This window comes from Tursiops truncatus, chromosome 14 (assembly GCF_011762595.2).
Source record: "Tursiops truncatus isolate mTurTru1 chromosome 14, mTurTru1.mat.Y, whole genome shotgun sequence".
NCBI lineage: Eukaryota > Metazoa > Chordata > Mammalia > Artiodactyla > Delphinidae > Tursiops > Tursiops truncatus.
Genome location: NC_047047.1, coordinates 42,524,431 through 42,668,609, shown reverse-complemented (window position 1 = coordinate 42,668,609; position 144,179 = coordinate 42,524,431). Strand labels below are relative to the sequence as shown.

The 144,179-nt window shown below is 38.2% G+C and overlaps 1 protein-coding gene across 10 annotated transcripts; it reads right to left on the bottom strand.

The window, feature by feature from the left end:
- Positions 1-28,771: 28,771 nt before the first annotated feature.
- Positions 28,772-96,904, bottom strand: EFEMP1 (EGF containing fibulin extracellular matrix protein 1). 10 transcript variants are annotated; one of them, XM_073791660.1, is made up of 13 exons: positions 96,703-96,839; positions 95,956-95,996; positions 95,436-95,523; positions 94,203-94,247; positions 90,885-90,933; positions 90,319-90,720; positions 45,428-45,550; positions 41,391-41,510; positions 40,299-40,418; positions 39,157-39,276; positions 35,342-35,465; positions 35,062-35,257; positions 28,772-29,401 (listed from the first exon to the last, which is right to left on the bottom strand). In XM_073791660.1, exons 6-13 carry the CDS (start codon positions 90,674-90,676, stop codon positions 29,240-29,242), a joined length of 1,323 nt encoding a protein of 440 aa, XP_073647761.1. In that variant the 5' UTR covers positions 90,677-90,720; positions 90,885-90,933; positions 94,203-94,247; positions 95,436-95,523; positions 95,956-95,996; positions 96,703-96,839; the 3' UTR covers positions 28,772-29,239. The 10 variants fall into 10 exon arrangements, with proteins under 10 accessions (XP_073647761.1, XP_019798076.1, XP_019798079.1 ...); XM_019942517.3 differs by lacking the exon at positions 94,203-94,247 and having other exon boundaries at positions 96,767-96,904; XM_019942520.3 differs by lacking the exon at positions 94,203-94,247 and having other exon boundaries at positions 95,436-95,562; positions 96,767-96,843.
- Between the last annotated feature and the right edge of the window lie 47,275 nt (positions 96,905-144,179).

The window sequence follows — 144,179 nt, the reverse complement described above, 5'->3', positions numbered from 1 at the left end:
AGAGGTAAAAGCATCACAAGTCATTTACCCTTTAGTGTAGGGCTGCCACGTAAAATATAGGACAACCAGTTAAATCTGAATTTCAGATAAACGATGAATTATCTTATGTATGTCCCAAATGTTGCATGAGACATAGTTACACTAAAAAAATAATTATTTGTTGTTTATGTGAAATTCAAATTTAACTGGATGTCCTGTATTTTTATTTGCTAAGTTTGGTGTGAATGAGGGGATCAAGTTATTTCTTGCAAATACATTTCCTGAGATGCACAGGGCATGAAGAAAACATGAGGGTGATAGACTCCTGAGAGGAATAAAGATGAGCAAGTTGTGCTTCGTACAAAAAGGAAGAGGGACAACTAAAGACAAATAGGCACTAAACTGGTCCTGGTTATCACTGACCATTCCCTAGGCATGCAAATAAAGCCCTGATGTGACGATAAAGCTCCCTTCCTTCCCTGCAAATGTAGCCACTTTTCTAAAGCATTTGGATCTGGTCCCAGTGCAGCGTTCCGTTGCCCAGGCTGGACAAGCCAAGCTTCGAGGTAAGTGGAAGAGATGAGCAGTACAGGCACTGGATACCTTGGAGCCTTGTAATCTTGCTTGCACAACCTCCAGATTGCATGGTTCTTGGCTTCAGTGTAGCTGGGCACAATTTCAATGCACATCTATGGAGACCATGTCACAACAACAAAACAAACCAATGTAGCTGCGAGTTACATTTACAGCTTGAAAAAACAAGTCAACAGGCTTGAAGACTGCTCTGGGAGCCCCTCCCAGGGAGTCAGCCTTTGGCAGAAAGGGAGTTACTGTGCCTCCTTTTTGACATTTTTTCAGCTAAGATTATTCTATATGATCTGCAGCTTGTACCTTTCAAAGAACTTTTGTTTGTTTGTTTAGACAGAACCCTTGTTTGCTTCATTGTTGATCAGCACTTGATCTTCCTTAGGTCCAGAGTGTCCTGTATTGCATGCAAGTGTCTTATCCTAAGAGGTGGGTTCCCTGCTATAGATTTCACACTCATGAAAGGTATATCCTTTCTTAAGCTCTTACTCTGCTGTTGGTAAAAAATACATTAAGCCAGATTTTCAAAATCTTTTGATACTTTAATCACTGCGTTGCTGCAAATTGGTAGTCAGGAAGAGTTCACACACCTTGCAGCAATATCTCATATGACAATTCTGAAGTAATTTGTTGGAGACATCTCGCTACTTATAGAGAGTACACCAGTACGTGGAAACTAAGGTTGGTAGAACCTTCTCCGTTGCTGAGCTAAGAACAAACTGGCTTCTTAATATTAGTGGATCAGGCCCAAGAGTATATGTGGATTGGAGTCTTGCCAATATCAGGAGACTCCTGTGCTCATATATTTTTATTTTTCTGATTTTTATGAAAGATTTGATTTATGTGCCACTAACATTGGGGTATGTTGGTGAATGCACTGTGAGGAAGCTGGTGAAGAGAAGGAAAATTAAACATTTTGGAAGGGATCTTAGCTGTTCAGTGTGACTTCTTAAAAAAACAAATGTACGGTATGCTTTATTTTGCATCTTGAATCTTTTCATTTGATTTGCACATATCCTTGGACGATCATATTTTACCTCAAAAATTTAGTTCCCTACACATATAGTACATTATAACAATTCTAATTTCTGCCTGGTTTAGTAACCGTAAACTTATGTTAAGAGAACGACAACAACAAAAACTTCATCTTCATTTTCCTTATTTTTCTTTGATTGTCTTTTTTTTAACTAAGTCTCTTCTGACTCATATCCTGGGCTATCTCAATTTGTGCATGTTTCCAGAATTTTTTTTTTAAATTTTCAGTATTTTCCCTAATTCTTCTTTTTCCTGTTATTCATTCCCCAACTCCTGTTTCCACATATCCTCCCTTTTCTGCACCATCTCTTCCTATTTCTCTACATCTTTGTGGAGAGATTCATCTTTCTTTGCTCTTTAATCACAGAACTTTCATGAAGTTCTGTGCCAAGTCCCCTAAACTATGTGGGACAGATTGCCTTAGCTCAAGGGAACACTCAAGAGAGAAGCCTGGAATGACTCAGAGTTGCAGGTGTGAAAGGTGATGGGTTATGACCTCTCTTAGGTCCATTCCACCCTTAGGATGCCATGATTCCACGAAGAGATACACTTGGGATTTGTGGATCAGGTAAACTTTTTTTGTGCATTTAGATTCTCCCTCAGATATTATAGCTTGAAGTTAAGTTATGGTGAGCTGAAAAACAAACAGACAAAACAATTTCCAAGCCATAAAAAATTTTGGCTCTTTTCAGAGAGGCCAAAAGATCAATATTGTCAGATGGTCAGAAATCCTTACATCTGAGAAGAGATTAACTCTCAGAAGGGGGAGTAGCTGTGGCGAGAATAACTCCTAGTGCAGTTAATAGGTCTTCCTCTGGCACAACCTGGCTTTCCTCACCTGTATGATAACTTTAATCCCTCCCAGGGGAACTAGAGGCCATTGATATCTGAAGTACTTCATGCCCTCCCCTTGGATTCCTGTGGTGAGGGCTTTATTCAGGATGAAAAGGCTGCTTCCTCTATGGAACTTGCCCAATATGGGAACTACATGTTGGAAGACTACAAAGTTATAACCCAAGTGATAGTATAAATTCAAATCTGCTTGTTTTGTTTAGGCCGTTCATTTGTTTATTTGTTTCATAGTGCACCTACTCTGTTTCAGGCACACTGTTAAAGCCAGGTATGGAGTTTAGGATCCAGTGAGAAAGACATACGGTAATCACACAATCACACAAATACATTTAAAATGATAATCAGTAATAAGAGTTAGAAAAATGGAAGTCGTGGAGATATTAGAGCATAAAATAGGTGGCTTTGACATAGTTGTGAGGTGGGAGGAGATCTGAAGGAACAAGAGGATTTATTTGGTTGAAGAGTGGGGTAAGTAGTTCTTTAGAGACTGTGGCCAAGCGCCAAAGCTCTGTGATAGGGGGACAGGGAAAGAGAAGGCCAGGGCAGCTGGAATAGAGTGAGGATGAGGCAGCAGGAAGGGACAATGTGAAGATGGGCAGCAGAGCCCAGACCCTCCAGAGGCTCAGAGGCCATGCTCTTTAATCCTAAGAACAATGGGGAGCCATCAAAATGCTTTGGGGATAGGGTGGGAAATGTTATTAGATTTACATGTCAAAAATACTTATTTTGTTATTATAATAAGCATCCTGTGAATTATTAGAGGACCTCAAACATTTAAAACTGAGGTATATTTCCTTTTTATTTTATTAATGTAAAAAACACTTAACATGAGATCTACCCTCTTAACAAATTTTGTTTACAATACATTATTGTTGACTACAGACACAAATATTGTACAGCAAATCTCTAGAACTTACTCATCATACTTAACTGAAATTTTATGAGTATTGATTAATAACTCCTCATTTCCTCCTCTCAGCCCTGGTAACCATCATTGCAGTCTTTGGTTTTATGAATTTTACCATTTTAGATATCCCATATAAGTAGAATCATACAATATTTGTCTTCTATGTCTGGCTTAAGCATAATGTCCTCAAGGTTCACCATGTTGTCAAATATTGCAGAATTTCCTTTTTTTAAAGGCTGAATAGTATTCCATTTTATGTATATACCACATTTTAAAAATCCATTCTTTTGTCAATGGACATTTAGGTTATTTCTACCTCTTCTATTGTGAATAGTGTTGCAATGAATATGGGAGTTCTAATGCCTCTTTGAGATCCTAATTTCAATTCTTTTGGATACATACCCAGAAGTGGGATTGCTAAATCATACAGTAGTTCTATTTTTAATTTTTTGAGAAACTTCCATAATATTTTCCACAGTGACTGCACCATTTTGTATTCCCACCAACAATGTTCAAGTGTTCCAGTTTCTCTATATCCTTGCCAATGCTTATTGTCTTTTGTTTTTTTTATAATAGCCATTCTGACAGGTATGAGATGATATCTTGTGGTTTTGATTTGCATTTCCCTGTTGACCAGTGATGATGAGCACTCACTTTTTCCATATATCTGTTGGTCATTTTTATGTCATTCAAGAAATATCTATTCAATTCCTTAGCCCATTTTTGAAATCAGATTATTAGTGTAATTTTTTGTTGTTGTTATTGAATTGTAGGAGTTTCTTGTATCTCTTGGAGATTAACCCTTTATCAGATATTTGATCTGTAAATATTTTCTCCCATTCCATAGGTTGCCTTTCACTCTGTTGATTGTTTCTTTTGCTGTGCAGAAGCTTTTTAATTTGACATAGTCCCACTTTTTAATTTTTTTGGTTTTGTTGGCTGTGCTTTTGGTGTCATATCCATGAAATCATTGCCAAAATCAATGTCATGAAGATTTTCCCCTATGTTTTTTCTAGGAGTTTTACAGTTTCAGGACTTATGCTTGAGTTGGGTTTTTTCTTTTTTTTTTTTTGTATGGTATAAGATAAAGGTCCAGTTTCATGTTTTTGCTTGTGGATATCCAGTTTCCCAAAACCATTTGTTGAAAAGACTATCCTTTCCACATTGTGTATTCTTGGAACCCTTGTTGAAGATCAATTGACTGTATCTTTTAAAATTTTTATTTATTTATTTATTTTTGGCTGTGTTGGGTCTTTGTTGCTGCACATGGGCTTTCTCTAGTTGGGGAGAGCGGGGGCTACTCTTCGTTGTGGTGTGTGGTCTTCTCATTGCAGTGGCTTCTCTTGTTGTGGAGCACGGGCTCTAGGTGCGTGGGCTTCAGTAGTTGTAGCATGTGGGCTCCGTCAGTAGTTGTGGCTCGCAGGCTCTAGAGTGCAGGATCAGTAGTTGTGGCCCAGGGCTTAGTTGCTCCACGGCATGTGGGATCTTCTCGGGCCAGGGCTTGAATCTGTGTCCCCTGCATTGGCAGGTGGATTCTTAACCACTGTGCCACCAGGGAAGCCCCAATTGACTATACCTGTGTGGATTTATTTCTGGGCTCTATTCTGTTCCATTGGTCTATTTGTCTGTCTTCATGTTCATGCCTTACTCTTTTGATTATTGTAGCTTCATAATGTATTTTGAAATCAGAAAATGTGATGCACCCAGCTCTGTTCTTTCTCAGAATTGATTTGGCTATTTGTGGTTTTTTGTGGTTCCATACAAATTGTAGAGTTTTTTTTTTTTTTTTTTGTGGTACGCGGGACTCTCACTGTTGTGGCCTCTCCCATTGCGGAGCACAGGCTCCAGACTTGCAGGCTTAGTGGCCATGGCTCACGGGCCCAGCCGCTCCGCAGCATGTGGGATCTTCCCGGACCGGGGCACAAACCCATGTCCCCTGCATCGGCAGGCGGACTCTCAACCACTGCGTCACCAGGGAGGCCCTAAATTGTAGAATTTTTAAAGTATTTCTATAAAAACGTCTTTGGGATTTTGATAGGGATTACATTGAATCTGTAGATCACTTTGGGTAGAGACATTTTAACAATATTAAGGTTTCCAGTCCATGAACATGGGATGTCTTTCCATTGTGCCATGTTTAATTTTCTTCATCAGTGTGTTGTAGTTTTCAGTATATAAATGTTTGACCTCCTTAGGTAAGTTTATTCCTAAGTATTTTATTCTTTTTGGTGCTAATGTAAATAGGATTGTTTTCCTAGTTTCCCTTCCAGCTAGGTCATTGTTAGTGTATAAAAATGTAACTTTATTATTATTTTTTTTAATTGAAAGTCGTTGGAGGGTTATGAGTAAAAGAATGATATGATCTGACTTATGTTTTAAAAGATTGACTTTGGCTGCTTTTTGTAGGATAAACTATAGGAGATTAAATTAAAGGAGAAAGACCATTTAGAAGGCTACAACAATAGGCCAGATAGGAGAATTGGTGGCTTGGACTATGGTAATGGCATTGGAAATAGTAAGAAGTATAAGATCCAGTGTCTATTTTGAGGATAGAGCTGACAAGATTTGTTGAATAATTGGAAATAAGAGAAGAAGAAAGGTGTCAAAGAGTGACTCTAAGGTTTGGGCTTGAGCAACTGGAAGAATGGAGTTGCCACTGAGATGAGGAAGACTGTAAGAGGAGCACGTTCATGGTAGTTGGGGCAGGAATCTATCATGAGTTCAATTAAGTGTGAATGTTAAGTGTGAGGTATGAAATGCCTATTAAACATTCAAGCTGAAATGTCAAATAGACATTTGGTATAAGAACATAGCAATTCAAGGTAGAAGTCCAAATAGTGTACATAGATGGTGCTTAAAGACCAGAGTATATGATATCAACTACAGAAGGGATCTAGATGGAGAAGAGATCTCAGGGCTGAAACCTTGGGAGCTCCAGTGTTCGGGATTAGGGAGATGAGATGGATTCACCAAAAGAGACTAGAAGGAGACTGACTAGCAGTCAGTGCAATAGGAGGAAGATCAAGAGATCATGATATCTTAGAGTCAAATAAAAAAATTATTTCAAGAAGAGGCACTGATCAAGTGTATCAAATTCTGCTGGTAGTTTGAATAAGATGAGAACTGATCATTGTATTTGTCGGTATGAAGGTCACTGGTGACCTTGCCAATATCCATTTCGGTGAAGAGGTAGGGAGTTAGCTCATTTGTAGTAAACATGAGAAAGAATGGAAAGAGGGGAAATGGAAACTTTGTGTATAGACAGCTTTTTCCAAGGAAATTTCCAAGGAGAGTAGAGAAATGAAACATTAGTTACCTTGAAAGTGATATGCTGTCAACAGGGGCTTTTATTTTTTTTAATGTTTATTTATTTATTTTCTTATTAGTCATCCATTTTATACACATCAGTGTATACATGTCAATCCCAATCTCCCAGTTCATCACACCACAACCCCCACCCCCCGCTGCTTTCCCATATGACTTGGTGTCCATATGTTTGTTCTCTACTTCTGTGTCTCAATTTCTGCTCTGCAAACAGGTTCATCTGTACCATTTTCTAGGTTCCACATATATGCGTTAATATACGATATTTGTTTTTCTCTTTCTGACTTACTTCACTCTGTATGACAGTCTCTAGGTGCATTCACGTCTCTACAAATGACCCAGTTTCATTCCTTTTTATGGCTGAGTAATATTCCATTGTATATATGTACCATATCTTCTTTATTGATATGTACCATATCTTCTTTGTACCATATCTTCTTTATTCGTCTGTTATTCGTCTGTCGATGGGCATTTAGGTTGCTTCCATGATGTGGCTATTGTAAATAGTGCTGCAATGAACATTGGGGTGCATGTGTCTTTTTGAATTATGGTTTTCTCTGGGTATATGCCCAGGAGTGGGATTGCTGGGTCATATGGTAATACTATTTTTAGTTCCTTAACGAACCTCCATACTGTTCTCCATAGTGGCTGTATCAATTTAAGTTCCCACCAACAGTGCAAGAGGGTTCCCCTTTCTTCACACCCTCTCCAGCATTTGTTGTTTGTAGATTTTCTGATGATGCCCATTCTGACTGGTGTGAGGTGATACCTCATTGTAGTTTTGATTTGCATTTCTCTAATAATTAGTGATGTTGAGCAGATTTGAAGCAATGGATATGAAAACATATTGAGAAGGGCAGATTGCTAAGCAAGTTAACGTAGATATTGTAACTTTTAGGAGCTGTGAGCAGTCATTATAGCAAAAAAAAACCCCAAAAAACAAAGTCACAAGGAGGTAGCAGTCTTTGCTATGAATTACATAGTGTTTTATTATATTTTTACTTAAGTGAACTTAGTATAGAGTTATTCCTAAGACAGTAAAATGGTTACTAAATTATGATAGAGAATGTAATAATGAAAGTTTCTTCTTTTTCTCTTTCAGAGAGAAAATGAGTTAGGTACTATGTGTAAATAAAACAGGATATTTTGATCCCACCTTTTGATTTTGCTGTTTCGATCTTGCCATTTTGCCTCCATCATATTGATATCAACGACATTTTGATCCTTCTATCTACTTTTTTACCTGCCATTAATAAAAAAAGTAAAAAGTATGATAGCTGCATTTATCGATTCCTAGGTGCTGGGCTCTGCTGTAAGTGGTTTACATGTATTTTCTCTTATAATATAACAATTTATAAGTTATGCACTATTATAATTCTGATTTTATAAATTAGAAAACAGAAACAGTCAGGTAGTCAGGTTAAGAAATTTGAACAAGATAATTCAGTCAATGATGTGGACAGTTGCTTCATGGAATACAAGGGTTATTAGAAGTATACAAACCATACAACTGGCCAGCCCTTAATAGTAGGTCAATCCTGGATTATCTGAGAGAAATTACTCATTATCATGAACCAACAATCAGTTATTTTTAATCAAGAGCATAATGAATATTACATGTGTAAAGAATCAGTAAGAAATAACTGTGACAGTTATTAAAACTTCACATGATAAAATGTGTAATTTACCAAATTTAACAGAAGAAAATATTGTTGACAAAATTTAGATGGGAAAATTTTTACTTGGTATCAAAAAATGGTCACAAAAAGAAAATTCAAAATGACTGAAGGCACAATCAGTAACATTTGATATAGATAAAAACCTCATAAATGATAAAAGCTTCATTGCAAAATTCACCCCCCAAAGAATTGATCACAATGAAAATAGTATAGAAAGTAAAAGTAAAATAGAAAAATTAGAAATACTATAAATGTACATAGAAACTTGGTTAAAGAATTATAATGAATTAGTGAAATTTACTTCAGTGTGTCTTTCTCCATAAAAATGTAGTCAAACTAGTGGTGTAAAATGATTTTAGACCTGTTTTTGAATTTTTAGGTATATCTTATGAGCATCCTGTGCATCATAGGTACCTTACTAAAGTAAGATACCATGCTTGGTATGCTTAGTTTTTGATTTTTTTCTTCAAGTCATATTTTTACTTCATCTTATTTGGAAAATGAGTGAAAAATTAACTGTTGGGGTCCATATGCTACTTGGAGAAGAAGAGCTAAAAAGAAGTTGATTGTTCACATTTAATCAGTAAATAACCCTTTTATTTCTACCTATAAATAATATGGATACTTGTTACTGCTACTGACTAGTCACATTATAGTCACCTAACAAATTCTATTGAATTATAATTACTCAAATTATTTTGTAAGTTGATAATTAATTTAATTTGTTATTTTTGACAGTGATTTATAATTTGACACTTTGGAGAATTCTGATCAGCTTAAAAGTATGAGATAAGTATTTGACAGAGAAGCCATCTCCTATTTTGACCATTTAAAAAAAAATTCAGATTCTGTTTCAAAAAGGGCTCACTTGAAGTTACAGTTAACTTCTCACTGGTAAAATATGTAGTAACTATTGGAATCTTTTATTTACACTTAGTGGAAAGTAACCCCATTTACAATCTACAATGTGTTATTCCAAAAACCAAGCATAATTTCCACTAATAAATTATGAGAACTGGAACAAGCTATGAATGACGACCAAAAGGTAGAGGTGCTAAATCTTTAGTTTAGAAAAAGCAATCTTCTAGAGAAAAAAGTCTAAGTTCTTGAAAAATATTAAAATAAGTGCATTCCTGTAGTTCTTAAAGTAGATGCAGTCTTATACTAGTTATAAAAATTAGCTAGTGAAATGAAAGGCAACACATTCAGTGGAAAGGACAGCTTGAAAATTGTGAGACATTGAATTATTCTGTTTTAGATCAACACTTCCAAGACCTAATATAAAAGAAGAAAAATCTTAATTTTATATGTGGAAAACTTTTTTTTGTTTTTTGCGGTACGCGGGCCTGTCACTGCTGTGGCCTCTCCAGTTGCGGAGCGCAGGCTCCGGACGCGCAGGCTCAGCGGCCATGGCTCACGGGCCCAGCCGCTCCGCGGCATGTGGGATCTTCCCGGACCGGGGAACGAACCCATGTCCCCTGCATTGGCAGGCGGACTCTCAACCACTGCACCACCAGAGAAGCCCTGTGGAAAGCTTTTTTTAATCAAATTAGTCTCATGCATGTTGTTTATGGTTGTGTATATTAAGCCTAGTCAGTACAGCATGGTGGTTAAGAGGGCAGCCTCTGGAGCCTGACAGTTTAGGTCTAACTCCTTACTTTCTCATTTATTAGCTATAGAACCTGTGAACAACTGGGAAAATTACTTAACCTCTTTGGGCCCTGGTTTCCTCACTTCTAAAATGGGGATAATAGTTCTACTTCATAGGATGGTTGTCAGGATTAGATGTGTTGATACATCTAAAAAATTCTACCTCTTGTTGTTGTTGTTAATATTATTATTATTATTATTTTACTAGCTACAGGTGAAAAATTTTGGCCTATTTACACATAGCCTTCTTCTCAACTTAATATATAGTTGGTGTTTGGAGCAAATTCTTTCCTACCTAAATTGTTCTTAATCTTTCTATCTATGTTACTCCTGAAGGCCTACTAATCAGCTGTGTGCTCTGTGTGCTTATTAAGATTATAAAATGTAGCATACTAGTATATTGTGATAGGAATCTAATATTACAGTTGTTAAAACAGCGGGGACACAAGAGAATAAAACTAATTCTGAGAAGATACTTGTAACTATGTGACCTTGGTAAAGCACTTTCTCTCATGTCTCAGCTTGTTTAAAAATTTTTTAGTCATGTAAAATGCTGGCATTGGATTAAATCCCTACTTTCCTTCTTAAGCTTCTGATTTATAGTACTCTTTCTCCTGTTTGAAATGCTCTCCTTACATAGCTGGTCCCACTTTAATGATGCCATGCATGCTTGGACACCTGTAGAATGGACCAGTGTAAAATGGATCATCTGTTTTTAACCCACTCAGGGTTGTCAGCAGAAACCACAGTATAAGGGGTAAAGTCATCCGGAAGTGAAGTTTGCAATATTATGTGCAATATTAATATGGAGGCAGTGCTGAATGACAAAATGACTTGATGAAAAGAGGGGAACTCCTGAACTCCTGTGGTGCTTAATATTAATAGGCATTTTACTAACGTCTTACTGAACTGAACTTTCTTTAGGAAACATATTGCAGACAGAAGCTGCTAGGAATTTTTATCTTTAACTTTAATCTTCACTCCGTTTATAAAAAGCTAATGCTTAAAGGGCTATTTGTTGAGTGTCACCACTATCAAGCACCCACCATTTTGAAGGTACTCTTCTGGGCATTGAGTAAATACTTGCCAATGTTCTAAATGCCAGGGCCTCTTAAGAACTTAAGAAGAATGTTGTGTAGGCAGGGATGGGGGAGGGCAACTTGCTGAGCAGCAAGTTTTGGAGGTCTGGGCTGAGTGTCTTAAAAAATGTACCACATCACTACTGCTTTAACTGTTACTGTGCTGGTGGCTGCATCTTCCTCAAGCTGCCTTGAAATATTCTAACATGTTGACACTTTGGAGGAGAGTGCGAATTCTCTTTTCCTTTGGGTTTCGATCAGTGTTTGAAAAGGGAATCATTGAAATATAGGTCTGAGAGGGCATGACAAGGCAAGCCATCACCTCACAATGAGGGCTCAGCAAGCTGTTTTCCATTCAGAGCTGTCTCTCCTCTCTGTCAGCTCTTTTGAAGCACCCATAAAACAAAATAAGCTCATTAACTATGAAGGGGTAAGTGAAGTTGGCAGTTACACCTATTCAAATAGGTTTTCCTTTTTAGATGTTTGCCCTCCAGAAAAAAGAACAGTCAGAAGATGAATGCCTCCATATCAGTGGCTGCTCATGGCCTCCCTTTTGGGGTGAGTGTTGTCAGTCAGTGTCTGGGGGATGTGGGCATTTTGCTCCAGATCTAATTCTAAGCTGGTCCATTAGGTTAATGTCTTGGTGAAAAGGCAGGATGGCCTTGTCACCATCATTTCATTCAATAAGTTTGCATATAAGGATAAAGACTGAGTGTCTGGTGTTCCTTTTTTAACAGTCAAGGGCAATTCTTCATGACTCTTCTCACGAGGACACAGACTTGTCTTAGTTGTGCCATCTTGCTGACAAGGACAAGCAATAGTTCTGGTCTGTGGACCAACTCTTCCCATCCATGGATTCTCTTCTTTCATGGAGCTTTCACTGCAAATTTGGCTCCTTTTCTGAACCTACAGCATCCACATTTTAATGAGCTGAGAGAGATGCCAAGATACATAAGAGATGGTTTTAACCCTCGAAATCTTAGTCAGTAAATGAGGTAACATGTGACGATGTTCAATAAATCACCATGCAAATGTGAGGCAATTTGAGACGATCCTTGAAAGAAAGATGGGAAATGTTTCTATGGTTTCTGGTTGTGGAATAGTTTGAGCAAAACCACAGATGTGTTTATAATCAGTGGACAATCTTTTTGGTCCTTATTTTATTTGGCCTGAGCAATATTTGACACTGTTGACCCTTTGCTTTATCTTGAAGGGTTCTCTTGGCTTCATGACACCACACTCCACTGGGTTTCTCCCTGCTTTTCTGACAGCTCTTTCCAACCTCACCCCCAGGTTTCTATGACCATATGTATGCTGATGATGCCTCACCTGTGCCTCTAGCCAGGCTGCTCTCTTGAAGGTCAAACCTATATACCTCTCTTCTGTTGACACCCGCATATCCAACTCTTACTTAAATACCTTGAGTCCAGCATGACCAAAACTGAACTCCTTATCTTTCTCCCCAGTTATGCATCTTCCTCAGTGTTGCCTATCTCAATGAATAATGTACATCTAGTTATTCAAGTTGGAAACATGGTTTAATCTTTGACTCCTCCCTTCCCAACACCCTCCATATGATAAATCATCATGCCCTTTATATTATAGTTTCTTAATATCTCCTGAATCTGTCCAGGTCTCTCTGTCTCCATTGTTACCTCCTTGGGTCAGCTTTCCATCATCTTTTGCTTGGATGACTATAGTAGCCATCTGCCTTCAAGCTTTCCTCCAGCTAATTCTTTCTCTACATTGCAGGCAGAGGAGTCTTTCTAAAGTACAAATGCCATCATGCTTTTTCTTACGTTAAAGCCTCCTAATAGCTCCCTTTTGACCTAAGGCAAAGTGTCTACATCCTTAAGTAAGGCTGCTTGTGTTTCTTGTTCTGGCCCTGCTGGCCTTTCTTGCCTCATCTCTTGCCACCACCACTCAGGCTCCCTGAGCGTCAGCCATTTTGAAGTGCTCTTGCAGTTTACAGACTCCCGAGGTGAGTTTTCCCATCTCCAGGACTTTGTGCACACAGTTCCCAGCTAGCACGCTCTTCTCCCTTGCTCTGCCTCTGGACTCAGCTGGGAAATCACTGTTCATACTGTATTCTAATGGCCTGTTTACTTGTCTATATCCCTTTAGGTTGGTCAATACCTCTTATAGAGCCTGGAACATTTCAGATATTCAGTAGATACTTTGTGGATGAATGAGTTAGTGATAACACATGGAGTGTCTTTAAGGATGGCAGATTCCCCCAGTCTGACTGGAATGTAGGCTATATGAAGGACAGGAGTGAAAGATATGAAAGGGGTTTGGGTGTCTTAGGTTGGGTTCCCTGAACACAAATTCTGAGATAAAGATTTCAGTGCAGAAAGTTTATTGGGGAATGCTCTTGGGGCCAACTCCTAAATTAAACTTTACTAGGCCATGGGATTCCATTGAAGGTATTTACACAGAGAAGTCATGTGACTCGGAGCTGTACTTAGGAAGATTAATCTGGCTGAGGTGTCTAGATTGGATTAAAGGTGGAGAAATTGGAGACAGAGAGGACAGTGGGAAACTTTTTAAATGGTCCAGGTGAGGAAATAAAGGCCTGAGCAAGGGTGTTGGCAGTGGAAATGGAAAAGGCAGGTGGTTATTTGCAACAGATATAACAATGCTGGAATCCACAGGCCTTGGTGACTGATTAAATATAGGATGTATGGAAGAAGAAGGAGACTCAAAAGTCGGTTCAAGGTTTTGAGCCTGGCTGAGATGTAAGAATGATGGTGCTATTGATGGAAATTTAAGAAGAATATAGCCTTGGTAGTAGATATGTTGAATTTGCAGTAAGGCAGCCACTCAAGGAGAAGTGGCCTATAGGTGGCTGGGCAAGGAGAGATAGGGAGGAGATAATGACATTCTAAGTAGGGGTTGATGGTTTGAGATGGAGCAGCGAGGTAGGAATACACATCACATGTCCAGGGGACCATGAGAAGATCAATTTGGCTAGAAGAGAGAATTCATTGAAGGAAATATTGGCTTAAAAAGTTGGAAAATTTTTTGTGGAGGAACTTGAATAACAGGCCAAATAACAGAGGGGTTAGAGGAGTTCAGGAGATTTCTTATAAAATTGCCTTGTTTTCTGAAGTTTGATCCTATCTCCCATATGAATATGGGTCTCCATAAATCCAAAGAACTAGAACTCTTCGCTTGAAAGACTGTTTTTTACACTGAAGTGGCTCTGAAGACTGTTGGTCATTGACATTCTTTTTTGTGGAGATTATATGAAGACACATTAAAGGAAAGTCCAGTTTGCATGCATTTCTGAGATTTTTATATTCAGTCTTTGCTTAGCTTTCATGAGGCATGAAAGATCTGTGGCCTAATTGGTCAGCAGGTTTACTGGCTCACCCTGTAAAGTAAATATTGTGTAGCTGCAAGTGGAAAGTCAGTATGTATAATCTAGCTGCCTAGTCACGCCTGCCCAAATGCTGTTGAAAACTTTGACCAAGGGCTATAAAACTGTCAAGAGCTAGGGCCCAAGCTTGCTTCCACACCAAATAGCTCGTTACTGAAGCTATTGGGAAGATAACAGGGCATGTATTTGACTTGCTGGGATTCCTTCTTTGCTACAGAAGCATCTGGCAGAGCTAAATAGCTTTGTGTTACATAATTTTTCATTTCTTGTTTTTTATTTATCGTCTAGTTCGATTTATTTGACATCAAAACTTACTCTGCCCTCCTTTAAGCACACTCATAGAATGTAAAGTGTATCTTGATATCAGTGCAGTGACTTGAAAATGGAATCTTCAGATTGGCCCTCAGACCAGTAAAAAAAAAAAAACCAAACAAAACCAACATTTCTTTGGTGTTGTTGAGCAGATGTTTGATTTTTACCCCCCTCCAAGGTGATCATGGGCTGCTATGAGACTTCCCCACTGCCATTTAATGACATTCGCAACATCACTTATTTTCTATTTTCTTTGCATAATTTAATCACAGAATATTTAAAACATCTCTTGAGAAAAGGATGAGAATTGCTGCTGAAGGGATTAACCTTTTTTTTTTTTGAACAGGAGGAAGTAAATGATATGTACTGAAAGCCCCATGGTTACTTTTGGAATGGTCTACTAGATTTGACCAGTGCTGGAGAGTATTCAGTGGATGATTTGCAGTTACATCTGCTAAGGTAAAGTGGCCTGGGTGTGTTTATAGCTTTCTGCACAGCTAATTGCATGAGCTTTCACTCAACAGACGAAAACATGTCAAATCTTGATAAATTAAAAAAAAAAAAAACCTAAGCGTGTTATTAAGCTGCAACTGATATTCAACAGCTCTACATAAATCTCTAAGAAGCAAACGAAGGAGTATTTACTCTTTTATTCATTGTTCAACTTTGCCCAATCGATTTTATGCTTCAGTCCACAGAAATGTTTACTGCACTATAAAGGTTTTTTTATACTTATATTTTATATTTAACAGTGTCATTCAGATGTTTGGTCTAAAGAGGGTACGTTTCAGTGATCCAAAGAATCACATAAGGGCTGTATGTTGTGTTTCCAATTAGAAATCTTAATTGTTTAATGCCTTATTCCATTTAGATCCTTCCTGAATCCAGGCTAATTTTCATGGCTGCCTTAGCTATCCCTAGCATAAACTTTCCATTTACTCCCTATTTACCTCAGCTAGAGATGAAGAAGAGTCATCTTCAGACCTTATGTTGTAATGTTAGGAATGCTGAGAAGACCTCCTTATTTTCCAAATTAACTCTCATAAGTCGTTTTTTTTTATTAGTAATATTCCTTTAACAGGCACCAAAGCCCTTAATGTAATTACTCACCCATGGTGTCTATTAGCCTCATCCCTGGTAGACAGGATTTGTGGTTTACTGACATGTTTTTAAAAAGAAGCACAGAAAATATCCATGGCCACATAAAATTAGCCACTGACCAGTAATGAGGTGGTTAAGACTATGAGCTTTGGTGTCAAACTGACTTGGGTCATAGACCTGGCTCCACCACTTTCTCCCTGTGTGACTTGGGCAGTTTCTTCTCCAAGACTCAGTCTCTTCATCTTTCAAATGGGATAGAAATGCCCCTGTCATAAAATGAGATAGTATCTGTAAAGCATCTAAAGCATTTAGCATGGTGTGAGGCCACAGTCTATGGCATACAATAGGTGCTCAGGAAATGTTATTGTCATTACTATTTAAATATCTAGGCATTAAAAAATGCCTTTCTTGGAAAAGGGTAACACAGATATGGTAACACTAAGCTATGGTGTTTGTTTGTTAAGATGTTTGTAAACATGCCTTAGATTTTCACCTGAGGCCTGGGCTAAATTCCATCCTAGGAGATTAATGTGAACTCCCGGCACCTGAATCCTTGCTCCCGACCCTCACTTCTGAATAAACACTTCTGAATAAAAACTGCTCCTGCAGCTTTTGCCTTTTGCATCTACTTGTTTGACATCTGGACCTCTTGCTCTGCTGTTGTGTAGCCCAGGGGTCCACAATCCCCAGGCTGTGGACCAGTACCGAGCCACGGCTTGTTAGGAACGGGGCCGCACAGCAGGAGGTGAGCGGCGGATGAGCTGAGCCAGTGGCTTCATCTGCCCCTCCTCATCGCTTGTGCTACCGCCTGAGCCATCCCCAGCCCCCCACCGGCCTGTGGCAAAACTGGTCCCTGGTGCCAAAAAGGTTGGGGACCGCTGGTGTAGCCAAAGGCCGGCCTTTTCCCCCTGATTCTCTCTTACCAGGACGTTTGGCTTTGTTATGCCTCCTCATCTACCAAAGTCTGATTCTCTGGTCTGAGCTCTTTTTGGCTTTGCCTTACCAGGTCAGCACTGATGGACCCATCCCATAGGCTGCATGTAGGTCACCAAGATGTTGAAGCCCCCAATTAATGGGACTGGTGGGCTCTTACTACTATTGAACAAGCACTCATATGGAAGATTCTTGTAACCCCCTCACAAATTTTAGACTGAACCTTCAGCTTTAATGTCCATTTTTGCTTAGGAAGCTTTAATATGGCTTGGCTATGATTACCTATCATATTTCCAAGATTCCTATGGCTTTTTTGAGTTTGCTTTTAATTTTTTTTAATTGTAAAAAAATTAAATTGCAGATATAGGAAGGTACAGAGAGGAGAATACAGTGTTCTTTTAATCCTATCCCAGAAATAACTATAGTTAATATTTGGTGTCCCTCTTCTTTCCATACATATATTTATGTAATTGAGATAGTACCTCTTACATTGTCCACTTAATACTATATCACAAATATTCCCCATTCCATAAAAATCTCTTTATTAACACTTTAATCACTGCATAATGCCCCACTGTGTAGATGAGCCATAGTTTAAACTTAGCCATTCCCCCATTATTATACATTTAAACTGTTTTCATTTGTTTGATTATTAGAAATGACACTAAAATAATCATATTTGTACATAAACATTTTTCTTATAAATTTAAAACCCATTACTGATACCCTTTTTTTTAATAAAAGAATAGTTTTCTTTCTGCCATCCTTGGACAAGGAGTAAACAACTAGACTGAGACAACTGTAGACATTTAAATATCCATTGAATGAATAAATAGGTATTGAAAAGGTGATTTGCCCTCATTAAAAATGAATACATACAAGTGTGGAACTAAGTAAAGTGTTCTACTTACCCTTGAACACAAGAAGTATGTTAAAGAGAAGGGATATAGAGAAAAATAAGTGAAACTAAAAAATAATCAAGGAGCTAGAAAACTGTTCTCTGCTCCAGTGGAACACTTCCATTGCCATACTAAAGAATATACAGTTGACCTTTGAACCACATGGGTTTGAACTGCATGGGTCTATTTATATGCAAATTTTTTTAGTAGTAAATAAAATAGTACTACACAATCCGCAGTTGCTTGAATCAATAGATGTGGAACCTAAGATATGGAGTATAAGGTGGGCTGGATGGATTTTTGAGTGGGCAGAGGGTTGGTACCCCTAACCCCTGCATTGTTCAGTGATCAACCGTACTCACTTTCTAGCTTCTCCATTGATGCAGAGACTGCTAGCTAGTAACCAAACTCCTTTGCTCTTCTTTTTGAATACACAGCTAGACTCTATTTCCCAGCCTTCCTCACAAGTGTGGCCAAAGGGATATAGCAGAGCGATGTAAGCCACTTCCAGTCCTGCCCCATAAAATGTTCTCACTTTCAACCTGCCATTGATCCACCTCTTGATGTAGATGAGCACAGGGACCTTGGAAGCCATCAGTTGCAGGGAGTAGAGGTCCCAAATAGAAGAAACTCGGTTCCTGAATCTCTGCTTGGAAACAATTGTCTGCCTATTGGGTTACCAGAAACTTAGGCTCATTCCTGACATGTCCTTCTCCCTTATTATCCGTATGCAACCTGTCATTAAGTCCTTTGTCTCCTATGTATATTGAATCTGTTCATTTCTCTTCGTGCTCTCCACCAATACTTTTGTCCAAGTTAGCATATCATCTTTTCCTGGGCTGCTTGCATAGTCTTCTAACCTGCATCCATTCTGACCCCCTTCCAGTCTATCTCAAGGTAAAAGGGTGTTTTACCAAAGTGCAAATATGATGACATTATTTACCTGCTTAAAATATTTAAATAGTTTTCAATTTCTCTAAGAATAAAGACAAATTCTTCAGTGGTACCCTGTCTAGCTTTATCTCCTATCAGGCCACCTCTTACATTTTCAGCTTCACCTACACTGGCATTCCAGTCCCTTGTATTCCATCCCACAAAATACTTCTTCCCTCCGAAGGGCCTTTGTGTATGTAGATCCTTTTCGGAATGCTCTTCCCTCTCTTTTTTTTTTTTTCTTGCGGTACGCGGGCCTCTCGCTGTTGCGGCCTCTCCCTTGCGGAGCACAGGCCCCGGACGCGAAGGCTCAGCGGCCATGGCTCACGGGCCCAGCCGCTCCGCGGCATGTGGGATCCCCCCGGACCGGGGCACGAACCTGTGTCCCCTGCATCGGCAGGCGGACTCTCAACCACCGCGCCACCAGGGAAGCCCTTCCCTCCCTTTTTATTCAGTTACCTCCTACTCATCTTCAAGAGCTCATCTCTAGAGACATTTTTCAAGGGATGCCATGGTAGGTCATTTGATTTCCTCCTATTATAGGCTCTTGGAGCACCACCTGCCTTTTTGGTAGCTTCTGTCATAATTGCAATTTTACATTTGTTTGTGGGATTATTTAATTAATTTGTTTCCCCCAATAAACTAAGTTCATTAAATGCAGGAAGGGTGTATAAACAGCCATCATATCCATGCTTGTGGAAAGAATAAAATAAGGAGAGAAGTAAAGAAAGAAAGAAAGTTTGGGGAAATGAAGAAACTGATGGATGGAGTGAGATTTGTTACCACATTGTTTAGTATTAGGAGTCAGGATCTTGTTAAGTTAGGAACTACAAGATTTATGAGGTTTCTTGACATGTCCCTTGTTGTGTTTTACTTCCTTATCTTTGTGTGTAAATTCCCCTCTGCTGGAATACCCTTTTTTTTACTGGGACAAACCCTATTCCACCTTTAAGATCAGCCCAGCCTTCTCTGATATCTCCCAGGCAGGGTTAAATGCTCTCAGCTGTGCTCCCCTTAGAACATATTAAGGCTCTAGAGACAGATGGGTCTTGTTTCCAGTCATGGTCCTGCCCCTGCTTGATATTTGACCCTAAGCAAGTCATTGAATCTGCTTCTTCACCAGTAAAATGGAGCTAAAAATTCCTTCTTCATTGGATGAATATGAGGAATGAGATAATGGACTGAAAGCACCTCAATAAATATAGGTGCTCAATAAATAGTGACTACTTAAAACAAATTGAACCCAAATTTATTGTGTTTAATTTTCTAATCATATTGTAAGTTCTTTGAGGCCAGGGATTATGTCATATTTACCTTTGCTCCCTTAGTACTTAGCACAGTGCCCTGTGCATAGTGGATTCCCAGTGAATGTTTAATGGCTAATCACCAGATTAGGAAATAAAGGCAGATAATTGCTGCTAAGAGACAAACAGGGGGAACAGAATGTTGAATCACTACAAGAACACATCTAATAGAGGCCAGAGGTTGAAATATACTTTTGAACTTTTGAGCTTGAGTCAGAAATTAGCAACTCTTAAATACACAATTGTTATTAACAAGTTTAATTGATGCCTGTACATTGTGGTGTTAAGTTTGAAATAAAGGGTCATCTCCTATGCCTTTTTTCCCTGCCTATTCAAATATTCCAAGGCCCAGATTAAATGTCCTTGTCTAATTTCACAAAAGCCCCATATATGCAAGGCACAGGGTGACTTCATGCAATTAGGGATGTATCCAGGTTTTGAGCAAAACTTATATATATTTAGAAGCTCACTTTAAGGGAAAGAATACAAAATTATAAATGCAAAATTAGACACAAAAGTGAATTCTTATTTAGAATAGCAAAAGAAATCACAAATAAATCACAAATTTTAAAAGCTGACAGCAAATATCACAGTCTGGGAAAATAATATTTTTTATTAATTAGCTGCCAGGAACTCCTTTGTAATAATTTTTCCCCTACATTTTTTGGGAAGCATGCTGTTTGATTGCCTATGGCAATAATTTTGTAACATCATTTCTTTTTTATTAATTTTTATTTTATATTAGAGTATAGTTGATTAACAATGTTGTGTTAGTTTCAGGTGAATGGCAAAGTGATTCAGTTATACGTATACATGTATTTATTCTTTTTCAAGTTCTTTTCCCATTTAGGTTATTATAGAGTATTGAGCAGAGTTCCCTGTGCTATACAGTAGGTCCTTTCTTACAGAGACAATAGAAAGATAACTCTATCTTCTAGAATGGTTGAGAAAAAATGTTAAATTGACAGTTTACAGAAAGGCTTCTTTGGTTTCACAAGCCATTTTGGCAATGATATACAAATTTTTAGAATTGTTGTCAAATTTGGGAAACCTCTATCAAGTTTTTATCACATAAGATATTACAACTCTAAATCACTCTAAGTTTTCTCGTGCAGGGACTAATGCTAAACACCCTTTGAAATGGCCACACTAACTAGTGAGTTGACAGTGCCCTTGTTGTGGTAGTAAAATTACAATTTTATGTTTTCTTTACTGGTGTTAGTGTTCATATCAAAGTAGCAGGACACTTAAATTCCTTCCCAGTGTGTTCACATGATTCATTCCTTTTCGTTAATTTGATCAACACAAGAGTCTATTCATTACTTCTATTTGAAATGTATTTCTTCGTCTCAATTAATTACAGTTTTTGGTATTATCTGAAACAGAGTTTTGGGGGTTATAATTCACTTCTCATTGTCAGAATAATTTCTAGTGAGTTCTTATAGAAATATATGAAAAATATTTTCATGGTATGGTGCATTTATAATTGCCTATGCTACATAATTAAATATATTCTTGAAAAGGCATTGAATAAAAACCAAATCCTCTGCTTTTCATTTTACACCTCTGGTGATTGGGAGAATATTCCATAGATTAGCTTCTGGCTCTGCATATTTCAAGACTTGCTTTTCTTCTACTACCTACTCCGGTGCTGGATACTGTAGGATACATTAAATTGTGATAGGACCCCTGGCCTTGAAACTCAGTGCATGCTGTCAGGTAAAATCAACACAGAAGGTGGTAGGAATATTTTTAGAAGCTATTCCTACACCAGACAGGAACTGGAATTAAACATACATAGAAGTGACTGTGAACTATATAGGTATATTCCACTAAGGCCAAATTAAATGTACCCTCCTAACTCAATTTCCTGGGCTGGATTCCCAAAAATCCTTGTGACCGTCCCAGTGCTACCTAACATGAGGAGAAGTGTGAAGGGTGGAACCTAAGAGGAAAGATCAATACTAACCCATCCAGCTAAAATGTATTACTTTTTCAAATTTTACAAAAATAATATGACACTGTGAACACATTGTAGGGTCCCTTCAGGGCCTTGGAAAGGACTGGTGCAAGGCAAGGGCCTTGAAGTTTTAGCTTCACTAGGTTCCTTGAAAATTCATCTTTGAAGGGCAACCAATTTTATATAATACTCTGTAGTTGGACTTGTGATGTGCTCTGGAATTAGATAGGCTCATGGTGTTAAGTATACAATACCACTTTATGTAATGTCTTATGTGTCTTTGCATCGAATGGACATGTTTGGTGCCTGATTTGCTAAGTGAGTGATACACAGAGGAGAACACTAGAGTTTTCTCTACAGAAAGGAAGAGAGGGGAAAAAAAAGGTAGAGCCAACAGAAAAAGGTTAAGGAAAGACTCATGAGGTATGAAGCCATCAGGCCAGTTACATGTGCTTCTGTTGTCAGACTCCAAGCAGTGTGGATATTGCTACCCACCAGACATCCCCTCAAGCAACAGAAGCTTACTGGGGGTTGCAGTAGGAGTTTCTAGCTCACTGACAAGCTCCCCTATCAAGCCTCTGTTTCTCTTCTCCTCTGCCTGAGGGCTTTCTCCAGTGCCAGGAAGCTCACCCACCTGCAGGTAGTTATAAGTGGGTGTGGCATTAGTGGCCCAGGAGCCGACCCTCACCACAGGGATGGGAGTTGCAGATAAACAGCCCAGTCTAGGCGGCTTCTGGTGGGATGCTTTTGAGGTGAGTTCCACACTATTTCTCAGAGGATCCCCAAAGATACTAAGTGCTAGTTTGCCCACAGAAGTGACCCACTCATTAACTCACTCATTGATTGGCATCTCTCCCTTCCCTGACTCACTTTCCCTAGTTTCTCACCTGTGCTTCCTAAGTTAACCTGTCAAACTACCAACACTAAGTTCTGTTACAGGGTCTTCTTTTGAGGCAACAGAAACCAGGACACCTGGTTTAAGTCATGTGCAAGTAATTTACCACTTAAAGAAACAATCTAAATATTAAGATACAAAAAGATAGAATACAGTTTTAAAGGAAATAAATAAACAGTTTGGAGCTATGCAACAAAATTATTTATTCGTGTTATATGCATCTGTTTAAAAAGAGTGCTGAGATTTGGATGAAACTAATTTATCTTTCTATGGGAAGATAAAAAAGAACTGAATTATTGCATTCAGGTCTTTAAAATTCTCTTGCGTTTATATTCCAACTCTGGCTTATTAAAGGGGTCTGTGCTCCGTTAACATACACATGCGCTTACAATATAAACAGCTTAACTAGACATCTGTGTTGACTACATATAAATGGCAGTTAACTTTTTGCCTTGTTTCTGTTCAACGATCTTGATATTTCAGTCTGCTGGCCAGATGAAACAAGATTGGTTTTTTGGTACCAGATGTGTCACAGTTTGTGCTTGCCTTTTGCAGGTGCTCCCCCCAGCTGGGAAGATGGAAACTTGCCATCTTTCTGAGATGATGATTCAGGATAGAAATATAAATGTGTTAAAAATAATTCGACATATTAATGGAAGGCTTTGTCCCTTGTGGGCTTCTTATGCGTAACATACGAGCAGACCAGCAGCTGTTCTATATTTTAAAAGAAGAGTTAGAAAGTTAGAAGCATATATGGCTATTCAAAACATAAGCAACTGCTTGCATTGTGGAAACAAGGTTCAACAATAAACTTGTATTTGTGAAGCTTCCTGCCAAATAATAATCCCATTGGGTTGTGTTCAGGTGGTCATAGGGTATTGAACAATCTTTCTATTTCCATCATTTAGATTCACTAAAACACCTTCCTTGTAGAGGCAGAGTGGTAGAGATGACTACAATTTTTTAGATAAAAATGGGGATTGGTTTGTAGGTGATTTCCACCCTCCAATATTTATATATTTTTAATCACAATAAAAAACCCTAATTTGGGGGGGGAGGTCATTTTAACTTAAACATTTTGAAAGAACCAAAAGCCCCATTGAGGGCTGAGTTGTTAATAAAATGTGGTATCTCTTATCTTATTTCAAGCCTCTAAAGCAAGAATCCTTTAGGAGATGAGGTAATGATATTCATTGTTTGCTCCTTCAGTAATCACCTAATGCATATTAACCAATGTCAAGAATGGCAGTAATCTTTCATTAACCCCTTACCTTTCACTGATCTTATGGAAGGAAGGACTCTTTAAGCCTTTTGGTCTAACTTTTGAACAAGGATAATGCTAGCCCCATTGCATCTTTACTGTTGCTCTCAAAGCTCCCCCATAGAGAGATCTCTGTTTGTATCTTTAGGAATAGGCTTTTTTTTCTTTTAGAAATTGCTATCCTCTCAAGTATCGTAAGGTCTACATGATCGGTCCTCGAATTTCAGTTTCTAGAGTTCAGGAGTATTTTGTGTAACACAATTATTTCCACCTCTCTGGAGTTTTTAAAGAGAACAAATGAGCTAAAGTTTAACAGAGTAAATCAGAATCAAGTTGATATCTGTGCTTTTTCAATCCGACTGCAGTTAACAGCAGTGGTGACAACTAGTCATGGCAACGAGCAAAGCTGGTCCACAATTTGGGGTGGGCGCTGCAGGAAGAAGCCTTGGAAGGAAGGGGATTGCTTGTTGTTGCTGAAATTTGGAGCATGGCCAATGAAAAGAGCCCTAATCTAAGTCATAAGACCTTCATTCAAGGCACAGGGATCTTGCTCAACAAACTGTGACCTTGAGCAAGTCTTAATAACATGGTTTGACCAGGTGGCATCTAAGTTTAGAATCCTATTATTATTAAAAGGAAGCGTATGTAATGGTTGATTTTAAGTTTAGAGGGGATGGAGATTGCAAGCTGTCAAAAAAAAAAGCTATTTATGAGGGAAATTTGGCAGCTGAAGTGAAGGTATTCTCCTTTCTGAGAAGTCTTAAAAACCAAGAGGTCTTTCCTAACTGCTGTCAGAAAACAACACTGTCCAGTCAGAGAGCATGAAGTTTGAGAATCCAGGTATGGGCACTGGAATGGTGAAGTGATGGAAATGACTAGTTCAGTCCTCATTATTGAGGCTTACTGAGTAGGAACATGTGAATTTCCTGGAAGCATGTTTGGAAGTGGAGGAACCCATGGCTGGACTTTTTTTTGCTAGTGAAACAATGTAAAATGACTTTCAGTTTAACATGAGAAATAATACTTCAGTTAGAATCAGTGGAAAGGAGTAAAACATGCACGATTTAACAGTGAATAGTAAAAATATTTATTTTGAATTGTAATTCAAAAAATTTATAGCTAAATTGGGTTATTTCTCATGTCCTTGTCCCCAATAGCGAACCCTCATTTTGAAGACCTGTTTTGGGGTAGGAACTATAGTTTTCTTTTTCACCAATGCCCAGTGCTTCCCAACAGCCACTACATACAAAAATACTCAAATGCTTTAAAAAGTTTGGCAAATAGAGTCACCTTTTCTCTTAGTACAGCTCTGGCATAGGGAATAGGTACAGTTTTTAAAGCTGGAAAAACACCTTGTTTCAATATCCCAGTTTTATGGATAAAGAAACCAAGGTCCCAAAAAGCTAAGTCTCACAGCTAGTTAAGGTTAGAACTGAGACTAGAACCCTGGTTCTTCTATGCTTCATCAGGCTGTTAGATGTTGGAAGAAATTACCATAGAAGTTGCTCAATGAAGTTTGCTGCTGAATAATTATGATTCTGATGATGAATTATTTTCATAATTCTCATCTATGGGAGCTGGTTTACATCAGTGATTCTCATGGAGGAGGGGAGGAGGGAGTCATGTGTAGTTTGAAAACAAAGCACAGCTTTGTCTTACTGCTTTGGTTTGTTTTCAGTGATGATATTTACTTTATTTTGAATTTCAAATTACATTTAAAGAGCGCATGAGATTTTTATGTTTACTGAGGACAGTTGTACCTGTAAAGGAACTCATGTGTTAGCTTTTCAAAGTTCTTTCGAGGACTTTGCTTCTGTGAATGAAAAATGATTTTTCACTTGCTGTTCATTTTAGTTAAAAATGAAATTAAAAATGGGTGATTTAGGCTGTAAAATTAGTAGCTGAATAGTCTAGGAATCTATATGTCTAGGATAGACATGTAACAGTCTAATAGTCTAATAATAGTCTAATAATGTCTAATAGTCTAGGATTATATTCCTAATCTATGAATAGTCTAGGAATTAGTAGATGAATAGTCAGATAAAACGAAATTGCAGGTGGAAACAACCTATCAACTATAGTCTATCCACTGATGAATGGATAAACAAATGTGGTATATTTATACAATGGAATATTATTCAGTCATAAAAAGGAATGAAGTCTGGTACATGCTACAACATGGCTGAATTTTGAAGACATTATATTAAGTGAAAGAAGCCAGAAACAAAAGGCCACTTACTGTATTATTCTAGTTGTATGAAGCGTCTAGAACAGGCAAATTCATAAAGACAGAAAGTAGATTAGTGGTAACACCAGAACTTGTGGGAGGGGGGAATGAGGAGTGACTGCTAATGGGTATGGGATTTATTTTTGAGTGACGAAAATGTTATGGAACTAGATATTAGTGATATTTGCATAACATTGCAATCTGATTTGTACACTTTAAAATGGTCAATTTTTTTTTCTTTTTTTTTCTGGTACGCGGGCCTCTCACTGTTGTGACCTCTCCCGTTGCGGAGCACAGGCTCCGGACGCGCAGGCTCAGCGGCCATGGCTCACGGGCCCAGCCTCTCCGCGGCATGTGGGATCCTCCCGGACCGGGGCATGAACCCGTGTCCCCTACATCGGCAGGCGGACTCCCAACCACCGCGCCACCAGGGCAGCCCTAAAATGGTCAATTTTATGTGTATTTTACAATTAAAAAAAGAAAAGGGATTGCATCAGTGACACTAGTTTATCAACCCTTTTCATGTCTTTATGATTTGTGAATAGGACTAAGCTTTGGGATGAAAGGGAAACCATCTTTTTTGCAGTTAATGACTTCTGTAGGTCCAAAAATATATATAAAATATATTATTATTTTATCATAGATTATATTTAAATTATATAAATTATAATATATAAATTATTTATAGAATATATTATTATAGAAGTATATATAATCTATATGTAATCTATGTTTCTTAATATATAGATTATATATACTTCTATAATTATATATATGTTTAGAGGTGGGGGTGGAGGGTTAGGACTTATGCATAAATATTTCATAGAGATTCCTGTTTCTCCTACAATCCTCTGTGGAGGTACAGATAAGACTCTGCCTTCTTGCTTAAGAGTAAAAAATCTGTTGTAAGGTCTTAGGCATTTTTTTTTTTACTCTTATCTTTCCCAGCTCTGACTTGAAAACTGTGTCTATATGTAGGAAAATCAGTATATTGATTAAGAATGGAAAAGTTTAGATCAAACCTGAATTTACATGGACTATAAGTAATCATGTGGACAGGGTGACAACATACGCAACAGTCCCGCTGTGTTGTGGCTGGTTGTTTACTCTGCTTCCTTGTCTGACTCCTGGTTACACCTGTTCTCTCATCACTGTTCCAATGCCCCTGTATCCTTTAAAAGCCCATCCCGTGCCCTATTCACATAAGAAATTTATGTTTTGTTCCTTGGTCTCTTGGTGAACTTTCTTTTTGACAATTACTGCACATTTTGTCAACTCTTTGAGGAACATTTGTTTCTGTGGCAAGGTTATCTGGTTATTCATATGTGCTTTGAAATTGGATGTAAGAGAAAAATTGACTGCATATATTTTTGTGGAATGATTTTAACAGTCTTTTGTTTCCTCAACTTTAGATTTTTCTTTTTAAAGAAGCAAATAGTTGTTTTTGCTCTGGCAGCTACAGATAATATTTTTCCTGGACACAAAAATTATATTGGCTGTTATTAGCTACACAGAAAAAAACCTCTAAAAGAATACTTATTTTTATTTAAAAATATAATACATCAAAGTGAAGCAGTTACATTTTAAACAAACAAGAAGGTATAAAATGTTTTCATAGAGTTAGGAGGGAGGGTAATTTGACTTAGTTCATTGTCAATCTGGATGCCAAGAATAAGAACCATCACCATTTCTTTACTCTGTGAGCAACAAATATAAAGATGAGAAATTTTAGTTATACGTTAGTGAAGTTTTAGGGTTTTAATTTTATTCAGAAATCAAAACTTTTTCAGAAAAATAACTTTTCTTCATTTTGCTACACATCTTGTGGAAGTCCTGAATTCAGGAATGTTATTACATTTATTGAGTGTTACGGACTGAATGTTTGTGTTCTCCCAAAATTCATATGTTGAAGTCCTAACTCCCAATGTGATAGTATTAGAACCTGAGGCCTTGGGGGAGTACTTAGGTCATGAGGGTGGAGCCCTCATGAATGGGATTAGTTCTCTTGCTCTCTTTCTGCCATGTGAGGATATGAGTCTGCAACCTAGAAGAGAGTTCTCACCAGAACCTGACCATGCTGGCAACCTGATCTTGGATTTCCACCCTCCAGACTGTGAGAAATAAATTTCTGTTGTTTATAAGCCACCCAGTCTATAATATTTTGTTATAGCAATTCAAACTGACTAGTACACCGAGTTTGCTTCTTCAGGTCAACTCCAAAGTGGTTTAGAAAGAATTTGTTTCTCACCTCCTCCCCATAGATTTCTCAATATAATGATTTTCTAGGGGATATCTTATTCATTTGGGGAATTTTGATTACTGTGCTTTTTTACATTCATAACAAAAATTTCTGACAAAATTTAAAATATCTTATAGAAACCACTGTACTATGTGATAATGATTTACTACTATGTAATAAACAACTACATTTAGACTGATCATGAAAATAAAAACCAACACAAGTATGATAGATCCTCATTTTCTAAAGAAATATATCTTTATTGGCTTTTTCCATTTTCTTACAAGCAGTTAAAAAACTCATTCTTGAACTTGCATGCTGTTCAATGTTATGATGGCTGCCTCCTTACGAGACTATCAGTGGAGCTATAGTAAGTTTCCTTAAGCACCACAGAAGACAATCATTGCTTGGTCCCACTTTTACAGAAAAGAATCCAAGTTTCACCGGAAAGAGTATGCTTAGCTCTCTTGAAGAAGACCAGTTTAGTGGATTAATGTCTAATTTACATACAGTAATAAAGACAAACTTTGAATCTTTACAGATTAAATGCCCACTTTATACCATGGTGTAATTGTTTGAATTATTGGTGAGTGTACAGTATATAGATGTAGATGTACTAGATATGTCTATAAATAAAATAGTGCTTTAAGATAACAATATTCTTTGGCTGATTTAAATGCCTATAGTGGACTCTTTTAAAAGACTAAAATGAAAATGGTCCCACTATTATTGTCAGTCTTAACACTGAGCTGGTGCGGAAGGTTCCCATACTGTTGACTGTCAGCATCTCCAGGTCCACTATATATTCTCTTGGTCCTGATAGCGACTTCACCAGCACAAGCATTGCACTTACAGGACTTGTTTGCTAAAATAAAAGAAAAAAGAGGGAGTGAGAGAATAATTTTTCTTGTATTGCAGTTTCTATTATTTGTGAGTACACTTCCTATAAGAATTAGGGGAAGAATTTTTTTAAATTAATTAATTAATTTATTTATTTTTGGCTGCGTTGGGTCTTCATTGCTGCGTGTGGGCTTTCTCTAGCTGTGGCGAGTGGGGGCTACTCTTTCATTGCCGTGCACAGGCTTCTCATTGCAGTGGCTTCTCTTGTTGCGAAGCATGGGCTCTAGGTGTGTGGGCTTCAGTAGTTGTGGCACGCGGGCTCAGTAGTTGTGGCTCACGGCCTCTAGAGCGCAGGCTCAGTAGTTGTGGTGCACAGGCTTAACTGCTCTGCAGCATGCGGGATCTTCCGGGACCGGGGCTCCAACCCATGTCCCCTGCATTGGCAGGCGGATTCTTAACCACTGTGCCACCAGGGAAGCCCAAGTGAAGAATTTTGAGGTAGGATTAAAGTCATTACTTAGTCCCTTCTTGGTTCTAATCCTTCTGGATCTTATCCCTTATCCACACATAGTCATTAGTTCCAGATACAGGGACCTGCTTTCTTTTGATAGTTCTTTGTTTTCTACTCATCCCTCTCTGTTAATGTTTCTCTTCACTTTTATTGAGTAGTTCTAGCCTTTATAGAGACTGGAGTTCATGTGAGAATCTGATAATTTTTTGAACTGATAAACAAATTTGTCATCTTTCACTTCTCAACATTGTGGATATGTCTACATTCTAGTAGGTGAAGAGGCATGTAAGTAGTTAATTTCAATAGAATATGGCAAATGCTAAGATATACAGGGATATGCAGGGTATATATGAAGATACACAGAGGTGTGTATTCACAGAGAAAAACAGAGGGACCCTGAAGCATTGAGGGAAGGCCTTTGAATGCCTGAGGACAGTCACCCAGAATAAGTGGGAGTTTTGTAAAGAAGGATGTTCTGGAGAACTGGATGCAATTTCACTTTGATGAACAATATGATGGGTGCTGGAGAGCGCAGGGAGATGAGTTTGGACAGGCAGGCAGGTAGATGTGTGAATCTGAATGCCAAGAGGAGAGCAGGGATAGAAACAGTGAATTAGGATTTAGCAGTCACGTCAACAGGTGGACATTAAACCAAGGAAGAGAACGTATATGTGATAAGACTGGGTCTGTGAGAGGCCAACATTTAAGGAATGGGCAGAAGAGAAGCTATTGAAGGAAGCTGAGAAGAAATAGATAATTAAGTGGTAAACAGATGAATGGCAAGCAGTGTTCAATACAGCAGGGGAGGATGAGGGTGACTGGAACTGAAAAATGCCTCTGAATATAGCAGTGCGGATGCTGTTGGTGGCTTTTTTCCAGAGCAATTTCAGTAGGGTAGTGGGAATAGAAGACAGAAGTGTAACTAGGAAATAAGAAAATAGAGACTGTGATTGCAGACTGTGCTTTAAGAACCTTGGCTAGGAAGGGAGAAGGGAGAGAGGAGGCAACATCTAGAGGGAAAACAAGTTAAATATGTAGGAGGTATATTAGAGTTTGATAGAACAAGGTTCCGGAGGAAATGGAGTGAAGAATACAGGTGGTGGGTTGGCCTTGATTGATAGAAGTGAAACCTTGTCTTTGGAAAATTTAAAGGAGAAGGTTAGAAGGGGAACACATGGACTTAAGTTTGCAAGGGATGGGATGGGAAGTTCAAGTAATTTATGCCTGTTGGTTTCAGTGGTTTCAGAAGAGTAGGAGATGAGGTCACCTACTGAAAATGAAGGGTATAAGAACTTAAAGAATATGGGGACATTTGCGATCAGTGGCTGAAGAGAAGAAATAAAAGAAAGTAATAGGATTGTTGAGGACACATCTGAAGTTGGAGATTTATAGTATTACCAATCTGTGCTGACAAGATGGGTGTGAAAATAGATGTGGATTACGTAATTGATCTAGAGTTGTTGGACAGGGAATTGAGGTGTTGGTGACAGAGTAGTTCAAGGGTCCACCAAGAAGTTGATGGAGTGGAAGAAAATGGTGGGTGAGGGGTCAGAGGATTAGTATCACTGTGAGGGTGAAGAGCAGATAGAGTGGGAGTGAGGGCATGAAAAAGAGGAAAGAGAATCAGTCACTGAGGGGGTCACCTGAGACTAAGATGATGATGTGGAACTGTTCTGCATGATAACAAAGTCCAGCATGTGGCCATGGGGTGGTGGCAGAGTGACATGAAGCTGAAGGTCATGGGAGATGAGATGGCCAGAGAACTGTAGGCTGAGGTAATGGATGACTATAATAGTGCCCAGATCTGAGTGATCTCACCTACTTCCTACATACTCTGCCTGAGTGATCTCATCCATAGCCATGGCTTCAATTATCACATATCTGCCAGTGACTTAAAAGTCTATATTATGAATTCCAAGCCCACGTATCCAATTCTCTACTCATCTTTACTTGGATGTCTCATGGTGACCAGGACTCAGTATGTCCAAACTGAACTCCTCACCTTCCTCTCTCCACTGGCTCCTTCTTCCTTATCTCAGTAAATGGTACCACCATTTACTGTTGCTCAAGACAGAAACTTGGAGGTTATCCTTGACGCTTCCTTCTCCTCCACTTCCCCATAGCAAATGGGTTACCAAGCCATGTCCTTCTTCCTATATCTTCATAAATCTGTCCACTTCTTTTGGACTCACTGGCTACCACACTAGTCCCCCATCTTTTGAGCTACTGATTGGTCTCTCCATTTCCATTCTTGCTCCACTCCAATCCAGGCTCTACAGTGCAGCCAGGTATCTTTTTTAACATGAGACTCTGATAGCAACTCCTCTACTTGAAACCCTTAGTATGGTCTGTCAGGCATTGTGTGATCTAGGCCCTGCTCATCTCTCCAGGTCCCTCTCAAGCCACTCTGCCTGTAGCACCTGGAGTTCCAGATCAACTTGTCTGCTTTTTATTCCTTCCATTTGCTAGTCTTTTGTTGCTAGTCTTCAGCTTAAATCTACTTCTTCTAGGAATCTCCCAGACCACTGCTGCCTTGGTTAGGGGTTAACTTGTGGTGTACTCATGAACAATCTGCAGTGCTCAGTTGTAACGCTCAGCATACTTGTGAACACTTGTTTGATGTCTCAACTATAAGCCCCACTGTGGCAGGAATTGGCTTGCTTTTATTCACTGCTATGTCTCTAGAACCTAGCATGGTGCTTGCCTCTTATAGGTAACAGTGATACCTTGAAGATGTTGATTGAATTAATGTATTCATTTAAAAATATTTTTTGAGCACCTGCAATGTGCCAGGTACCATTCATTCTATGTGCTGTGCATACAAGAGTGAACAGACAGGTAATGTCTCTGTTTATTACACTCACACTCTAGTAGGTAGTAGGTGACACAGACAAATAAATACTATGCAAGGTGGTGATAAGGGCTGTGAAGAAAAATAAGTCTCAGTAAGGAAGGATAGATATTGGTCGGTGTGGGTGGAGGATGGTATTCTACCTTTAATTTCATGTATTACTTCTTTCTAATATGTTCCCTTTTCTAGGGAAGAAGATTTTCTCAGTATTGTCCCAAAAGGAATATAAATAAAATCCTATATCCCACAGGTCCTTTCAAGGATAAGGTCCAGCCTCATGTTTCTCAAGAAACATTCTTTGACTATTGCAGCCCACGTTAATTCTTTGATGTCTTGGAGCATGGAGTTAAACACAAATTTGTCCTCTGCTTTTTTCATAGATGTTAACTATGCCACAAAGTAATATTTAAAGCTCTTTGAAGTAAGGAACTGTGTATTACATGCACCTAGCATGAAGCTGAGTATATAATAGGTGCTTAATTAAGGCCTGCTGATGGAGTCTTATGATTAAATGCCCTCTGCACAAGTGGAATTTCAGTGGAAAAATTTTGTAGGATTTGATACAACTATTTTTTGAATTATGTGATAATAAATAGTCTTGAAATATCTTCCTATTTTAAATGCTTTTTTGGTTTCAAATAGTAGTATTTAATTCTGGGATTATCAAAATTGGCAATGTTTTATATCATTCATAAAAAAGGATTTTACTTGAGAAAAACACTGTATTTATATCTGAAAATATCAAGTCAATAAGTTCACTGATATGAATCATAAAACTTTAAAAGTGCCATGTTTATTGCAAAAATAAAAACATACAGGTACTTTGCTTAACTCTTTGTTGATTCTGCTAAGAAATTTTATTTTCTTAAATTATGGCTAAGAGTTCAAAATGGAAAATTATTTTTAAAGATGATTTTGAGATGAACCTATTTTACTGCCATGGGTTACAAATAATGTTATTTCTTTGGGTTAAAATTATTAAATTGTTATTATCTGAACTGTGTGAAATTCATTTAGAGTAAACTTCTTACAGATATCTAGTATATCTCAAATTTAAACATCAAATGTTAAAGAAGTTTATTTTTAGTTATTAGAAAAAAGAATAGTAATAGATTGTATTTTGGGTTGGGTTTTTCTCTTCAGAAGTTGGTCATGAGAGATTAATCATTTCTAATTTACTGGCAAAGAAACAGAGTCACATAATTCTGGAGCTGGAAAGGAACTTAATATATCAAAGAACAGGATAAACGAGTAAACATTAAAAATCTGTAAACTTTACCACGAGGATGAATTTCCCAATTTACTTTTCATATTCTCAAAATGAAATATTGACCTTAAAATCTGATTAAAAATGAAGAGTGCCCAAAGGAGTTTTGAGAAAATTGGAACTGGATGAATAACATCCTTAGCGTGAAAGACTTACCGTAACCCTGCAAACTGCTTGGTGGGGTGCCATCATTTTCACATGAAGTGGTGAGCCGTATTTGAAATATGTCGGAATTTTAACCTAAAATGAACTTGCTAAGATTTTGCAGGGGGGACTGGAAGGCTGAGGCACTGGAGTCAGGGAGATTTGCTGGGAAGCCCTTGGAGGGATTAGAGAGGTGCTAAGAGCCAGTTTAAAGGAAGAGAAGCAGAGACACAAGGAAACAAAGATAACCCAGGGGACACTGTGGAGAGAGAAATGGCAGAATTCAGAGAAAGATTTCATATAGGCAATGAAAGAAAGGGAAAACATAAACGTCACCTCACCTCACATTGCCTGCCTGGAAATTTGCAAGAATGGTACAACTATCTGTTGTACACATGGTGCGGGGGGTGGGGAGTTGGGGTCACTTCTCAGATACTTCTGAGTGTTAGTTTTGGTGCAGATGTAAATAATCTTGCGAATGTAACAATAAGGAATTCAGCGTTTCTGAAAAGCTCTCCAGGAATTATTTTTTCTATGTACAATTAAATAGCTATCACTGATCTGTGGTATCTATTTGAGGTGTGTGTGTGTGTGTGTGTGTGTAGGCTTGTGTTTTGGTGGTCACACACAACTCTGTTAGAGTGTGCAACTTTTATCTGAGTGACTTTAGAGAAGCTACTTCATCTCCCTGAGTCTTACTTTTCTTTTCTGTAAAATATGGAGATAAATATTAATCTGACCAAGCATTACCAAGAGGATTAAATGAGATAATGCACACTGGAAGGGCTTACACAATGCCTGCACATAAAAAACTCTTTAAATGTTAGCTTTCTTTCTATGTGAATTACTACCAAACAACAACAACAAACTTGGAACTTTCTCAACAGCTAAGGCTGCCCTCGGGATACTTACTCTTAGGTAGAACTCTCTATTTTCATTTCCAGATTTAATCCGAAAAGTATTGATAGTGTTGGGATAAATGGTTGTGGCCTGTATCTGGAAGATGTCAGATGGCACAGACCTATCAGATCGGATGCTCATGTATTTGTGGACTATGGATTGGGGAAGTTCTCGGCACAGCGCATTTGAGACTGGGCAAACACATCGGCTGCAGAGACAAACAAAAGTATTCACCAGTTAGGCTTGGTAAAACCAAAAGATTCTCAGTTTCAAAAGTTCTGATTTTTCTTACTTCTCTGATGTTAGAACGTAAGGATCTTGACAAGGATTTCGTGGGTAACAACGGAAGCCGCCATGATAATTCCAACACATTTCATCTTCCCGACATTCATTTGTGGTCTCACACTCATTTATATCTGTAGAGATGTAGAGTCAAAGAGTTTACTGATATAAGTAAATTGCGTAAGTGGCAGATTCCAGTTTGCCACTGGAAGGAGGTGTATAAGAATCTGGACTGTGTTTAATTTGCTTTTAGACACAAGACTTGGTGGGACCTGGGTTCATTGCATTAATTCATGACAGATGTAGTGGAGCCATTCTCTACAGATTAATATGTGTCATTTCATGGTATTTTATCAAGCACCTATTGTTCATCTGTTGAATTCAAAGCCAAATGCTTTCCATTGACTTTGCTTAAATAAAAATGAAAGATACTATTTCTTGCCCTCTGGGGAATTAAGGAAAGCTGAAAAAAGGAGGAGGCCTCTCACCTTGGCCTTGAAAAGGGTGGTGGTTAGATGGGATTTTCAGATTGCAGTGGGGAGGGCCTTCCAGGCTGAGAAAGCAGCAAACAAAAACTATGGAGATGGAAGTTTATTGCCAGGCTCAGAAGCTTCGGAGAGAGGGAAAGGCTGGTATGTGGTTGCAGTAAGCTGTAGCATGCTGCTGGATAGTTAATGTTCTGGGAGTGGATTACACTGTCCATAGGAAGCTGTTCACAGCAAAAGAAGGGAAGCTATGAAGTATCCTACCATGTAGAGCATGGCTATTTAAAGAACATGGGGAAGAAGGGGAATTAAGGAAGGGACTGTCAGTGTCAGCGGTGAGAGGCAACCCAGGAAAAGGCAGTGCAAGGAGGTCAGAGCTAGAGAGGGTCCCTGGAAGGAGGGTTGTGGGAAGGCCAGGATGGACAAAGACTGAATTTAGATTTGGGAATTAGGAGTTCCCAGATGACATCTGAGAGAAGAGTTTACAATGCTAGAGAACCATTACATTTACGACAATGAAAATTATATTAATATCCATATCCCTATGTATGTTTGTCTCCCTTTACATTGGAATAGTGATTAGATTTTATCCAATATAAGCCTTTTCTGAGTCATTCCTTCCCCATAATCAGATATTTTCATTCATTAATTTACAGGTAGTCATGGCCTAGTTGCTGGGATATGATCTCTTTCTTCTCTCTGAATTCTTATATCTCATGTTCCTTTTCTGGGGCCTTTATTGCTTTTTGCTTTGCATTATTGAAATCTGCATGTTTGTCTTAATCCTCCTATTAGCTTGTAAGCTCCTGGAGGGCAAAGGCTATTGTGCACATCTTTCTATCCCTTTATCACCTAGCATGAGTGCACTGGGGGCACCTGGATTTTAAGAAATATTAAATTGAACCAAGTTGCTCTTCACACAAACCATATGGAGATGGTGAGAAATATATTATCTCTATTTGGCATGAAGGGAAAACAAATAAGGGTGAAGTGGCTGACCCAAGTTCATATAGTTAGTGACAGGCATCTCTCCACTGCAAGGTATTGCATCCTCTAAATGAGAATAATTCCATTCCTTGTCTTTGGAGAAAAAAATTTCTTTTAGCTTCCAAACTGGCAAAAGCTATCTGGAACCCAAGAGGAGACTGGAAAAGCTATGCAGTTTCCAAGAGTCAGTTACAAAAAGTATCTTCTTTTGGACTGGCTATGGCTAAAGAAAGAACTTAGATTCCTCAGAAGAAATCACAACTGACTTGTCCTTTCAATATTTTTCACTTTTTTGAAAAATAAAGATGCTGTTTAGCTACAGGGAAAGTGAAGACTGGTTTGTTATATGGAGTTCAACAGCAGCAAAAGGAAACTTTATGTGATAATTTTATTTATTACTTCCAGTAATTTAGAGCCTAGCTTAATCAACTCCTTAATCATTTTGGAAGGTTTTTCAGAAATGATTAATAGTATTAAAATATTTGATGAATGTGTGTCTGTGTATCTGTGTATTCTCTGTTTCTCTCCTTCCCCACTGTCCCTCTCCCCTCCCCACAACCTGCCACCACACACACACAGAGTTTTAATTTTTCCAAGACTGTTGAAATGAGAACAGTTATTTCATCCCCAAAATAAACCTTTTTGGGGAAGGTAAGAATCCAGACTCTTTTGGTTTTACTTTAATCTGTGGACAGAGTTGGGAAGGAATGGTTTCAGTGGGGGAAACCAATTGTTTTGCACCCTAAAAGAATGGTAAGCCTCTTTCACAAAAAATGTTTTGGTTTAACCAAACATTCTTCAAGATATAACTCTAATGAATCTCCTATTTGCAATTCCATTGCATTTTCACCTTTCGTTAGATATAAATAGAGTAGGCTGGTAAGATTCCACTGAATGTTAACTTGTTTCTGTCTTTTGCTGGGTGTCAAATCCATTTATGATCAGAAACACATAGACATTTGTTTCAGGACTCCAGGGAAATTGGTTAAGGAATCCCACTGGCTAACATTTTCCTGCATGTAATATTCATGTTAAAAGTCTCAATTAGGGTTCAGAAAGTAAAACCATTGGAATGCAATGTTTCTCCACAATTAACATTACAGAGTCTCTAGTAACGTGGAAAGGGGTTGAAAGATGTTTATTGTGCAATGAACTACATTCTGATTATGCTCATATTTAGTGGTTGGATTCTAGTTGAATGATCACATGCACACTATAAAATCTCAGGTCATGGATGTTCCTGTGAATTAATATTTCCCTGTAAAATCATGATATAGACTGAGAATCCTGAGTCTCTCCTTTCCTTGATCTTTTCCTTTCTTAATATTTTACTGCCCTTCTTCTAAAGAAGATTTGCTACTAGTCATTTATATTGCTGGGTAAATTTCATAAAAACATCTTGAACTTTACAGTCTTTATAGTTTATAAATAATTTTTCTGTATGTTATTCCATTTCATTCCCTCAACTCCCTTTTCCAAATGAGAAAGTTGAGGCTCAGAGAAGTTTGATAATTTGTTCAAATTGTATAGATAGAATGCCATACAGCTAGGTCTCAAACAGATTTTGTGTCTTCAAGTTCAGTCATTTTTTTTTTCACTCTCTCACTGCTTTATGTAAACCTATGTTTGTACCAATTTTTCCTGGATTATCTAGTTTTAGTTTTACCTGAATAGTCTTTTGCCTGTTAAAGAAATTTTAAGCTACATGCAGGAGGTAGGGAGGAGAGGGTGCACATTTTCAAATCTTTCAAAGAGACTCTGAAATCATACCATGTAGAGAGCCACTTCTTCCACCTACATGTAGCTGTGAAAATCACCTGAACATTTATTTTAAAACTGGACCTGAAGACATTAGCTATTTTTGGATTAATAGTTTTTTTTCCTGAAGTATTCAAGTACTTTTTAATACACATGAAGCTGATTTTCTCAACACTTAAATTACTATCCAATTTATAATCCTGGTGTTTTAGAGAATTCAGATCAGTTTGAGGTGCACCTAACCACACATTAAGCTTATGCTCTACACTGAAACTCATGGTGAAATATTTTAATAATTGAATCTTTTCTGGTGGATGATTAGAGGATATATATCATAGGGATTATGTAGGCTATACAGAAGGCATACCAATATTTTATTAAAATTATTTATTTTAAGAAAGAAAAATGATTGCTTTAAATTTCAAAGAGAGTTAACACTGAATATCCTCTTTATGAGATGTGCATGTCTCATGATCAACAGGGGAAAAAAAAGAGCTCAAATTGTAAAAAATGAAAGTCTGTGATAGAGAATCCTACAACTTCCTCCCTGCTTTTCCTGGTTAAAACTTAACAGATATGAAAACAGTAAACTTACCCTGACATGTTCTACTTCTCACCACTTGGTATCCCTGGGGGCACATACAAGAGAATTTCCCAGGCTCATTGACACATTGATATTGACACAGGTAGCTCGAGGTTCTGCATTCATCAATGTCTGTTGAACCAGACAAGAGCAATAAGACAGAGTTGAAAACTTACATGTCACTAGTTTGGTAATTTTTTTTTAACACTTCATACTCTGAAACAGAAATACAATACTTTATAAGAAGCTCAAGTGCAAATTCTAACCATATCAGCTCATTTCCCATAGAGCTTCACAGCACAGAGAGTTTTTCTTACCATCAGTTTTACTCACTTATTGCTGACAGTTTGGCGAATCCTGGAACTAACCATACTAGCTGAGCAGACTGAATGAATTGGCTTGTGGTTGATGATCTTCATGTTGTGCTTGGCAGACCCACCCAGTGATGCAGATTCATATTTGCCTTCTCAGAAATTGGGTGGCTCTGCTCCCAAGTTCATCTGAGTTTTGAACTCCAAGTTCCATCCCTGTGCTAGCTTCTAGAGGTGATGCCCTGGCAGAATGCTTTGCATTTCTCAATGGTGCTGTCCCAAGAAAAGGTGGGAGCGTTTGTGAGGAAGTCGGGAGCATGAAGTATCAATGGCATCCCCTTCAGGATGTCTTATGCCTTTTGAATTACACAGTGGCAGGCATGACTAGGGGCCAGGTCTCCTGGTTTCTCTTCTAATGTTCTTGACATGCAATCAGCCATTTTTGAACTTAAACATGCATGCCAGTCACCTGGAGTTCTCATTAGATGCAGAATCTGACTCAGTAGTCTGGGCTGGGGCCTGAGATTCTACAATTCTCACAGGCTCCCAGGAGGTGCCACTGCTGCTAGCCGTTGCATCACACTTGAGAAACAAGACCCTAGAGCACCCTTGCTAATTATCAGACCCAGCCTACATCTAATATTCCAATTATTTTGTTTCTTCTCCTTTCCTTTGAAAACACACTAAAAAATCAATGTTATAATTGAACTAAATTAACTGGATTTTAGAACAGAATTTCCATGGATAAAAATTTGCTTTCATAAACAGGTACACACTTGGATTAAAGCAACAGCAATCACAGGAAGTGGACCATGATTACTAATTATTTGGACAATATTTTACCTTCACAATTGAGCCTGTCACTGCTTAGCTCATATCCTTGATTGCACTGACAGATGAATGAACCAAGAATGTTGTAGCATTGCTGAGCACATTGATTGCTGGCATCACATTCATTTATGTCTGAAAGGCAAGGTTATACACATTTATATATCTATGTCTTTAAACATAGCCTTGCTCTTTTGTACCTATGTCATCCGATGATAAGTGAGTAATTCCCTAGCTGGATTCTTTGCTCTGCAGAAGCTCACTGGAGAACATCCATTCAGGTTTCATATTTGTTGGAACAACTTCAAACATCTGTCATATACTTCTTTTAAAAATACCAGAATATTTTTTTTTCTGGGAATGACAGTTAGTTTGGTGTTTGATGAATCTTTCCAAAAGAATTTAATGATTCTAATAAACATACATTCCAGTATCTATTTTCTTGTATTGTTGTTCAGATGCAAAATGCCAAGTCTATAAATAATTGATATAAGACACATACTAATACGGTCTCTCAGCATGCTGTAGTGAAGATTTATCTGTGCTATTTAGTACTTTTTAAATGGGTCCTGTTAAATTCCATTACAATTATAACATAAGCCTTTGAGACCCATACAGAGTTTTGCAATGCTCTAAGGCACTGAAAATATTGTGAAAAGGCATTTTTCCTGCACTAGATTCTTTCCATGTCATGCCAATCTTAAAATTGTGTGCCGTGACATTGCATTCTGAAAGGGCAGAAGAAGCATGTAAAAATCAGATGCACTTTCAGCAGAAAGTTTATGTATTTGAACTTGCAGTAACCCCTTTGGCACCTTCAGTGTTTATATCACACACTCTTGACTAATTGGTGTGTGTATATCAATTGATCCGTAGTTAAAATTTTTTTTTGATACACTCACAGAAGAGAACTAAAACCAAGGTTAACATTTTTTTCCATTCACATCTTGATGTGTTTTAAAAAACCAGATTGGTTACTGTCTTTTCAGCTTTATGCAGGGAAGTTGATGGAAACCAGTTTACTCAAGAACATAGAAAACTGGAAATACTGCAGTGTGGCTTGGGAAGACAGAAATCAGTCAGGATGACTGTTTCCAGAAGTCTTACCTACGCAGGTATAGTTGTTTGCTGCCAATTGAAACCCAGGACTGCACTGGCAATAAAATGATCCTGGCGTGTTCACGCATCTTTGGTGGCAATATGGAGGGATGGTACATTCGTCTATATCTAGGTTATCAAGTATAACACAAAAAGAACCAAATTATTGACTATCCAAATTACTATTATTGAGCTGTTTAATCTCAAGTTCTCAGCAGAGCATTATCTGGAAAACCTATCTAGAGATATCCTTTTAAAAGTAATTATTTTTCTTTATAAAAAATTAGAGTATCTGTGCTTTAAATACACTTTGGTCTGCCCTCTGCAGTTAAATGAGATGTTAAGAACAAAGACTTCATAAACCTGGTTGGGTTGGTTGAGACTTAAAGAGGGAAAAGTAATTAAAACTATTTCACATATAAGTGAGAATGTCAGGCTGGGAATCTAAAAGCTTATTTATAATGATAGAAGTAGAAAAGAACTATGGAAGAATTGAGTGATGTAGCGTAAAACTAATAAAAGGAGGTACGTGCTGTTGCTCAGCTGGTGACCTTGGCAAAGTCACTTAAATGTTCAGTATCTAGGTTTTTTCTTCTGTAAAATGTGGATAGTAATGCTGCGTGTGTATCTTATGAAGTTTCTGTGAGAATCGCGTGAAAGAACCCTATGGAAGGAATGGGACACTAAACAAGTTACTTCTTGAGAGTGCCCTTCTGACACACTGATAATGTGTTCCAGCCTGTGTCCTTCTCGTATAAATATTTCCAACTATAAAATGCTCAATTGAGAACTTGCAAAGTAGGATTACTATTTTAGAAGCATAATAGAATTCCATTAATTGATGATTCTACACTTTGTGACAACTCCAATATGGCATGTGTAATTAAAAATAACAATTATGCACAATCACTGTAATACTATGGAGTGATTATCTCATGGAAAAAATGAAACAAAACAAAACTTTATGCTGAACCCTTCCAGTACTTTAATAACTAAAAGTGTGGAAGGCAGTGTGCTCAAGTGGCTGCAAGGTAATCTGAGTTTGAATCTTCATTCTGGCATTTACTAGCTTGGTCTTAACCTCTCAGAGCTTCCATTTCCTCTTCTGTGAGTAATAATCAGCAATGTGGCAGGATTGTTGGGAGGCTTACATGAGATGGTTTAGGTGAACTTCCTTGCACAAAACAGGCAAAAAAAAAAAAAAAAAAAAGGGGAGCTATTATGAATAAGCTGCAAAATATATTTGATTTAACTTGAATATTGAAATAAACAGTAATGATGTTCACATGGCTTCCCTCCTAATTTATTTAGGTGTCTGATCTAATTGTCACCTCAGGGAGGCCATCTCTGTCCATCCATATAAAATAACTTCTTCCCCATCTACCCCCTTAACCTGCTTTATATTTCTTTGTAGCCAGTGACACTCCTTGACATTGTATTATGTGTTTATTTGCTTCTTGTCTGTGTCCCTCCCTATAATGCAAGGCAGATTTCCTCCTCTTGAGGTAGAGGTAAAGTATCTTTTGTCTGTTCACTGTTGTGTGCTTAATACCTGGAACAGGGTCTGGCATAGTAGGTGCTCAATAAACATTAGCTGAATGAATGGAAAGTTCATACTAATTAAAAGTAATTTTAGCACGGTTCTTCCTAGTACCTAGTGTTACAGCCAGGTGCCAATATCAACAGCTAAATTATGTAAGTGGTACTTTCTAATAGTTCCGTGGGCTGCGATTCTGTAAAATCTGTTTGTATACTATGATGGCCCAATACCTAGAACGTGGCACACAGTCAGCCCTCACTAAATGTTTGATGAACAAATAATGCATGTCTTCTCTGCCAGTAAACGTTCATTGAACCATTGTTATTTGCTTTCATTGTGTTTTGTAATGTAGGTTTATAACGATGATAATCATATACATATATTCTACCCCTGTCTTGTATGGAAAACAGGCGTGAAAACAAATTAATGCATGGAATTATAAGATCAAAATAGAAAAGTATACAAGGGAGAGAGGGAGCACCATTCTACTCAAAGTGTGTCCTGCTGACCACTACGGGTCCACGGACCATTTTGACCAGTCTGCAATGAATAAGTACAGAAATTGGGAGCAAGTGTTTAGGAATAACAATTTGGTGTTACTGCAACATTCTTACTGTACTCTACATAAGTATTGATCTATAACAGGTTGGAAATTTACAAAGGATACATCAGAGTTTGAGAATTACTGGCAGAGAGGGGGGAGTGACTAATTATATTTGGGTATATCATGGAAGACCTCCCGGAGGAAGTTACCTTGAGCTAGAATTTGAGAGTTGAACGGGAGTTTGTTAGTACTGCATGTCTCTGGTAGAGGCACTGAAGTGTGACACTGTGTGATGTATTGGGGAACTGTAACTAGTGGGACAAAGCTGGAGTGTTGTAATTATTTTGGCAGGAGAGGAGTGTTGATACAATAGAGCTGGGCAAGGGCTAGATAGAGGAAGACCTTATATGCTCGGTTGAGGAATGTAGTGTTGGTTCTATGGGTGAGGGGAACAGTGAGGAAGCCACATGATTAGATCAGAATTTTTTTTTTTTTAATTCTTGGTGGCACCACGTGGCGTGTGGGATCTTATTTCCCCTACCAGGGATGACCAGGGATCGAACCTGCACCCCCTGCAGTGGAAGCATGGAGTCTTAACCACTGGACCACCAGGGAAGTCCTAGATCTGAATTTAAGGACATCTCCTGCCATACCATAAAGGGCTCTAACCATGAGTTCCATTCGCTTTGATTCTTCCCATAGTAGGCTGGGTTTTTTCTTTTTCTATACTTTTTATACCCTCAATTGTTTATTTTCCTGACGAATACAGTGGGCAAAATTTTGGTGCCTGTGGAGTTTTCCACACAATTTTCTCTTAAGTCACAGCTTCAGTCAGTGCAAGCCCTGGTCCTTCCTCAGAGGCTGGGCGCTAGCCCCAGCACCTATGCACAACCCCATGGCAGGAGAACAGGGCCAGGGCCCATAAGGAGCTCAGTGTTGACATCCTGACACCAAGAGCTCACATTCTCAGGTGAAAATTGGTGCTGGGTTGCCTGTCCCCACATCATTATCCTCTGTTCCTAAGAGAAAATAAGGACTCTTCACTGATCTTATGGTAAGAGGTGGTATGTAAATCAGTGGACAGAGGGAGTCAATTACAGAGTTTCATCCTAGTGCTGGGCCTCAAGATTGAACCCTTTAGTTTACTTGAACACTTTAGTTTACTTCTCATTTGCCAGTTGGCCTCCCCATATCGTGTTCTTCCTGTCATTCAAAAAGCATGCATTGAGCACCTACTTGGTGGGCACTCTTCAGGGACTGGGGAGACAACAATGACACAAACCAGTCCTGGCCCCTGTCCTCAGAGAGCTCAAGTAGAGCTCTCAAGGAGGGCACATGTGTTGCATCCCTAGCACTGCACTCACTTGCCACGTAAAGAATGTTTAGTACGAGTCTGTTAACTCATTACATAACGATGGCACACAGCTATACAACCCAGAACGAGGAGCCATTCTAAGCACTCCTGCACATGAGCTCCTGAGATAGGGACTGGTATTATCTCCATAGTACAAAGGAAAAGAGTGAGGCACAGAGTATTTAAGTAACTTGCCCAAGGTCTCAAAGTGGGTTAGGGGTAGAGCTGGGATTTGAACCTCACCATTTGCCCTATAAGCTATACTATGCTACAACCAGTGAATGAAGCCCATAGCACCAGTGTTTTAGTGCTAGGGTACCAAATAACTAATTTAAAATGATTTTCCCGGTTGCTTTTGTGGTCTCATTCACACCCCAAATTTCTGCTTTTGCTTAGTCTAACATGTAACCAAAACTTTGATACCCAGAATATGCTCAACCTTTAAGGCTAGTTTTTTTCTTGTTAACATGGAAAATGGATTGGTAGTCAATGAAAAAATAAGCACTATCATTCTCCAAATAAAGATGAGTGCTTTGTTTTAAAGGCCTGAGGTTTAAACAGTTAAGATGCTCCAGACAGGACTTGGCTTAGTGCACTGTTGTACTTACCTACACACTGCTCTCCTCGCTTCTGATACCCAGGAGGGCACTGACAGGTGAAGGAACCTCGTAAATTGATGCACACTTGGTCGGCTCTACAGTTGTGCGTCCCTGCAGTGCACTCATCTATGTCTGTTAAAGACACACAGCACAAAAATAGTTTGAGTCGGTTGTGAAGATGTTGATAGTTCCTCCATTTTGCCATCATACTTTTCTTAAAGAAACCAGGTTTTTACTCTGTAATACTGTTATATTGGAAATGCTTAAAATGATACATTATTTCAACTGTTCAAAAAGTAATTTCATAGATGTCAGTGTGTACCACTTAGATTTAACAAATGCTAACATTCTGCCATGCATGCCTCAGCTCACTTCGTTTTGTTAAGAAATGAAACACTGGAGATGTACCTAAAGCCTTACTCCATCCTCATCCCTTTACCCCCCCACCTACTACCATCCTGGTAGGTGTGAATCCTTCCCTGAGATTTTTTTATACTTTTATTATACAGTTATGCACCCATTAGAGCATACAGTATTGTTTTAAAATGTAAATAAATTGTATGATACTTGCTTTTCCACCCAGTATATGACATTTGAAATAATTTCTAGTAACTAATCTCTAAAAATCTGCCCAATAACTAGGTAAAAATCAAACTTTAATATTATGCATTCCCTGTTGCTATTGTTTTTTTTTTTGGTAAACTTTAGCACAACATAAATGTATAAACTTTTCATTGCAAATTTCAAAATAAAAAGGATTCAATTTAATCACATTCCTCTAGGAGAGATAGGCTGGTGTAGTTTAAAATACATATTTTCCCAAAGCATTTCACTTCTTGTAATAGTTTACTAAATGTACCTTAAGGAGTAGGTAGATTATAGTTCCAGAAAAGTAAAAAATATTCAGTCATAATATGAACTTGTTATAACAAATTTCTTTGAGATCAAAATATGATGGGCACTTGTGTGTGTCTCTCATATTACAGTAATTTATAAGTGAAATATAATTTTGCCTTATCCATATCACCTTTCATTCATTCAAATCTCTCATATTATGAGTTTAAATAGCACAGATGAAAGGATTATAAAATTTTGGCATTCTTCAACAATTGAAGACTCTAAGCTTCATTAAAAAAATATCTAAAATTTGTAATTCCTAGATGACAAATTTTGCATAAAAACTGAGAAAGGTTTAGGGGTGTTTAGATCATCACTGTGGCAGACCCATGGTGGTGCTTTGGAAGAAATAGTGGGGCAAAAATCAGTACCAAAAATGAATCATCAGTAATTAGAATTTATTCCTTAAATCCTGCCTTCCCTTTAAGAAGCTCAGAGAGTAGCCCCTCGTGTGTTTCATCTTTCTTTATTTTCAAACATAACTGCCGCACTGTGCACATAAATGCACATTATTACACCCTGTAATATTACACCCAGTGTAATAATGTAGGAAGCTCGGGTTATAAGAGAGTTGCCCTCAGATATCGGCTTTAGTTAGCTGGGTGTGGAAATGATAAGAGAGATTCTCTCCAAAAGAAGGAGGGAGGGGAGATAAAGAATACTCAAGGGATGTATGACTGTTTATTGGATAATAACCTATAAAAGCATCTACTTACATAATTCTTATTATCTGGTTTTAAAGTTTTGGTGAATTTTTTCTTATTGTTTTGAAATTTTTTATTATTATTACTATTATTTTCAAAGCGGTGATTACAACTCTGTCCTTTTCAGGTACTATGCAGAGGTACAGCAATCTTGCTTTGAAATTATCTGCCCTTTTTGTGTCTTTTATTATTTTCTCGTATGCACTTGATGAAAACATGTCTACTGGGGTTTCTTCAGAGCTTTGTGACCCGCTAATGCAGAAATGACAGCAGAGTTCATATTGTTTTATGTCAAGAACATCTGCCAGCATTTGCAGTGATAATAGCACTGAGAGATACGGCAATGTGAGATTCAGATGTGGCAAGTTTCCTTGGTACATGCTGGCAGAAGATCAAGGGCTCAGGCTGGCTGCTACATTTTCTAAAGGAGGCTTCACCAGTGACTGTGGCTTTTCTTTCTGAGACATCCCTCTGCAAACTGCCTCCACCCCATCGCATTCCTGATGTGATTTCCTTCCTATTATTTTTTGTCATTTAGTTCTCTCTTTGATTAATAGGCTAACATTTCCAGTGGAATTAATATATCATTAAATAGATTTCAAACATAAAAGCCATGCTCCCTGGACCTATTCCTTTTTAAGAACCAGGTCTGTTTGCCTTCTAAGGAGGATTATTTAATAAAACTATTAGGTGAGTTAAAATAATTTAATAAAAAATAAAATAAAATACCACTGTCTCTACTGCCACTATATTCTTTTCCTTTCTCTATCAATAACAAACAAAACTGCAACAGGACTCACCTCATCTAGGATTGACTGGTGGTATTTTATTTTATTTATTTATTTTATAGAATAAGCTTTTTTTACAAAAAAAAATATTTTATTTATTGTCTGCATTGGGTCTTAGTTGCGGCACACAGGATCTTTTGTTGTGGTGCTCGGGCTTCTCTCTAGTTGTGGTGTATGGGTTTTCTCTTCTCTAGCTGTGGCACGCAGGCTCCAGGGTGCATGGGCTCTGCAGTTTGCGGCACGTGGCCTCTCTAGTTGAGGTGCACGAGCTCAATAGTTGTAGCACGTGGGCTTAGTTGCTCTGCGGCATGTGAGATCTTAGCTCCCTGACCAGGGATCGAACCCGTGTCCCCTGCATTGGAAGGTGGATTCTTTACCACTGGCACACCAGGGATGTCCCTGACTGGTAGTATTTTAAATACACTTTCTACTTACTTGGATTCACTTTTAGTTTTAATTCTTTCAGATGGGAAACCTCCCTGAAATTCAATAAAACACAGTTGCATGAAATCCCCTTCAAGAAATTATTCCAAAGGAGTTGAATGGATGCTTCATCTTATACCTTGAGCTGGATCTGCTAGTAAATGAACAGACTACATTTTCATTTATGGCTTTTCCAATTCGAGTTTAGAATATTTATCCTCTTTGCTCTTAGCAGGTTATCTAATGCTGAAGGTTGTGTAGATAGACTGGATTTCTTTGAACTATCTTCAATTATGCCATCAATTTATTGATTTATTTAAATAACACGGTTTTATTAATTTGAAAGTTGTAATTTGAGATGCTGTTTATTCACACATCTATACAAAATCATGTAAGAACTGTTTTACATTGTTAAACTCTTTTATGCTTATCTTTTCTACTTGTATGCATTTCTATGTCTTAAATATCATGTGATAAGAAAATCACTAAAATATACTCCTATGTTAGAAACTCAAAGCAGAATATCCATCTCTGTGCAGATGCACCAGAAGACCTGTCTCCCCCAGGTATGTTTATGAAAGTCCTCCGTGGTGGGAATACCTGTATTAGCAAAAGCAATTCTTTATTCATAATGGAAACTACTCACATCAGCTATGGTTTTCCTGATAATCTAGGAAACAGTACTTTGGGGAGAGGAGTTTTTGTTTTGTTTTTAAACTATCTGTAAGTTATCCTTGACAGTTAAGCTCACTAGGTTCTTTAGGCAGACAGTTAACACATTCCCTGGGCCCTGAACCCAAGCTCTTTGAGGACAGGGACTATGTATTACTTTTTTCTGTATTCCTAGCACCTTGCAGAGTACAAGAAATAGGGTGGGTTTTCGAAACATATTTGTTCAATAAATGGATGAATGAACCAAGATTGTTTGCTAAGAACTGATGCCTAGAGTTTAAAGAAAGTAGGATCAGTGTTTTATCTCATGGAACTAAACATTTACAAGGCTGAGTAACAGGCAAGACGTAAGAAACACAGCAAGATGTCAGTAAATGGAAATGGCTGTAAAGCAATGGAGTGGAGAAGTGCAAAGCTAGGAAGACAGCAGCATCAGTGGTGGAAGGCTGGCCTGAGGAGGTGAATTTTGAGCTGCATTTTGAAGAAGGTAAGGTACATGGATTGGCAGAAATAGGAAGCTATTTCTAGGCAGAAGGGAGATCACATTAGAAAACGCTGATAAGACAAAAGCAGTTTGCATGAGAAGAATGGCAGATAGCTGGAATCAGCACGGCTGGAGGTGCTGTGTATGAGGAGTCTGGTGCAGTGCCTGGTTGAAGGTGCTCATAAAATGGTAGCTCAAGTCATGAGCAAAATTCAAGGCCTTATAGGTGCAATTAGAGTTTGGATTGCACACCACAGGAAGCAGCTCTGAACTATGTAGACATAGCCTAATGGAAACATTACCAAAGTACAAAATAATAGAATGTGCTTCCTAAAATATCACAACACGTAAATCAACTCACATTTCATCATTCTAATGCATTAAGAATAGCTAATGGCAATATTTGGTGATTTCCTCATTTTTCAGAAATGTGCCCGCACTCTCCCTTCTAGTGATTTATACTATTGTAGGTCCCTCTCTTGCTGACTTTGGCATCCTCATTGCGTTAAATAATCCAGCTGATCTTCGCTCAGCTCTCACTGCTAGCCCCTTTATCACAATGATCCCCAGTCTATGGAACTGCATGTTTGGTTTTCTCTCAAAGTTAATGGAGGCAACTGTGTCCACATCTCTGTCGTGTCCACTAAGTCCCTGCTTAGGCCCACATTCTCTATGTGTTTGGCTCCTGCCCTTCAGTCTGACTCATATTTCCCAAACCCCTGACTCATGCTGCTTTCTCTCTCTTATGCAACATTTTAATCTCTGCTATGTTCTTTCCATAATTTGATAACTTACCACGACATGGAGTCACTTCACTGTGTTTTCCTGGGCAAAGACTTTGTGTACCTTAAATGCTTTAGATTACCACTTAAACTTTTCTAATTTGTGCTGCTTTACATTTAGGGAATAATTCAGAACTACTTTGGAGTAAGCCACCATTGACCAGATGGTGTGTTTGATGATAATGCACTGAAATAGGAATATTATTCCTGAAATAGGAATAATAAAAATAATTATTTTTATTCTGTCACTGCCTCTGTGATCTAGGGCCATGGCATCAATTCTTTTTCTCTCTGTTTCTCCACCTGTAAAATAGACTGTCTTCCTTAATGATAATGCACAGATTTCAAAAAGTTCAGAATTTTCAAAATAAATCTTTTTGTTTCCAGACCATAAATTCTTAGAGTAAAATAACCATATCTTGACTAGTTCTGAGTTGGACACTGTGCATGCTTTGTAAATATTATTTGATGGTAAAGAAAAGGTAGTGGTTAAGTTCAAGTTGCTGCTATTTCTTGATCTGTGTGGGTCTAAAATGTTATTTTGTGTCTTCCCCAACCATACTAATTTAATCTCATAAATGGAGTAAAATAGGAAAAAAAAGGTCAAGATTCATGTTTGCTATAAGGATGAGCTACTTTACTCCTGGTTGCTTTCTTTCTTTCTTTCTTTTTTTCTTCCTCTCTCTCTCCCTTCCTTTCTTCCTCCCTCCCTTCCTCTTTCTTTCTTCTTTCCTTCCTTTCTTTCCTTTCCTTCCTTCCTTCCTTCCTTCCTTCCTTCCTTCCTTCCTTCCCTCCCTCCCTCCCCCTCCCTCCTTCCTTCCTTCCTGCCTGCCTGCCTGCCTGCCTTCTTTCCCTCTCTCTCTTCCTTTCTTCCTTTCTCTAGTGACAGTTCAATAAATTAGTTCCCAGCAAAGTACTCTTTCTACTTCATCTATGAAACTTTTTGAATAAAAGGGACTCATTGGGTGAAGATCTTACAGTTATTTTGGATATTAATCTTATTTTTCAGTATAATCCTGGAAGGTAGCAACTATTTCAACAAGTGCTGAGGCATTGCTATTTTATCGCTGCCTCATCCATTAATGGCTATTAATAATGATAACCTGAGTAATCAAGAGATTAAATTATGTTGATTGAAATCTGATTAAGGAGAAGGTGTGTAATATTTTATATAATTTCACATACAAATTTGTTAAAATTCTAAAATTAACTGGCATAAAAATAGGCAAATATTTAACAGTATTTAAACATCTATTATTTGATTAGGAAATTAGATCTACAGGCCTCTGATTTAATCCTAGTAACAACCCTGTGGAATAATGGTTTCATTATCCACAATTTTTGGGTGAGGCAGGAGTTGCCACTGAAATGTAGGTTGATGAGTGACCTGCCCAAGGTCACACAGAGCAGAGATTCAAACTTAAGATTTCTATTTTGCTTCTGCAATTTAGGTTTCCAGAAAGGCTTATTTCTTAAGAGTTCGGGATAGCAGGAGTTTCATTGTAGTCATATATGTATATAAATTTCTTATATATATTATATAAATACATAATTTTTCTCAAATTTAAAGAGAAGATTGTTAATCTTTAGGGCGTTGGTTCCTCCCTTGCATCTTTCTTCTACATTAGAATAACTTTCATAGCTCTCCAAATCTTTTGTTTCCCTCCTCAATCCTTAGCCAATTATCAACAATTTTTGTCAAAATTTTCTATTTCCCTTGCTGCTTCTTTCATAGTACTGGAATCAGATTTATCTGGGCAAAATGCCCAGTTCTAGTTAGCTTTTCACCCTTCTGAAATTATCAGCTAGAATTCACCCAAGCTAAGCAGTTCTAGAGGAGAGAGTAAATACTGATATTAAGTAACAAAAGAGGACTGACTTCGTTGATGGCCAGCAGTAGATTTATAGTTCTAAATTCTTATCTGTTCTGGCCAAACAGATTGTTAATAGTTTGGTGTGCTTTAAATGATAAACAAAAATATCACCCAAATCAACAAATATCAGCCTCCCTGATAGTTAATTTCTTTGTTTTAGAGAGTGGTGAATCAAGTGTTCTGGAAGTCCTTGACATTGCACTGTGTTCTAACAGAACCTTGAAATATGCTGTTCCCGTATGGAAAAATTGTGCTACATGTACTTGCAGTTGCTTCACCAGCAGTGATGATGGATTTGCACTGCACATCGACCCTCTCTCACCTAGTCTCCTCTGTGGCTAGTGGTGTTCGTTTGCAAGATGGTTGGATGAGGTTAGACATACAGTTCATGTCTAACCTCGTGAATTCATATTAAATGTTCATGAATGTGGGGGAGAAAACCAACTGGTGAACATGAACGATCAACTCGTGACTCCTCTGTACTACACACAAACCAAATGGACCAATCATAGGCTAAAACAGAGAAAAGCAAGGACACAAAGACCTTAATCCTCATTCTTCCCCTCTTTTTGCACACTGGCAAAGTGAAGCTTATTGCTTTCAGAATCTTAAGGGAAAGACATTTTCTACCGATAAATGATTGTTAATTGTCAGGAGTGTTCTCTGGCATCTCTGAGAATATGTCATACCCAGGTAAACTCCCTTCTTTCTTCTTAAACTTAATTATCCATTAAAAAATGCTTGGGAAAGGATGACCCTGGTATTTGGAATGATATTACAATCAATCATCAATCTACAACCTTGTGGAGGTAAAACTGTGTTTTGAAATAAGCAGCACCATTAGTCTTTGCTCTAGGATGGCTGAGTACCAGGAATTAAAGACTGTATGCAAGTTCAAGCCCATCCCATACAAGCTGGCCATCTACTTCAAACTGGATGGCCTTCAGAGGAATTATGATCCCATCTTATTAGGGGATGCCTCTGCGTTGATATTTCAATTGTGTTTTCTTGGTGCTCCACTGCTTCACCATGCCCCTCCCACCTCCCTCCTATCCCCAGCTCCAGATCAAACCCCTGGAGACTGATGAACTGGATGGAGACTGAGAACATTCAACTGAGTCCTCCATGCCCTCCGTGAGCACTGTGGCTTGATTCCTGGTCCCCCTCCTTGAGGCCTTACAGTCAGATCAGTCAGTCTCTCTAGCCCAAAGCACACACATTCCTGGCTTACTCCATCAGGCCCGTCATCACTTGAGGTCACATAAGCCCCTGGCCGTGGCAATGCCAATTATAACAAGCATGGCCTGGTGACCTCCTAATTGTATGAGACCAATTAACATTATACTTGTTGTTCATTCAACAATAAACAGCTTTTGTGACCATTAAATTGAGGCATACTACTAAATTTGCTGAGTATAACTTGGCAATACTTCTCCAAATCATTAACTGCCTAAGACTTTGAAAATAAAGTGTATCTTTGTGCCTCTTGCCTTCAGAGAATGTTACATTCTTGTGTGTATTTTCCTGCCCATTTCATTACATCGTACTTATGAGGTTTCTGCACAATGTTTCCCCATATGCCTCAGGGCCCTTATATTTTTCTGAATTCCAAATGGATAGTAGTATGAAGGGAGTGAGGGGTGTGACTCATCAAATTTGTACTAAATTCCTTTTTCTTGTCTCTTTCTGATTCAAAATTCCAGCAAAATGAAAAGCAATGAAAGGATAAATATGTGGGTAAATCTTAATGAACACCAATTATATAAAGCAAAAATAGTAAGGTGTTTTGTGATTTATAAAAAATTAGAATTAAAATACATGGGAATAAAGCACATGGGTTGGCAGGAAGGTAAATGGAGTTTAAGTTTTTTAAGGTCCTTCTATAGTCTGGGAAGAGGTAAAACTACCAATTTATTTTGAACTTTGATAAGTCAAGGGTACATGTTAAAGTATTCCCTAGGGAAACACTAAAAGAACAGCAAAGAGTATAAAACTGCAAATCTAATACAGGGGAGAATGGAATAATACAAAACAGTACATCATTTTAGACAGAAAGCAAGAAAGGAAAGAAAAAGAAACTAAAATGTGCAGAATGAAAAAAAAAGGCAGAGAGTAAAGTGGTAGTTTAAACCTAAACATATCAATAGTTACCTTAAAGGTAAGTGAATTAAATGCTCTTATAAAAACTGAAAATTCTCAGGTTGATTACGAAATCAAAACCCAAATACGTTGCTTCAAGAGAAATGATTTAAATATAAGGACACAGGTAGATTAAAGAAAAAAGATGGAAAATATGCTATGCAAACACTAACCAAAAGAAAGTTGGCTTTGCAATATCAAAGTTGACTTTAAGGGAAAAAAGATTACAGAATAAAATGTAGTACTGTGTAATGATAAAGGTTTAGTTTACCAGGAAAATGTAGAAATTCTAAATTTAACTTCATTTAATCACATAGCCTCAATATAGATAGAGCAAAAATGGATAAAACTAAAGGGAAAAATGAATAAACACAGTAAGAGATTTTAACATATCTCTCCCAGTAACTAAAAGAATAAACCTACATTTTCAGAAATGAATAGAAAATATGAATAACATGATTAAAAACTTTGAACTTACATACACAGAACACTGTACAGAACACATAACCTTTTCAAGTATTGAGGAAATATTAAAATAAAATGACTATATTCTGGTCTTAAGACAAGTCTAAATAAACTTCAAAAATTGCAATATACAGATTTTGTTCTCTAACTACAATGCAAATAAGATAGAAACAGCAACAACAATGACAAAACTAAAAAATCCCTCTCTTTTGGAAAAGAAGAAATACACTTCAAAAGAACTCATGATTTAAAGAAGATAACAAAATTGAAATTTAGGACTATTTCAAACTGAATTAAAATGAAAAATGTTACGTATCAAAACCTGTGGGGAAAAAGGCCAACCCTTAAGAAGGCCTATAGTCCCTCCTCTCCTTACATCATCCTATCTTTCCCCCCACCCCCCTGACTGTACTCAACTTACAAGATGAGATTTGTATCTGAGCTAGTCTGTTGTGAGAGTGGACTTGAGGATTTTGAAAGACTGTTTAGAGAAGGAGGAAAAGATCTTGACCATGTCTTTCCAAAGAGCAGAACTAGAATAAGCAGGTAAAAAGAAAGGCAGATTTTAGTTCAGTGAAAGAAAAAAATGTTGTGGTCATTGGACATTTTAATATATTAGGAGATAATGAGGTTCCTATCACTGGAAATATGCAAACGGTGCAATGTGAATCCCAGTAGTGTGTGTGGGGGGAGATTTGACCAGTTACCTGTGTTTAAAGATGGTGCTAAAGCACTGCATGCAAATATGGCAGAATGTTAACAGTTTCTGAATCTGTGTCATACCTTCAACTTCAAGTTTGAAAACTTGATTAAAAAACATTGAAAAATAGATGCTGCATCCACCCCAATATAGAAAGTTGTGAAGATTCAACAAGATTGAATATCTATACTTTCTCTCTTTGACATATGGTGTACATACATATATCTTTGTATATATACAATATGTATTGTGATGCTTACTTTTATAATTTTTCCTCTAACATATGAAAAACTCACTCTGTGATAAAGCATAGCAAGGAAAGATCTCATCCTAAGTGGTTATTTATTCTCTCTCTCTTCCTTGAGCAAGGAGGTAGTTAAGAAATCCTAGACTTATTATTCCTTGTAAGTATTAAGAATTTTTCAGGAAGGGGGACTCTGCAGGCTTCATCATATTAAGACATAAGATTATTTGGTGTTCAAAATGTTAAATGCAAGCAACTATCAGCTTGTGCCCAAGTGTTTCATATGCCATTAAACCAAGTGAGATTTGACTTTTTGGTTTTGTTCCAAATTGATACTATAGTTACTATTTCCCTCAAATTATTCATGAATTATCATGCATACTTGAATTTAATTTGCTGATAAATTGTGTTTGATGTACATAGGCTGTGGGATATCTCCCAGCCCCTGTGTTAAAACACTTGCAGTGATGTGAAGAAATAGCATTCAAATAACTCCTGAGTATTAGTTTGAGGAGTACCTAAAGGCAATAGGGGACAAAAGAAAATACTGTTTCCTAAAACTATGACCTGGTGAGTTTTGATGCTAAAGAATTCTCAAGCTAGCATATAAAATAGTCTTTGGACTTTTAAATGAGTTTGGGGCATTTTACCTTACAGTTCTTAGAAGCAAAAATACATTTGGACTGTATATTCTCTGAAATGTCTTTCAGTTTAAAAAGTCTGAAATTAAACTCACTTTGCTGAAATCCTGAACACTGTTGTGAAAAGGATTCATTTTCCAGCTCTTATCTCTTCTGCCCTCTCTAACACAAAATGTTGGAACCTGGGAAACCTGAAAAACATGCTCTTGCTTCTTGGGGGCCATGACTGTTTCTTCTTCCCTTCTTTTTCATTTTTTCAGCAGTAACTTCTCCCTCCTCATAATCTGTAGAATCAAAGGAGGGTTTAAAATGGACTCATCTTTCTGGACAGGATTGAATGGCTCTGTTAGCAGAGTGGGATGAATAGAAAGTTTTCTTCAATGTTTTGGTGCAGTACTGTGTGCCTGTAAAGTTACATACTTGCCCGGAATTTAGACTAGCTTAATGCTTGTTTGGCAGCATAAACTCTGAAAAAAATCTTGTGGGGAAACATGCCCCATACATGGTTTCTGTCTGTAGAGTACAAAGGGAGATGGACGTGTGCCAGTTATGTAGTTGATGTGTTAAAGGTAGATGCCAAACTAAGGCAGTCTTTGAGAGAGTTTCTTGGCATGAATAAACATATTAAAAAAAAGTCTATGTTCTTAGATCTGTTATATATACTTAAAATGATTACTGCATGGAGCACATCCGTAGAGTCCATCATATTCCAAGTTTTCATTTTAGAAGAAAGTGGAAAAATTGAGCAATTCATATTGTTAATTTTAAAATTAGCCTAGAATTATTTCTCCCTAGAAATGTAATAATTTGTTTGTGGAAACCTTTAAATGAAAACCTTTGGCTTCAGGCACATATGTGGTCAATATGGATGACTGTGAAGCTGCCAGGTAGATGTAAGGAGGTCCTGTCAGTGACCTTCAACTACAGGTCTCTTTCCATGGCTTTCAGAATTAGAACAACCATACTATTTTCTCACTGCATAGTATTTTTAAGTTCTAAATTATTTTATTTGAGGTTGTTTTCTTCTTTAGTTGCTTGTGCTAGCCTTTTTTCTAGCCTTATTATACCAAGAGTTTATTATACCAAGAATTAGAGTTTACAGGAAGACTTGGCCTTTTTAGAAAGTCTGAGAACCACAGAATAAATTTTTTTCTTATACAACTCCCTGACAGAAAGATATGAAATATGATTGAGACAGAAGAGTGGGTAAGATCATGAGTTTTAGAGTCAAATAAGTCTCAGTTCAAACCCAAGCAACACCGTGTTTTTGATATGTGTCGGGAGAAAGTCACTTAACCTTTCCAAGTCTCACTGCCATGTCTGTCAAGTAGGGATAATATGCATTTCTTAATATTCTTGTGAGGACTAACTGAAGTAATACACACCCCAAATGGTACCTGGTTGACACTAGGGCTCAATAAATTGTATTTAACAAAACTGTGAATTTGCTATATGTAAGGGTGGTACTTCTGTTATAGACAAGTGGAAGGAAGCAAGAAAACTGCAGAAAGGCAGGGCTTTTTAATATAGTTTTCGATGTCCTTGCATGTAATTACACATCCTATCTTGGTTTCTTTGCTCAGTGTCGTATTTTGAGTGTGACAGTGAAATCCAATCATGAGGAACAACCATAGCATCAAATGACTTCCCTTGCTTTTGCGTATTCCAGATGAATGGATGCAAGAACAGGCAAAATCAGCCTTTCTTTCTTAAAGTTATTTCTCATTAGGGAAATTGCAAACATTCACACAAATGTGATCTGGCAAAACAAAAAGAATCTAGAATCTTTTGCATTTTATAATATTTTGTGATATGAAAGGACAGTTGGTGGCAATAGGACCCAGACACAGAAATGGAATGTTAATGCTTATGAAGACTACTTAGCAAACATAGCTTTAACTAGAGCTCTAATTAGAACTTAAGTGTAACTCTGAGAACTTTTGTGTGAACAAGTTCTAGCTATGAAAAAGCTGTGAAAGTGTAAAATTCAGAAGCAATTTTTATTTATTATATTGACTATGTCAAGGATATTATGGTCATCATCTTTCAAGACAGTGATGAAATTATAAATCAGAACTAGAGAACAGATGGGGAATATTTTCAAACGTAGTGGGAAAAACTGCATGTAAATGAGTCAAATGAGCAGGTCTGAGGAGTCTCCGCTAAACATAATAGTGATCTATATCATTTGTAGTTGGTGAAGCACCCATTCAATCATATCACACAGGAGGATTTGATCTGGAGCCAATTCTTGTTTGTTAAAAGCTATGCTAGTAGGGGCTTCCCTGGTGCGCAGTGGTTGAGAGTCCGCCTGCTGATGCAGGGGACACGGGTTCATGCCCCGGTCCGGGAAGATCCCACATGCCTGTGAGCCATGGCCGCTGAGCCTGCGCGGCCGGAGCCTGTGCTTCGCAACGGGAGAGGCCACAACGGTGAGAGGCCCCGCGTACCGCAAAAAAAAAAAAAGAAAAAAAGCTATGCTAGTAATATAGTAAAAACTCATGGCATATTAGAAAAATTTTCTTTGGAAAATTAATTTTGGTTTCTTTGGAAACCAAATGACCTCCAAATGCTTTTATTATGGCCTTACAAAAATTATATATGTATATATGATAGATTCTTATTCCCATATTAAAGGTAAAACAGAGAAAATTAATAGGAAAAATTAAAGAATTTAAAGCTTGAGGAAAAACACTATGCTTATGGTGGCAGTGTGACAAATTAGCAGGTGACAAGGCTGACTTCCTTCTCTGTTGTCTTATTATCCCACCTTTTTCCATCCTGCATTTCTGATTCCTTCTTCCTATTTCAGTATTTGCTTTTGCATTTGCCCTTTCTCAAGTTCACCTCAATTGGGCAGACCATTCTTTTACCTTGAGAATTCTGACTGCTGCCACATCCAAGGTAGGGTGAGGACCATCTCCTACTGGTGTGCAGGCCTTGGGCACTGCTGCTTCAGCAATGGTTTGTGAGTGCTGTTTCCCTAGCCCAGTGCTATGACTCTCCAGTGCACCCCTCAGGAGCTCAGCAGGCTGTCCCCACCGTCTTCATCTCCTCAGGGAGGTGGGCTGCTATACAGGCCCCCAGAACCCCAACACCAGCCACCTAATCGTGTGACTACTCACATAGATGTCAGTAAAAGGCAGAAGGTCCTGTATAATTGGATGAACCTCACTGCAATATAACAGGTAGTTTCATCTAAACACTAGTCCTTTCATCAGTGCCATCTTTTATGGCCCTCCATATCAGCCAGGCAATATACTGCCATGTGCAAACATATGTTGCCACTTGTCTGCCTTTGACCGTAATCTTCTCTCCAACCCTTCTACCTTAACAGGATAGATTCCCCTTCTAGGTCCAGCTCACGTCCACCTTCTTTAAGTTTCTTTTCCCGGGTTCCTTTGGCCAATGTAAGATAACTGCAGAAAGCAGCTTGTCCAACTGACCTCTGGGACTGCTCTATCTACAGATTATCCTTGCTAAGGAAGAGGAAGAGCAGCATACTTGCTATCTGTGGAAAATCCACTGCCTTGGAGAGATCTTGGACAGCTATCCCCCCACCCCTCTTCTCCTTAACTAGACTCACCTTAAGGATGAAGGGGTGCCTCTGGCACTCTGTGTGGCTTAGGGTCCTAAACAAGTTTTTCTCCGATCACTGAATTCTGGCGTTCTCCACTAGGAAACCAGCAGCTGAATATCCCTAGGCACACATCAGTGGCCTATATAATTTTATAGCCTCAATTTGTTAAAGGTACCAGTTGAGCTCTCCATTAGATTTGATGTGTAAATTCTAGCACTATTATATTATAAAGTGGCAAAACACTTAAGATAAATAACACTCAATGCTTCCATAGTATTTCTACAATTATATTCTACAATTATATTATATAATATAATAATATATATTATATTTCTACAATACAATATAATAGGGGATGCTATGCCAAATAAGGGAAATGTGTAGAACCTCTCGTAGCTTCTGCAAAGGCTGAGTTACAATTTTATTTTCAAACTAGTTTTCCAGTAAGTTTTAGTACAAATTTTAAGATGGAACAAATCTCAAGTAGTAAAAATGCTTTAAGAGTATACAGTTATATTCTGTGTGGATAAAATCGTAATGGCCTGGAACAATGACTACATGCCGAGTGGAATTTTAAGGCTAGTTTTGACTTTATAGAAGCTTTTCCTTGAGCTAAGGTATTTTCCCCACTGTGTTATGTTTGATAAAGATTTAAACTTACAAACAGAACTGTACTATTTTTATAATGAAATTCATACTTAATTTGCCTTCGTAGCACTGGTATAAATGAAGAATAAAACCAGTCCTAATTAACTACAATAAAATTATCTTATTGGGTTAACAAATTTAGAACTCAGAAATAAGTTTTAAAAGCGAATGATGTGTTTACCTCTTCTGTAAGCAAAGCTGATTATGCCACTTCCCACTATCTTCAGGATGATATCCAAACTTTTTAACATGACATGCAAGGCCCTTCATTATTTGACTTTAGCCTGTCATCTTGTATTGCTCACTGAATTGTACAGAACACTTGTTTCTTCTGTATTCTACTTAACGACCTTAGCAAATACTGTTCCCTCTGCCTAGAACACTCTTTCTCTTTCCCTCTTTTCCTTCCCCCAGTTCATTAAGGGCTAATTCCCACAACTTCCCAAGACTGACGCCTGGTAGTACCTTCTCTGGGAAATTTCTGAAACGGGACTCAAAATTTCACATTGCTGTTACTGTCTAATTGCTCAGACTGTGAGCGCTTTGTGGGCAGGCACCATAAGCTTTCATCTTTGTATTCTCAACACCTACTGTGCTTTGCACACAGTAGTTACTCTACTCAGGCTTGTTGAATAATCTCACACTTTGAAATTATGTTTAGGGATCCAGCTACAGGATACCTCTGTGGTCTTGTGCTATCTCCCGAACTGTAAGTAACAGAGCAATTGTTAAAATATTTCCCCCCCATCTTATTATTCCCAAATCCAACATAAAATTAAAAAGCAAACCTAGACAACTAACACATCATCTCCAGCAGACCCCACTCTTGAGAAGAAAAGTATAGACCTGACTATTGTTTATGAAGTGTTCCAGAATGGACACTTAAATAGATCAATAAATGAACAAACCAGGTGTTTTGCCTTTGCAAAATTCTTGCTCTGGGTAGGTCTTCAAAAAAACAAAAGCAAAGACGAAACAAAACAATGTCCCCACCCGCCCCAAACCAAAGAGTATCAAGACTTAGTGAAGTGATCTCTAAGTCTAGTTAAAATTCCTTTGGATTATTCCATAGGCTAAACTATATATTCTTATATTCTTAAGTTCTTGCTTTATTAGCTTAGCAGTCTAGCCTCACCCCCACTCCAAAACTGCTGTTCCTCTTTTTGTATTCCATTCAAATTCTTATTTTTAAACAAAGATAATTTTTAACTGGAAAATGCATTTCCCCTAGACATATCAGGAGAACTTGTTGCTCTCCTCTATTTATAAACAGATTACTCCCTTAGTTCATGCTTATTTGCAAAATGGATGGTAGGAGACTCACAGGGGAGAGTGGGCCTATGGATAATTGCCTCTTGCCATAATTTTCTGTAATTGCAAAACCTTATTTTAACTAAGGCATGAGTCTGCTTAGGTTGTATTCATTGCATATTGCAGTGTCACAGACTTAAACATGTTAAGATCGGAGAAACTCTTAAAGGTCTATGTTTAGACACAGTTTGTGGTTAGAGACTTGCTCCAAATTCCTTCGGTCATACATTATGACTAACGAACGTTCTACTGTTTAATGGATGTGGGCACGAAGCAGAAAGGATGATTGTCCAGAGGATCATTTAAGGGCTTACTTAGCTCCTAACTGGTTATTTCACTGGGTGCAGAAGATGAAGTTACACCAAAATGTTATTAATTTACAAGTTTGATGTTTACCTTTGTAATACCTATGAATAAATGTATTGCTAAACAATATCATAAACTGTTGACCCTACTTGGAGTGGAACTTGTTTAGAATCATCATTTGACTCAGGAGAAGCACTTACATACAAAAATAATGAATGTGTCTGTTAGAAATAGTTTTAAACAAATTATTAAATTATTATTATGATTCTGAAAATAGTCCTTATGGATTCAACTACCTTTTTATACCTCTTATTAGCATCGTTACTATATGTACTAACTTGAAAGTTAGTACCATTCTTTCTTGAGAAACTTACTCAATTTTCAGTCAGTCAGACTGACATATGCCCTCTCTGTCCCAGTCCCCCACCCAAGTCCTATTAGGGTGATTTAATACATTTAACAATATGTGTATGCTTATTTTTCCTCCTTATCCTACAACTATCTGGAGGTAGCATTTTTATTAGGTCACTCCTTGCTCAAAATCTTTCACTAATTTTGACAGTACTAAATCTAAATGGCTTAACAAGAATTCAGGGTTCTACATAAATTTCCTCCAATGACCTTCCTATCCTGTTTCCTGCTTCCCCTATAGTAGTCCCTCTTTCCCTCACCCCAAACCCATTACTCTGTATACGGGGTGTCCACCCAGCAAAGCCTGCCTTTCTCTTCTCAGGTTTATTAACATCCAGTTCATCCTTCATGACCCATATCACATCTGCTCCCTCCACAAAGCCCTAACTGGCCCTTGGTTGCAGCAACCAATCCCTCCTTTGGACCCCTCCAGTGCTTCTTGGTAACCATAACTACCATTGACTACATGGGGACTGAGGCCCTCAAGGAGGGTTTTGTTGACTTGAATTGTTGAGCTGAATTATTTGTGTTGGTTACTTTTCTTTTCTTTTTTAAATTGACGTATAATTGACATACAACATCATATTAGTTTCAGGCGTACAACCTAACAATTTGATATTTGTGGATATTGTGAAATGATCACCACAATACATCTAGTTAATGTCCATCACCATACATTGTTACAGAATTTTTTTTCTTGTGATGAGAACTTTTAAGGTCTACTCTCTTAGCAGCTTTCAAATATACACTACAGTGTTAACTATAGTTGCCATGCTGTATGTTATATCCCCATGACTTATTTATTTTATAACTGAGAGTTTGTACCTTTGATTCCCTTCACTAATTTTGCCCACCCCCCCACCCCCCACCTCTGGCAACCACCAATTTGTTCTCTCTATCTATGTATCTAATTTTTAAAAATCTGACCTTATCTAACCCCTTTCAGATAGGCTGAAAAGTCCTTGCAAGAAAGGTGGTGTGGGGAGACCTTCAAGATGGCGGAGGAGTAAGATGTGGAGATCACCTTCCTCCCCACAAATACATCAGAAATACATCTACACGTGGAACAACTCCTACAGAACACCGACTGAACGCTGGCAGAAGAACTCAGACTTCCCAAAAGGCAAGGAACTCCCCACGTACCTAGGCAGGGCAAAAGAAAAAAGTAAAAACAGAGACAAAAGAATAGGGACGGGACCTGCACCAGTGCGAGGGAGCTGTGAAGGAGGGAAAGTTTCCATACACCACGAAGCCCCTTCTCGGGCATACACGGGGGTGGTGGAGCGGGGAGCTTCGGAGCCATGGAGGAGAGCACAGCCACAGGGGTGCGGAGGGCAAAGCGTAGAGATTCCCGCACAGAGGATTGGTGCCGACCAGCACTCACCAGCCCGAGAGGCTTGTCTGCTCACCCGGGGGCGGGCGGGGGCTGAGAGCTGAGGCTCGGGGCTTTGGAGGTCAGATCCCAGGGAAAGGAGTGGGGTTGGCGGTGGGAACAAGCCTGAAGGGGCTAGTGTGCCACAGCTAGCCGGGAGGTAGTCCGGGAAAAGGTCTGGGCTTGCCTAAGAGGCAAGAGACCATTGTTTCGGGGTGCACGAGGAGAAGGGATTCAGAGCACCACCTAAACGAGCTCCAGAGACAGGCGCGAGCCACGGCTATCAGCGCGGACCCCAGAGACGGGCATGAAATGCTAAGGCTGCTGCTGCCACCACCAAGAAGCCTGTGTGCAAGCACAGGTCACTATCCACACTTCCCCTCCCGGGAGCCTGTGCAGCCCGCCACTGCCAGGGTCCCGGGATCCAGGGCCAACTTCCCCGGGAGAACACATGGCGCGCCTCAGGCTATTGCAACGTCACACCGGCCTCTGCCGCTGCAGGCTCGCCCCGCATCCGTACCCCTTCCTCCACCCGGCCTGAGTGAGCCAGAGCCCCCGAATCAGCTGCTCCTTTAATCCTGTCCTGTCTGAGCGAAGAACAGACACCCTCAGGCGACCTACACCCAGAAGCAGGGCCAAATCCAAAGGTAAAACCCAGGAGCTGAGGGAACAAAGAAGAGAAAGGAAATTTTTCCCAGCAGCCTCAGGAGCAGCGGATTAAATCTCCACAATCAACGTGATGTGCCCTTCAACTGTGGAATACCTGAATAGACAATGAATCATCCCAAAATTGGGGTGGTGGACTTGGGAGAAACTGTAGACTTGGGGTTTGCTTGCTGCATCTAAAATTTGTTTCTGGTTTTATGTTTATCTTAGTTTAGTATTTAGAGTTTATTATGATTGGTAGATTTGTTTATTGATTTGGTTGCTCTCTTCCTTTTTTTTTATATATAGACATATATATATATTTTTCCTTTTTCTCTTTATGTGAGTGTGTATGTGTATGCTTCTTTGTGTAACTTTGTCTGTATAGCTTTGCTTTAACCATTTGTCTTAGGGTTCTGTCTGTCCATTTTTATGGACTTTTTTTTTAGTATAATTTTTACTGATTGTTATCATTGGTGGATTTGTTTTTGGTATGGTTGCTCTCTTCTTTCCTTTTTTAATATTTTTAAATTTTTTTAATTTTTAATAAGTTTAAAAATTTATTTTAATAACTTTATTTTGTTTTATTTTATATTTTTTCTTTCTTTTTTTCTCCCTTTTCTTCTGAGCGATGTGGTTGACAGGGTCTTTGGGCTCCAGCCAGGTGTCAGGCCTGTGCCTCTGAGGTGGGAGAGCTGAGTTCAGGACCTTGGTCCACGACAGACCTCCTGGCTCCACATAATATCAAATGGCAAAAGCTCTCCCAGAGACCTCCATCACAACGTTAAGACCCAGCTCCACTCAATGACCAGCAAAGCTACAGTGCTGGACACCCTATGCCAAACAACTGGCAAGACAGGAACACAACACCACCCATTAGCAGAGAGACTGCCTAAAATCATAATAAGATCACAGACACCCCAAAACACACCACTGGATACAGTCCTGCCCACCAGAAAGACAAGAGCCAGCCTCATCCAACAGAACACAGGCACCATGCCCCTCCACCAGGAAGCCTACACAATCCACTGAACCAAACTTAGCCACTGGGAGCAGACACCAAAAACAACGGGAACTATGAACTTGCAGCCTGCAAAAAGGAGACCCCAAACACGGTAAGTTAAGCAAAATGAAAAGACAGTGAAACACACAGCAGATGAAGGAGCAAGTAAAAACCCACCAGACCAAGCAAATGAAGAGGAAATAGGCAGTCTACCTAAAAAAGAATTCAGAGTAATGATAGTAAAGATGATCCAAAATCTTGGAAATAGAATGAAGAAAATACAAGAAACATTTAACAAGGACCAAGAAGAACTAAAGAGCAAACAAACAATGATGAACAGCACAATAAATGAAATTTAAAATTCTCTAGATGGAATCAATAGCAGAATAACTGAGGCAGAAGAACGGATAAGTGATCTGGAAGGTAAAACAGTGGAAATAACTATGGCAGAGTAGAATAAAGAAAAAAGAATGAAAAGAATTGAGGACAGTCTTAGAGACCTCTGGGACAACATTAAATGCACCAACATTTGAATTATAGGGGTCCCAGAAGAAGAAGAGAAAAAGAAAGGGACTGAGCAAATATTTGAAGAGATTATAGTTGAAAACTACCCTAATATGGGAAAGGAAATAGTCAGTGAAATCCCAGAAGTGCAGAAAGTCTCATTCAGGATAAATCCAAGGAGAAACACACTAAGACACATAATAATGAAACTGTCAAAAATTAAATATAAAGAAAAAAATTAAAAGCACCAAGGGAAAAAGAACAAATAACATACAAGTGAATTCCCATAAGGTTAACAGCAGATCTTTCAGAAGAAACTCTGCAAGCCAGAAGGGAGTGGCAGGACACATTTAAAGTGATGAAAGGGAAAAACCTACAACCAAGATTACTCTACCCAGCAAGGATCTCACTCAGATTCAACGGAGAAATTAAAACCTTTACAGACAAGCAAAAGCTAAGAGAATTCAGCACCACCAAACCAGCTTTACAACAAATGCTAAAGGAACTTCTCTAGGCAGGAAATACAAGAGAAAGAAAAGACTTACAATAACAAACCCCAAACAATTAAGAAAATGGTAATAGGAACATACATATTGATAACTACCTTAAAAATAAATGGATTAAATGCTCCAACCAAAAGTCATAGACTGGCTGAATGGATACAAAAACAAGACCCATACATATGCTGTCTACAAGAGACACATTTCAGACCTAGGGACACATACAGACTGAAAATGAGGGGATGGAAAAAGATTCCATGCAAATGGAAATCAAAAGAAAGCTGGAGTAGCAATACTCATATCAGATAAAATAGACTTTAAAACAAAGACTATTATAAGGACAAATAGGACACTACATAATGATCAAGTGAACAATCCAAGAAGATATAACAATTGTAAATATTTATGCACCCAACATAGGAGCACCTCAATACATAAGGCAAATGCTAAGAGCCATAAAAGGGGAAACAGTAACACAATCAGAGTAGGGGACATTAACACCCCACTTTCACCAATGGACAGATCATCCAAAATGAAAATAAGTAAGGAAACACAAGCTTTACATGATACATTAAAGAAGATGGACTTAATTGATATTTATAGGACATTTCATCCAAAAACAACAGAATACACCTTCTTCTCAAGTGTTCATGGAACATTCTCCAGAATAGATCATATCTTGGGTCACAAATCAAACCTTGGTAATTTTAAGAAAATTGAAATTGTATCAAGTATATTTTCTGACTACAACACTATGAGACTAGATATCAATTACAGGAAAAATGTGTAAAAAATACAAACACATGGAGGCTAAACAATACACTCCTAAATAACCAAGTGATCACTGAAGAAATGAAAGAGGAAATCAAAAAATACCTAGAAACAAATGACAATGAAAACATGATGACTCAAAACCTATGGGATGCAGTAAAAGCAGTTCTAAGACGGAAGTTTATAGCAATAAAATCGTACCTCAAGAAACAAGAAAAATCTCAAATAAACAACCTAACCTGACACCTAAAGCAATTAGAGAAAGAAGAACAAAAAAACCCCAAAGTTAGCAGAAGGAAAGAAATCATAAAGATCAGATCAGAAATAAATGAAAAAGAAATGAAGGAAACAATAGCAAGATCAGTAAAACTAAAAGCTGATTCTTTGAGAAGATAAACAAAATTGATAAACCATTAGCCAGACTCATCGAGAAAAAAAGAAGAGTCAAATCAATAGAATTAGAAATGAAAAAGGAGAAGTTACAACTGACACTGCAGAAATACAAAGGATCATGAGAGATTACTACAAGCAACTATATGCCAATAAAATGGACAACCTGGGAGAAATGGACAAATTCTTAGAAAAGCACAACCTTCTGAGACTGAACCAGGAAGACATAGAAAGTATAAACAGACCAATCACAAGCACTGAAATTGAGACTGTGATTAAAAATCTTCCAACAAACAAAAGCCCAGGACCAGACGGCTTCACAGGCGAATTCTATCAAACATTTAGAGAAGAGCTAACGCCTATCCTTCTCAAACTTTTCCAAAATATAGCAGAGGGAAGACCACTCCCAAACTCATTCTACGAGACCACCATCACCCTGATACCAAAACCAGACAAAGATGCCACAAAGAAAGAAAACTACAGGCCAATATCACTGATGAATATAGATGCAACAATCCTCATCAAAATACTAGCAAACAGAATCCAAGAGCATATTAAAAGGATCATACACCATGATCAAGTGGGGTTTATCACTGGAATGCAAGGATTCTTCAATATATGCAAATCAATCAATGTGATAAACCATATTAACAAATCAAAGGATAAAAACCATATGATCATCTCAATAGATGCATAAAAAGCTTTCAACAAAATTCAACACCCATTGTTGATAAAAACTCTCCAGAATGTACACGTAGAGGGAACTTACCTCAACATAATAAAGGCCATATATGACAAACCCACAGCCAACATCGTTCTTAATGGTGAAAAACTGAAACCATTTCCTCTAAGATCAGGAACAAGACAAGGTTGTCCACTCTCACCACTATTATTCAACATAGTTTTGGAAGTTTTAGCCACAGCAATCAGAGAAGAAAAAGAAATAAAAGGAATCCAAATCAGAAAAGAAGAAGTAAAACTGTCACTGTTTGCAGATGACATGATACTATACACAGAGAATCCTAAAGATGCTATCAGAAAACTACTAGAGCTAATCAATGAATTTGGTAAAGTAGCAGGACACAAAATTAATGCACAGAAATCGCTTGCATTCCTACACACTAATGATGAAAAACCTGAAAGGGAAATTAAGGAAACACTCCCATTTACCACTGCAACAAAAAGAATAAAATACCTAGGAATAAACCTACCTAGGGAGACAAAAGACCTCTATGCAGAAAACTATAAGACACTGATGAAACAAATTAAAGACGATACAAACAGATGGAGAGATAGACCATGTTCTTGGATAGGAAGAAGAAACATTGTGAGAATGACTATACTATCCAAAGCAATGTACAGATTCAATGCAATCCCTATCAAACTACCAATGGCATTTTTCACTGAACTAGAACAAATAATTTCACAATTTGTATGGAAACACAAAAGACCCTGAATAGCCAAAGCAATCTTGAGAAAGAAGAACGGAGCTGGAGGAATCAGGCTCCCTGACTTCAGAGTATACTACAAAAGGTACAGTAACCAAGACAGTATGGTACTGGCACAAAAACAGAAATATAGATCAATGGAACAGGATAGAAAGCCCAAGATAAACCCACATACATATGGTCACCTTATCTTTGATAAAGGAGGCAAGAGTATACAATGGAGAAAAGACAGCCTCTTCAATAACTGCTGCTGGAAAACTGGACAGCTACAAGTAGACAAATGAAATGAGAACACTCCCTAACACCATACACAAAAATAAACTCAAAATGGATTAAAGACCTACATGTAAGGGCAGACACTATACAACTCTTAGAGGAAAACATAGGCAGAACACTCTATTACATATATCACAGCAAGATCCTTTTTGACCCACCTCCTAGAGAAATGGAAATAAAAACGAAAATAAACAAATGGGACCTAATGAAACTTAAAAGCTCTTGTACAGCAAACGAAACCATAAACAAGATGAAAAGACAATCCTCAGAATGGGAGAAAATATTTGCAAACAAAGCAAGTGACAAAGGATTAATCTCCAAAATTTACAAGCAGCTCACACAGCTCATTATCAAAGAAACAAACAACACAATCCAAAAATGGGCAGAAGACTTAAATAGGCATTTCTCCAAAGAAGATGTACAGATTGCTAACAAACGCATTAAAGGATGCTCAACATCACTAATCATTAGAGAAATGCAAATCAAAACTACAGTGAGGTATCACTTCACACCAGTTAGAATGGCCATCATCAAAAAATCTACAAACAATAAATGCTGGAGAGGGTATGGAGAAAAGTCAACCCTCTTGCACTGTTGGTGGGAATGTAAATTGATACAGCCACTATGGAGAACAGCATGGAGGTTCCTTAAAAAATTAAAAATAGAACTGCCATATGATCCAGCAATCCCACTACTGGGCATATACTCTGAGAAAACCATGATTCAAAAAGAGTCATGTACCACAATGTTCATTGCAGCTCTCTTTAGAATAGCCAGGGCATGGAAGCAACCTAAGAGTTCATTGACAGATGAATGGATACAGAAGATGTGCACATATATAAAATGGAGTATTACTCAGCCATAAAAAGAAACGAAATAGAGTTATTTGTAGTGAGGTGGATGGACCTAGAGTCTGTCACACAGAGTGAAGTAAGTCAGAAAGAGGAAAGCAAATACCGTATGCTAACACATATATATGGAATCTAAAAAAAAAAAAAAAAGGTTCTGAAGAACCTAGGGGCAGGACAGGAATAAACACGCAGACGTAGAGAATGGACTTGAGGATATGGGGAGGGGGAAGGGTAAGTTGGGACGAAGTGAGAGAGTGGCATTGACATATATACACTACCAAATGTAAGATAGCTAGCTAGTGGGAAGCAGCTGCATAGCACAGGGAGATCAGCTTGGTGCTTTGTGACCACCTAGATGGGTGGGATAGGGAGGGAGGGAGGGAGACGCAAGAGGGAGGAGATATGGGAATATATGTATATGTATAGCTGATTCACTTTGTTATAAAGCAGAAACTAATACACCATTGTAAAGCAATAATACTTCAATAAAGATGTTAAAAAGAAGGTGGTGTGTCTACGCATCTAGTACAGTTTGAACACATATTAACTGAATGCATTGATGCATGAATGAATTGATGAAAAAGTGACTGAAAATTGAATAAATGAATGTGTGAATGGTACAGATTTCAGGGTATACATGGAAAAATATATCCTAAATTAATACAAACAATTTGGAGTCTACTGAGGATAAGATAGGTAGAATTCTTAAAAGCCAAGGCTCTTGATACTTAAATTATCCTTTAATGTCTACAGGGCAAAAAAGTAGTGGGTCTAGCAAGAACAGCCAGAAATGGGCTCTTTTAGTTCCACAGGACTCTGTTGAGTCCTGTGTGTTTAGGAATTTAAGATCAGCATGAAGTTATGGTGACAACCTGTCCACACAATGTCCCCCTTTCCTTCTATCCAAGGAGGGATCATGACCTCATTCTCAGGGAAGTGCACTCTCCTCCAAAGCATTTGAGGACCACTTCTTTCACAGATTAAATGAAATGCAAAATGGGTCCAGGGCAAAACAAGTCTTACTAATAGAGCATGCATGATTCCTGGGGGGAAAAGTCATTGCTAAGTTGTATATGTATTTTTTTTTCTGAACCTTTGAAAAGATCAACTCTGGTTTCAGTTTAATTTTTTTTTTTTTTTCAGAAGAAACCTACATGGCCACTGCTTCAAATTTGTTCCAGATGGATTTAGTCATAGAATGATTGATTATCCACTCAGTTGCGAGCTATGTGGTTAAGCTCAGAAATCTACAACAAACTGATCTGGAGCTGTGTTTCACGGTAAGTGGCAGAAAGGATAATCCTTAAACTGTCATTTTAGAGTCAGTGATGAGGAAAGAGGAATTTAGTGAGGCTACTTATGTCAAGAGAATGTACTAGTAAATGGATGGCTGAATATGAGGGAATCTTATGAGCATAATGCTTTTTTTTCCTCCTCTGTACATCATGGTAAAGGGAACCAGATCTGACCGGGAGCCCCCCAAGGGCTTCCCCAACTCTCACTGCCTGCTTCATGAATTAGCCCAGCCTCCCGGGGATGCTCCAGGCCCGAGGTCAGAGGCTGGCTTCTACCTGGCTGCTGAGGCACCCATTTATCCTACTACCCACTCAATAGGCCCACAGAGGTTTTTATTATTGGCATCAGAGACACCTGAGAAAATCTGGAAGCTAATTCTGGGGGAGAGTGAACCTAGGAGAAAATGTACTGTTCTCTATACAGAGCTGTATTATGTACTTTAAAAAGCAATTTAAATTTGGTCCGTTACCATTTTCTTTAAGGAAAAAAAAACCCCTTTGCTTTGGATTTTGGTTATTCCTTTTAACAGCTGCATTAGCCTTTTCTCTATTCTTTCCCTCTGGTTAAGTCACAATCGGGCCATCAGAATATTCTTTTGGGGAGATTGGATGTGGCTGGTGGCGCTCCCTACATGTCACCATCTGTTTTTATTTGTTGTTCAATTTCTTGGTTTCCACCCTCATGGTGATTTTCTACTTTTGCTCATATATCCTTTCTCTTTTCCCTTTCCCTTAGAGTGCTATTCTACTTCATTACTGCCTCCTTGTCGAAAAACAAATCACTATTCTGCCCCTTATCATGATAACTGCTCCTCAGAACTGATGAAAATTCATGTTGGACTTTATGGCCTCTGAAATTTTAGGTCTTACACAACTTATTTATTGTAACCTTAGGTTATATTTAGCACGTCTCCCTGTAGAATTTTGAGGCAAAAGATGTAAACATATTTAAACACAAAAATGATGACTAGGAAGCAGGCTTTTGAATAGGCTGTAGGAAGAAAAATGTGACTGAAACAGAACAGAGATTTCTATGAGAGAGATGGAGAACATTTTCCATGATTCCCTAACAAACACACAAATATTACAGATGTCTAGGACAAAAGTTCACGTTGAGGCAAGAACAGTGTTTATTAAATTTCTTTTATATAACAGGCATGTGGATACATGCTAATCTGCGAAAATAAAGGGAGTTTTTGTGTTTGCTCATAAAGTTTTTGTTCCATGGATATTGTTTATTTGTAGAGTGGAGTAAAGCAGGATTTTAACTAAAAAGTCTGAAAATCAGAGTATATATTCATAATTATTTATGAGTGGTTTTGGAGAGGATTGATAGCATTTTAGAAGTTCCATATCCATGAAGAAGAGAAGGGTACATTCATTCAAAACGAGCTGTTAGAAGCTGTGAGGTTCTTCTTTCGAACAGTACTTTGCCTGTTTCAACCACACCCATCAGGATACGTATCTGAGTGAGTCATCCAGGCTCCTGCACCGCTGGGGAGGTGGGTGCATTTTGCTTTTTAACTCATATTTTGCTTTTGATACCATTTAAAATTCTAGATTTAACTCTAAAGTTTTGGATGGAATCATTTCAGGGAGAATTTAATTACAGATTGTGGTAGGCAGCTTCTGACATGGCTTGCAATGATCCCAGACTCCTGGCATTCACACCCTTGACTGTGGGCTGGATTTAGTAGCTTGTTTCTAATGAACAAAATATGGCAAAAGTGATAGACTGTCACTTCAGTGATTGAGTTACAGAAGACTGTGACTTCAGTCTTATTAGCACTCACTTTCTTGCTGGCACTTTCTCCTGCCCTTTCCCTTGCTGACTCTGACGAAGAAGGCTGCTGTGCTGTGAGGTGCTCTAGGGAGAGGTATATGTGGCTAGGAGCCATGGAGGAAGAACTCATGAGAAATGCCGGCAGGAAGTGAATCCTGCCAACAACCACTAGTTGAGTGAGCTCGGAAGGGGATTCTTCCCAGTCAAGCCTTGAGACAACTGCAGATTGTGAAAGACCCAAAGCCTGAGGACCCAACTAAGCCGTACTTTGATTCAGACCCAGAGAAGCTGTGAAATAATAAATGTTTGTTGTTTTAGGCTGCTGCGTTTTAGGACAATTTGTCACGTGGCAACAGATAACTCATAGGCTTCCTTATGCTTTTTGTGTAACGGATAATAATGCATGAGCTCAGGAAAGACTGATTGCTTTGGTTGTAAGCCTGGTTTGAATCTGAGGCTGAAAAACATCCTGAAATATGAAATGAATAAACCTGTAGACTTTAAACAGGCTGTTCTTTGCTAAAAGGTATTCATGTCCCCCAGTGAAGGCAGAAAATCTTAATTCAGAATTCAGAAAATAATAAAGAACCTGTAATATTTAATGTTGTCACCTTTATGTTTTAAATGAGTTTATAGTAATACATGCAAAAAGTATATTTACTCTGCGCCAAAAAACAAAAAACGAAAAAAAAACAAAACCAAAAAAACAACTCCTTTCCAAGCTAGGATTGAAATGGAGTCCTTGGCTGTGGCATGAACCATAATAATTACCCATGTCCATGCCTGGGGGGAAGACTGCAGTGATCTAGTTTTTAAAGCTTCAGTGATTTGGTCCAGACTTTTAGCAAACAACCAGCACTAGGTGTGAACTGTTTTGTCAATAAAGCTTCAAGACATTAGAACCGTCTGGTTTTTTGTTTCTGAGTCATTAATGCTATTATAATCACAGAATACACCTGCATTCTTCTCAGGGCAGATTTTAACTTGCTCTGGTATGTTTTCCTGATAAAAATGCCATTTGAAAGTCAAAGAAGAGTTCCTATCAATAGAAATAGTTTAAATGCCACGCACGTATCAGTCAAGAACCATATAGCAACAACACTTCCAAGGCTTGTAGCCTAGACAAAGTGCACTCTCTCTACCTCTTTTTTTCTCTTTCTCATTCTTTTAAAATTATTTTGAATAAGAGCTTGGAAGGGACAACGCTTAATTTTGACAGCTGAGGCCCAGAGAGGTTAACTGGTTTAATACAGTCAGAGTCACTTAGGGGAAGATTCAGATGGGAACCTTTTTCTCTTGCTGAGTTTTATGGAATTTCTGCCACTTTTTGCTGCCAAAGACTACTTTCTGGATCCCCCTGAGCATTCAAGCATAAAAACATTCCACTACAGGAGAAAATTCTATTAATTAATAAGGGAAATATCTGTGCATTACAGCTGTAACTGTTACAATGGAATTTATATTGGAGAAACTGAGTGTCTGATCAGAGGAGAAGAATATCTTTTTGAAAAAAAAAAAAAGAAAAAACCCACCACATGCAGATCTAATTCTATCCAAAGTATATCACACTGCTAACTGCAGAAAATAGAGAATGAAGAATCACTAGACATATCAGCTTCTTGGTGGGCAGCACAAATTGTCAGCTACTGGAAGATAGGCTCTGAATATACCAACAGAATCTGGGAGCTTGTTAGAAATGTGAACCTTGGGTCTCACCCAACACCTACTGAATCAGAATCTTCATTTTAATAGGATCCCCAAGGAATTCACATGTTCAGTAAAGTTTGAGAATCACTGGTCTATCACACATAGCATATAGAAGATCCTCAAAAACATATTAGAGAATGGAATCCCAAATTTAAAGAATCCCTCAGACAATTTTATAAAAACAGAAAAACTGATTTATTCAGGTGTCACCTTTTCTTTTTTTCTTCATCAGTCCTTTGAGGAAAATATGTACTTATACGCATATACACAGGCAGAAAATGGTCACTGTAATACTATTTTACAAGATACTTCAGCAGAACCTATTTTTGATTAGAATAGTCTTATGCTTGCTCATGTCCTCTACTCTCCTATCTTGCTCTCTTTTTCTCTCTCTTCCAGTTCCATTCTACATCTCTTTTTCTGCCTCTCATTCCTCTTACAACTGCTATTGTCTCCCAGAGTAAGAGGAGGTCCCTGGAAGAGAAGGATATAGCTCAACTGTTTGCTCTGTTTTGCTTTTTTTCTCCATAAATGTATGAATACATTCCTGGCCTCTACCCTCACAGGTGTTCACTGCATTTTTGCTTTTTCCTTAGATGATTGATTTTCATACTGAGTGGTGTGTGGTGATGGTAGATGGTGTTGGGGGTAAAGTATCACTGTTACTTGAGTCACTCAGCAGAAGAGCCAGGGAAATTCTCATAACTGGCTTCACTGTTTCATCTTAAGAATATGTGGTATATATATATAGTTACCCCTCTTATCTTTGGTTTTGCTTTCTGAAGTTTCAGTTACCCACATGGTCAACCATGGTCTAAAAATATTATATGAAAAATTCCAGAAATAATTCATATGTTTTAGATTGCCTGCTATTCTGAATAGTGTGGTGAAATACCTTGCCATCCCACTCCATCCTGCCGATGACATGAATCATCCCTTTGTCTAGCATAGCCTGCCCATCAACCGATTAGTAGCATCTTGCTTATCAGATCCACTGTTTTGGATATCGCAGTGCTTGTGTTCAAGTAACCCTTACTTCACTTAATACTGGTCTCAAAGCTCAAGAGTAGTGATGCTGGCAACTAGGGTATGCTACAGAGAAACCGTAAAGTGCTTCCTTTAAGTGAAAAGGTGGAAGTTCTCGACTTAATAAGGAAAGAAAAAAATTTTGTATGCTGAGGTTGCTAAGATCTACGGTAAGAATGAATCTTCTAAATGTGAAATTGTGAAAAAAAGAAAAAGAAATTCATGCTAGTTTTGCTGCCAAACTCAAACTGTAAAAGTTATGGCCAGTGCATGATAAGTGCTTAGTTAAGATGGAAAAGGCATTAAATTTGTACAATAAGATATTTTGAGAGAGAGAGAGACCACATTCATATAACTTTTATTACAGTATATTGTTATAATTGTTCTATTTCATTATTAGATACTGTTGTTAATCTCTCACTGTGCCTAACTTATAAATTAAACTTTATCATAGGTATGTATGTATTGGAAAAAAATTGTATATATAGAGTTTGGTACTATCCATGGTTTCAGGCATCTGCTGGGGGTCTTGGAACATATCTCTCAAGGATAAGTGGGGACACTGTATTTAAAATCGATCAATGGGCAAGCAATACTTAAGTCATGAATTTTTAGCTACAGTAGTTACCCAGTTATGATCTCTGTAGTTAACTGTAACAGAGAAGAGAAAGTATTTCTTCTCCTTTAAGGGAAAGTGGTGCTTTCTTTTTTGCTGATTAATAGAGTTGACATAACACCGATGTGTCATCTATTAGAATAATTTTAAGATGTAGCTCTCCAAATCAACTACAGAGGCTTGGTCTGACTTTGAATCTGCACCTGATTCTTCTTTTCCTAATTTGAGATTTATACTGAGGAATAGGCAGGCCAGTTGCTTGCAGTTACTTTTACCCCTTGTCAGGACCTCTATTTGATTTTTTAAGCTCTTGAGAAAATTCAAAACATCATTCATATTTAATCAAATAATTCATGCAGTCTTCCTTATTGATGTTGTTCTTATTCTCCCTTGTCATTATAAACTGTTCCCTTTAATACAAGACCAGAAACTGTGTATTTTACCAAGAAAAATACATACATTTTGTTATGGATTCATAATGCTTTGGGGAGTGTGTAATTGTGCCTACTCCTGACTTTGATATTATAACCAGCTTTTCTAATAATTCTTTAAAACTCTGTTAGAACCCTAATACTGTTTGTGGCCAGGTTTTTACAATGACAACTAAATAGCCCAAGTTCTTTTTCTAATACAGTGATATTCTATTTGGGGTATTAACCATCAGTGATAGCTTGGTTTATTGGAAACTATTGCTCTGGCATGCTTAAACAATCCATTTTTCTGTTTAAATTGAAAAAATCAGAGAAGATTGTTTAGTTTACTTACAGTTGGACTCTAATTTACAATGGCTTTGCTATTAAACATTTTTTGAAATGAACTAGTCACCAAATAATCTTTCCTGTTTTTTCAGAACTATCATTAGCTGTATAAATTGCACCACAATTAAACTTCCTTCTTTTATTTAGCTTCTTTTTATCATTAGCTTTTCCCCCCTGCCCAATTACTAAAGAAAGGAGGTCTTGGAATTGAAGTTGAGAACGAAGCCCAGCATCTTTACCAGCTTGTGTGGAAGGACATTTTTCTCTGGCTACCTTCCTCCCTGGATTAGGGCTCTTCTGATGCGCCAAGTCGTGAACTAGTTTTACAAAAAGGGCCCACAGCTTTTACTGGGAAGTTTAATTAATCATGAATAACTGGAATTTTCTGCCTTGTTTGTTGAGTGACGTTTTATTCTTGGCTACATACTGACTATATAATTTGCCAAAGTCTGAGGAATAAAAGAGCATGGGGATTCAATGTCAGTCCCAGATAAGTTATTTTCTAATCCACTCTATGATGGTCTATCTAAAAACTTTATTTTGTTAAAAATTCAGTTGCCCAAGAACACAAAGGTAGGTCAGGATGGAATCCAGGTAAATCTCTAAGAAAGATTAGTCAAGACATGGTCAGGATGTTGCTGAAGTGTAAGGCAACAGAGTGTTAGAGGTTACACCTTAACACTTTTATTTCTTTGTTGACTCTTTCTATATTCCATCCAATAATGTCTTTATTGATTAAATCATGTAGTAGCTGTCCAAGGTGCCCTTTCCCTTGTGATAGGTAAACACATGAATTTAGAAAGCAGTTCCCAGTGTTGATTTTACGAGAATAATAAGAGGAGGAACTGTGTTCCAAATCATTTTAGAAGCATTATCAGCTTTGATCAGTTTAATTTCTGTACATGTTACTTTCCTACCAAAAAATGGTGCATTGTTACATGTTTGTGCACATGCATGTATATGGGCATGAACTTGAGTGGGTATGTGTATGTGTGCATGTGTGTGAGTGTAAATAGCTGGAATAAACTAAATCTAGGAAAGAAAGGGGGTATTTAGGCTGTGTGCGCAGGTTTCTAAGGTGTCTTTTAACAGCTTCTTTTGGAATGTCCTTTCCTTTTTTAGACGAGATATCTTCTGATATCACAAACTGCTCAGGACAGAACATGGATAAGGAGGGAAAACCATCTTACATAACAGTATCTCTTTAGGCCTCAAATGATGAAAAGCAGTGATTAGGAAAAAAGCTTACTGGTGGGTTTCGAATGATGCCAAATACCTCAATCACTCATATATTTTAGGAGAATTATTAAAGTTGAACTAATTCTCTAAGAAGCTTCCTCAAATAAACAACAAATTTGAAGGATTCAACAACAGACTCTGAAAAACAGACTTATACTGCTCTTCATAATTTTGGTATATTTAAACATATTGAGATACTTAGGTTTTTTAGTGAATAGTGAAAAAGTCAGCAACAATTTAATGGCATACTCATTTTGTGAATGTATGTATGAGAGGAGGGCTTTGCTGCAAAATAGTGAGATCTAACTAATCACTACTGAACAAAAATTCTTCCCTAATCCAGGTTGTGATAGACCTGGTCTCCAGGGTGGACACTGAATGGGAACCTCTGAGTTGTTTCCTGTTTTGGATTGTGTTCCACATTTCCACTCAAGGGAGTAGGATTAGATTCTCTGCAGCACACACAGCTGTTTAGAGTGCAAAACTTATTTCACTACAGTCTCTGGAGCTTTTTGAGATTTAACTATTTGCATAAAGGCAGTTGCAATTTCCATTATGATTCTCCCTTTAGCTGGGCACACATAAAGCAATACACACAGCTTTTATGGTTGTCTCTAGTTCCATTGTCTACATCACACTCATATTTCACATACAGTTAAGTACGTAATACAAGCTAGCTATTAGCTCCCAAAGGACCCTCAGTAATCTGTGTTCTTTCCTGGGCCCCTCGGACCCATGGATTTCTTTCTCACTTCTCTAGAAATTCAGTTCTTCCTACCTTGGGACCAGATCAGAACTGTGCTTCTTTAAGTCACCTACAACCAACTAAGTGATTTTCCTGGATTCTACCCTTTAGCATTTTAACAGAATAAATTTAAAAAGAATAGTTTCATTCCTAGCCACAGCAATCAGTCAAGAAAAAGAAATAAAAGATATCCAAATTGGAAGGGAAGAGGTAAAACTGTTACTGTTTGCAGATGACATGATACTCTATATAGAGAACACTGAAGACTCCACACAAAAACTTTTAGAAGTAATATATGAATTCAGCAAGGTAACAGGATACAAGATTAATCTACGTAAATCTGTTGCATTTCTTTACACTAACAATGAAATATCAGAAAGAGAAAGTAAAAAATAATCCAGTTTAAAATCACATAAAAAAATATTTAGGAATAAACTTAACCAAGGAGGTGAAAGACCTATATCCTGAAAACTATATAAAACACTGATAAAGGAAATTGATGATGATTCAAAGAAATGGAAAGATATCCCATGCTCCTGGATTGGAAGAATTAATATTGTTAAAGTGGCCATACTACCCAAAGCAATCTACAGATTTAATGTGATCCCTATCAAAATACTCATGACACTTTTCACAGAACTAGAATAAATAACCCTCAAATGTATATGGAACCACAAAAGATCCAGAATTGCCAAAGCAGCTCTGAGGAAAAAGAACAAAGCTGGAAGCATAACCCTCCCAGACTTCAGGCAATACTACAAAGCTACCATAATCAAAACAGCATGGTATTGGCACAAAAACAGACATATGGATCAATGGAACAGAATAGAGAGCCCAGAAATAAACCCACACACCTACAGTCAATTCATCTATGACAAAGGAGGCAAGAATATACAATGGAGAAAAAGACAGTCTTTTCAACAAGTGGTATTGGGAAAGCTGGATAGCTACATGTAAATCAATGAAATTAGAACACTCCCTTACACTATATACAAAAATAAACTCAAAATGGCTTAAAGACCTAAATATAAGACATGACACCATAAAACTTTTAGAAGAGAACATAGGCAAAACATTCTCTGACATAAATCGTAGCAATATTGTCTTAGATCACTCTCCCAAGGCGATAGAAATAAAAGCAAAAATAAACAAATGGGGACAAATCAAACTTAAAACCTTTTGCACAGCAAAGGAAACCATCAACAAAATAAAAAGACAAGCTACGGGATGGGAGAAAATATTTGCAAACGATGTGACAGGCAAGGGGTTAGTATCCAAAATATATAAACAACTCATTCAGCTCAACATAAAAAACAAACAAACAACCCAATAAAAAATGGGCAGAAGACCTAAACAGACATTTCTCCAAAGAAGACATACAGATGGCCAACAGGCACATGAAAAGATGCTCAACATCACTAATTATTAGAGAAATGAAAATCAGAATCACAATGAGGTATCACCTCACACCGGTCAGAATGGCTATCAAAAAGTCTACAGATAATAAGTGCTGGAGACGGTGTGGAGAAAAGGGAACCCTCCTACACTGTTGGTGGGAATGTAAACTGGTGCAGCCACTATGGAAAACAGTATAGAGGTTCCTTAAAAAACTAAAAGTAGAGCTATCACGTGATCCAGCAATCCCACTCCTGAGCATATATCCAGAAAAGACAAAAACTAATTCGAAAAGATACATGCACCCTAATGTTCATAGCAGCACTATTTACAATAGCCAAGACATGGAAACAATCCAAGTGCACATCAACAGGTGATTGACTTAAGATGATGTGGTATATATATAATGGAATATTATTCAGTCATAAAAAAGAATGAAATATGCCATTTGCAGCAACATGGATGGACCTAGAGAATATGATACTAAGTGAAATAAGTCAGACAGAGAAAGACAAATACTATATGATATCACACATGGAATCTAAAGAATAATACAAATGAATCTATATACAAAACAGAAACAGACTCACAGACATAGAAAATAAACTTACGGTTACCTAAGGAGAAATGGAGGGAGAGAAGGGATAAATTCAGAGTATGGGATTAACAGATACGAACTACTATATATAAAATAGATAAGCAAAAAGGATTTACTGCATAGCACAGGGAACTATATTCAATAACTTGTAATAACTTATAATGGAAAATAATCTGGAAAAAATATATAACTGAATCACTTTGCTGTACTCTTGAAAATAGCACAATATTATAAGTCAATTTTACTTCAATTAAAACAACTACATAACAACAACTATGAAAAAGATAGTTTCTGGCTTGCAGTCAAGGGAAAGAACCAAGATGGATTGCTCTGATCCCTTCTTCCTTTCTTGCTCTTATTTTATAGAGCTTCACCCAGTGTCTTGATTTTCTTCACAGTATTAGAGAGCTTACATAAATATTTTCCAGCCTTGTGATTATTTCACTTCAAATATCATAAATGTTAACATTTCCCCAACCCAACTGTATTTTCATTATTCACCATGAGATTTCTGAGGAAGGATATATTTGATATAGAGATGCATTCACTGGTTAAATGTCTTGTCAGAAAGTTAAAAGAATTCTAGTATTTCTAATTACTAGTCTTGCTTTAGGAATAACAGCAACTTATTTATTCACCAATGTTTGTTAAAAACCTAACAATCCACAATATAAAGAATAGACTTCATAGTTCCTTCTTTCAAGTGGCTTAAGCTTAAGATGGGAACTAGATATTTAAGACCTCCATTATTGTTTTTTATCTTCTTTTTTTTACATCTTTTTTGGAGTGTAATTGCTTTACAATGTTGTGTTAGATTCTGCTGTACAATAAGTTGAATCAGCTGTATGTATACATATATCCCCAAATCCCTACCCTCTTGAGCCTCCCTCCCACCCTCCATTATTAATAAGAAGTTTGATACATATAGAGTTGGGAAATACACCTTATACACATATGGTACATAATTGCTCATTTTCAAGGATGGTTTTAGAAGTCAAGTAAACTTTAAGCCTGAATTCTCTGATGATTAAAAACCATTCATTTATTCAAACACGCACACACAAACACGAAACATTTGCTTTGTGCCTTTTCAATAATAAGTAAAATGGGACACAGTTTGGGAAGATACTGAGACAGGGCTGGAGGAACACATTAGTATTTTGTTGGGGAGAGTTACTGAGGATGGAGTACTAGTCATAGACGTTTGCTCTGCAGTGCTTCAGCATCACATGTACTATCAAATTTTGTTTTCCTCCACGTACCCCTATCCCTTACCTCATTAGCATTCCTATCAGCAGCACCCTGCTTCTGGGGGACTCTCCTGGGAAACCACTCTTGGGTAGAAGGAACATGGACCCAAAGCTTTTCGCTTTTTCTGCTTGGCTATAAGATGGTTACTTCCCTCGCTCTTCGGATCTTAATTTCCTCATCAGACCTCTCAACTTCCCCTCATCATTCTCTTCTAAATGTTCCATTCCAGGGAGGAACCAGGCTTTTGTTCTTGACCACATTTCTGGGGACATGTTCTTTTTTCTGTCTAAATGTGGATTTTAATAAATTGTAAGCATACCTGTATCACATATTGGTTTTGCTACTACTTTTGGCAATTCATTATGTACTTCCTGTGATGTCCCGTGTGTTAAATTTCCTGAGCTATATATTTTGCTTCTTTTATTGTTATTTTATAATTCATGGGTTAATGATGGTCAGATCCCTGAGGACAATGGCCACTCCTTCCTTCTACTTTTATTCTATCAAAGTGCCTTACAACAGAAAGTGGTTCTTAAAATTTGATTGGATTTTATTGAACATTAACTGAATGGTTTTGCATTCTGTTTGATCAGTTTCACTTGTGATATTGCCTGGTTACCCTTGACTAGTATGGATGTACAATTATTTCAAAGGTAGTTCAAGTTAGTTGAGTTGAGTTAGCCGAATATCTCAAGTTTTTAAGTCATTTTGTACACATTTACATAACATTGATTCATTCTCTATCCCTCCTTTTAATTTGAAAAGGTTATTTGAAGTTGACAGCAATAAGCTGTTCATGCTGCTGCCAGTATCCTGGCACTCAGCCTTCCTTTCATGTCATTCCTTCACTTCATCTTTATTAAATGTTTACAAATCATTTAGGTTCAAGCTACAAGCCTGCAATTGTGGCTAAATGCTTGCAATGACAGCTGTTTTCTTCTGCCAATATTTGAATGCAGTTTTCTTGATCAGTTTTATTTTTGAGTGTGCAATTTGCAGTTACCTCCTGGAAAAAGAAGCATGGTAATGAATTTCAGATGTGGCATGAATTACTTATTTGTACCTTCGTGCAAAATCAAACACATTTGGGGCAAATTTTGTTTACTCTTTGGTTTCAAAGAATAAAATTGTGCCAATAATTCAACAAGTGCAAAGGCAATCCTTACAAATGGGGCAATTTGTTGATTTCAGAGACTATAGTTTAAAATTTTCTGCTGGAGAAAGAAATAATGAGTCAGTACCAGTGCACATTCCTGAAGTTACCCAGGCTTGCAATTCTAGTCTAATCTGCTTCTTTTTGCTTCTATGGGGAGAGGAAAGTTCATTCTACAGATTGTGTTAACTAGTTTTAACAAGAGTCTTCTTGTCTTTGATGGGAAGTAAATCTGTGATAAAGTTTAAATTGAACAGAAGATACTTATGTGAATATTCTTCTAATATTTGATGATATTCACAGAATCTAAAGGAGATGTCAGCTGTGCATCAGATATTGAAAGGATCTCCTATCACTTTGGTAACCAAAACACACTTTAAGGCCAAAATCAGAGTCAACCTCCTCCTCTTTCACAACTCTACATGAACTGAACCTCCAAACAACAATATTTGTGCCTTGAGTATAAGGGGGATGCCTATAGAAGGTAGGGGTATCACAGCACCAATCCTTACTATAGCCAAAACATAACTGCAAGTTTCACTTACTGACAATTTAAGGGCAGTTACAGCATTTTACACTTGCAGGTTTTATAGACAGGTGCAAGATCTCTTGTTTTCTGGTTAAAATGTCCCCTTTTCCTCTAGATTGCACATATGTGTCCTTGGTTTGGGGATATAGTCCTAACCAGGACTCACGGCCAATAATATTTAGGGACCAGAGCACTGGTGATGACAACAAGATAGGTGAGAGAAATGAAATGGAAATATTATTCTGTCCTATAAGTAGAATGTATATTTTAGATGTTTTCTCTTCATTACTTCCCATATCCCACGTAAAGTATTCTGACCTTGCCCTCTCGTTTTTATAACTGAATGCAGCTTCCTGAAGTTAAGATTAAGTTAGGCCATTGGTTCTCAAACTTCAGCAGGGATCAAAATTATAGAATTATTAAAACACAAATTGCTGAGCCCCATCCCCAGAGTTTCCAATTCAGTAGGTCTGATGGGGCCCAAGATTTTGCATTTCTAATAAGTTACAGGATAATGCTAATGTTTCTGATCTGGGGACCACACTTTGAAAATCATTGAGTTAAACAGTTATACAACTTAGTCTTCTGTTGCAGAAGAGTGATCATATTGACCTCTTCCATCCTTCCACCTCAAATAATTGTCACTCAATTTTTATGAAGGAATTTTAAAGAATTTTCTGACTATGCATGAATCAGATATACATATTATCTATAAAATGTATATTAAAAATGAGTCTTAAATTAACTGAAATTTTATGACTACAGTGTTTGGAAAAGTAAATTATGAAACAATGCTAGATTTTTCAGGAGGAAATCAATGCAATTACACTGCATCAGTTTATTTTAAAAGTAATTAAGTTTTCCCTATAAACTCAATTCCTATCCATTTATATGGCCTTAGAGAATTTTCAGATACTCAAATGTAATTAACAAGTAAACACAATGAACTAGTAGTAAGTTAATACCCATTTTACTTTGTGCTTGAAATATTTCTTTTCTGTTAATATCATAATTTACTCAATTATAGTCTTCCTTTTGTAAAATATCTATTTTCTGAGCTCAAAGCTCTTCGCTGGGCTGTATAATTACATGTAACAAAAATTAGGCGTTTCCTCACAAAACTAACAGGAGAAAACAGAGACCCTAATGACATTAGTGAGGATCAGCAAAAGGGTAGTGTTTGAAAGTTGTTTGGTAATGACAATGCCAAGTATGCTAAGCTACTTGATTACACTATAGTTTATAAATCCCCTTTTGGATATGTGATCATTTAAGTTTCAAATGAAAGAAGCCGAAGAGAGACATCCCTAGCATCTGAGAATCTGTACATGTTAGTTCAAGTTTCTCTTTTTTAAAGTAGATGTATAGATAATAACATTTTTCCTTTTCAAAATAGTATTTTAGTTATCCTTATGTTTATAAAGAAACGTGAGGAGGATAATAGATGGTCCCCAAGAGCTTAGAGCTTTTTAACCCTGAGTGTAATTTTTTCATTCCTTTAGGCTTTCCAAAAGGCAACAGTTTTTCCTTTTTAGCTTTTTAGTTGCTCCTGTGTCATAGGTAATAATAATACAAATCAAATAAAATCATTGAAAATACAATTGAAAATTGAAAAAAAAATTTTGGCAAATAAAACTTTATAATTGAAGTATGGTATTTAATTTAGCTGAGTGGTAAAATTTTTCCCAGTGGAAATGAGGAAAGACAAGCTAACTGTGGTATGACATGTATCTAAGTATGTAGGTGCTAATGTATAGGTATCCTACACATGCAATCTAGAACAATGTGGAAACTGACAAACTGGCGGGATCCTGATAACTGCAAAGAAAGGCTCTGTCCAGGTACATAAAGATCAATGAAACATGGTTTGTCAAAGTTCAAAACAAATTGAAAAAACAGTTTTACTGGACAAACAATGCCTTAACCTGAAAAAGTGGCTCTACCATTCATTTTTTCACTGTTGGCTGTGATGTGCAGGACATTTGGTTATTGGGGGTTTGCTAGGGTGATCCACAATGCCATTTCCCCAGGACTGAGGCATTTCCAGCGATGTGGGACATTAAGTTTTCAAACCAGGAAAATCTTGGGTAGACAGGGATGGTTGGAAACTCTAGGGTATGCTTTCACATCTCTCAGTTATACCTTATATAACACAAGCCAGGTATTGCACTCTGGAATTGGCTCCACAATCAGCTTCATTAGACGTTTGTATCAAGTTCATTTTTTGATGGTATGGTTTCTTTAGCAAGTTAGTAATGATACTTGTAAAACCTGCATGAGGTTAGTAATGACTTAATTGCCAGCTATGCAAAATATTCTACATTTAATTTTTTGAAAGTTCAATTAAGTGAACAAATTCCTTTGAATTGGGCAATTGATGCTTCCTCTTATTTGCCAGTTCCCAAATGATATTTTTTTCCTACAAGAATGGGGCTCTTGGAAACTTATATATGATAAAAAAAATTCTTTCTCAGCTTGAACTAGTGATTTCTATCTCCACATCCCTTGAAGAAGATAACATAGTGACTATGCACTAAAGATCCAACTTCCTTTTGGAGCAGATGAATATCTGTTGTCTTTGAGGTAGATAATAGTTCATGGAGAAATGAATAATTTCTAAAACTTAATTTTTACATGACTCCAGGTATGTAACACTGAAATGATCTTCATGTAATGCGATAGCTGCCAAAGGTGGGACCTGTCTTTGAAATTCTCAGTGTGAATGGCCTCCCCAGTATCACGCTCAGTTGGCAAAAATTACCTGAGAAAAACTGCTTACTGTGAATTGATATTTGGATGTTATATTTTAAACCCCTTGGTTTTGCACAAAATTGAAAAACTCTGGACAAATAGATGAATAAAATTTAAAGGATCATGTTTTCACTAAATGTTAAAACATGGAAAGCTGGTTAAAAATATATTTATAAAATAGAATACATTTATTTATTTATCTATTTATGGCTGTGCTGCACTTCATGTGGGATCTTAGTTTCCCGACCAGGGATTGAACCCACGTTCCCTGCACTGGGAGCTGAGAGTCTTAAACACTGGACCGCCAGGGGAGTCCCTAAAATAGAATACATTTTAAAATATCTAGTGGTATTTAAATTAGGTGGCAACTGTGATTGGTAATAGTGCATTCAAAGGCACGACTGACTTTAACACTGAAACACAGTTCAGATTTCAGCCATTACATTAAAAATGTCGTCAGCTTTAAGTTATGTACTGATAAACTGTACCTGTTGAAAAATATATGTGGGAAAAAGAAATAATTGTAATACAAACACGACCCATCTACAGGCATTCATTTATTCTGATCCAGCAACCATGGTAAATATGTTTGGATTACTGGTCATAAGTATGCAACATTTAAAAGGGAGTGGAGATCTTTATTAAAACAGAAGGCTCCTCAAACTCCACAATGATGTCAGTAATGTAGGTCCTTGGAGCACATTATTGTTTCAAGCGGAGGTCCCCACACTTTCACATTGGTTATAAAATATTATTTTGTGCTGCTGGCCTGGAATGAGAATGTCATACATCTGCAGGCAATCAGAAGAAACTGGACTGCATGTTTGATTGGCTCAATAATAAACGGGCACAAGTGTGACCTGACTTATGTTAGTCAGATTCCCTAGACAGATTATCCTGTTGTTATCATATGAAATAACCCCCTTTTATCAACAATTAAGTAAATCCACATTTATGGGCACTTTGCAAAATTGTGAGGTGGGAAGAAATCCAACTTAAGCCTTAAGTCATCCAAAAAACTTTTAACCCTACTTTTAATGATACAGACCCCCAATCCCAAATTTTTGAAATTACTTGAATTATGCAAAACAGTTTGGGTTGGAAATGCCCTGTGTGCACACAATCAATTAATATGTATTTAGCATCTACCATAAGCATTTAATAGTTTTAGCTTAAAATTAAAAAGAAATTCCCAAAGAAGTAAGGATTATAAATATTTTAAAAGTAACTTACTTTGTAAGATAGTCTAAATCTTTAAGAAAAATTAAATAGGATTTTATTTTTATTATTCACTTTTTATTATACAGTTTCTACTGTAACCAATGCATGTTGTAAATCCAGAATATGTTTTATTCTAGAAATTTTTCATTCGATTCTAGGCATTGTTCTTGCTTTCAACCACAACTGTTAATGGTGGACCATAAACTACTTTGACAGTTTCTGATAAACGATCCATTCATTTACCTGAGTTTTCTTCTCCTAAGTACCATTAAAACCTACATCTGAAGTGTAAAAAATAATTCAGTATGTAAAAGTCCATACTTCAAAAATTTCAGTAAAACTTTTCAGTTTCAGGAAAAATACCACCAAACCTTCCAGTATAATTATATATTTAAATAACACAATTAACAGTTGGTATTTTAAATAAATTCAAGGTATTTTTAAACCAGTATTCACTCAAATACACACACCATATATATTTTATATAAATATATATTTATTTGTAAATATCTATTTATTTATATATATAAATAACCTCATGAGGTTATCTCTTTGACATAATCCTTAAATTAAATATCTGAATATCAAGCAGATGCTGAAGCATTCATCATCAATATTGGAATTCTGACTCATGACAGTAACACAAAACAGATGCTAATACGATAGGTTCTCTGAAAAGTGACACCATCACAGCATGGGTTAGCTCTTGATGTGGGATACTTAAAATTTGAACACAAAATATAAAATAATAAAAGTCAGAGCCTGATAGGTTTCCTTACTTCATTTATAAACCATTTAAAATCTACTATATTTTATACAGAAGATAAAACTCAACACTGGTGAATAAGGGGCAGCATTCTAGAGGACCAGCAGTTGCTTCTTTCACTTAATGCAGCAGCTAGGTGACCCCAGTTGAACCCTTCAGTGTTGAGGGAGGAAGGTGCTCTTCCTCATTCAGGCAGGTAGAAGGTAAGAACTCCTGGGCCCTTTCCATTGGCCAGGGGGTACCAGGCACTTATGGTGTCTTATGGGGTTTACCCAGTCAGCCCCTGGTAGTGAAAAAGTAGTCTGGAGCTTCTATTGCCACACTAGGCAGATCTAAAAGGGTTTGCTAAGTAGGCAAAGAGGAAGAAAATCCCTTAGCACAGTCCAGTTAGTTAATATCCTACATGTCTTCAAAGCCCAAGATTCTTATCACTTTGCTAGCATGAGTCTACAGCTGTTTCTAGAATACACAGTGATGTGTACTCTTTGTGAAAATAAACAGAAAAACCCAAGCGGACAGTGCCATGGTGCAAGTGATATAAGCGAAATGTGCTCAAACGAGAGCTTAAAAATAGATATAAATGTGAGTGGGGGACACTCCCTCAAAGGTAATGAGAAGCAGAAGTCCCATTTCTTTATTCCTCTGTGAGGAAAACAAGTCAGTGGCAAGTTCAATAAAAAGAAAGTTTGAGACCTTAAAGGCGGACATTTGTGGAGTAGCTTGACAGCACAATTTCAAATTCCAAATGAATAATTTGCTTCTTTTGACAGCTGTGACTCTGGCCCCATCTGTCTGGGTTTGAACGCTGGCTCTGTACTCACCACCTGTGTGACCCCTAGTTCTCAAACTTGGCTGCACACTGGGACCACATGGGGAGCTTTAAAAAAATACTGATTCTTGGAACCCACCCCCCAGAGACTGTTATTTAATTGGGCTGGGGTGTGGCTTGGACATGGAGAAGTTTTAAAGGCTCCCAGGTGACCCTAAATATGTGCAGCTAAGGTTGAGAACCACTGATGACCTCTCTGAGACACAGTTCCTCATTTGCAAAATGATGATGGTACTGGCAGCAACTACCTTTTAGGACTATTGTGATGATTGAATATGATAATGCAGGCAAAGCACTTAGCACAAAGTCTGGCGAGTGGGAAGCTCTCAGTAAGTATGAGCTGTTGTCATCCTCACCACAGGTGCACCTGGGCAAGAACTTTCTCATTAGCATTGAAAGTCATGCTTACCTTGGCACACGTTATGCTCACTCTGCTCATAGCCTGTTGCACACTGGATCCGGTGAGAAGGGTTGGAGGGAATGCGCTGAGGGTCAGCTGGGTTCCGCCGGATGACAAAGTTATTTCGGCCAGTCTGCACTTCAGCAGCAGCACTGGCGACAAAACCACCCCCAGGCACCGCTCCACTGGCTGCCATGCCACTGGCTGCTACACCCCCAGTGCCTGTACTAGAGGTCACAGCTGCATTTGTAGCTGCACCCGCACCTTCAGCTGCTGGTGTTTCTTGCTGTGGTTGTTCATTGTTGACAATAATCTGAGCTGTTTTAGGAAGGCAGAGGTATCCTCCATAGTGGTTGACGCATTTCATTCCACCTTTGCAAGCGTCTGGGACAATGTCACATTCATCAATATCTGTGGTCAGTAATAAAATAAGTCAGGAATCTTCTTAGAGGGGAAACTCAACATGTAAATATATGCTTATGCCTTTTGGGTATAATACAGGCAGGACATGAAGGACATATGAGATGGAGACAGAGAGCTACGTTCAGATGGGAAGTCTTTGAAAGTTGGCTCACCTTTGCACTGCTGTCTTACAGGATCCCACTCATATCCATCTGTGCATTGCTGTGAAGAAAACATCAAGATGGGGCCAGGAGACAGTTAATTGAGTATCCATTCTCTGAGAAGTCACTCTAAAAGCTTCATACTTATGGCAACAATCTTTGTGCTAGAGTCCTAGATAGATGATGAGATGTGTAGTTTACCATTCTGTAGCTATTTTAAAAAGACACATCTGTGCACTGGACCGCTTCAGGGATCCCTTCTCAATCACCAGCTGTCTCAACTCTTTTGTTGTATTTGCGTTGGGTCCAGTTGCCCATAACCATCTTCTTGGAATTCCTTTCTCTCTGTCCCAATACTAATATTCTGCAATCTCTCTGACTGCTTTTTTGCTTTATTTGCCCCTTCTTCCACACTGTAAATTTTACCAAAAAAAAAAAAAAAAAAATTCAGCTGAGTTCTTTTCTTCAGCCCTTGACAATTTCCTCTCTCTCTCCAAATCCTCTTAGAGCATTCCAGACATGGCTTTCCTTATCATTCCTATTCAGTAGAGTCCTGAGCCTCCTTCTCACACCATGGCCTGCCTTCTAGCTTTAGTTCCTATGGGTCCTCTCTAGTTCACTCACTGAAGGAACCATCTGTCAAGTACCTTCTCACACCAGGCACCACCCTAGTCCCTGGGAAAGCAAAGATGATTAATACCTTGCTCCTGTTCTCAAGCAGCTCACAGGCCTGAAGAGGAGACAGACAGGTAGATAAGTTGGAGCAAGATGTCAGGTGTCGTGACACAAGTCTACCTGTGGAAGGAATGATGGACCCTACCCAGGGCTGTGGGTGGACATGACAGGGTGTAAGGGAAGGCTTTATGGGCGAAGTTACAAGTGAATTGGGCCTTACAGGACTTTTTTCCAGAGAGATATGGGGAGTCTAGGGTGAGGGACCACGTAAGCAAAGGCGCAGAGTTGTTAAAGAAGGAAGGAGTTACAAGTATTCCTGGGTGGGTGGAGTGAGGTTAGAGAGGTAGGCAGGGCCAAACCTGGGAAGCCTTTCTTTGGGATAGACGGAAACTGAATTCTACCTTAAAGGTCAGTGAATCTCAAGCTCCATTATGCTTAAGAATCATTCTGGTGCTTGTTAAAATGCAGATTCCTGGGCCCAACCAACGGTTCTGATTCTGTAGGTTTGGTTGGGGGCCTGGAATCTGAATTCCTAACAGGCATCTCAGGTGATTCTGATACAAGTCATCTATGGGCTGCTTCTTGAGAAATGCTGGTATAAGTGATGAGGCCTCTGAAGAAATTTTAAGCTCAAGAAAACATCTGATCAGATGCAGATTTGAGGAAGAGGCTTCAGGAAGGATTGAGCAAAAGTAGAGTAAACAAATAAATAAACTTAAATTCTTTTGTAAGAGCCAAGTAAGTAAATAGTAAATTTACTTATATAGCTGAATGGAGACAGAGAGATGAGTTTAGGTATTTTACTGATTTCTGAGACTTAACAGGGTGAAAACTAAACTCACTTTATCTCCCAGACTAATTCTTTCTAGTTTCCCCAACACTGTCCAAGGCACTACCACCTTTCTCAGCACCCAGGATTACAACTTTAACATCAACTTTTCCAATTATTTTCCTTCAAGCTCTGCTGACTTTGTTTCCACTTTTATCTCTCCCACGTTGGTATAAGCCTTCCTGGCCTCATGAGTAGGCAAGTCTCCTTAGGTGGTCTCCATATCTCTACATGCTGCACACAAGCCTCCATGACAATCTTTCTTTGCTCTCTTGGTTACGTTGCCCCTCCATCTAAGGGCTCACAGTGGCCTGTAGACCTTTCATCTCCCACTATTGCCATCTCTAGGTTCTCCCCACTACCTAACTTGTTGTCACCTCCTGGACTTGACTTGGCTGTTTTCACTTCTAACCTTTGATTATGCCACTTTTTCTGATTCAGGTGTCTCTTCAGCCTTTCTAGAATAATCCAAAGTCTTCCTTCAAGAACCAGCACAGAGTTCTACCTCCTTCAATATGCCAGTATGAACATTAATTACCTCCTTGCTTTTGTGTTTCTTTAGCAACATGTATAATACTTTGTACTTTTCAAAAGTATTTTCCCAAGGTAAATTCCCTAAGGTTAAGGTCTGAATTTTTTTAGTAAGCAAGTAAACTTAAATTCTTTTGATAGTGATGAGCATTGCTTATGCACACGGCAGATACTTGATGAGTGAATAACTGAATGGACCCTATCTTTAACATGAAAGAATATGAGGCTGTCTTGTGGATATGAACCCATCCTTCTGAAAAGTATCTTTCAAGCCAGGCAAAATGACAGTGCACTTGAATAAATCTGTATGCTAAATAGAGAAGATTTGCAGTTTGCTTTAGGTCTTCAGTTCCAGTACATTCAATATGGATCTACTATTAAACAAGCCTGGAGTGAATTTAGTTTCACCACTTACTGGCTGTGTAGTCTTAAGCAAGTTAGATACCTCTCTGATCTTCAGTTCCACTATCAGCAGAAGGAAGAGGATGTCACTTACCTCATACTTTGCTGTGAGGATGAAAGGAGACAGTGTCTCCACAGTGGAATTACTAAAAATATAGCTACATTTTGTCCTTTAGCCATGAACTAATAGGCATACACAATTCAAAAGAGAATAGCTCTAATCTTAGCACAAAAAGGGTGTCATATTTGGGAAACCTGTTATAATATGATGAACCCTAGTTAGTGGTCTTAAAACTACAGTGTTTAATCCACAGGGAACTTTCTCTGCTAAAGATGAGTAAGATTTAGGTGATTAGCAATGGGCAGGGGGTACAAGATAAGCAATTGTAAAAGCAATAAAATCTTTTATTAGATGAATATAAAAGTGGGTAGCTAATTTAATTTTAGCTCCCTAAGAAGGTAGTAAGTTTAGCCTGAATAACAAAACAATTTCATTTGAAGATAAACAACACATGTATTCATTTATCTTGCTTTATTTATCTTCAGCAGAGGAAGCAACTACATTTACCATTAAGTTAACAAAATATTTATATTAAACCCCATTTGATTTATAGTTGATCTAAACAACAAGGAATATTTGCCAGATGAATACATTCTAGGGATAATATCAAAAAAGTGAGATAATGTTTATTATCAGTAATTGACATTAGCTCACTTTTAAGAGTTTTATTTTCAAAAATTTTTCACATTCTTTTGAGTGAGATTACTTAATTTTAAATTGGGAGCAAGCAGAAAAATATGTTTTTCATATTCTGATCCAGGACAAATGTCATTTGCCTCACAACACTGATTAAAGACTAGAAAACACAAAACAGAGGTGCAAACAAACTCACCAGAAGTGAGGTAAGCACTGCCCTCTGTTCTCACCATATCCATTCCTGGCAGTGGGAGGGGTTAGATGATATATTCAATATTGTATTAAACATTGGTTATATCCATACAGTTAACTAACTAATCAAAATTACTTGGAAATATCAGATATACTAATTAGAAAATGCAAAACCAAATTTCATACAATGCATTTTAAAGCCATTTTGCCAAATATCACATCCTGGTAACACGTAAAGTCTATCTGAATGGCATTTATATGAGTTATCAGTTATACTGTAAATGAATAATAGCCTTTATGAAGTCAAGAAAGTCCACTTACATGAGAACATAAGTCACATGCACAAATGAGGTGATGGACTTTTGTGATGTTTAACATTCCTATTTGACTTGTCTTACTCCTTGAGTTCTGGTTTCATCTGCATGTATACAGGAATTCAGGTTTTCCAATTACTTATACCCATTAATTTGTTTAATGTGTCAGAAACATGTAGCTTACTTTGTGTTTTGTTTTAAAGGGGTTTCCCTTTTTGGCCTTGCACAAATCTTTGCATTTTGGTCCCTGTCTCAAATGGTGATCTAAGAGAACTTTTGTTGTTGTATTTTTAATATCTTTATTGGAGTATAATTGCTTCACAATGTTGTGTTGGTTTCTGCTGTACAACAAAGTGAATCAGCTATATGTATACATATCTCCTCATAACCCCTCCCTCTTGGACCTCCCTCCCACTCTCCCTATCCCACCCCTCTAGGTCGTCACAAAGCATCCAGCTGATCTCCCTGTGCTAAGCAGCAGCTTCCCACTAGCCATCCATTTTACATTTCATAGTGTATATATGTCCATGCTACTCTCTCACTTCGCCCCAGCTCCTCCCCCGCCCCCACCCACCCCCCACCAAGTCCATTCTCTACGTCTGAGTCTTTATTCCTGCCCTGCCACTAGGTTCATCAGTACCGTTTTTCAGATCCCATATATATGTGTTAGCATACGGTATTTGTTTTTCTCTTTCTGACTTACTTCACTCTGTGTGACAGACTCTCGGTCCATCCACCTCGCTACACTAAGTGAAGTTTTGAAAGGACAGGCAATTTACAACGAATCTTAAACATGAAACTTGCTAACGTTTATTATCCACCACAGCGAACAGCCCACATAGACTGGCAGGAGTGGATAAAGTCTCCCTTGTGCCACAGAATCCCTATGAACCGCACTTATCTCAAATTCCATCACCCCTTACCGTGTACGTGATGGTTTCTTCGGTGTCCTGTGACTTGACCAACGCCAGAGTCAGCATAATTAGGAAAAGGGCTTTCACCATCGTGAATCTCAAAGAAAACACAGCACAAACCGATCCTTAGTATCTGCTGTGGGGGAAATAAAACTTTAGCTGTAAAGTAACAAGCAAGATAGCGAAGGCGGAGGAGGCTGAGGCTCCATCATACCCAACTTCCAATTTACTTTCTCATCTCCCCTCCCCCTCCTCAACCTTCCCTTGGCCAAACGAGGCACCAAAGACTGTAAAACGGCTGCAGAATTACATTTCACTTTACTCTGTCCGGCTTCGCTGAAATATATACAAAAGATATACAGCGTGCATTTTATACTGCACCTACACAACAGGCTCGAGAAAGGGAGTGAAAGAGAAAGAGTACAGTGTCATTAATTTCAAAGGAGACGGTTCATTTTTTTCCGAGGGCTGAAGTGGGGCAGCAAATCTCATATTCCCTTGAACGTTAAGGCTTTCCCTATAAGCTCACCTCCAGCTAGTTAAGTTCCTTGCACAGCTCAGCAGAAAAACCTGTGAACAAATATGAATTACTTTGGCTTCAAACTTCTTTTTTTTTTTTTTTTAAACAAAACACCAGAACAAAACTCGGGAGCAATCTCCTCCCCTAGGATAGAATACCTGCCCTTCGGAGCTCCTTCTTACATTCCCCAGCGCAAACTCTCAAAGTGGCATTTCCAGGCGTTCTCTTTGCGCAGCTTTGTTTAAAACCCCCAGGTTGTGTAGAGGAGCAGCCCAAAGCGTCTCATGCCCTCGTGCCTTATCAGTCCCTCGGTCCCCGAAATGCTACCTTCAGAATCGGGGCTGCCTAGGGCCGGAACTGGGCAACCACACAGCGGCCCGAAGTACCAATTTCAGGGCAGCCGGCCAGGCACCCCCAGGGAGGCGAGGTCCCTTTTCTCAACTGTATGTTATCAGGCAGCCGTCCCCGGGGAGCTGCTCAGCGCTCCAGTTTCTAACCAGCTCCTGTGGAATCCAGGTGCGGCTTAAATCTCTGGCCCCCTGAAACTTTCAAAACCTTGTTTATGGGCAAAGCCCTGTCGGCTGATTGTCGGCACGCACACACATGCCCATCCAAACAGATGTCACCCCGTACTCGCACATGCTGACAGATCGCATTCCTAGACCACACACCTCCACCTCCCTCTCTGCCTGAGAGATCCTGCACAGTGTGCGGCAGTTCTCAGGTCCACTGCACCCCTCAGGTCACCCCACTTACTCCTCGGCGCGCGGCCCCGCGGGCACTGGGCGAGCTGGTGTGACCCCCGCTTCGGGGCTCCTACCTGCGCGGCCGCTCTGCGCTCCGGGCCCGGGCAGCGAGGGGAGAGAGCAGGGGAGGGCAGCCCCGTGGGTCTGAACTGGCGAGGTCTGGCAGCGGCCGCGGCGGCGGCAGGAGGAGGAGGAGAAAAGGAGGGAAAGGGGAGGGCGAAGGGGGGCGGAGGAGAGAGCTGAGGGAGGCGCAAAAGGGCTGAGCCGAGGGCTGCGAACCGGGCGGGAGTGCGCGCTGCGCAGCTGGGTCTGCGCCCCCTTCTACAGGGGCTCTCCACCACCCGCCTGCCCTCCCCTGCCATCCCCTCACTCTTTGTTCCCAGACGCGCCGGAACTCCAGGCAGAAGATGGCACGTTTGGCATGTGACGTTTGGGGTTTGAATCGGCCTTGGTGATGCTCCAGCCTCCCAGGCAATTTCTTGTGCGCCGCGGAGTGGAAGAAGGCTCTCCTAGTAGAGCTTGTGAGCGTCCTGAGAAATTGCTGCTTATTATTATTATTATTATTATTATTATTATTATTATTATTATTATTCCCCAATAGGTGAATCCTAGGAGAGTAAATTAACTCCATTTGTAGAACTGGTTCTTTCGCCTTTTCTTTAAGATACTTTTTTTTCTTTTTGAAGGGTGGGGAAGTGCCTGCTTCCTCAAAGGTAGAAAAAAGAGAATTCATTCATTCCACCAGTATCTGTGACTTACTATGTGTGAGGGCTTGGGGATGGCCCAGGTAGAACTCACACTCACAAGATCGTGAGCTTGGGTTGTCCTCTGGTCTCTCAAACCCCGTTTTTTATGGGCCCCTTGTCTCATCTACTGCTGTTCTTCTCTCCCCTCCTTCCCTTGTGGGAGTCTCCAGTACTGGTCATTCAACTTTGGGCATTTCACTCTCACCTTTCACACTAATGGTGGAATTTCAGGAATCTGGCGAGAAAAAAAAATATTTTTTTCTGGCTTCTTCAAATCTTACCACACAGATTGCAGTTATCTTTGAAAGCTCTAACTCTAAAGTCAGATTAAGAGTTTGCCTCCAAACAAATTAAGAGTCATGCCTTCTGAAGCAAATACGGTTTCATGAACGAGACAAATGAGACAATATGCAAGCTGAAGGTACTCACTCTGACCTCAGCAGCTCCCTCCCCTTCCCTGCAGACCAGAGGAGGGGCAGGGAGATGGCAGGGAGGGCAAGAGAGAGAGACTGCCAGGTGGAAGCCTCTCTCCATATCTCTGGGGTATGCAATGGGTCGCCAGCCCTGCCAGTTTGGCTGCAAGCCACGCAATATTGGACAAGATCAGAGGAGCTTCATGAGCCTGAACCTTACTTTAGTACATGGGGTTTTGCTAACAGTACTGAAGATTTTGGTACCAAAATTCAAATGTTTGTTTTCCCAATCATTAATGACCTCCAGACTTTAAAAAATTGAATCTTTGCTTTTGTACAGTAAAAGATCTGTATAGACATTTTCTTCTACTTTTTGAATTCTTTTTACCTATCTTCAGCCCTTTCCCCAGAAAAAGTGAGTTAAAACTCCCAAATTTCTATTCTCAGCCTGGAACTCTTCCTGTACATCCAACTACTGACTTGCTGTCTTCAGCTGTACACCTAATGGTTATTTCAAACTGAACGGGTCTGCTGATTCTCACCCTCTCTCCCAACCTGCTCTACCCACCTGCTTCACCATCTCAGTGAATAGCAATTTTATCTTTCCATTTGCTCAGATCCAAGATCACAGTGTCATCCTTGATTTCTGTTTTTCTCACACACCCTGCATTCAATTCTTCAGAAAACTCTGTTGGCTCCATCTTCAAACTGTATCCAGAACTGAACCACTTCTCATCACTTCGTTCACAACCATGGTGGCTTGAGCCACCACCATCTTCCAAGCGAATTACTACAGCCTCCTAATTGGTCTCCTTGCTTATACCCTCGGTCCCCTGCAGCCATTTCTCAGCAGAAGTTCATATAAATGGAATCCTAGAGTATGGACTTTTTTGTGTCTGTCTTCCTTCACTCAGTATGCTTTTGAGATGCATCCTTGTTGTTAGGTGTATCAGATGTTCATTCGTTTTTATTGATGACTAGTATTCCATTGTGTGGATATACCCTGGTTTGTTTATCTGTTCACCTGTTGATGGATATTTGGATTGTTTATGAATAAAGCTGTCATGGACATTTATGTAGAAATCTTTGTGTGGACAGAAGTTTTCCTCTCTTTTAGGCAATACTTAGGAGTGGGACCTCTGGATCATATAGTATGGGTATGCTTAACTTTATAAGAAAGTGCCAAAATGTTTCCCAAAGTGACTGTACCATTTTACATTCTTACCAGCAATATGTGAAATTCTATGTGATACTGTCAGTAATTTATAAGTTAGCCATTATGGCAGGTGTGTAAGTGGCATCTCATTGTGGTTTTATTTTACGTTTCTCTGATATCTAATGATATTGAACATTTTTATGTGCTTATTATCCATCATTATGTCTTCTCCTGTGAAGAGCCCATTCAAATCTTTCATCCATTTCTTTATTTTTGGTTTTTTGTCTTATTAGTGGTAAGAGTTTTTTTTTTTTTTTAAATATAGTCTCCCTGCAAGTTCTTTGTCAGATATATATGTTTTGAATATTTTCTCCCAGTCTTTGCTTTGCCTCTTCATTTTCTTAATGCTGTCTTCTGAGAGCAAACATTTTAAATTTTGATGAAGTCTAACTTTTGTTGTTGTTGTTTTATGTTTTGTCCTCTTTATGTACTATTTACAAAATCTTACCTTGGGCAAATCTTGTAAGCTCTATAAACCTCAGTTTCTGCTTCTGTAAAATGGGTAGGATAACACACTCTACTTAAGGTTGTGGGGATTGAGAAAGAAACTCATCAATCAAATATCAAATACATGTGAATGATTGTTCTTAGGTATTACAATATATAATATGATGGGCAGTAGTAGACCGTTCCTCCATCGTAACATAACCCAGGATTATTTAGGTATTTCTTACAATAGGGTATCTCCTGACTAGTCTAAGGTAATGAAATCAGCAATGGCATTTTCTGGCTGTTGTTTCAAGGTAGCCCATTGTCCCACTTTGACCAATCAGAACTGAAAGGAAGGATTTCTTTCCTAGGTAAAAGGCTTTCTGAGCTCACAGTGGAGGAGAACAGTGGAGTCCTTTGCCTCAGTTGCCACTGGCAGCCATATTACAGCCTGGAGGGAAGCCAGCCTGAGCATAAGGATGACACATACTACGCATGGCCAATCACATGGAGAGAGCCTGGATCTTGAGGGATTGTTCAGAGGGCCGACTGACCCTAGAACTCATGATACTTTTAGGGCTTCTCCAGAAAGGTTTAATTTTTAAAGTCAGAAGGAAAAAATAAATATCATCCAGTCTGGATTATATTTGTCCTTATATCATTGCAGTTTGTAAAATATAATTTTTGTATGGAGAAAGGGGCCCGTGAAGGCCAAAGTGCTCAGGGACAATGAAAATCATAATGTGGCCCTGATTGTTGAGCTTCTAAATCAGCCAGAAGCGAACTCTGTCCTGCCTCTGCACCCCAGTTTTGTGAGGTGTAATGTATTTCCTTATGGCGCAAGCCAGTTTGAGTCAGGTGTTCAGTTACTTGGAGCGGAAGATGTCTTGCTGCTAGCGTGAGGAAGCCTCCTACTCCGGAGGCTCTGGCTCTTGTGATGTGTCGTACCTGTGTCCTGCACCCCAGAGTGGCAGGCCTTGGCTGCCACTTGGGAGAGGCTGTTGGGAGAGATTCCCAGGCTTTCTGTCCTGGGGCAAGCTGAACATTCCAACCACTTCTTGGATCAGCTTCTGGGTCCCCCTCCATCCCCTTACCTTTGTGTGTGTGTTTGTGATTTTCAAAGATTTAAGACTTCAGATCTTCCTTTAATAGTCACTACCTCAGGAAGACAACTCTGGCTTCTCTTCACAGCATTTGTCAAATAACCAGTGATCAACTTTTATAAAGGAGCCCTCTATTTCCCAGTTTGCCAGCTATTATACTATATGTATCACAAAGAAAAACTTATATTATTATGTTTTCTTTACTATTTCCCTTTTTTAAAAAATCCCTGAAAATAATTAGAAGTCTCAAGGATCCACAAGGGTCTTTAATTAACTGAGTCATGGAGCCACAGGTCTTGCAGTTAAAACCTGTTTAATAATATTTTATTGGGTGTGGGCAACTGGAAAGTGAAATCTGTGAAAAAATGAATTCAGTAAGAAAGCAGTGAAGATGGAACATTTACGTAGGGATTAATGGTGGGGTGATCAACTTATCCCACTTTGCCCAGGACTCTTCCAGTTTTTGCACTGAAAGTTGTGTGTCCTGGGAAAGCCCTCAGTCCTAGGCAAACTTAAAGGTATAGAGAAGGGAATTCCCTGGTGGTCCAGTGGTTAGGACTTGGTGCTTTCATTGCCAGGGCCCAGGTTTGATCCCTGGTGGGGGAACTATGATCCCTGAAAGCTGTGCAGTGCAGCCAAAATAAATAAATAAAAAAGTGTACAGGGGCTTCCCTGGTGGCGTAGTGGTTGAGAGTCCGCCTGCCGATGCAGGGGACACGGGTTCATGCCCCGATCCGGGAAGATCCCACATGCCACAGAGCGGCTGGGCCCGTGAGCCATGGCCGCTGAGCCTGCGCGTCCGGAGCCTGTGCTCTGCAACAGGGAGAGGCCACAACAGTGAGAGGCCCGCGTACCGCAAAAAAAAAAAAAAAAAAAAAGTGTACGGAAAAGATGTGGCAGAAAGAAAATAGGATAGGACTCAAGAGTTCTTGCCTGGACTTTTGCCATGCTCTAGCTGGGGAACCACGGCAGTTGCTCAACTTCTTTGAGTCAGTTCTGCACACACATTGACCTGGGTAACAACATTTATTTGTAGTTATTATATTGTATTGATACTTGCCTGTTGTTATCACATTCTACTTTCCTGTATTTATCACATTGCTTTTGCCTGTTCATCATCTATTCCCTTATAGTGGTAGGCCATGACCAGTTTTGCCCATAGAATGCCCCTAAGTGTACACAAAGGAAAAACTCCTAAGTCCAAAAAAAAGGAGAAATGGCCCAGTGTCAGTAAAACAAGAATGTCAAAGTCCAGAACCTGGCTATTAGGTCTGGTGATGTGGCAGAATTATTGTCTTCTGTAGTGGTTTAAGTTGTTTCTGTGTGCCGATGAGCGTGAGGATACGAAGGGCACTGAGCCTGCGATTCCAGGTTTCTCTGACTGGAAGACAGCCCATTCTACACGGGCTGTAAGGACTTCTAGATTTAGGTTTGTCTCTGTGAGCTACACGGCAGGCCAGGAGCTGGGGCATCCACCCTGAGCTTTTATTTCATTTATATAGTCGTTCCCTCTTATTCACGGGGTGTATGTTCCAAGGCCCCCAGTGGATGCTGAAACTATGGATAGTACTGAACCCTATATATACTATGTTTTTTCTTATACATACATACCTATGATAAAGTTTAATTTATAAATTAGGCACAGTAAGAGATTAACAACAATAACTAATAATAAAATAGAACAATTATAACAATATACTATAATAAAAGTTATGTGAATGTAGTCTGTCTCTCAAAATATCTTATTGTGCTGTATTCACCCTTCTTCTTGTGATAATGTAAGGTGATAAAATGCTCACATGATGAGATGAAGTGACGTGAATGACAATAGGCATTGTGACTTAGTGTTAGGCTACTATTGACATTCTGACAATAAGTCAGAAGGAGAATCATCTGCTTCTGGTGATCCTGGATCATCGAACCACGATGATGTCTATGATTGGTTGTAGGCAGATGATGTCAATGGTTGGGGACCCCTGGTGGGGTGGAGCAGGATGAGTCAAGATTTTATCATGATCTCAGAATGGTACAGCAATTTAACACTTATGAGTTATTTATTTCTGGAATTTTCCATATATGTTCAGACCGTGGTTGACCTTGGGTGACTGAAACTGTGGGAAGCAAAACCATGGGTAATTGGGGACTGCTGTATCCTTTGCCGGCTTATTCTTACTATCTTTGAATCTAGACACCACAGTTTGGCCTTGAGTACTCGCACTTCATACAATTTGTATGGAGCTCATTTTTCCTGTGACTTTTTGGTGAGCATGTGGCTCAGTCTCTGCCAATCAACATCAAATCTGTAGACACAGTGATTGGTTCAGGAATGATGGACACACCCTAAGATAACCCCCAATGAGGGGTTAGTGTAGTGTAGGGCTTGGATCCGGAGAGCCTGGGTTCAAGTCCTGCTGTGCCACTCACTGACTGTGTGAACTTGGGAAAGTTACTTAACCCTTTTTGGGCCTCAGTTTCCTCACATGTGAAATGGGGTTAATGATAATTCCTATCTCATAGAATTTTTATGAGTATTAAATAAGAAAATGCACATAAAACCCTTAGTACAGTTCTTTGCACATAGCTATTGCTGCTGTTGTTATTATTGATCACAGTGACTAATCTTAAATCATGTAGTTGGGTTAATTGCATGATAGAATAAAAGAGGTTATTAAGGCTAAAAATTGCTTCATATTTTTGTGTGTAACTCTGTCTAGTTTATGGGCTATTTAGAGGAATCAGGGTCTGGACACATAGTTTACTGCAGTTTGATGACTGGGTCATGGTAATCTGTGACCCCACCCTGAGCAGCGCCCTAAGACAATGGTATTTTTTGAATAAATGGCTCTGAGGTACCTAATGTTTTTGAATTTCAAGTGGCTTATAAAATTGTACTTCCTTACTGGTAATAAATAGTAATAGTTAACATGTATGTAGTACTTACACTATGTCAGGAACTGAAGCAAGTGCTACATGTGTTAATTCAACAGCACTATTATTATGCCTATTTTACTAAAAAGGAAATTGAGACAGAACAGTTTAGTACCTTGCCCTGGTCATATAGGTAGTGAGCAGCAAAGTAGGGGTTCTAAAGCAAGCTGTCTGGTAGCAAGAACCCCTGCTCTAAAGTTTCCTCTATGTTACTCCCTCCCCACCACCAACTGAATATCTAGGATTGCAGGGATAGAACAGAAACATGGATGATTCTTCAATGTGGTACAACTACACAGATTCAAACTGGACATGTAGATTGAGTGGACTGCAACTGGAGATTGCAATAAATTCACCTTGCTAAATTGCTATGAACCCACGGGAATCTGAGATTTTAAAGATTTGAAGATCTGTTTGGTGGGGGGGGGGAAATGACAATTTCAGAAGAGATTCACAGATGTCAATGACTATGCATCGTGATTTATTTTTTTTTAATTCCTTTTATTTATTTATTTTTGGCTGTGTTTGGTTTTTGTTGCTGTGTGCGGGCTTTCTCTAGTTGCAGCGAGCAGGGGCGACTCTTCGTTGTGGTGCATGGACTTCTTGTTGCGGTGGCTTCTCTTGTTGTGGAGCATGGGCTCTAGGTGTGCGGGCTTCAGTAGTTGTGGCATGTGGGCTCAGTAGTTGTGGCTCACAGGCTCTAGAGTGCAGGCTCAGTAGTTGTGGTGCATGGACTTATTTGCTCCGTGGCACGTGGGATCTTCCCGGACCAGGGTTCAAACCCATGTCCCCTACATTAGTAGGTGATTCTTAACCTCTGCACCACCAGGGAAGTGCCTGCGTGTGCTTTAAGTCTCTGCCTGCTTTCGACTGTACATCCAAATCAAAGATGTCCTATCAGTGTGGCTCAGTTCTAAGAGCAGCTGATTAAGGCATTGGCTAACTATGCCCAACCTTGGGTAACCCTGGTGTCCTCTAGACCAAGACGTGAATAGCAGACATAACCTACAGTTTTTGGCCATGTAGCCAAATAAGGCAATATTTGGGTCCAGTTGGTTTGTGAAAGTATATGCCCTTATGAATCTGTTGAAAGAGAAGCCAATGCTTGAGCCATATTTGGCTGTATAAGTCTTTGCCTTTCATAAAAAGAGTTCATTTGTTAAATACTAGATTTCTTAGTGACATGATAAAATTTGATCACTGACTACTGATAGCCCCTGTAGCATAGTCTTGCAAGAATAATGTTGATTAAATTATTTATTTCTTGGGCTGCTTTCATACTGATGCTTAAAAATTCAATAGTTCTGAATAGCTAAGTTTACCATTATTATCCAAGAAAATATTCTTGTGGTAAATACACATAAGGATTTCTGATATACTTGCCACTATTAAAACAAGCCCTTGGAAGAGATAGTTTCTAATTGTCTTTTAGTGCTAAAATTCTTTAATTTTTATTTTATCTTTTGTTACTGAATTGGAGTCAGCATCAGACCAAGAGAAAAAATGAAATTAAGTGGGCTTTCAGCACATGCTGAGTCTTTTCTAATACACACACACACACACACACACACACACACACACACACACACACACCCCATTATAAACTTCTACACAGAAGATAATGTGTTTATTAAATTGATTACTAAAACACCCCCAAACATTAACCTATGTGGCTGGTGGCCTGTGCTAGAAGAAGACTCATTGAAGTACATGGAGGTTGGATTGCAGCTTTGGCTTCAAAGAATATTGGCAACTTTGCATTTATGTGATATTAATTAGCCTCAAGTATGTCACTGGTGAGTTCTTTGTTTTAGTGAGTGCCAGATGTATTCTTCTTCAGAATATATTTGGTGAAACTCTCCTTCTGAATGCCAAACGGACATGAGAAAACTTTCAGTCATCTGGAGCTTGTAAATTGTTCTCAAATTTTTGGAATTTTATTGAAGGCTTGATTTCATCATAGAGCAGAGAATACCTTGGATGAATAAAAAGCAAATCAATCAGAAATGATTGGAACGAGTAATTAGAATTTCCTTGGAGAGATAAAATGTATGATGTAAATCCACTGTCTTGAAAAAAAAAAAGTTGCTTTCTAACAAGTTATCAGCTCTTACAGAACAACTTCAGATGCGGACACAGATGTGAAGCTTTATTTTGTTTTCAGCAACAAGTTCCTTCCTCCCTTTTTTCAAAATTAGCTTTTCTGGAAACTTCATTTGGCTAATCAAGGCCGATGGGGTTTCAAGATGATTGCATTGTGGAGCATGAAACTAGAAATAATATCCCCTGAAAATTAGTAATTTTATTTCAATATGTAATTTAACGAAATGGATCATCACTCTCCCACTTTTGCCAGTTTGGAATCTTTCCATAATATTTTGTTGACTTTTAGAATTTTCTGTGTTCTACTTTCCAATTTTGTTTTACCTTATTTGAATTATTTTTTCCTTCCCGTTGTGGATTTTTTATTAAAATAGAAAATCCTCCTTATCTTTCCTTTTGTGAATACTTAATCTTGTATCTTGATACCAATTATAGATAACAAAACGGGTTTTAAAATCTCTTTGAAAAAATTTAAATTAATTTTTTCGGGAGCAGTGGTTCAAACAAAATCAAAGACATTGATATGTTGAAATTTAGAATTTTTAAAAAAAATGTGTAATAGCATTACTAAAACTGATTTATGATTTTTTTCTCCTTAGTATGTCATATCCTATACCAATGGAACTGCTGAGACCAAAACCTAAAATGGAATGGACATTATTATTTTGTCTCTGCCCTTAGAGGAATTTTAAGGCATAAATTATTTTGATAAACTAGCAGTAACTTCTTTATCACTATAGAACGTGGAAAGGGAAAAACAGTCTTTCTGTTGGAATCTACAGTATGCTGCTAACGGATAAAGTATAAGGAATGACATATCTGACTTTTATCGTTGATTAAATAGGGCAAATGTGGAAACTCTATTCAAGGTAAGAGGTTAAAAGTTTACATATCCACAAGGGAGATAATGCAAGGATACTACTTAGATTTAAGTGGTTTTTTTTTTCCTAAATAACTCTGTTCAAGCAGATGCTTCAATTGCAGTTAATTTTTAAAAGGGCCAAGAGTTATAAAATATTTGAATTTATTCAATACATTTGGAAGAATGGCAGGATCAGAAAGAACTTTCCAATCTGATTTAAGAAAGATGAATTCATTTTATGGAGAAAAGGAAAAAGAAGAAAAAAGGGATCTTATCTGCTCCAATTCCTTCATGAAACTTGGAGCTTAGATGACTTGTCCAACTTAACCCTTGTTAGTAGTAGAGCCAAGGACTAGAACCAGGTGTCTTGACACCTTGTCTTTGGAGCATTCCACTTCCCTGCCTCGTCTCTTTATCTACAGCCTCCTTTGTCTCTTTGACATAATCTTCATTATCATCATCTATTCATACAACACAAAGTGAGCGTTTGACTGAGGCATGTTTCAAGGCTTAGGGAGCTGTTGGGTGGAGCTGACATGTAAGTGTGCAGAATGAAATGGATCTTATATCTTCGGCTAGGCTGTGATTTTCTTGAAGGCAGGGATTGTGTTTGTCCACCTCTCTTCCAGGCCACATTGCAGAACATGCTCTATGAAGCTATATGTAGAATGCCCTCTGCCTCAGGAAATTTCTCCACCTATCCCTAGCCTATGAATCCTCTTCTCTGTTTTGGTTTCTACCTATTGACTCCTACTAGGAGTCCTCCTCTCAGCCTACACTCTCCTTTGGACTGACAGTTCACTTGGTCAGCCTGACTTTGATTTTGGCTTTTGTATTATTTCTGCTTAACACTATGCTCTGCAGATCTTGGTCAAGTGACCCTCATATCTGCCCCTACTGTAAGCTCCCAGGACACTGCCCCTTGTCCATGCTAAAGCCCAGCTCCCATCTACCTGGGAGCTGAAATTGATAGTCTTATCTTCATACTGCTGAAGAAATGAAGATAGCCTTGCACTTGGTAGATACTCATCAGACATTTGTGGAATGAACAGTAAAGACACTAGTGTCATCTTTGCTGTCATCCTCATCTTTTTATTGAATGGTTGGCTTGGAGAGAAGGTGTGATGCAAAATGGATCATGATTCAATTGATCACATTCGCATACATGAAAATAAAGCCTATTCTTAGTCTTGAATCTCCAGATGGCTGGTTTAAATACCTGGCAAATTCTATGTATATCTGGTTATTATTTTCCTTCTCTGTGTGTGAAGACTTAGTCTGGATATAAGTTTTGCTATATTGAGGAGTTATTTTCTCTTTTCTCTGAGGAACTATCCAATCAGTGAAGGAAATGGGGTTCTGCTGTGTACACACGCTGAGTTTCTATCACTTTGTCTTCTTTCAAACATTCAGAAATTATTGGTTGGAGTTAACTAATAACTAGCAATTTAAAAATAATGCACGAATCAGCTATATTTTAGACAAAATAGCATTTATTTTTCTTCTGAAGTATATTAAAGGAGTATGACAATAGGTTTTAAAATTACACCCTTAATTAGAAGCTTATTTTCTGTAGTTTGCTAACACTGAAAAATGAATTTGTTATGTTTCTAAACATTCTGTAGCTTCCTTCTTCCAAATGACTCTTTTGGACAACAGTACTTCTTTTTTTCTGATTTTAGAAGTAATATTTGCTCAATGAAGACATTTTACAAAAATAGGAAAATATAAAGATGTAAATTAAAATCACCCGTAACAAAAACAACTTAAACATTATCACTCTAAGAGACAACTACTGTTAACATTTGGTTGTATTTCTTTCCAGACTTTTCTATATGCTCCCTTGCTCTGTCTTGATTTCTCTCTTTCCCCAATATTTATTCTCAGTATATATGCAAATGTAGACAACATTGTTATTTTGGAACATGTACATTATATATGTACAAGATTTTGTATATTGTTTTATTACCTTTCTTAACATTTATATTTTAAACATTTCTTCATATTTTGTAATGTTCTGTAAATCTTTTGATTTTCTCTATGAAAATTTTGATTTTCTCTGTGAAAGCTTTGATTTTCTCTATGAAAAATCTCTAGCCCAAGTTCTAGTCATTACTGAATTGAACTACCATAATTTCCTGGATGATAATCATGCTGTATTTTGGTTAATTGAAAATCTGGCTTTTTTTAACCCTCAATTATGATAATATAATATATAGATTTTGTTGAGATATCTTACTTTTTTAAAAAACCTGATGGATCAGAAAGACCTTAAGGAGACCAGAGGGCAAACAGAAGAAGCAAGAAGAACTACAATCCTGCAGCCTGTGGAACAAAAACCACATTCACAGAAAAATAGACAAAATGAAAAGGCAGAGGTCTATGTGCCAGATGAAGGAATAAGAAAAAACCTCAGAAAAAACAACTAAATGGAGTGGAGATAGACAATCTCCCAGAAAAAGAATTCAGAATAATGATAGCGAAGATGATCCAGGACCTCGGAAGAAAAATGGAGGCAAAGATCGAGAAGATGCAAGAAATGTTTAACAGAGACCTAGAAGAATTAAAGAACAAACAGAGATGAACAATACAATAACTGAAATGAAAAATACACTAGAAGGAATCAATAGCAGAATAACTGAGGCAGAAGAACAGATAAGTGACCTGGAAGACAGAATGGTGGAAATCACTGCTGAGGAACAGAATAAAGAAAAAAGAGGGAAAAGAAATGAAGAGAGCCTAAGAGACCACTGGGACAACATTAAATGCACCAACATTTGCATTATAGGGGTCCCAGAAGGAGAAGAGAGAGAGAAAGGGCCCGAGAAAATATTTGAAGAGATTATAGTCAAAAACTTCCCTAACATGGAAAAGGAAAGAGCCACCCAAGTCTGGAAGCTCAGAGAGTCCCAGGCAGGATAAACCCAAGGAGAAACACGCCAAGACATATAGTAATCAAATTGACAAAAATTAAAGACAAAGAAAAATTATTAAAAGCAACAAAGGAAATATGACAAATAACATACAAGAGAACTCCCATAAGGTTAACAGCTGATTTCTCAGCAGAAACTCTACAAGCCAGAAGGGAATGGCACAATATATTTAAAGTGATGAAAGGGAAGAAACTACAACCAAGATTACTCTACCCATCAAGGATCTCATTCACATTTCTCTGGAGAAATCAGAAGCTTTACAGACAAGCAAAAGCTAAAAGAATTCAGCACCACCAAACCAGCTATACAACAGATGCTAAAGGAACTTCTCTAAGTGGGAAACACAAGAGAAGAAAAGGACCTACTAAAACAAACCCAAAACAATTAAGAAAATGGTAATAGAAACATATGTATCAATAATTACATTAAATGTGAATGGATTAAATGCTCCAACCAAAAGACACAGGCTTGCTGAATGGATACAAAAACAAGACCTGGATCTATGCTGTCTACAAGAGACCCACTTCAGACCTTGCAACACATACAGACTGAAAGTGAGGGGATGAAAAAAGATATTCCATGCAAATGGAAATGAAAAGAAAGCTGGAGTAGCAATACTCATATCAGATAAAGTAGACTTTAAAATAAAGAATGTTACAAGAAACAAGGAAGGACACTACATAATGATCAAGGGATCATCCATGAAGAAGATATAGCAATTATAAATATATATGCACTCAACATAAGGGCACCTCAATACATAAGGCAAATGGCTATATAAGAGGAAATCAACAGTAACACAATAACAGTGGGGGAGTTTAACACCTTACTAACACCAATGGACAGATCATCCAGACAGAAAATTAATAAGGAAACAAAAGCTTTAAATGACACAATAGACCAGATAGATTTTTTAAACACTTTTATTGGAGTATAATTGCTTTACAATGGTGTGTGAGTTTTGGCTTTATAAAAAAGAGAATCAGCTCTACATATACATATATCCCCCTATCTCTTCCCTTTTGTGTCTCCCTCCCACACTCCCTATCCCACCCCTGTAGGTAGTCACAAAGCACATAGCTGATCTCACTGAGCTATGCAACTGCTTCCCATTAGCAATCTGTTTTACATTTGGTAGTATATATATGTCCATGCCACTCTCTCACTTCGTCCCAGCTTAACCTTCCCCCTCCCTACGTCTCAAGTCCATTCTCTATGTCTGTGTCTTTATTCCTGTCCTGCCCCGAGATTCTTCAGAACCACTTTTTTTTTTTTTTTTAGATTCCATATATATGTGTCAGCATACGGTATTTGTTTTTCTCTTTCTGACTTACTTCACTCTGTATGACAGATTCTAGGTCCATCCACCTGACTACAAATAACTCAATTTCGTTTCTTTTTATGGCTGAGTAATGTTCCATTGTATATAGGTGCCACATCTTCTTTAGCCATTCATCTGTCGATGGACACTTAGGTTGCTTCCATATCCTGGCTATTGTAACTAGAGCTGCAATGAACACTGTGGTACATGACTCTTTTTGAATTATGGTATTCTCAGGGTACATACCCAGTAGTGGGATTGCTGGGTCATATGGTAGTTCTATTTTTAATTTTTTAAGGAACCTCCATGCTGTTCTCCATAGTGGCTGTATCAATTTACATTCCTACCAAAAGTGCAAGAGGGTTCCCTTTTTTCCACACCCTCTCCAGCATTTATTGTAGATTTCTTGATGATGGCCATTCTGACTGCTGTGAGGTGATACCGCACTGTAGTGTTTTGTTTTGTTTTGTTTTTTGCGGTATGCTGTCTTTTCTCCATTGTATATTCTTGCCTCCTTTATCAAAGATAGAGTGACCATATGTGCATGGGTTTATCTCTGGGCTTTCTCTCCTGTTCCATTGATCTACATTTCTGTTTTGGTGCCATTACCATGCTGTTGTGATTACTGTAGCTTTGCAGTATAGTCTGAAGTCTGGGACCCTGATTCCTCCAGCTCTGTTTTTCTTTCTCAAGATTGCTTTGGCTATTTGGGGTCTTTTGTGTTTCCATACAAATTGTGAAATTTTTTGTTCTAGTTCAGTGAAAAATTCCATTGGTAGTTTGATAGGGATGGCACTGAATCTGTAGATTCCTTTGGGTAGTATAGTCTTTTTCACCATGTTGATTCTTCCAATACAAGAACATGGCATATCTCTCCATCTATATCATCTTTAATTTCTTTCATCAGTGTCTTATAGTTTTCTGCATACAGGTCTTTTGTCTCCTTAGGTAGGTTTATTCCTAGGTATTTTATTCTTTTTGTTGCAATGGTAAATGGAAGTGTTTCCTTAATTTCTCTTTTAGATATTTCATCATTAGTGTATAGGAATGCAAGAGATTTCTGTGCATTAATTTTTTATCCTGCTGCTTTACCAAATTCATTGATTAGCTCTAATAGTTTCCTGGTAGCATCTTTAGGATACTGTATATACAGTATCATGTCATCTGCAAACAGTGACAGTTTTACTTCTTCTTTTCTGATTTGGATTCCTTTTATTTTTTTTTTCTTCTCTGATTGCTGTGGCTAAAACTTCCAAAACTATGCTGAATAATAATGTTGAGAGTAGACAACCTTGTCTTGTTCCTGATCTTAGAGGAAAGGGTTTCAGTTTTTCACCATTGAAAATGATGTTCAGTGTTGATTTGTCATATGTGGGCTTTACTATCCCTCTCTGCCTACTTTCTGAGGGTTTTTATCAACAATGGGTGTTGAATTTTGTCAAAAGCTTTTTCTGCATCTATTGAGATGATCATGCGGTTTTTCTCCTTCAATTTGTTAATATGATTCATCACATTGATTGATTTGCATATATTAAAGAATCCTTGCATTCCTGGGATAAACCCCACTTGATCATGATGTATGATCCTTTTAATGTCTGCTGGATTCTGTTTGCTAGTATTTGTTGAGGTATTTTGCACAGATTCTAGGCCTGTATTTTTCTTTCTTGGCCTGTATTTTTCTTGGCCTGTAGTTTTCTTTCTTTGTGGCACCTTTGTCTGGTTTTGGTATCAAGGTGATGGTGGCCTCGTAGAATGAGTTTGGGAGTATTCCTCCCCCTGCTATGTTTTGGAAGAGTTTGAGAAAGGTAGGTGTTCGCTCTTCTCTAAATGTTTGGTAGAATTCGCCTGTGAAGCCATCTGGTCCTGGGCTTTTGTTTGTTGGAATATTTTTAATCATAGTCTCAATTTCAGTGCTAGTGATTGGTCTCTTTATATTTTCTATTTCTTCCTGGTTCAGTCTTGGAAGATTGTGCTTTTCTAAGAATTTGTCCATTTCTTCCAGGTTGTCCATTTTATTGGCATATAGTTGCTTGTAGTAATCTCTCATGATCCTTTGTATTTCTGCAGTGTCAGTTGTTACTTCTCCTTTTTCATTTCTAATTCTATTGATTGAAGTCTTATCCATTTTTTTCTTGATGAGTCTGGCTAATGGTTTATCAATTTTGTTTATTTTCTCAGAGAACCAGCTTTTAGTTTATTGATCTTTGCTATTGTTTCATTCACTTCTTTTTCATTTATTTCACATCTGACCTTTATGATTTCTTTCCTTCTGCTAACTTTGGGATTTTTGTTCTTCTTTCCCTAATTGTTTTAGGTGTAAGGTTAAGTTGTTTATTTGAGATGTTTCTTGTTTCTTGAGGTAGGTTTGGATTGCTATAAACTTCCATCTTAGAACTGCTTTTGCTGTATCCCATAGGTTTTGGGTCATCGTGTTTTCATTGTCATTTGTTTCTAGGTATTTTTTGATTTCCTCTTTGATTTCTTCAGTGATCTCTTGGTTATTTAGTAGTCTATTGTTTAGCCTCATGTGTTTGTATCTTTTACAGATTTTTTCCTGTATGGATATCTAGTCTCATAGCGTTGTGGTTGGAAAATATACTTGTTACGATTTCAATTTTCTTAAGTTTACCAAGGCTTGATTTGTGACCCAGGATATGATCTATCCTGAAGAATGTCCCATGAGCACTTGAGAATAAAGTGCACTCTGTTGTTTTTAGATGGAATGTCTTATATATATATCTATTAATGCTATCTTGTTTAATGTACCATTTAAGGCTTTTTTCCTTGTTTACTTTCATTTTGGATGGTCTGTCCATAGGTGAAAGTGGGGTGTTAAATTCCCCTACTATGATTGTTTTACTCTTAATTTCCCCTTTTATGGCTGTTATCATTTGCCTTGTGTATTGAGGTGCTCCTATGTTGGGTGCATAAATATTTACAATTGTTATATCTTCTTCCTGGATTGATCCCTTGATCATTATGCAGGGTCCTTCTTTGTCTCTTGTAATAGTCTTTATTTTAAAGTCTATTTTTGTCTGATATGAGAATTGCTTCTCCAGCTTACTTTTGATTTCCATTTGCATGGAATATCTTTTCCCATCCTCTCACTTTCAGTCTGTATGTGCCCCCAGGTCTGAAGTGGGTCTCTTGTAGACAGCATATATACAGGTCTTGTTTTTGTATCCATTCAGCCAGTCTATGTCTTTTGATTGGAGTGTTTAATCCATTTACATTTAAGGTAATTATCAATATGTATGTTCCTATTACCATTTTCTTAATTGTTTAGGGTTTGTTATTGTAAGTCTTTTCCTTCTCTTGTATTTCCTGCCTAGAGAAGTTCCTTTAGCATTTGTTGTAAAACTGGTGTGGTGGTGCTGAATTCTCTTAGCTTTTGCTTGTCTGTATAGGTTTTAATTTCTTGTCAAATATGAATGAGCTCCTTGCTGCATGGAGTAATCTTGGTTGTAGGTTTTTCCCTTTCATCACTTTAAATTTGTCCTGCCACTCCCTTCTGTCTTGCAGTGTTTCTGCTGTTAACCTTATAGGGATTCCCTTGTATGTTACTTGTTCTTTTACCCTTGCTGCTTTAATATTTTTTCATTGTATTTAATTTTTGATAGTTCAATTAATATGTGTTTTGGCATGTTTCTCCTTGGATTTATCCTGAATGGGACTCTCTGCACTTGCTGGACTTGATTGACTATTTCCTTTCCCATATTATTTAAGTTTTCAACTATAATCTCTTCAAATATTTTCTCATTCCCTTTCTTTTCTTTTCTTCTGAGACCCCTATAATTTGAATGTTTGTTTGCTTAATGTTGTCCCAGAGGTCTCTGAGGCTGTCCTCAATTCTTTTCATTCTTTTTTCTTTATTTTGCTCTGTGGTAGCTATTTCTAGTATTTTATCTTCCAGGTCACTTATCCATGCTTCTGCCTGAGTTATTCTGCTATTGATTCCTCCTAGAGAAATTTTAATTTCATTTGTTTTCTTCATCATTGTTTGTTTGCTTTTTAGGTCTTGAAGGTCCTTGTTAAACGTTTCTTGTATTTTCTCCATTGTATTTCCATGGAATCATCTTTACTATCATTACTCTGAGTTCTTTTTCAGGTAGACTGCCTATTTTCTCTTCATTTGTTTGGTCTGGTGGGTTTTTGCCTTGCTCTTTCATCTTCTGTTTCTCTGTCTTCTCATTTTGATTAACTTACTGTTTTTGGCGTCTCCTGTTTGCAGGCTGCCAGTTTGTACTTCCCGTTGTTTTTGGTGTCTGCCCCCAGTGGCTGAGGTTGATTCGGTGGGTTTTGAAGACTTCCTGGTGGAGGGGACTGGTGCCTGTGTTCTGATGGATGAGGCTGGACGTTGTCTTTCTGGGGGGCAGGAACATGTCCAGTGGTGTGTTTTGGGGTGTCTGTGACCTTATTATAATTTTAGGCAGCCTCTCTGCTAATGGGTGGGGTTGTCTTCCTGTCTTGCTAGTTGTTTGGCATAGGGTGTCCAGCACTGTAGGTTGCTGGTCATTGAGTGGAGCTGGGTCCTAGCATTTAGATGGAGATCTCTGGGAGAGCTTTTGCCGTTTGATGTTACGTGGAGCTGGGAGGTCTCTGGTGAACCAATGTCCTGAATTCAGCTCAGCTAGCTTACATCAGAGCGACAGGCCTCACACCCAGCCAGAGCACCAGGACCTGGTCAGCCAAATGGCTCAAAAGAAAAGGGAGTAAAAAAGAAAGAAGGAAGGAATAAAACAAAATAAAACAAAACAAAATGTTTTAATGTTATTAAAATAAAAAATTTTAAAAAGGATTAAAAATTAAAAAGTAATAAAAAGAAAGAAGAGATCAACCAAACCAAAAAACATATCCACCTATGATAACAAGTGCTAAAAACTAGAGTAAAAAAAAAAGGATAGACAGAACCCTAGGACAAATGCGAAAGCAAAGCTATACAGACAAAATCACACAAAGAAGCATGCACATACACACTCACAAAAAGAGAAAAAATATATATATCTATATATTAAAAAAATGGAAGAGAGCAACAAAATCAATAAACAAATCTACCAATGATAATAAACTATAAATACTAAACTAAGATGAACATAAAACCGGAAACATATTAGATGCAGAAAGCAAACCCCGTCTACAGTTGCTCCCTATGTCTACCACCTCAATTTTGGGATGATTAGTTTTCTATTCAGGTATTCCAGAATTGCAGTGTACATCAAGTTGATTGTGGAGATTTAATCCACTGCTCCTGAGGCTTCTGGGGGAGATTTCCCTTTCTCTCTTTGTGAGCACAGCTCCTGGCATTCAGCTTTGGACTTGGCCCCGCCTCTGCATGTAGGTCACTTGAGAGTGTCTGTTCTTCACTCAGACAGGAAGGGGTTAAAATAGCAGCTGATTGGGGGCTCTGGCTCACTCAGGCCATGGGGGAGGGATGGGTACAGAATGTGGGGCGATCCTGTGGTAGCAGAGGCTAGCATGACATTGCAATAGCCTGAGGCGTGCCATGTGTTTTCCTGGGGAAGATGTCCTTGGATCGTGGGACACTGGTAGTGGTGGGCTGCACAGGCTCCCGGGAGGCGAGTTGTGGATAGTGATCTGTGCTTGCACACAGGCTTCTTGTAGGCTGCAGCAACCTCAGCATTTCATGCCCATCTCTGGTGTCTGCTCTGATAGCTGCAGCTCGCTCCCATCTCTGGAGCTCATTTAAGTGGTGCTCTGAATCCCCTCTCCTCGCGTACCCTGAAACAATGGTCTCTTGCCTCTTAGGCAGTTCCAGACTTTTTCCCAGATTCCCTCCGGGCTAGCTGTGGAACACTAGCCCCCTTCAGGCTGTGTTCACACAGCCAACCCCAGCCCTCTTCCTGGGGTCTGACCTCCAAAACCAGAGCCTCAGCTCCCAGCCCCCACCCGCTCTGGTGGGTGGGCAGAGAAGCCTCTCAGGCTGGTGAGTGCAGGTCGGCACCGATCCTCTGTGTGGGAATCTCTCCGCTTTGCCCTCTGCAGCCCTGTTGCTGTGCTCTCCTCTGTGGCTCCGAAGCTCCCACCCCACCACCCCCATCTCTGCCGTGAAGGGGCTTCCTAGTGTGTGGAAGCTTTCCCTCCTTCACAGCCTTCTCCCAGAGGTGCAGGTCCTGTCCCTATACTTTTTTGTTTTTGCTGTACGTGGGCCTCTCACTGCTGTGGACTCTCCTGTTGTGGAGCACAGGCTCCGGACGTGCAGGCTCAACGGCCATGACTCACAGGCCTAGCTGCTCCGTGGCATGTGGGATCTTCCAGGACTGGGGCATGAACCCATGTCCCCTGCATCGGCAGGCGGACTCTCAACCACTACGCCACCAGGGAAGCCCTGTCCCTATGCTTTGTCTCTGTTTTTTCTTTTATCTTTTGCCCTACCCAGGTATATGGGGAGTTTCTTGCCTTTGGGGAAGTCTGAGGTCTTCTGCCAACGTTCAGTAGGTGTTCTATAGGAGCTGTTCCACATATAGATGTATTTCTGATGTATGTGTGGGGAGGAAGGTGATCTCCACGTCTTACTCCTCTGCCATCTTGAAGGTCTCTCCATATCAAGCATCTTCTCTGAGCACAGCGCTATGAGATTAGAAATAAATTACAGGGAAAAGAAACGTAAAAAACACAAACACAGGGTGACTAAACAATACGTTACTAAATAACCAAGAGATCACTGAAGAAATCAAATAAGAAATCAAAAAATACCTAAAGGCAAACTACAGTGAAAACACGATGATCCAAAACCTATGGGATACAGCAAAAGCAGTTTTAAGAGGGAAGTTTATAGCAATACCATCCTATGCCAAGAAACAAGTAAAATCTCAAATATGCATCTAACCTTATACCTAAAGGAACTAGAGAAAGAAGAACAAACAAAACCCAAAGTTAGTAGAAGGAAAGAAATCATAAAGGTCAGAGCAAATATAAATGAAATAGAAACAAAGAAAACAATAGCAAAGGTCAATAAAACTAAAAACTGCTTCTTTGAGAAGATAAACAAATTTGATAACCTTTAGCCAGACTCATCAAGAAAAAGAGGAAGAGGACTCAAATCAGTAAAATTAGAAATGAAAAAGGAGAAGTTACAATGCACACTGCAGAAATACAAAAAATCATTAGAGACTACTATAGGCAACTATATGCCAATAAAATGGACAACATAGAAGAAATGGACAAATTCGTTGAAAGGTATAACCTTCCAAGACTGAACCAGGAAGAAATAGAAAATATAAACAGATAAATCACAAGTAATGAAATCAAAACTGTGATTTAAAAATCTTCCAACAAACAAAAGTCCAGGACCAGATGGCTTCACAGGTGAATTTCATCAAACATTTAGACAACAGCTAACACCGATCCTTCTCAAATCCTAAAAAAAAAATTGCAGAGGAAGGAACACTCCCAAATTCATTCTACAAGGCCACCATCACCCTTATATCAAAACCAGACAAAGACATTACAAAAAAAGAAAATTACAGACCAATATCACTGATGAATGTAGATGCAAAAATCCTCAACACAATACTAGCAAAAAGAATCCAACAACATGTTAAAAGAATCATACACCATGATCACGTGGGATTTATCCAAGGGATGCAAGGATTCTTCAATATATGCAAATCAATCAAAATGATACATCATATTAACAAATTGAAGAATAAAAACCATATGATCATCTCAATAGACGCAGAAAAAACTTTTGACAAAATTCAACACCCATTTATGATAAAAACCTTCCAGAAAGTAGGCATAGAGGGAACTTACCTCAACATAATAAAGGCCATATATGACAAACCCACAGCCAACATCATTGTCAGTGGTGAAAAACTGAAACCATTTCCACTAAGATCAGGAACAAGACAAGGTTGCCCACTCTCACCACTATTATTCAGCATAGTTTTGGAAGTTTTAGCCACGGCAATCAGAGAAGAAAAAGAAATACAAGGAATCCAAACTGGAAAAGAAGAAGTAAAGCTGTCACTGTTTGCAGATGACATGATACTATACATAGAGAATCCTAAAGATGCTACCAGAAAACAACTAGAGCTAATCAATGTATTTGGTATAGTAGCAGGACACAAAACTAATACACAGAAATCTCTTGCATTTCTATACACTAATGATGAAAAATATGAAAGAGAAGTTAAGGAAACACTCCCTTTTACCATTGCAACAAAAAGAATAAAATGCCTAGTGATAAATCTACTTAAGGAGACAAAAGACCTGTATACAGAAAAATATCAGAAACTGCTGAAAGAAATCAAAGATAATACAAACAGATGGAGAGACATACCATGTTCTTGGATAGGAAGAATCAACATTGTGAGAATGACTATACTACCCAAAGCAATCTACAGATTCAATGCAATCCCTATCAAACTACCAATGGCATTTTTCACAGAACTAAAACAAAAAATTTCACGATTTGTATGGAAACACAAAAGACCCCAAATAGGCAAAGCACTCTTCAGAAAGAAAAATGGAGCTGGAGGAAACAGTCTCCCTCACTCCAGACTGTACTACAAAGCTACAGTAATCAATACAGTATAGTACTGGCACAAAAACAAAAATATGGATCAATGGAACAGGATAGAATGCCCAGAGATAAACCCACGCACAAATGGTCACTTTATTATTGATAAAGGAGGTAAAAATATACAGTGGGGAAAAGACAGTCTCTTCAATAAGTGGTGCTGGTAAAACTGGACAGCTACATGTAAAAGAATGAAATTAGAACACTCCCTAACGTCACACACAAAAATAAACTCAAAATAGATTAAAAACCTAAATGTAAGGCTAGACACTGTAAAACTCTTAGAGGAAAACATACGCAGAACACTCTTTGACATAAATCACAGCAATATCCTTTTTGACCCACCTCTTAGAGAAATGGAAACAACAACAAAAATAAACAAATGGGACCTAATGAAACTTAAAAGCTTTTGCACAGCAAAGGAAACCGTAAACAAGAAGAACACACAAGCCTCAGAATGGGAGAAAATATTTGCAAAGAAAGCAACTGACAAAGGATTAATCTCCAAAGTTTACAAGCAGCTCATGCAGCTCAGTATCAAAGAAACAAACAACCCAATCCAAAAATGGGCACAGACGTAAATAGACATTTCTCCAAAGAAGATATACAGATGGCTAACAAACACATTAATGGATGCTCAACATCATTAATCATTAGAGAAATGCAAATCAAAACTACAATGAGGTATCACCTCACACCGGTCAGAATGGCCATCCTAAAAATCCTTACAAACAGTAAATGCTGGAGAGGTTGTGGAGAAAAGGGAACCCTCTTGCACTCTATGGAGAACAGTATGGAGGTTCCTTAATAAACTAAAAATGGAACTACCATGTGAACTAGCAATCCCACTACTGGGCCTATACTCTGAGAAAACCATAATTCAAAAAAAGTCATGTACCTCAATGTTCATTGCAGCTCTGTTTACAATAGCCAGGACATGGAAGCAGCCTAAGTGTCCATCAACAGATGAATGGATAAAGAAGTTGTGGTACATATATACAATGGAGCATTACTCAGCCATAAAAGGAAACGAAATTGAGTTATAGGTGGTTGTACCTAGAGACTGTCATACAGAGTGAAGTAACTCAGAAAGAGAAAATCAAATACCGTATGCTAACACATATATATGGAATCTAAAGAAAAAAAAAGTGGTTCTGAAGAACCTAGGGGCAGGACAGGAATAAAGACGCAGAGGTAGAGAATGAACTTGAGGACACGGGGAGTGTGAAGAGTAAGCTGGGATGAAGTAAGAGAGTGGCATTGACATATATACACTACCAAATGTAAAATAGATAGCTAGTGGGAAGCAGCCGTGTAGCCCAGGGAGATCAGCTCCGAGTTTTGTGACCACCTAGAGGGGTGGGTTAGGGAGTGTGGGAGGGAGATGCAAGAGGGAGGGGATATGGGGATATATGTATACATATAGCTGATTCAGTTTGTTATACAGTAGAGACTAACACAACATTGTAAAGCAGTTATACCCCAGTAAAGATGTTTAAACAGAAAAAAAAGAAAGAAGGAAAAATGAAGAAACAGAGGCCCAGGGACGTTAAGTGGTCCCAGAGAGCAGGATTAGTCTAAGACCTCTTTGCTAGCAGGCAGGACTGGCCTCCTTAGTTTACTCAACTTACTCAAGTTACTTCAGGCCACAACAGGCTCACACTGAGAATAATAACCTGTTTTCTGGCCTTTTTATCTTTTTTATTGCAGGTCCTTAAGTCCAAATTCTCTCCTTCTGGGTAGGGCAGGCTTGAGGGGGTCTTACATGGGCTCATGAATGCATCCTTCTCACTTCTGCTGGCAGCTTAGAGCTGTTGAGCCTGCAAAGTGGCATAAATCTCTTAGAGATAGTCTACTGGGCACTGTGACTCCCATAGTTGGCCCGGAGACCTTGAGGTTTCAAAGTGAACTGTTTTCTGGAGGCTCCAATGCTCTGAAACTGCCCTGGACCAATGCAAAAGTGAGGAAAATGTCTCTTGTCCCACCTTGAGCTATATTTTGTTACATGAGCACCAAAGTGGCATTGCATTGGCTATCAATATTTATACAGTCAATAGCAGAAACAGTTTCTTGAGTCTATCCTCTGCTCAGCATCTTTTTTAGGAATCAGTGTGCAAGGCTTTGGCCATGGGAATAAATCTGAGTTGTGATACTATCCACAGGACATGCTGCTACCCTCCTCTTTTCCTCCCCAACAGCTGTGTCCTTGTGATTGAATCAAGCTTAGGTTTTCCATAGGAGGCTCTTCAGTCTCCCAATGCAAATCCTTTCAGCAGGCCCACCCTACCAGTTCACCAAACTCAGATGTCTGAATTTCAACGGAGAACATGGCATATGTATCTCGACATCAAATTATACTTTAGTCTGCAAGGGTGATTTGTTGGTTGGTAATGAACATAGAAAAGATTTTGAACTTCCACCACAGAGTGAAGAACTTTTGAACATTTGCTAATTTTAGACTTCCTTTTGGTTTTTCCTTGAGAAGTTTTGCTAATCTTTCTACATGCTTGCTCTTATTGGTATGTCTAATTACTACTACCTTTCTCCTCTTCCTCACAGCATCTGCTGTGTGTCTTTCCTCCCTCATGTCTTTTAGCCCCTCATTTATTTTTCTACCAGCTGCTGAGGAAAGCCAGGTTTCTTAAAGCAGCATCATGACATTTACATGGGGTAGGTAACAACTGGGACATAGAAGATAAGTCTATCCCATGCCCTTTCATTGTTACTCCATTTTCTATAAATAACCTTGAAACTGGAGTTGAACAAGTTAATAATTTGTTTAAATGAAATAAAACATTTCAGAGTCGTGTAAAAGGAACTGGATTCCTGTCTTCTATATTTCAGCCTGAGGATCATTTTTCAGGCCCTACTTTTTCTCATACTTATCAAAGATCATTAAATCAGCATTAGATCTTTCATTCTTTGACTCTTTTGCCATTCATGTTCTTTTTATGATTATATATACTTCAGAGCTCCACAGGCTTAATACAACTCCTCTATTACGTAGATGAAGAAATTACCTGAAAACCAACAGACACACAGATACACACACACAGATGCAGACACAGGCACACACACATTTAATAGCATCGCTGGGTCTGAAATCCTATTTTCTTGATTATTATTCTGTACAGTATTAATCCCTTCATTTCTTTTTGGGTGCCTGCTGTGTTCCAGGCCCTGGGCTGGGTGTTGGGGATACAAAGAAGAAAGCCCAGTTTCTGGCCCATCCTCATTTGGGAGGAGAGACACATAAAGCTTAATCCTTTCTGGAGGAATCAAAAGTATTTTTTGAGACACATACTACACACTTGTAAGATAGTTATTCAGGTCTGGGAAGTGGTTTATAATAACAGAGTAAAATTATAAAGGCATATTATTGGGGTAAGAGTTAAGAGATTCAGATTTTTTTCCCCCAGTAATAAGCTGCTGTCAAACATTCATTTCATCCGAGTATAAGCTCCACAAGGGCAGGGGCTGTTTTTGGCTTATCCACCTCTGTGTTGGTGCTTGACATGAAATAAGTTCTAAACAAAATGTGTGGATGAATTATTGAATGAATAGTTTTTTTTCTTGGAAGCTCTGGTTTAGTTGAAGAATCTCATAGCATAGCCATGAATAATATCAAGAATATGACTCCCTTCTTCCCACACTCTAGTCAAGAGTGATTGGCTTCAACAAATGTTAATCAGCTTCTCTTTGTGACTCTGTTTTGCTACCATTTTCTTTGGAATATTGAAAAACCTGAAGAGACTGCTTGCTTAATAGACTTTGGAAATATGGTAGAGTTAATTTGTGTATGTTTTAGTCTTTCCAACTAGATTTCTTAAAGTGCAAATTTGTAAAAGTAAGGACTTATGTCTTTTTCGGTTGTTGTTTAATTTTTTTAAACATCTTTATCGGAGTATAATTGCTTTACAATGGTGTGTTAGTTTCTGCTTTATAACAAAGTGAATCAGCTATACATATACATATATCCCCATATCTCCTCCCTCTTGCGTCTCCCTCCCACACTCCCTATCCCACCTCTCTAGGTGGTCACAAAGCACCGAGTTGATCTTGCTGTGCTATGCAGTTGCTTCCCACTAGCTATCTATTTTAGATTTGGTAGTGTATATATGTCCATGTCACTCTTTCACTTCGTCCCAGCTTACCCTTCCCCCTCCCGTGTCTTCAAGTCCATTCTCTACTTCTGCATCTTTATTCCTGTCCTGCCCCTAGGTTCTTCGGAACCACTTTTTTGTTTGTTTTCATATATATATGTTAGCATATGGTATTTGTTTTTCTCTTTCTGACTTATTTCACTCTGTATGACAGTCTCTAGGTCCATCCACCTCACTACAATAACTCAATTTCGTTTCTTTTTATGGCTGTAAAAGAAATGGAAATAAAAACAAAAATAAACAAATGGGACCTAATGAAACTTAAAAGCTTTCACGCAGCAAAGGAGGCTATAAACAAGAAGAGAAGACAACCCTTAGAATGGCAGAAAATATTTGCAAATGAAGCAACTGACAAAGGATTGTATTGTATACATTGTATAAATGTGCTACATCTTCTTTATCCGATCATTTGTCGATGGACACTTAGGTTGCTTCCATGTCCTGGCTATTGTAAATAGAGTGGCAATGAACATTGTGGTACGCGACTGTTTTTGAATTATGGTTTTCTTGGGGTATATGCCCAGTAGTGGAATTGCTGGGTCATATGGTAGTTCTATTTTTAGTTTTTTAAGGAACCTCCATACTGTTCTCCATAGTGGCTGTATCAATTTACATTTCCACCAACAGAGCAAGAGAGTTCCCTTTTCTCCACACCCTCTCCAGCATTTATTGTTTGTAGATTTCTTGATGACGGCCATTCTGACTCGTGTGAGGTGATACCTCATTGTAATTTTGATTTACATTTCTCAAATGATTAGTGATGTTGAGCATCCTTTCATGTGTTTGTTAGCGATCTGTATATCTTCTTTGGAGAAATGTCTATTTAGGTCTTCTGGCCATTTTGGATTGGGTTGTTTGTTTCTTTGATAATGAGCTGTATGAGCTGCTTGTAAATTTTGGAGATTAATCCTTTGTCAGTTGCTTCATTTGCAAATATTTTCTGCCATTCTAAGGGTTGTCTTCTCTTCTTGTTTATGGCCTCCTTTGCTGCGCAAAAGCTTTTAAGTTTCATTAGGTCCCATTTGTTTATTTATGTTTTTATTTCCATTTCTCTAGGAGGTGGGTCAAAAAGGATCTTGCTGTGATTTATGTCATGAGTGTTCTGCCTATGTTTTCCTCTAAGAGTTTTAAAGTGTCTGACCTTATATTTAGGTCTTTAATCCATTCTGAGTTTATTTTTGTGTATGGTGTTAGGAAGTGTTCTAATTTCATTCTTTTACATGTAGCTGTCCAGTTTTCGCAGTACCACTTATTGAAGAGGCTGTCTTTTCTCCATTGTATACTCTTGCCTCCTTTATCAAAGATAAAGTGACCATTTGTGCATGGGTTTATCTATGGGCTTTCTCTCCTGTTCCATCGATCTATATTTCTGTTTTTGTGCCAGTACCGTACTGTCTTGATTACTGTAGCTTTGCAGTATAGTCTGAAGTCTGGGACCCTGATTCCTCCAGCTCCGTTTTTATTTCTCAAGACTGCTTTGGCTATTCGGGGTCTTTTGTGTTTCCATACAAATTGTGAAATTTTTTGTTCTAGCTCAGTGAAAAATGCCATTGATAGTTTGATAGGGATTGCTTTGAACCTGTAGATTGCTTTGGGTAGTAGAGTCATTTTCACAATGTTGATTCTTCCAATGCAAGAACATGGTATATCTCTCCATCTGTTTGTATCATCTTTAATTTCTTTCATCAGTGTCTTATAGTTTTCTGCATACAGGTCTTTTGTCTCCTTAGGTTGGTTTATTCCTAGGTGTTTTATTCTTTTTGTTGCAATGGTAAATGGGAGTGTTTCCTTAATTCTCTTTCAGATTTTTCATTGTTAGTGTATAAGAATGCCAGAGATTTCTGTGCATTAATTTTGTATCCTGCTACTTTACCAAATTCATTGTTTAACTCTAGTAGTTTTCTGGTAGCATCTTTAGGATTCTCTATGTATAGTATCATGTCATCTGCAAACAGCGACAGCTTTACTTCTTCTTTTCCAATTTGGATTCCTTGTATTTCTTTTTCTTCTCTGATTGCCATGGCTAAAATTTCCAAAACTATGTTGAATAATAGTGGTGAGAGTGGACAACCTTGTCTTGTTCCTGATCTTAGAGGAAATGGTTTCAGTTTTTCACCATTGAGGACGATGTTGGCTGTGGGTTTGTCCTGTATGGCCTTTATTATGTTGAGGTAAGTTCACTCTATGCCTAATTTCTGTTAGGTTTTTATCATAAATGGGTGCTGAATTTTGTTGAAAGATTTTTCTGCGTCTATTGAGATGATCATATGTTTTTTCTCCTTCATTTTATTAATATGGGTTATCACATTGATTTGTGTATATTGAAGAATCCTTGCATTCCTGTTTAAACCCCGCTTGATCATGGTGTATGATCCTTTTAATGTACTGCTGGATTCTGTTTGCTAGTATTCTGTTGAGGATTTTTGCATCTATGATCATCAGTGATATTGGCCTGTAGTTTTCTTTTTTAGTGACATCTTTGTCTAGTTTTGGTATCAGGGTGATGGTGGCCTCATAGAATGAGTTTGGGAGTGATCCTCCCTCTGCTATATTTTGGAAGAGTTTGAGAAGGATAGGTGTTAGTTCTTCTCTAAATGTTCGATAGAATTCACCTGTGAAGCCATTTGGTCCTGGGCTTTTGTTTTTTGGAAGATTTTTAATCACAGTCTCAATTTCAGTGCTTGTGATTGGTCTCTTTATATTTTATATTTCTTCCTGGTTCAGTCTCGGAAGGTTGTGCTTTTCTAAGAATTTGTCCATTTCTTCCAGGTTGTCCATTTTATTGGCATATAGTTGCTTGTAGTAATCTCTCACGATCCTTTGTATTTCTGCAGTGTCAGTTGTTACTTCTCCTTTTTCATTTCTAATTCTATTGATTGGAGTCTCCCTTTTTTTCTTGATGAGTCTGGCTAATGGGTTATCAATCTTGTTTATCTTTTCAAAGGAAAAACTTTTAGTTTTATTGATCTTTGCTATTGTTTCCTCATTTCTTTTTCATTTATTTCTGATCTGATCTTTATGATTTCTTTCCTTCTGCTAACTTTGGGGTTTTTTTGTTCTTCTTTCTCTAATTGCTTTAGGTGTCAGGTTAGGTTGTTTATTTGAGATTTTTCTTGTTTCTTGAGGTAGGATGGTATTGCTATAAACTTCCCTCTTAAGACTGCTTTTGCTGCATCCCATAGGTTTTGGGTCATCATGTTTTCATTGTCATTTGTTTCTAGGTATTTTTTGATTTCCTCTTTGATTTCTTCAGTGATCGTTTGGTTATTTAGGAGTGTATTGTTTAACGTCCATGTGTTTGTATGTTTTACAGTTTTTTTTCCTGTAATTGATATCTAGTCTCATAGTGTTATAGTCAGAAATGATACTTGATATGATTTCAATTTTCTTAAATTTACGAAGGCTTGATCTGTGACCCAGGATATGATCTATCTGGAGAGTGTTCCATGAGCGCTTGAGAAGAAAGTGTATTCTGTTGTTTTTGGATGGAATGTCCTATAAATATCAATTAAGTCCATCTTGTTTAATGTTTCATTTAAAACTTGTGTTTCCTTATTTATTTTCATTTTGGATGATCTGTCCATTGGTGAAAGTGGGATGTTAAAGTCCCATACTGTGATTGTCTTACTCTCAATTTCCCCTTTTATGGCTCTTAGCATTTGCATTACGTATTGAGGTGCTCCTATGTTGGGTGCATAAATATTTACAATTGTTATATCTTCTTCTTGGATTGATCCCTTGATCATCATGTAGTGTACTTCTTTGTCCTTGTAATTGTCTGTTTTAAAGTCTATTTTTTCTAATATGAGAATTGCTACTCCAGCTTTCTTTTGATTTCTATTTGCATAGAATATCTTTTTCCATCTCCTCACTTTCAGTCTGTATGTGTCCCTAGGTCTGAAGTGTGTCTCTTATAGACAGCATATGTATGGGTCTTGTTTTTGTATCCATTCAGCCAGTCCATGACTTTTGGTTGGAGCATTTAATCCATTTACATTTAAGGTAGTTATCGATATGTATGTTCCTATTACCATTTTCTTGATTGTTTTGGGTTTGTTATTGTAAGTCTTTTCCTTCTCTTGTGTCTCCTGCCTAGAGAACTTCCTTTAGCATTTGTTGTAAAGCTGGTTTGGTGGTGCTGAATTCTCTTAGCTTTTGCTTGTCTGTAAAGGTTTTAATTTCTCTGTTGAATCTGAATGAGATCCTTGCTGGGTAGAGTAATCTTGGTTGTAGGTTTTTCTGTTTAATCACTTTTAATATGTCCTCCCACTCCCTCTGGCTTGTAGAGGTTTTGCTGGAAGATCAGCTGTTAACCTTATGGGGATTCCCTTGTTTGTTATTTGGTTTTTTTCCCTTGATGCTTTAAATATTTTTTTCTGTGTATTTAATTTTTGATAGTTTGATTAGTATGTGTCTTGGCATGTTTCTCCTTGGATTTATCCTGTATCAGACTCTGCACTTCCTGGACTTGATTGACTATTTCCTTTCCCATATTAACGACGTTTTGAACTATAATCTCTTCTAAAATTTTCTCAGTCCCTTTCTTTTTCTCATCTTCTTCTGGGACCCCTGTAATTCGAATATTTTTCCATTTATTGTTGTCCCAGAGGTCTCTGAGAATGTCCTCAATTCTTTTAATTCTTTTTTATTTATTCTTCTGTGCGGTAGTTATTTCCACTATTTTCTCTTCCCGGTCACTTATCTGTTTTTCTGCCTCAGTTATTCTGCTATTGATTCCTTTTAGAGAATTTTTAGTTTCATTTATTGTGTTGTTCATCATTGTTTGCTCTTTAGTTCTTCTAGGTCCTTGTTAAACATTTCTTGTATTTTCTCCATTCTATTTCCAAGATTTTGGATCATGTTTACTATCATTATTTTGAATTTTGTTCAGGTAGATTGCCTATATTCTCTTCATTTGTTTAGTCTGGTGGGTTTTTACCTTGCTTCTTCATCTGCTGTGTAGTTCTCTGTCTTCTCATTTTGATGACCTTACTGTGTCTGGGGTCTCCTTTTCATAGGCTGCAGGTTCGTAGTTCGTGTTGTTTTTGGTGTCTGCCCCGAGTGGCTACGTTTGGTTCAGTGGATTGTGTAGGCTTCCTGGTGGAGGGGACTGGTGCCTGTGTTCTGGTGGATGAGGCTGTATCTTGTCTTTTGGTGGGCAGGACCACATCTGGTGGTGTGTTTTGGGGTGTCTGTGACCTTATTATAATTTTAGGCAGCCTCTCTGCTAATGGGTGGGGTTGTGTTCCTGTCTTGCTAGTTGTTTGGCATAGGGTGTCCAGCACTGTAGCTTGCTGGTCGTTGAGTGGAGCTGGATCTTAGTGGTCAGGTGGAGATTTCTGGGAGAGCTTTCACCATTTGATATTACGTGGAGCTGGGCGGTCTCTAGTGGACAAATGTCCTGTACTCAACTCTCCCACCTCAGAGGCACAGGCCTGACACCCGGCCGGAGCACCAAGACCCTGTCATCCACATGGCTCAGAAGAAAAGTGAGGAAAAGTGAAAGCAAGAAAGAAAAATAAATAAAATTTAAAAATACAGTTATTAAAATAAAAAATTATTAAAACGTAATAAAAAAAGAAGAAAGAAAGAAAGAAGAGAGCAATCAAACCGGAAAACAAATCCACCAATGATAACAAGTGCTAAAAACTATTCAAAAAAAACAAAAACAAAAAATGGAGAGACAGAACCCTAGACAAATGGTAAATGCAAAGCTATAGAGACAAAATCCCACAAAGGAGCATACACATACACACTCACAAAAAGAAAAAAAGGAAAAAACATATGTATATATATATATATATATATAAAAGAAGAGAGCATCCAAATCAATAAACAAATCTACCAGTAATAATAAAATCTAAATACTAAACTAAGATAAACGTAAAACCAGAAACAAATTCGATACAGCAAACCACAAGTCTACAGTTGCTCCCAAAATCCACCGCCTCAATTTTGGGATGATTTATTGTCTATTCAGGTATTCCACAGATGCAAGGTATATCAAGCTGATCGTGGAGATTTAATCCACTGCTCCTGAGGCTGCTGGGAGAGATTTCCCTTTCTCTTCTTTTTTCACACAGCTCCTGGTGTTCAGCTTTGGATTTGGCCCTGCCTCTGCATGTAGGTCGCCTGAGGGTGTCTGTTCTTTGCTCAGACAGGACGTGGTTAAAGTAGCAGCTAATTAGGGGGCTCAGGCCGGAGGGAGGGAGGGGTACGGAATGTGGGGCGAGTCTGCAGCGGCAGAGGCAACCGTGACGTTGCAACAGCCTGAGGCACGCCTTGTGTTTTCCTGGGAAAGTCGTCCCTGGATCACGGGACCCTGGCAGTGGTGGGCTGCACAGGCTCCCGGGAGGGGAGGTGTGGATAGTGACCTGTGCTTGCACAGAGGCTTCTTGGTGGCTGCAGCAGCAGCCTTAGCATCTCATGCCCATCTCTGGTGTCCACACTGATAGGTGCGGCTCGCGCCCGTCTCTGGAGCTCGTTTAGGCCGTGTTCTGAATCCCCTGTCCTCGTGCACCCTGAAACAATATTTCCCCTCTTAGGCAATTCCAGACTTTTTCCTGGACTCCCTCCTGGCTAGCCATGGTGCACTAGCCCCTTCAGGCTCTGTTCACGCCGCCAACCCCAGTCCTCTCCCTGAGATCTGACCACCGAAGCCCAAGCCTCAGCTCCCAACCCCCACCCGCCCCTGTAGGCAGGTGAACAGACAAGGCTCTCGGGCTGGTGAGTGCTGGTCGGCACCAATCTTCTGTGTGGGAATCTCTCTGCTTTGCCCTCTGCACCCCTATTGCTGCGCTCTTCTCCGTAGCTCCAAATATTGCCCGCCCCCCCCCCATCTCTGCCAGTGAAGGTGCTTCCTAGTGTGTGGACACTTTTCCTCCTTCACAGCTCCCTCCCAGAGGTGCAGGTCCCGTTCCTATTCTTTTGTCTCTGTTTTTTCTTTTGCCCTACCCATGTACGTGGGTTTCTTGCCTTTTGGGAAGTCTGAGGTCTTCTGCCAGTGTTCAGTAGGTGTTCTGTAGGAGTTGTTCCACATGTAGATGTATTTCTGATGTATTTGTGGGGAGGAAGGTGATCTCCACATCTTACTCTTTCGCCATCTTGAAGGTCTCCTCCAAGGACTTATGTCTTATTCTTTTGGTTCACTATTTCATTTGGACAACAGTGAGATTTTAAAACTCATAGAAAGTTTAAGATACATGCAAACTCAAAAGTTCTTTGCAAATGGAAGTGAATATGTATTTCCATTATTTGTAAGTGGTAATGCATTAAGTCTAACTTCCAATTTGTGGAAATGATATTAACATGTGAAAACTCTTAGTCGTATATTTGAAACCTATTAATAGACTGTTCCTAAATCATAAAATCGCTGTAAAGCCAGTGACTATATGCTCTTCAAGTAGTCTGTTAAATCAGTAAATTCTGTGAAATATAAACCTAATAGCCAAACCATTTATGGGCAGTAATGTAGACTAAATTATTGGTTTTATTGCCATACAGAGATACCAGTGTTTAATTTGGTGGTTAGGTTTAATTAGGTGATTATGTGCTGATTAACTGGTATTGCAATTTATTTGAAACTATTAAATACATTTGGTTGTTATAATTGAATCCTATGACTAGAAAGTAAAACTTAGACAAATATCCATGTAAAATCATCTGGATGGTTTGTGTGTGTGGATGTGTATTATTTATTTTACGAATTGTTTGTTTTTAAAAATGTTATTGGTCCCTCAGTTTTTCTACAGATATTTGTAGAACGCATACTATGTGCTAAGCATTGGCTTACCACCATGCCCCTAAGGATATTATAGTCTGCAGGGGTGTCAAACATCTAAGCAGGCATTTATAATGCAATGTGATGGGGCAGCACAGAGAGCACAAGGAAGAGGCAATTAACCCCAACTTGGGAGGCCAAGGAAGATTTGTTTCCCCAAAGGAGGGACATCTAAGGCAGTCCTGGTGGATAAATCAGGTTAGTCACTGACAAGGGAGGAAATGGCCCTTCACTAAGGCTTAGAGAGCCTCCAAGGGAGCTGGAAGCACTGCAGTATAAATGGAGTCAAGAGATCAGTTAGGGGTGAGAAAGGGAGTTGAAGATGGAGGGATAACCTGCGGTTGGGTCTGGAGGCCCTTGTCTGCCACACTAAGCAACCTGGGCTACATGGTGCTCTATAAGTGGGTTTCAAGTATATTTGTCTCTAACTGAAAAATGTCAGCTGGATTTAGAAACAGGTCATATTTGACCTTGAAGAGAGCAGTTTAGTGGGAGGTGTGGGAGTAGAAACCAGACTGCAGCAGGTTGAAGAGTGAATAAAATATAATGAAGTAGAGACAGTGGCTGCTTTCAAGTCAGAAGTTATTTCGATTTATGGAACATTTAAAGTTTGTCTGTCATTAAATGTATAGGATTAGTCTGGAATTACAGGTTGGCTACAGTAACAGATGCTAGGTTTACTATCATATACCTCTCTTGATGTTGCTAATTTTATTTTCCAAGAGTATTGTGAAGAAAATAATGTTAGGTGATAAAACTGTTTCCTCTAAAAAGAAGAGTTTTTTTTTTTTTTTTTATGATCAAGGCTAATATCTTCTACTTAAGAATTATGGTGTATCTGAGATCTGATAAGTTCCTACAAAGTTCTGTCTCATAGTGACTAATTGAGAGAACTTAAAAGTAGCTATAGTTACTGCTATAAACAAAGCAAGTCACAAGAATCTAATTTTTGAAAGTAGCTTATTCATTTCACACAAGAATTCTTGACATTATAAAAGACACTGGCTCTAGGATTTCTTTGGCTCTTTTATACATGTAAAATTATTTGAGTAACAAGAATTCTGCTTTCATAATATTATGCAAAGCAGCCCATCTGTAGTCTAAGTTCCATGTTGCCTTTCTTTCGGCACAAATTATTTTTTTTCAGGCTGTAAGCATTAAAAATGAAATTAGTAGATGGTGCTTCTGATGTTAAAACTGGTATCAGAGGTGGGTTTACCTTGAAGTTAATGAAACTTCAGAGCCCCTCACTTGTACAGCCCCATATCCAATTTTGTATCTCAAATTTCTAAGACCCTGTACCTAATTTTGCATTCACAATTTCATATTCTTTTTCAGAAAGAGGGTACCCAAATTGTATACATTTCAAACCAACAAAAATCTGGGTCTGCCCTGATTTCTCCATAATAGATAATACCTAGATAAAGAATCTCAATGTAAGTATTTAAAGCCTCTACTTTGAAATTTATCAAGAAAACTGGAGAAGTAGACTATTGAAGGGAGAAACACACACTTAAATTTTAAACAAATGTTAATGAGTCAAGAATATTCTTGAAAACCAACAAAGCAAAAAGTTCCTACAACTAAGTAATTTTATTTTCTCTTTGTGTGCCTTTGTGATCTAGCAATAGGACACGATTTTTGAGTCTTGCTGTTTGTGAGGTGTGAATTAATCTTCCCAGCAATGCTATGAGGTAGGACCTATTATTGTCTGCAGTGTACAGATGAGGAAGCTGAGGCCTAGAGACCTGCAACTGATCTGGGCCTGCTTGTTAAGGAAGCATTTAGCTTTCTGTCCATTGTTCAACTAATCAACACACACTGTTCACTGTTTATCTGTTTGGTACCTGAACAAACTTAACTCTTCACAGGAAAATATGTCTAAAGGCAAATGCCCTTGGTCATAAGGGAACTATCAGGGGCCATGGCTGGCCCAGGGCATATCCAGGAAAAGGGACACCAAGCACATATCTCTTCAAGAGTGAGTCTATCTGTGCTATTATTAACATATAGAAAAAATGGATTATTACTTTGGTGTATTTAGATAGCTGTTCTACCTAAAGTATTTTATTGCTTTTCCATCTCAGGAGAGAATTAAACCACTCAAAAATCCACTGGTTGTCCATAATCAGAATCTTGTTAGAACATTTGAATGACTGTCAGAAAACTGACTGTTTAAGAAAGGAAGGGTCAATCTACAGTCTTCCCACAAAAAAAGAAAGAGTTGGGTCTAAATTAACTATGGCCATGGGGAAAAAGAAATGTTAAGTAAAAATATTCAATAAAAATCCCCTTGTGTAGTTTCTTATATGATCCAAGTACCTGTTGTCATACGAACAGCTTAAGATTTATTTGTCATTAAAATACTCAGCGTGCATGGGGCTTGTGGTAGACATAACCAAAGTCAGGAATCTCATCTATTCTAAAGCCATCCATGAGTAGCTAAAGAACAGATCATCCCTTTTTTTTTTTTTAACCCAGCTGTCAAAGCATTTATATTACCCAAATGGAGTCATGTTATCCCATAGAACCTGGAGTATGTTTAATTGAATCCTCCTGTGGTAATTGTGTTTTCAGGCTGGTCCCTGGTCTTCAGAATTTCTAGAAGCCTGGAAAGGGTTTAGTTATTTATTACAGGCTTTTCCCAGACTATTAAGTCCTCCCTTACTTCCCCCCCCACTCCAGCAATATTTTATTTTTAAAGAGCACCTGGTACTCTGAGCATAGTTTATTTTCACGTTTCAAATCTGAAATGTGATTTTGAGAAAAAATAAAAAGCCAACAGCTGGGATCAGGCAGCATCTACTTAGTTTCAGTAACATATTTCTTTTTTTTTGTTTTTTTGTTCTTTTTTTTGCGGTACGCCGGCCTCTCACTGTTGTGGCCTCTCCCATTGTGGAGCACAGGCTCCAGACGCGCAGGCTCAGCGGCCATGGCTCATGGGCCCAGCCGCTCCACGGCATGTGGGATCTTCCTGGACCGGGGCACGAACCTGTGTCCCCGGCATCGGCAGGCGGACTCTCAACCACCGTGCCACCAGGGAAGCCCCTATATTTCTTTTAAGTAGCTTTAGTTGGTTTTGTCTTTTTTCCTATTCTTTTCTGATTGTAAAACTTTCTTCAGAAGTTGGGATTGGAAAGGGGGTTGAAACAAGTGAATTTTTGAGGACTCTCACTCTATAATGTTACTGTAAAAAGATTTTTAGGGCCTCTGTGTTTGGTAAGAATTACCGAAAAAAAAATCTCCTGTTAGAAATTTGCCAAATCATTTTATAGCTGAAAGAGCTGCTTCTGAATGTTATATTTAACCTAAATAGCTGACTGATTTATCCTTCCAATAACCTTCCACCTCTGCCCCTCTAACCCCCTACCTAATTTTGTCTTATTTAGTCATGAATAAATAACATTTATGATTACAGTTGTTATGGCCCTTGGGAACTGTGAGATGCTCTCAGCTGGAATTTAAATCTACAACCAGTAATCCAATTTGTCAGATTTTGGGATCTTAGCCACATATACTCAGCATTATTCAATCACCAGTCATATCTCTAGAAAAGAACAGGTCTTGCCACATAAATTCAGTTTCTGAATGAAAGCCAGCATGAGTCAAACAGACACAACTAACTGGGTCTTCACCGTAAAGAACATTTGTTAGCAAGTTGCGGCATAGTTGTTCATTATCTGATAGAAAACTCTTTATTGGGAAAATATTTTGCCATGAAAATATAAAATATATGAGTTGGGGGTACTTACTGGGAGGCACTCATTGGGAGGTTTAAACCATGCTTTAAATGTAATGGAAATCTTGGACTTTTGATGCTAGGGCATCAAATTTGAAGTGAAATTTAAAATATTTTTGGATTCATCAAGTTTGTCTTCTAATTACAGCATGGTTTAGTGTTAATGAAAACTTATCAGCACTTTTGTGAAAGTTAGACTGGATAATTTTACTTGAAATTTAAGCTACTTGTATCCTGAATTCTTTACTTTCTCATGTCCGTTTTTTTTTTTTTTTTTTTTGCGGTACGCGGGCCTCTCACTGTTGTGGCCTCTCCCATTGCGGAGCACAGGCTCCGGACGCGCAGGCTCAGCGGCCCTGGCTCAGGTGCCCAGCCGCTCCGCGGCATGTGGGATCTTCCCGGACCGGGGCATGAACCCATGTCCCCTGCATCGGCAGGCGGACTCTCAACCACTGCGCCACCAGGGAAACCCTCTCATGCCCTTTTTTAATACATGTGTAATTATTTAGAGAATAAGTAAAACTCAGGATTAAGCTTTAATTTCTACAGTGTTTGCAGAGTCCTAGTAACAGTGCCACCTCAGTAGGTTGCTCTTTGGATTGAATACTTTTTCTCCAGGCAAGGGGGACCATGTAACCACTGGAAATGAAGTGTAGGTTATAATTCTTAGTCATTTGTTGATGTAGGCTAAAGTCCAAACAATGAACTAGAGGTGAAAGTCCCTAGGTCCTATTACTAATCCCCATGGTCTCTAAGGTTCCTTTTGTTTTTCTTCTCATTACATTATTAACTGTATAATGTCAAGGGATACATCAAACTCCCATAATGGAAGCACAATGTATAAACAATTTATTACCTAAAAAATTTCTCATCCTATATGTAGGGTTCTCATATGTAATGTATAACATTGCCAAACTCTAGATAACTTTTTCAAAAACTTTTTAAATTCTGCAGATTTTCTAATTTTTCCCCTGATATTTGATTCTAATTATTATGACTTCCTTACTTTGTTGTATTAGATTGTGGCCACATTACAATGGGGCATATAAAAATCATTTCACTAGAGACTTCTATCGTCTGTAGTTGAATAGTCTTGGTTGGATTCCACAGTACTTCTTCCTGAGCCTCAGCATCTTCCCTTTGAAAACTGCCAGAGTCACCATAAAGAAAAATGTGAAGTTTAAAGAAGTTGTAATTTTATTATCTATGGTATTGTTTACACACAATATAATTTTTCTAAGTAATACATTTAATTTTTAAAAAATGTATTCATTAACATGATTATTACAGAAAATAATGACAAGCAAAAAGATATAAAATTACCTCAGATCCTACACCCAGTGGTAACAAGTGTTAACATTTTCATTCTGATGGATATCTTTTAATATCTCTCTATCTATACATATACACACACATATATATTAATATATATAATATGTGTATAAAATGGGGTCATACTATGCCTACTTATATTGCAATTGTTCTTTCCCTGATTTAATATTATTATCAACACATTTTCCTATTCACAATTAGGTATCTGTGCTATCATGTAATGGTTGCTTAAGGTGATGCTGTGTAGATTGCTATAATTTATTTAGCCAGTCCCTAATTATTAGACATTTAAATTGTTTCCAAGTTTATATTATTATTATAAAGAGTTTACTAATCATAAATTCTTATACATAAATCTTATGCATTTGGTTGTTTATTTTCTTAGGATGAATTTCTAGAGGCATGATTCCTAGGTTAAAGGATAAGCACACAATAAGGCTTTTGATATCTGTTGCCAAATTGTTCCCCCAAAATAGTACATCAATATATAGTCTCTCCTGTTGAATATGAATGATCTTTTTTTTTTTTTTTTTTTTTTTTTGTGGTACGTGGGCCTCTCACTGCTGTGGCCTCTCCCGTTGCGGAGCACAGGCTCCGGACGCGCAGGCTCAGCGGCCATGGCTCATGGGCCCAGCCAATCCGCAGCATGTGGGATCTTCCCAGACTGGGGCACGAACCTGTGTCCCCTGCATCGGCAGGCGGACCCTCAACCACTGCGCCACCAGGGAAGCCCTGAATGATCTTTTATTCCTTACTGTCCTTTTCTTTCTTTTTTTTTTTTATAAATTTATTTATTTATTTTTGGCTGTGTTGTGTCTTTGTTTCTGCTTGTGGGCTTTCTCTAGTTGCAGCAAGCGGGGGCCACTCTTCGTTGTGGTGTGCGGGCTTCTCATTGCAGTGGCCTCTCCTGTTGCAGAGCACGAGCTCTAGGCATGTGGGCTTCAGTAGCTGTGGCGCACAGGCTTAGTTGCTCTGTGGCATGTGGGATCCTCCCGGACCAGGGCTCGAACCCGTGTCCCCTGCATTGGCAGGCGGATTCCCAACCAGTGTGCCACCAGGCAAGCCCTATCCTTTTCTTTTTAATTTTTGATGTTTTCACAGTTGAAAATGGCATCAAACGGTTGCTCTGATTTCTATTTCATTAATTACTAGTGAGGTTGAAATGCGTTTTTAACGTATTTACGTGTACATCTATCACTTTTTGATGGAATGTCCGTTTCAGTGTTTAGCCTATTTTTGTATTAAATCTTTGTAGGATTTTTAAAATGTTATAACTTTTGTCTATTATAATAAATACAAGATTTTTTTACTTTGTCATTTTCCTTTTAATGTTTGTGATATTTTTGACATACAGTTTAAACCTTTAACTTTTATTTTTAAAATTAAATATATCATTTGTACAAATGAACATGTAAATACCATACATATACTCTTTGAAGAAGAATAAAAATAAAACAAGTAATCCTGTACTCACATCCCAGTTTAAGAATAGTACATTTCCAAAACTTTTAAAGCTTGTATGAGCTCCTATCATATCATATTTCTCCTTCTCTCTGGAGGTAAAAAATTTCCTTAATTTTGTTATTTTCTTTATATTTTTATCACATACGGACAATTCCTAAATAAAATATTATTTAATTTTGCATATTTTTGGCATGATTTAGAACTAAAATCATACTGCATGAATTCTTTTGTAGCTTCATTTTTTTTAAAAAAAACCTAAACGTTATTCATTGAGAAGCATCAATGTTGATGTTTCCTTTTTAATGCATGTATGGTATTCTCCTCTATGGCCATATCACAATTTATTCATTCCTCTGTTGTTTCCAGTTTTTGATATTACAAAAAAATGCCACCATAAACCTTGTACATGTCTCCTGGTGCTTAGGTGCAAAAAATGTATTCTTAGTATTAGAATTGCTGGGTTGTAGGGTAGGCATATTTTCTGCTTTAAAAAAAGCCAAATTGTTTTCCGAAGGGTTTGTACTATTTTATACTCCCACCAGCAGTGTTTAAGAGTTTCTGTTGCTCCAGATTATTGTTAACATTTGGTATTATCAGACTTTAAAACTACTAGTGGCTGTAAAATGTTACCTCATTGAGGTTTTATTTTGCATTTCTCTGATTACTTATGAGGTGAGATCTTTTTCATAAGATTACTGGCAGAATGCCTTTTCATATCGTCTGAACAGTTTTTTCTATTGGGTTGTCTATCCTTTCATTATTCTTTTTCTTTCTTCTTTCCTTTTCTCCCTCCCTCCCTCCTTCCCTTCTGCTTTCCCTCCTTCCTCCTTTCGTTTTTCATTCCAAGGGGGTTCTTTATATATTCTGGATACTGATGTTAAGTTGGTTTTATGTGTGAAAATGCCTTCCCCTCCATCTGTGACTTCAACCCACTGCTTCCCTTTAATGGTAACATCTGAAACTGATTTTTGTGAATGCTTTCACATGCTGTGCTAGGTTGCATTATTTATTTATTATTATTATTTTTTGTGGTACGTGGGCCTCTCACTGCTGTGGCCTCTCCCGTTGCGGAGCACAGGCTCCAGACGCGCAGGCTCAGCAGCCATGGCTCACGGGCCCAGCCGCTCCGCGGCATGTGGGATCTTCCCGGACCGGGGCACGAACCCATGTCCCCTGCATCGGCAGGCAGACTCTCAACCACTGCGCCACCAGGGAAGCCCTAGGTTGCATTATTGGTCCCATTTCTTTACCCCTCCCTATATCCCCTTTGTTATGTGGCTTCAAGTTCCTTGGACAAAGTTAGATGGTATTTCCCCAGCTCTTGACTTGGGATCAGTCATGCAGCTTGTTTTGGCCACCAGAATGTGCAGAAGAGACATCAGTTCCAAGCCTAGGCCTTAAGAGGCTTTGTGTGTTTCTCCTTCTTCCAATGCTATTTGAAGAACATGTCTGTGCTAGTCCACTAGTCCCAAGAGAAGGAGAGCTACCTCAGTCAAGCAGCATGAGCTGAGCCCAGTTGATTTCAACTGAATCCCAGATGACTCATAGACATATCAGTGATAAACCATTGCTGCTTTAAGCCACTAAGTTTGAGGTGGTTTGTTCTGTGACAATAGTTAACTGATACAGGTGCTGACTCAATTTCATTTTTTTTCTGTATGAAAACTAATCATCTCTCTTACCATTATATAGTAATGCCTCCAGTCTTTTGGTTTTCTTTGTGTTAGCAATTTTTCATTTATAGTGATTATTATTACTTTTGAATTTATCTCTACCATCTTAACTTTCATTTTCTCTAATTTTTTCTATGTTCCTTTTTGCTTTCTTTTGGATTGGTTTGTATTAGCCTGTTTTTTTTCCCATTCTAGTTTTTAATTGTGCTTACTATTTCTATTAATTTTGTGGTTACCTTAAAATTTTTAGCATGCATGTTTAACTTAACAATGTTTAAAGGTAATTACCTCTTCACTCTCTTGAACAATACAAGGACCTTAGAACACTTTAACTTTGATAACCATATTCTGTACTATTATTTTTGTCTATTCTGTCTTTTTAAAATGCTACAAATTGCACATTGTTATCATTGCAGTCAGTGTTTATGGAATTTGCCAATATGTTTACTATATTTTCTCTCAGTATTTCATCTTGCATTTCCTATTTTTCTTTGGAGCTTTGTCCTAGAGTGCTTCCTTTAGAAGCTCCTTTAGTAAGCGTCTGTTGGTGGTAAACTCTCTCCTTTTTTGTTTTTCTGAAATATCTTCATCATGCTTATCTTGAAAGATACCTTTGCTGGGTATACAATTCCAGGCAGGCTGAGGGTTATTATCCTTTGACATAATGAAGGTATTATTCTATAACCTTCTGCCTTCCATGGTTACTCTCAAGATGTGGGCAGTCATTTAAATTGCTCATTTGTAGATAATCTCTCTTTTCTGTCTGGCTTCTTTTAAGACCTCTTTAATTCAGTTATGCTACAGTTTTTCACGTTGTGTGTAGGTAGGGATTTATTTTCATTTGTCCTTCTTGGCATTATTGTGACTCATGAATCTGAGGATTTACGCCTTTCCACAATTCTAGCAATTCTCTTTCATCTCCTCATACTCTTGATTATCTCTTTTGCCTGTCCTATTAAACAGCTCTCTCTCCCTTCCAAGTCCTTTGACCTCTTTTTTTATGTCAACCTTTGATTCCCTTTGCTGCATATCTGGTTCATGGCTTCTCTCTTCAGCTCTAATTTGACGATTAACCTGACAATTGAGTTTCTAATCTTAATTATTATAGTTTTCATTCCTAGAAGTAACATTTTATCTTTTAAAAACCCTATCCATTTTTTTATAATCTCTTTCTTATAATTTTCAATATGTTTTTTTCTTTAAACACATTAAGCTCATATTAAAAAAAATTCAATATCTGACAATTCCAGGGCTTCCCTGGTGGCACAGTGGTTGGGAGTCCACCTGCCGATGCAGGGGACACAGGTTCGTGCCCCGGTCTGGGAGGATCCCACATGCCCCGGAGCGGCTGGGCCCGTGAGCCATGGCTGCTGAGCCTTGCGCATCCAGAGCCTGTGCTCCACAACGGGAGAGGCCACAACAGTGAGAAGTCCGTGTACTGCAAAAAAAAAAAAAAAAAAAAAAAATCTGACAATTCCAATACCAGCAATTTTTGAAGTTTGAATTGCCTGGTTATTCTGCTGACTCTTGTTCATGGTGGATTGGTTCCTTATGTGTTTTGTGATTTTTATTTGTGAGCTCACAACCATTGGAACTCTCTCTGTGGAAAGACTATGAGGCCTGGATTAAAGGTAACTTTTTTTTTTTTGGCTTCATGGCATGCAGGATCTTAGTGCCCCAACCATGGAACCCATGCCCCCTGCAGTGGAAGCATGGAGTCTTAACCACTGGACCACCAGGGAAGTCCCAAATGTAACTTCTATAGATAGAATTTTCATCTGTTTCTGCAAGCCAAAGGGACACTACAAAATCAAGAGCTACTTTAGTCTACCTTAATCTTTAATATATTCTTTTTCAGGCTGCATAGATAATGTGAATTCTGCTACCAAAGCAAATGAAAGTTGACTTGAGGTTATGAATTTTCATGCATTCTCTTCTTTTTTACCTTTATCCAGAATCCAGAGTCTGGAATCCAGATCCCTCCTTCTGTGGGGTAGGGAGAAAAGTTTTTGTTTTGATGTTTGTTTTTTCAGTTTACCCTTTTCCCTGAGAATGTCTCCTTTCATGATTTCAGTTTTGTGGAAGTGTCTTAATCTTAATTTCTGTCTAAATTGACCTTGTCTCCTGTTCCTTGTCAAAATCAAAATCTCCAAACTACCAGAAATCAGCAACTATCAGCAAATGCCACCAAGCAACTGTGCACTTTAGTGCTTGATTACCTTTTTGGATTCTATCTTTTAAGTCATTTTTGCCTCTGAAGAATTCCCTTATTTTCTTGCCATCTAAGCTATGCTTCTAGAAGGTTTTTTAAATGTTTTATTCAGAATTTATAGGTATTTTGTACAGAAACATTACTTGTACACCCTATTTCTGGAATTATAAATCCAAAAATTTAAAGTTTTGATGTCATCAAATCTATCAACATTTCCTTGTATGGGTTTTGGTTTTTGTGTTAAGTGTAGGAAGTCCTGCTCCAATTCAAGAATACTCAAATATTCACATTTATTTTTATTTGGTAATACTGTGTTTTAAGTATTTAAATATATAATTCATGTAGAATTTATCTTGAAACATGAAAACTAGAAATTAATTCTATTTTTCTCTCAGATAGTTAACTTATCCCAACATCTAGGTAATTTTTCAAAAAATATGAAATAATGAAGGCCAAAGTTATTATCACCAATGAATAGAAGTTGTGTTTGAATAGAAGTTATAATCATACTTATTAGCTGTCTAATATGGAAAACCAATTATGAAAATGAATGGCTTTGTGTTTTTAAAAGTATCTTAATTTCCTTTGTATTCTTGGAAAAAGGAAGACCTTTAATTCTTTGGTTTTATTTGCCAGTGCTTACTGTGGAAGATATCTTTTTTCCTCAGAAATTCCCAGGATACTCTAAAATAAGGCATTAAAACAGGAAACCCTGGGGAATAAACATTTTTGCTGTACTCATGTATGTATTCTTTCTGCTTTTCTAAAGTTAGAATTTTGCATATATTGAATTCCCCATTGTGACACAATTATTGGTGGTCTGGTAGAAAATTAGAAACAGACACACATTAATTTGGAAGGGAAAAATGGAACTCTCTTATTTCCCCAGGGATGTGTACTATGAGGGTACACATAGCCTCTGTGGAAGAGTACTAGGATCTTCTTCATAAATTAGATCATGATTTCTAATTAAACTCCCTGTATCTGTAGAATCATTTCCATGCAAACTAGAGAAGTAAAATTAAACTTCTAATTGCAGCTTATAGCTCACATGGCTACAGATCTGTGTGGGAATAACACAGATTTGCATTATGGACACAATCTCAATCATTTGGCAATGATTGGTTGGCCTTTTGAAATCTCATGCTGGGTCTTGCTTAGGATAAGAAGAGACTTCAATCCCCATTTATTTATAATGTAAGAGAATAGGTTATTTTTATTAATAGAACATATGAATTACTAGTCACATTTTTTTTTTTTTTTTTTTTGCGGTACGCGGGCCTCTCACTGTTGTGGCCTCTCCCGTGTGGAGCACAGACTCCAGACGCGCAGGCTCAACGGCCATGGCTCACGGGCCCAGCTGCTCCACGGCATGTGGGATCTTCCCGGACCGGGGCACGAACCCGTGTCCCCTGCATCAGCAGGCGGACTCTCAACCACTGCGCCACCAGGGAAGCCCACTAGTCACATTTTTAAATCAAATAATAGAAATACATTTGCAACTAAAAGTATATGGAAAAGACTTGACTCTCTTTAGAGATTTCTGATTTTAGAGTGTTTTCGTCTTGCTTTCAGAGCATGTACTGTTATTACCTCGTGGTTATAGATGAATAAGGCAGTTAGAGATGGAATCAGAATTACCTTTTTGATATGTTGCAAGTTGCTTTATGGACTACCTTTCTGAAAGCTTGTTTACTTGTTAGTTTTTCCTCATAAAAGAGAAGTTACACAATTCTAAGCAACATTTGTGACATATTTCATATGCCCGCAGCAAACGAAACAGTGTGAGGAACATAGCAGGCATGCAACAAACACCTGCACATTAACTGAAAATGGAGCATAGGAAAACATCACTCTGTTTATTTTGACTTTCTGGTTCATTGCGTTCTAGATAAATGACAATTTATTGTAGAGAGAAAAACAGGACCTGATGGAATCTCGGAAAGATGTGGAAAGGGAAGGTTGTCCAGCAGGTCAGGAAACTTGAACCTGTTGTCAAGAGTTCTGAATGTTTTTCCTGTTCAAGGTTATGAGGTGCTTATCCATCATTAATTTTAGTTTGTTTTTATGTGAACTTAAACTTTAGGTGATTTCTTGACTAGCGCTTTTTTATTTAACATCAGTTGTTTTTTTTTTGAATGATTTACATTTTGTTTCACAACAGTTGCCCAAAATACCTTTGAAAAAGGAGGGCTGTGTTCACCTTTAATACTTAAAAATCACTTGGAGGCAGTTCAATTGAGCATGAGTATGTGTTTGTAAGAAAGTAAAACATAACCAGAATGAGTAACCTCTGTTCTCTGAGGCTTATTGCATATCATTTATGCTTGAAAAAACAGAATGAATTTATTTGTTTTAATGTCAAAAAACTTTGAGAAGAGTTAAAAGGAGCTAGCTGACCAATCCAGTAAAAATGGCCCCCCCAAAAAGAAAAAAAAATAGCAGCAAACTTACTTTTTAACTTGGATGATATTTAACTTTGTACCTCATCACGGGACAAGTTGAAAACAGTTTGAAATACTTTTCTA

What these genes read in the sequence shown, in the direction of transcription:
- EFEMP1 (XM_019942517.3), bottom strand. Translation starts at nt 95,516, where the DNA reads ATGGTGAAAGCCCTTTTCCTAATTATGCTGACTCTGGCGTTGGTCAAG. An exon ending in AAGAAACCATCACGTACACG is followed by an intron (nt 90,934 to 95,435) that starts GTAAGGGGTGAT and finishes TTTTCTTCACAG; the next exon opens with CAATGCACAGATGGATATGA. An exon ending in AAACAACTATACCTGCGTAG is followed by an intron (nt 40,419 to 41,390) that starts GTAAGACTTCTG and finishes CTTGCCTTTCAG; the next exon opens with ACATAAATGAATGTGATGCC.